General features: G+C 41.1%; 5 protein-coding genes across 14 annotated transcripts in view; 3 read left to right on the forward strand and 2 right to left on the reverse strand.

Annotated features, from left to right (window-relative positions):
* Positions 1-1,404: 1,404 nt before the first annotated feature.
* On the reverse strand, positions 1,405-65,075 carry ccdc142 (coiled-coil domain containing 142). Of its 9 annotated transcripts, none has more exons than XM_023266598.3 (18): positions 64,962-65,075; positions 61,699-61,778; positions 60,334-60,374; positions 56,435-56,480; positions 55,535-55,782; positions 43,379-43,603; positions 36,936-38,248; positions 21,225-21,526; positions 20,154-20,240; positions 17,602-17,790; positions 15,673-15,839; positions 8,238-8,390; positions 5,962-6,076; positions 5,124-5,301; positions 4,795-4,905; positions 4,182-4,282; positions 1,864-2,032; positions 1,405-1,718 (listed from the first exon to the last, which is right to left on the reverse strand). In XM_023266598.3, exons 2-18 carry the CDS (start codon positions 61,757-61,759, stop codon positions 1,610-1,612), a joined length of 3,615 nt encoding a protein of 1,204 aa, XP_023122366.2. In that variant the 5' UTR covers positions 61,760-61,778; positions 64,962-65,075; the 3' UTR covers positions 1,405-1,609. The 9 variants fall into 9 exon arrangements, 6 of the variants coding, with proteins under 6 accessions (XP_023122366.2, XP_023122367.2, XP_054872346.1 ...); XM_023266599.3 differs by having other exon boundaries at positions 64,718-65,023; XM_055016371.1 differs by having other exon boundaries at positions 36,936-37,180; positions 64,718-65,021.
* Positions 65,076-70,742: 5,667 nt separating this feature from the next.
* Positions 70,743-77,403, forward strand: slbp (stem-loop binding protein). 2 transcript variants are annotated; one of them, XM_023266629.3, is made up of 8 exons: positions 70,743-70,928; positions 72,145-72,288; positions 73,182-73,295; positions 73,423-73,488; positions 74,498-74,620; positions 74,791-74,946; positions 75,058-75,166; positions 75,993-77,403. In XM_023266629.3, the coding sequence occupies exons 1-8, from the start codon at positions 70,870-70,872 to the stop codon at positions 76,062-76,064; spliced, it is 843 nt and encodes a 280-aa protein (XP_023122397.1). In that variant the 5' UTR covers positions 70,743-70,869; the 3' UTR covers positions 76,065-77,403. The 2 variants fall into 2 exon arrangements, with proteins under 2 accessions (XP_023122397.1, XP_023122396.1); XM_023266628.3 differs by having other exon boundaries at positions 70,744-70,928; positions 73,417-73,488.
* Positions 77,404-78,189: 786 nt separating this feature from the next.
* immt (inner membrane protein, mitochondrial (mitofilin)) lies at positions 78,190-108,442 on the forward strand. The gene is made up of 14 exons (XM_023266603.3): positions 78,190-78,364; positions 84,730-84,797; positions 84,934-85,120; positions 85,500-85,644; positions 89,004-89,096; positions 94,501-94,665; positions 95,931-96,064; positions 96,957-97,060; positions 97,995-98,130; positions 100,182-100,311; positions 101,945-102,168; positions 102,409-102,540; positions 104,386-104,515; positions 107,362-108,442. Exons 1-14 carry the CDS (start codon positions 78,323-78,325, stop codon positions 107,967-107,969), a joined length of 2,298 nt encoding a protein of 765 aa, XP_023122371.1. The 5' UTR covers positions 78,190-78,322; the 3' UTR covers positions 107,970-108,442.
* Positions 108,443-130,994: 22,552 nt separating this feature from the next.
* Positions 130,995-137,392, forward strand: LOC118470055 (uncharacterized). Its single transcript, XM_055016415.1, has 4 exons — positions 130,995-136,030; positions 136,209-136,363; positions 136,550-136,639; positions 136,919-137,392. The coding sequence occupies exon 1, from the start codon at positions 130,995-130,997 to the stop codon at positions 132,525-132,527; it is 1,533 nt and encodes a 510-aa protein (XP_054872390.1). The 3' UTR covers positions 132,528-136,030; positions 136,209-136,363; positions 136,550-136,639; positions 136,919-137,392.
* Positions 137,393-143,489: 6,097 nt separating this feature from the next.
* The window catches only part of LOC111566178 (fibroblast growth factor 4-like), a 5,293-nt gene continuing 4,603 nt past the window's right edge, over positions 143,490-144,179 (reverse strand). The window contains exon 3 of the mRNA XM_055016892.1: positions 143,490-143,510. Coding sequence (XP_054872867.1) covers positions 143,490-143,510 — 21 coding nt within the window. The remainder of the gene's footprint in view (positions 143,511-144,179) is intronic.

Here is a 144,179-nt window from a genome sequence, read left to right on the forward strand (position 1 = left end):
TTGATAGGACTGCAGATTGACTGCATACATCACTGTTAGCCCTCTGAAAAACAAGGCCACCGATTTCTATCCTAAAACAGATGGCTGGAAAGGCAGTGGTGCTTCACAAATTCAGGAGTATTTCATCTAGCTTGGAAAAATATTTTTGTCACATATAAAAAGCTATTCGTAGACAAGAACTGCATATTATTCATCTTTGATTGAGGAAAACAAGAACAGCCCGTGATGTACTGGGCTCCTCTTCTCTCTCTTCCATACAGTTTCATATCACCATTACATATCACTAACTCTGTGTCTCCCCTGAGGTCCTGTCTTTGTTCTCTCTGCAGGTGTCTCTGGATCTGGAGCTACACATCTCTGATCTGCAGTTTTTGGCCCCACTGACCTCCAAAATGTTCATTGTTCTGTTCATATTGCTTGTTCTCTATCTGCTGTCCTGCTATCCTCACCCGTCTCATTCCTACTATCTCCCCAACTGGCCGCCTTCCCTGAGCCTGGTTCTGTCTGAGGTTTTTTCCCCTTGCCGTTACGAAGTTTTTGTTTTGGTTCCTTCCCACTATTGCTGATTGCTTGTTCGTAGGGAATGGATTGTTGGGGTCTCTGCTTAAAATTTGTAAGGTCTTCACCTTACTATCTTAAGTACTGTAAGATGATGTATGCTGTGAATTGGTCCTATGTAAATAAATAAATTGAAACTGAAAATTGAAATCACCTGAATTATTGCAGGTTTTCAATCTGTATTGTGACACAGGGCCTTGCGGTGCATATTCTCCAATGGAAATGTTTTTTGTGTTTTATATATATATTTTTCTAGCAGTAAGAAACTAATTTCAAATAGCTTATTAATAATCCTTTTATATGCTTGGCACCAGGGAGGAAATCTAATCAACAAGTACAAAGGATTTTTAAAAGTCTCATTCAGACCAGTGCTCAGTGTGGATATCAGCATGATTTAATATTACTGAAGCCTTTTTTCCAGCAGAAATATGTCCCTGCTTTATGAGGTTTTTGCACTTGACTACTGCCAGTGAGTTACACAACCTGGATATTCACCTAATTTTCTTACTTGGAGTCAGATGTTGGCAGTGTGGCCACATATTTTTTGTCATGTGATCTCGTAATAATAGGCACAGTTTTTGGTCTGGAGAGAACCTCGCTAGACAAACTACTACCTCATTGAACTTTTGGGAGTTTGTACTGTTTAGTGTGCAGACAACTTGGCAGGTTAGTCATGAAGTGTAGACTTTAATTCCTCTGAATCCTGTCAAATGAGCTAAGGAGGTCCAAGACTGGTATTGTGGTGCATTTTATGTTTGCCACTTACATACAAATTCCAGTCTAATCCCTTGTTATACAGATAAGTGTGGAATGCACCATGTTCACATAAGAAATGCAGTCACAAAGTGATGATTAAATATATTAATAAAAACGTGATTCAGGGATATGAAAATATGTTTGCATACAAATTGTAAAACAAATATTTTTTAAAATACAAATAATTTACATTAATTAAAAAATAACTGACATTATTCAAATGTAACCTCCACCTTAATCACACAAAAGTAACAACAATAAAATAGGTAAAAAGATTCATGTGAAGTGAGTGTATTTAGGGTTCAGACTTAGAAACACACTGCAGTCCCGGCAGTCTCCAGCGACGAGCACTGCTCTGGATCCTCAAGTCCAGCCATTCCTGCTGAGCAGCACCCAGCACTAGACTAGGAGCCCAAAATACAGACAGTGCACTTCTTATTATTGAATTCCATCACACCTTCTACTTTAAGGAGAGAAACAGATAGTAAGCCCATTCCAAAACAATACCAAGAAATTACTGCCTGGTTGTGAAAAATTGTAGAAATGTACCTTGGAGCAAGGTAGGGCTCTGTGGGGGAGGATGGGTCCACTGGAGGGAGGTGAGTGGTCACAACTGAGGGTTCAGAATGAGTTGCATCCTCACCCTCCATACACCTCAGGTTGGTTATACTGCTTGACACTGAAGCATCAATGCTTTCCCTGCTGCTGTTGGCCGGACCTGGATAGTTACACAACAAGGTTACTGCCAGTAGCCTCTCCTCATATTTTATTCAAAGTCATTATTACAGTAGACCCATCTTAAATTATACTGATCATGGGGGCAAGGGGTATCATCCACCCTTGAAAACAGCAGAACACACCTTTTGCCAGCAATACATTTCTTATTTGATATACACTACCAATCAAATGTTTGGACACACCTTCTCATTCAAGGATATTTGTTTATTTTAATTATTTTCTACACTGTTGATTAATACTGATGGCATCAAAACGATGATAGAGCACACATGGAATTATGTAGTACACAAAAAAGTGTTAAACAAACCAGAAAATGTTTTATACACTGCCAGTTTTTAAAAAAAAGTTGCACCACCTTTAGCTTTAAGTATGGCACACATTTCGCAGTGGCATCGTTTCGATAAGCTTCTGCAATGTCACAGCATTTATTTCTGTTCAGACTTGCATTAATTTTCTGCCAACATCTTGTATTGATGATGGGAGAGTTGGACCGCTGCGCAAAGTCTTCTCCAGCACATCCCAAAGATTCTCAATGGGGCTGTGGAGGCCAATCCAAGTGTGAAAATGATGTCTCATGCGCCCTGAACTCATTCACAATGTGAGACCCATGAATCCTGGCATTGTCATCTTGGAATATGTCCATACCATCAGGAAGAAAAACTCCAATGGTGGAAAGACCTGGTCATTCAGTATACTTAGGCAGTCAGCTGACCTCATTCTATGAGCACATAACGTTGTTGAACCTGACCCTGACCCTGACCAACCCCAGATCTTAACACTGCCCCCACAGGCTTGTATGGTAGGCACCAGGCATGACGAGCGCATCGCTTCATCTGCCTCTCGTCTTACTGAGATGGGCCTATCATTTTGGAACAGGGTAAACCTGGAGTCACCAGACCAGATGACTACCCACATTTCTTCTTTATATTCATATTTCTTCTCTTCCCCATCACTGTCCTTCCAGGTTTTAATAATGCGTTTGATTGTTCTTCACTCTGATTTTGGTAGTTTTAGCAATCTCCTGAGTTTTTTCTTTGCTTTAAGCAGGCCAACAATTTCACCCATCCTTTCTGTGACCACAGGATATGTCTTCCGGCATGGTTGTTTAAGAAATGAGAAGCTACTCACTGCATCAGCTAGGGTTAAATAAGTTGTTGCCAGCTGAAACGTATTCATCACTGCAGTAATTATTCATTGCAAAGCTCTTACCTATTTGTTTAGTTAAATCCAAGTGCCGACTTTTTTTTGGACAGGCAGTGCATTTTAGATTCTGTAAAGTATCTCCCCTTTTGCTTTGATGACAGCTTTGCACAGCCTTGGCATTCTCTCATTCTTTCATTTTGTATCTGAATGTCTTGCATAACAAATATATCCGACAGGAACTTCAGAGAGATGACAGAAACAAAAGTACTTTTACAGTAGCACATTACAGAAGTCAGTAACAAACTAAATGTATCATTAAATTTCAAGTCAGTTGCCATAGGATATAGGTATGACAAAGCTGCTTTGACAACCACAGTCAGAGCTTGCTGTAATGAGCCTGGTTGGCAGGAGGGTGCTGAAAGCCTTGTGAAGTTTATTAAATATTGCAGGAGAAACTGATGCAGCCTAACAGAGAACCATGCCATAAGAAAAGACTTATTTCTAGCTTTACAACAAACTTGAACAAAGTCAAAAATACACATGAATAGCTTCAGTACTGCAATGAGATTTCTTTGTCACAACTTGTAAACTACTGTTCACTGAGGGTTCTACCAAAGCTCCACTGAATGCCATGTAAAAGTTCTGGACTGTGCAGCTGGCATTAAAATAACTCTTGAAAAAAGCTATTTACCGTCCCAGAATCTCTGTCCTCATTCCTCACAATGTTATTCCACAGAAAACATGGCCAATGATTTTCATGGACCTACTTTGTGCAGAATATGCCACCAATGAGTCAAAGCAAGAACAAACAAAATGATTTCTGAGAGTCGAATCCTTTTAAAAGGTGGACCATATTTGGCTCACAGGCTACTATTTGCCATATTTTACTTTAAATGAAAAGTAAAATATGGAGATTGCTTTTTGGGTTTTAAAACTCAAGAATGTAAATATGTCCTGACTTCCTGACTGACCAATGTGACACTCACAGCAGCGTTTGAAAGGCTCCCAGGCTCTGGGCTGTAGGTATAGTTTAGCCTGTGGCTGCTGAAGCAGACACACCACTGCTGAGTCCACTTGCTGAAAAACCCTGAAGAAATAGAGAAAAATTACCCAACATTTTTACAAAAAGTGATATTGAAAAGAATCAGCATAGATGTTAAAATGGATCTTTACCTTCGAATTTCCACATTAGATGCACACATATTTTGTCAGTACATATTTAGCTATTTCAGCAGGTTAGTAGTGAGGTGAAACTAATTCATAAACACAAAATGAAGTGCTTTAAAGTGTTTTGTTTCACATTTTTGTATTTGTAATTGGGGCTCACCCCCTACTAAAGCAAATACACCGCAAATTTGCAGTATCTTATTCAGCTGTGAAATTTTCACAAAAGAACAGGCTTACTCTGAACCTTTCTTACAATTATGCATGTTGGTTTGTTCCAAATTTACTTGAACACTGACAGTTCAATTTCAGATATAGAGCAACAGCTATGTATTCAGTATACAGTCTGGTGTTAATTAACTGAAACCACATTACAAAGAGGCTTTGAAGAAGAAGTTTACTATGAATAATGACTAAAGAGGCAGATTCTAATACCGGAGACCGAGCAGTCGTTGGTGGAGTTCACTGGACAGTCCGTATCTGTCTGACTGGATCATGTCTCTAATAGAATCAAAGTCCTGCTTCAGCTGGAGAGCTCCATGTATGCTGAAGACAAAAAACAAAACAACACTGCTTAGGTCTGCCTAAATGTCTCAGTGAATATAATCAGCAGAAAACACGCACATGCACACTGATGATGGATACTTAGTCTTGAAACATGATTAAAAGTACTCTTGAGGTGCTAGTTAGAAAAACTGCATTCCATGCCAATGTTACCTGCCAACATAGTGGAGTGAAACCGGTGTTTATGACCATAAGCATACCTGAACTTGATCTTCTGTTTCAGGATGTGTTCCATCCAAGCCTCCATGAAAGCTGTCATTGTTATACTGAGTGCTTGGACTCGGGCATCATCAGACAGTGGTGCTACACCTTCTAAAACTTGACCAATCACAGTCTGAGCTGCCAGAGATGCATACTCACTGGGACTGCTGGGAAAATCTGTACACCAACAGGGACATGCAGAATTACAAAACACAAGTAAAATAAAAAAGGCAGTATTTAAAGGAGAATCCTGTATGTATTATTTGTTATGCATTGTTTGTCTATTCTCTAAATAAAGAAATTGAAAGTGAAAATTGAAATTACCTGAATTATTGCAGGTTTTCTCGATCTGCATTATGACACAGGGCCTTGTGGTTCATCATCTCCAATGGAAATGTTTTCAGTTTATATATATGTGTGTGTGTGTGTGTGTGTGTGTGTGTGTGTGTGTGTGTGTGTGTGTGTGTGTGTGTGTATATATATATTTGTGTGTGTATATCTACATACATACATATATATATATATATATGTGTGTGTGTGTGTGTGTGTGTGTGAAAACCCAAATTATGCTCAATTTAATATGGAATCCATAACAGACCAGTGATCTAATGCTACTTTCTCAATATCAAAGGAAAAGACTCTTTATTTGAAGTCAAGATTTCAGTGGCTTTGGATGATGTCAGTGCACTGATGAATGTCGCCTGAAGTTGAGGGAGAGCCAGTTCCATATAAACTTTAACTTGTGACGTAAGTGTCATTGTTCGCAAGTGATAAACACGTCTGTTGGCTGAGATTATATAATATGCTATAATACGCTCATCTGTCCGATATCATTACCTGCCCTGTTGCTGGGTCTCCAGTGTACAGCAGAAGGCATGGTCCGTTCAAAGATCTCCCCGGCCATCCGCTTGCAATCACTGGAGAAGGTCTTTAGTACCAGAGAGGAGAAGGTCTGATGGACGGTGACATAGAGCAGTGGCATTACAATCACACGACAACTACATTCCTTGGTTTGCATTATGCCATATTCATGCAATCATAATGAAAGAAAGGGAACACCCAACAAAACATCCACATGGCAGCCAAGTCATCTGAATTCCCAGCATGTTTGTAGCCAATTTAAGCGTATGTGTAAACAAACCCATTCTCTCTCTCTCCCGGCTCTCTTTTGAGCAGGCGAATCGATTATTTTGGTGCTAAAAGCTTTTTTGCATGTTTTCTTTTTGCATTTTTCGCCTTTCTTAGATTGTGACAGTCGAGATACAGACAGAATATGAAGGGGGCGGGTGGAGAAGTGACAATGAAACAAAGGTCTGGACAACCAGGAATCTTTTACATTGTGATTGTAAGCTATGCACCTTAACTATAAGGCCCAAAGTTATCATTTAACTTGATGAGCTATTAATGGCAACACTGAGCTATTTTATTGGGAATTTTAATGACAGATCTGTAATACTGTCTCCAAAGTACAGAACACTGGGGTTCCCAAAAGATTTGTATTTCTGCTGTTCAGAATTATAATTACAGGTGGTTGGTACCTATTTGACTGCTCCTTGTTCAGTCTGTCAAAAATGTCATGAATGGGCTCATCACTTCACTTCTTCCATCCTTACAAATAGATCAAGATAATTTTAAGAACTGCTGACTGCTGCTTTGCATTTGGAATGGGACCATCATCTGTGGCTCTGAATAGCCGTGTGTAAACACAGCTGCTATGTGCTAATCCTAAATATGGGTATACACTATATTGCCAAAAGTATTCGCTCACCCATCCAAATAATCAGAATCAGGTGTTCCAATCACTTCCATGGCCACAGGTGTATAAAATCAAGCACTTAGGTATGCAGACTGCTTTTACAAACACTTGTGAAAGAATGGGTCGCTCTCAGGACCTCAGTGAATTTCAGCATGGAACTGTGATAGGATGCCACCTGTGCAACAAATCCAGTCGTGACATTTCCTCGCTCCTAAATATTCCACAGTCAACTGTCAGCTGTATTATAAGAAAGTGGAAGTGTGTGGGAACAACAGCAACTCAGCCACCAAGTGGTAGGCCATGTAAACTGATGGAGTGGGGTCAGCGGATGCTGAGGCGCATAGTGCCAAGAGGTCGCCAACTTTCTGCAGAGTCAATCGCTACAGACCTTCAAACTTCATGTGGCCTTCAGATTAGCTCAAGAACAGTGCTTCAGCAGAGAGCTTCATGGAATGGGTTTCCATGGCCGAGCAGCTGCATCCAAGCCATGCATCACCAAGTGCAATGCAAAGCATCGGATGCAGTGGTGTGAAGCACGCTGCCACTGGACTCTAGCAGTGGAGATGCGTTCTCTGGAGTCACCAATTGCGCTTCTCTATCTGGCAATCTGATGGACGTGTCTGGGTTTGTTGGTTGCCAGAAGATTGATACTTGTCAGACTGCATTGCGCCAAGTGTAAAGTTTGGTGGAGGGGGGGATTGTGGTGTGGGGTTGTTTTTCAGGAACTGGGCTTGGCCCCTTAGTTTCAGTGAAAGGAACTCTGAATACTTCAGCATACCAAGACATTTTGGACAATTCCATGCTCCCAACTTTGTGGGAACAGTTTGGAGCTGGCCCCTTCCTCTTCCAACAGGACTGTGCACCATTGCACAAAGCAAGGTCCATAAAGACATGGATGACAGAGTCTGGTGTGGATGAACTTGACTGGCCTGCACAGAGTCCTGACCTCAACCCGATAGAACACCTTTGGGATGAATTAGAGTGGAGACTGAAAGCCAGGCCTTCTCATCCAACATCAGTGTGTGACCTCACAAATGCACTTCTGGAAGAATGGTCAAAAATTCCCATAAACACACTCCTAAATCTTGTGGACAGCCTTCCCAGAAGAGCTGAAGCTGTTATAGCTGCAAAGGGTGGACCGACGTCATATTGAACCCTATGGATTAGGAATGGGATGTCACCTACATTCATATCAAGTCAAGGCAGGCGAGCGAATACTTTTGGCAATATAGTGCATCATCCTCACAACAAAGCTCAGCACAGTCATAGCACTATCATACTCTGCAAGAAAGAAATGATAATGATTCAGCTTTCTAATGTGGTTGTCAGGCATGAAGAACAAACAAAGACAGGCTACCTGCAGCTCGGATACAGCCCTGTCAAGTACTTCAGTTTGTTGCCCCAGCAGAAGCTCGTTATGGTTACGGAATGTGGAATGGTGATTACTGTCTGAATTCATCACCAGGCATTTCGTCTGGTGCACCATCATCTCTAGTGACTCTCTCACCATCTACAGAGCCAAAGAAAAACACATCACAAATGCACTTAATCAAACTGATAAGAATTTGCAAAAACTGAGTTAAGACAAGTAGTAGTACACTTGCACTTAATCTTACCAGACTTGCAGCTCCAAGGATATCAATAAGCACTTAATAAAATGATATTGCATCTATTTTGGAGTCAGAATAGCCATTTTTAAAAAAAAATTGTTTTTTAAATGAATGACTTTAATGTTGCTTTTAGGGTCAGTTTATTGCAGGTTTTGGTCATGGTAATATTTCAAATATTTCAAATATATCCATATAATAAAGCTAACATTATTCTGTGAATAACACAAGTACCACAAAAATATGTCTACGAAGTGTTCTAAATACTCTCCAAGCTCATTGTTCTGCACACTTTGTATCACACCTGCATCAGGACAAATAGACTTTTTGTGTAATGTTGTTCTTCATCCTTCAACGACTTAAACAAGATTTATTCCATCTGAAATCACCAAGCCCTTTAAATTTACCATCTCTGATTTGCTTGAATCCTTTCTTTATTACAAATTATGGATATTTAAAATGGTATCTGGAACATTTTCGATTGCCGTATAAAGTACTTTCAGAAATTATTTTTTCCAAAAAAATTTTGCTGACCCACTTACAGCTTGTTTTTTTTTTTGCACATTGAAATTTGAGGCTGTTTGCCTCAAGATTCAAATTGTCCCTGTTATTTCTCTGAATACCATTGAGAAATAACCTGCATTATTGAAAAAAAAAACAAAAAACAGCCCATCTTTGAGCACATATTAACAAAGAATTGTTGAGGCAGAAGTCAACTAGTGATATTTTCTCAGCCATATGGTTTATCAAATAATTTAATGATATTAAAAACTATTTTTTATATTAAATAATTGGTCACAAAAATGGAAAAAGTTCTGTCCGTTTAACTTCATTTTAGTGCTGTAAAATGATTAAAATTTTTAATCAAATTAATGTCAGGGTTGCTGTGGATTAATTTCAATTAATCACAATTAAATATCATTCATGCTTAATCTATAGTAATTGCGTTTCATTTTGCATGAGCAAACAGACTCAAGAAAGAAGAGAATATATATGCACTTCAGGCGTTTATTAAACACCCTTAAAGGTTCATGTTAGAATCCCAGACTAACGCATGCTTCGCGTTAATGTGGTACTTTAAACTGGAAGTGCTTCGGTGAAAAGAAAACTTCTTCCTGCAGAGTGTGCATATTACTGGATGTCGATCAACTGTTCCATCTTGGGGTTTTTTTGTATTCAAATTTTTCACCGGGAAGGCCAACATGCTGTTTAGTAGGGCCCGACCGATATGGATTTTTTGAGGCCGATTCCAATATTTGGCAGAAAAAATTCCGATAAACAATTAATCAGCTGATTAATTAAAAAAAATATGTAATAAATAAAATAACTTCTTTTTTGGTCCCTTAACGCAACACAACAACAACAAAGATATGAATTACAGGCAGAGCATTTTACTGTTTTACAATACTTTGTCCTTTACACGTCTGGCGCAGCTGGCGGAGCGGCGGAGAGTGGCGGTGGTCAGAGGGGAGAGCCAGAGGGGGTGTTCTGGGGGTGATAATCAGAGGAGAGGCGACCGTGGCCCCAATCGCTGTGCAGAATGCATTCCAAACCTGGGAGGTAAACTGTGGCCCATGGTCTGAGACGATGTTTATTGGTAGCCCATGAGGGCGAAACACGTGGGCCACCAGGAGGTCCGCAGTCTCTCTAGCTGACGGGAGCTTGGGCAGGGGCAGGAAGTGAGCTGCTTTTGAGAAGAGATCCACGACTGTCAGGATCACTGTGTTACCATTGGAAGGTGGGAGGACGGTAACGAAATCCAGAGCGATGTGGGACCACGGCCATCTGGGAACCGGCAGGGGGTGGAGCAGACCAGCTCCAGGCTGATTAACAGGTTTACTTCAGGCACAGACAGAGCAGGTTGAGATGAACTCATGTGTATCCTGGGACATGGAGGGCCACCAGAACCTACGGCGCAGCATGGGCAACGTTCTAGAAATCCCTGGGTGGCAAGTTTGGCGGGTGGAGTGGGCCCATAGTAGTGCTGCCGAGCGGGCGGAATCCGGGACAAACAGAGTGCCAGGTGGGCCTCCTCCGGGATCTGGCTTCTGTTCCTGGGCCTGGTGGACCGTGGACTCAATCTCCCAGGTTACTCAAGCCAGAAACCAGGTTGTGGGCAGGATGGGCTCAGGCTCCTGGGTGGTCTCCTCCCTGGCATGTAGGCGGGACAGCACGTCCGGCTTCACGTTCCTGGAGCCTGGACCATAGGATAGTGCAAAGTTAAATCGGCCAAAAAAGAGAGCCCACCTGGCTTGTCTCGAATTGAGCCTCTTCGCTGTTTGGATGTAGGCCAGGTTCTTGTGGTCTGTCCAGACTAGGAACGGCTGCTCGGACCCCTCCAGCCAATGACACCACTCCTCCAATGCCAGGTTCACCGCCAGGAGTTCTCTGTTCCCAATGTCATAGTTTCTTTCTGCGGCTGATAGTTTCTTGGAAAAAAAATGCACAGGGGTGCAGCTTATTGTTGGTGGGCGAGACCTGAGACAGGACCGCCCCAGCGCCGGTGTCGGAGGCGTCCACCTCTACCACAAACTGCAGGCTAGGGTCTGGCTGGATGAGGATGGGCGCGGACACAAAGTGATCCTTAAGCTCCTGGAAGGCTGCTTCAGCTCCAGGATTCCGAAGGAACTTGAGCGCCATGGAAGTGAGTGCTGTCAGTGGCACCGCAACACGGCTGTAATTCTTTATAAAATGGTGGTAAACATTTGCAAACCTGAGAAACTGCTGGAGCTGTTTACGGCTCTCGGGTCGGGGCCACTCTTTTACTGCCGCTACCTTGCCGGCCAAGGTAGCGGCAGTCCATCCTGATCTCTCCCGCAGATATAATGTAGCCCAGGAATGATTCCGTCCGAGCATGGAATTCGCATTTCTCCGCTTTCACGAAGAGGCGGTTGTGTAGCAGGCACTTCAGGACCTGACGGACATGCTGTTGATGGTCCTCCAGGCTGCAGGAGAAGATCAGGATGTCATCCAGGTATACAAAGACGATCCGGTTCAGGAAGTCCTGCAGTACATCACTGACCAGATTCTGGAAAATGGCTGGGGCGTTGGTCAGGCCGAAGGGGTGTTAAAAGCCATCTTGCACTTGTCTCCCTCCCGTAGGCGTTCCAGATATCTAATTTAGTAAAGACTGTGGCACCGTGGAGGGGGGCAAAGGCCGAACTGATAAGTGGGAGTGGATATTTGTTCTTCACGATAATGTTATTGAGCGCCCGGAAGTCAATATAGGGCCGCAGGGTTTTGTCCTTCTTCCCAACGAAAAAAACCCTGCTCTGACAGGTGAGGAGGTGGGACGAATCAGGCCAGCTGCTAGGGAGTCCTTGATATACAACTCCATGGTGGCTTGTTCGGGTTTGGAAGGATTGTACAAGCAGCTGCTGGGCAGGGGGGCTCCGGGCAGCAGGTCAGTTGCACAATTGTAAGATTGGTGCGGGGGCAGTGACCGGGCCTGATCCTTACAAAAGACTGACGCAAGGTCGTGATAGGTGGCAGGCACCCTGGACAGATCCACCAGAACAGGCTGGGAAGGGGGAGAAGCAGTGTCGGGGCTGAGCGAAGGCAGACAGCGTGACAGGTGGTGAGGATTATGCTGGCGGAGCTAAGGGAAACCTAGAATGAGAGGGGTGTGTAGGGAGTCAATGATGCAGAATGTTAGGCGCTCTTGGTGGTTACCTGAGAGGAGGATGGTGACTGGAACTGTTCTCCGTCGGACCTGGGCAAGGCACTGTCCGTTGAGGGCACGAGCCACCAGAGGCGTGGTCAGCAGTTCCGTGGGGATGCCGAGCTTAGTTACCAAAGACTGGTCCATAAAATTCCCCTCAGCTCCCGAATCGATCAGGGTGGTGAGTGTGGCTGCCACTCCCTTCAGCAGAGGGTAGCAGAGACCCACAGTTGTCGTGGGGACTGAACAAAGGTATGACTCACCAGTATCTCCCCAATTACTGGCGAGTCTGGTCTTTTGCTCGTTTGGCGGGGCAAGCTGCTTAGTGACCTGCCTTGCCACAGTAGAGGCAGGAGTTTGTCCGCAGGTGGAGGTTCCTCTCCTTCGCGGAGATCCGAGCTCATCCAAGCTGCATTGGTTCCTCTTCGGGGAGGGCTGCGACGACTTGGGGCGCTCGAGGTGGGTTCATGGCTGGACCAGGTGGACTGGGGCGTGCACGGGAGGACTGCAGGGGCCAGGCTCACGGCTGCGCTCTCGGAAACGGTTGTCAATCCAGATGGCAAGGGCAATTACTTGGTCTAGAGACGAGGCCTCGTCCCGCGCCGCCAGCCCATCCTTAAGATCCTTGGTTAAACCCCTCTGAAAGGCTCCTTGCAGGGTGATGTCATTCCAGCCGCTCTCCGCCGCTAGGGTACGGAACTCCATCGTGTACTCAGCCATGCTCTGTGCTCCTTGGTGGAGAGAGGTGAGACGGCGGCCTGTGTCCTGACCTCTCACAGGGTGATCAAAGACCTTTTTCATTTCCAGAGTAAAAGCTGCATAGGAGTTGCAGATAGCCAGCTGCAACTCCCAGACTGCTGATCCCCAGTCGCGAGCTGCCCCTGTGAGAAGGCTAATAAGGTAGGCTATTCGTGATCTATCAGTATTATAGGTACGCGGTTGTTGTTCAAAAACTAGGGAGACCTGCGTGAGGAATGCCCAGCAGGTTCCCAGATCCCCTGCATAATGTTCCAGGACCGGAACATAGGGTTTGTGCATTATGGGGAGGCTCTGGTCAGCCCCCGCAGGACCAGGCTGAGGTATGTTACTCTGAGCCGGTGGCTGAGAAATGCATGCTGACAGCTCTGTGACGTTATTGGTTAACACATTCATCTGGGTGGGTAATCTTTGATTTGAATCATTTAAGCTTCGAAGTGACTGTTAGTATTGGCCCAAGAGAATCCCCTGGCAGGATACAGCCTGTTGCAGATGCAGGGGGGCTGGTGCGGGCTCAGCACCAGCCTGTGCGTCCTCGATCCATCATGGTCAGATCGTACTGTCAGGAACGGCCGGTAGAGAACCCAAAAAAGGATGCACAGAACAGGCAGAGTCAAATCAAATAGAAACCAATTTATTTTACAAAAGCCAAATGCAAAAGCTGGCGGGGAAAATTCTAATGATAACTAACTAATGCAACCTGAGGATTAGTAACTAAAAAGCCAGACTAGGAAGCTAAACTTAAACTAAGGCCGAACTCACAATAAGTGGTGTGAGGGGGGGAAGGCAGGCTCCGGGGGACCGGTGAGCCAAAGAGCGTACGTGTGGCACAGCTGGCGGAGCGGTGGACAGCAGCGGCGGTCAGAGGGGAGAGCCAGAGGCGGAGGGAGCAGCCGGTCCTCTTCGGGAGGTGAGGGGGAATTCCAGCGGTCCGGGTCGGCGAACGGCCAGACAGAACAGAGCTGATAGCGGGCGGATTATCCAGCAGACGGCTGGTCCAGGCGAGGCTGCAGCACGATCCTGACAGTGCGGTCAGCGGATTTGGAGGCAGAGTAGACAGTTGTATTAGGCAGGTCAGAAAATACGAGATACAAAAATATGCAGAGCCTAGACGAACTAACAGCGTGAGCTGCGATCACGATCTGGCAGGGAGTGGAGTGAGAAACCAGTCTTTATTGGAGAGGGTGAAGAGGCAGGTGGCTGATCTGCCGCTGTCTAGGACACCAGCTGATGAAATCAAAGTATTATCTGCATCCGTGGAGGAGCGTTGCTGAAAGGCGAGTGAGCAGCAGTGAGCAGGAGAGACAGAGGGAGGACAGACAGAAGGAGAACAGATGGAGGAAATGAGGATCAGTTGGGGGCCGATGCCGGGGCTGGAGAAGGAGCCCTGACAAATATTTTGTACATTTACGTTATTTCTGCAGTTACGTACTGGCTTTGAAGCTGTTAGCTAACGGTATGCTAGATTGGCAAAACTACAGCGATGTTATTGCCAACAGAAACAGACAGCCAGTAACTTAAGCTAGGTTAGCACAGCTTGAGCAATGCAACATAAATGAAAAGCATGACGACACGATGAAGCATGTGTCACTCGTCATGACACATGGCAAAGAGAGTTAAAGTGAAACGGGAGACATGCTGAGTTATTGTTAATTTCACAATGTTGTTTATAAACTTACCTGTCGGCTCAGCCCACTCCTGTAATGTTGCCTGGCTGTAGCTTACTCCTGTACTTTACTGAAGACTAAATGGAGTTAGAGCTCTCTGTATTGGACAAATGGCACAAGGACACCATTCTGTGTGACTCCGACACTTAACAGCATTTACTGTTTTATGAGAAATTAAGAATATATCAGCGTTTAATCGGCAAATCTCCGGCCGATGATAATTATTTTTGAAAAGGGCAATAAATTGGTCGGGCCCTACTTTAAACAGTCTTTCATCTCGAGCTGGTCGGTTCTGCCACTACCGTTTCAGAGATTTTGAGTCATTCTGCGCTGCAGATGCGTTAATTGCGCAAAAATTTTTAATCAGATTAATCATGAATGATGAATGAATACTGGGTTAATCTATGTTAACGCGTTAATTTTGACAGCCCTGTTTCATTTAAAATTCCTCTAACACATAATTAGTGATTATTTGATCTACTTGTCAGTGGCATAATGACCAATAACTCCGGACATTTTAGACTTTTATTTTTAATAGTTACGGAGATATTGTCATTCAAATATACCCTCCCCCCCGCCTCCACAAGCTTCCCTCGCTATGCGCAGGGGTCAGGAAGCCGTGAGCAGAAATTGCTGCACAGGAACTGACTAACTGTGCGTTGCTCCCCCCTCCACCACCCAACATCCTTATCCCAACTATCCTTGTCTTATGCCATGCTTTGCCTGTTGCGGGTTTTTTTTTTTTTTTTTAGGTTCCTTCTCAAATTGAATTTCCCAACATTGGAGGTTTCATTTGGTACAATGAGCCTTGTTGTATATGAAAGTGTGCAAAGACAATAAAGATTGATTGAAATATGAACAATTCAAATTTTAAAGTGTGAAAAAATGTGAAAATGGGTCAAATGGCAATATTTAAAAAAATATATAATGGACAGTACTTCATATCTGTCAAGCTAAACTTTCACAAACATCTTTAGAAAAATATCAATGTATCCATATTTTATGCTATAAAAATTTTAGGTGAATCGGAGATGGTTAGGTTGAAACTATTCTAAAAAATGTTATGATTTGCCATTTGGTTGAGATAAATGAATAACTTACATTTAAGTCCCCTTGTGTGATAAGCAGGAACTTATTGAGGCTCCATGAAGAGAGGAATTGGTAAGCCTTGGACATGACCCAGACTGTAGACAGCTGTACTGAGGCTAGCACCAAGCTAACAGTCTGTCTCCGAAGAGTGAATCTGGAGGGGAAGAGGCTAAGAGGACCTGGGGAGAGAGAGGAGAAAGAGAAAGAGAGGGTGTTGTAATCAGACTCTGTTGGTAGTGTTTGGTTGCTGGGCTTCATATTAAATCTGTGCTGGACGATGTTTCAATGACCCCGGGTGCCATTATGAGTTTTGTTTGTAATGAAGGAAGACAAATTCAACTCATCTGTTACATAAAAATGAGATAAGCTGCTTCCAGGCCGGAAGTTACAGTAATTTTAAAATTCTGTGAAATAGCTCAATGAACTAATTGAAAAAAAAAAAAAAAGATTCACTCAGAACACTGCTGTGAAGCACTTTGAACTGCACTATGTTTCATTGATTGCTCACTGATTTCTAACAAAACATTTTGGATACCTGTTCACACGCATCAAACTCTGTTTAGGAATGGCTGTTCCAATTTCATTGGAGGTAACACAGCCAGTTACCATACAAAAATAACCGCACTATTCAGTGACAATAACACCTACGATGCCCTGAGATGAGAGTCCACAAGCAGCTACAAAAAGAAGGTCACAAACTGCTCACAACAGCTACGGGAGGAAAAAATGATTGCTCATCCTATTTCTGCTTGATCCTGAAAAAGCCACACCATGATACAGCGGGGGAAATAAGTATTGAATGCATCAACATTTTTCTCAGTAAATATATTTCTGATGGGGCTATTGACACAAACTTTTCACCAGATTTTAGAAACAACCCAAGTAGACCACACAAAGAAATCAAAACACATACGTCCATAAATAAAGTTAAGTTGCAAATTGTAGCCTCAGTTTCCTGTTCTTAGGAGTGGCACTTTGTGTGGTCTTCTGCGGCTGTAGATCATCTTCTTCAAGGTTGGACGTGTTATTTGTTCAGAGACGGTATTCTGCATTCCTTGGTTGTAACAAGTGTTTGTTTGAGTTACTGTTACCTTTCTGTCATCTCCAACCAGTTTGCCCATTCTCCTCTGACCTCTCACATCAACAAGGCATTTTGGTCCACACAACTGCCATGTCACTGGACATTTTCACTTTTTCAGACCATTCTCTGTAAACCCTAGAGATGGCTGTGCATAAAAATTCCTGTACATCAGCAGTTTCTGAAATACTCAGAAGGGTCTGTCTGGCACCTACAACCATGCCAAGTTCAAAGTCACTTTAATCCCCTTTCTTCCCCATTCTGATGCTTGGATTGAACTTCAGAGACAAAGAGAGGAACATCCCTTCTCAGAGTGATAATGAAAGCGTCCATCATGCATTTGTTACTTGTAATTTGTAATTCCTTCAGAATGTCCCAATAAACTCCAGCTGATACAAAATGCTGCAATGACAGTACCGACAGGAACCAGTAGCATATTTGTCTCATATTAGCTTTTCTTCATTGGCTCCCCATAAAATCCTGAACAAAATTATTTAAAAAAAATCTTCTTGACCAAGCTCCTTCTTATCTTAAAGATCTTACTGTACTATATCATCCTAACAGAGCCCTTCGCTCTGGGACTGAAGGTTTACTTGTGCTTCCAAGAATTTCCTGGAGAAGAATGGGAGGCAGAAGTAACTTATGTTATGAAACAGTGAATTAAACTGAACTGAATTCAAGGTTCACTGTTTTGAATTGATTTTAAAGCGTTTTGTTCCTTTTCATTTTTATCACAGCACATGAAGTTGAGCTTTTGCTGTAATAGTGCAATTAAGTAACAGAAAAATCAAGAAACTGATAAATCTGGTAATGTTATGTATGAAGTCACTTATGTGACTGTGGAGGGCACACATTGTTTTTACCTAAGGCCCCGCTGTTTACGTGATGGCAGCACAGAGATGACAGGAGAGGTGGAGGTAGCAGTAGGAAGTGCTCCATGGTCAGGGAATTCATCACACTTCCATCTTGCTTAGAAGTTGGCATCACAAAGTTGGTCCCTTGGTTTGCAAGACACTGATCTTTCAGAGAAGAACCTAAACTTCTGCATACCACTACAGAAAGAAAGCAAAAGAGAGACAGCCTGGCAAATAGCATAACAGAAAGGCTCCATCGATATGTTGATTAAGTAAGAAGGGTTTATTATCCATAAACTCACAAGTTAAGATTTGTTTACATAATATGATTTAGAGCAGGGGCACTTAGACCCCATCATCCTTAATTTTCCATGATGCAATCATTTAAACATGTGTCTTTGTCACAAAAAACAATCATGCATTTAGTTTTTTTTAAATTAATTATAGGTCCTCTAGAAATATGACAAAATCTGTTGGGTCAAATATTTACACACAGCTAATATTTAGTTAACATCCTTGGTCATTTCCATCTCAACTATGCATTTTTGTCCACAAGCTTCTGGTTGTATTTTTGAAAACTCCTCTTGACAGAATTTGTAAAGCGACCACACAACTTTCCTCTAGAAGGCCTTTTCTTATTATTTAAACTGGCTCAAAGAAATCCGCAGCTGTAGTCATATGTAACCACTCAAGAGAAATTAAGTGGCCATGCCACAAAGAAAATTTGATAAACACAACTTTCTACATCACCAAAATTGATAATTCAATTACTGTAATGTATATGTTTGGCAGTGACTCTGCTCAAGTGATGCTCTGGAACAATCCGAGCAAGCATGACACAGACAGTCCCTGAGATCACAAATCCTCCAACAGAGCTAGAATGGTTTCCTGCTTACATTCAAGCCGTAGCACAACTCAGAACTTGTCAGCTCTCACATAATGCCTAAAGCAAAAGAATTATGTGAAGCTACAAAGGCAGCTATCTTAGCACTGCTGGAAATTGGCATGAGTGAGAGACAGGTAGCAAAAAAACTGAAGCTCTCCATGACAGCCATTCATTACACCAAGAAAAAAACAAGCCGAACATGGTACTACCAAATTGTTAGCTAGTCACGGCAGGAAACGTCTTTCTACCCCACAAGATGGCCATGCACTCATCCATTCCTGTGTCAGGAATCATCGTCAGACCTCCAGGGACCTAAAAAAATGAGTGGTAACTGTCAAGAAATGTTACTTGTTCGGCAAGGACAGTTGGAAACTGACTTCTTGAAGCTGGTCTGAAGTCACACAGGGCACCGAAGAAGCGCTTCATCAACAAAAGGCAGAGGAAAGCCCGGTTGCTCTTTACTGGGGATCACAAAGATTGGACTGTTGATGACTGCGCTAAGGTTCTTTTCAGTGATGAATCCAATTTTCAGTTAATGCCCACTCCAGCCAACTTACTGGTTAGGAGAAAGCCTGAACAAGCCTACAAGCCGACTGTCTTGCCCCTACAGTAAAACATGGGGGTGGATGAGTGACGATCTGGGGTTGTTTCACTATAGGTGGAACAGGGCAAATGCAATTGTGTGCAAGGCGAATCAACCAGGTCATGTACAGGGCTACTCTTAAACAGTCTTCTTCTATCAGTTGGAAAACTCTTTCCTGCCTCTAAATGACTGGATTTTCCAACAGGACAATGTCCATTGCCACATGGCAAGGTCAGTTAAAGCCTGGATGGAGAACCAGAACATTGGAAAAAAGCCTGCTCAATCACTAGATCTAAATCCAATTGAAAATCTGTGGAAAATCATCAACTGCAAAATGGAGAACCACAAGCCCAAAATCAAAGCAAATTTGTTTGAATTTGTGCAACAAGAATGGGCTGCTGTGACAGCAGAACAATGTCAGAAGCTGGTGGAGAGCATGCCAAGACGCATGGCTGCAGTCATCAAAAACAATGGTTATGCAATCAAGTACTAATTCCTGTGTGTATCATGTGACTAAAAGAGACAGAAAAGAAAAGATGGAATGCCTAACAGCACTGTTTTGGCAGTACAATGCCATAGCTATTGATGTAAGAACTTCAGTGATTTTTGTTACTATCAAAAAAACATGGAAAATGGCTAGATATCAGCTCTCTCTCTAACGAGCTATTTTTGTTGTTATCATTATATTTGTCCAAACAAATGTACCTTTAGTTGTAGCAGGCATTAAAATTTGCAAGAAATTGAAGAAAATAAGAGTGGTCTAATAATTTTTTTCCATGACTGTATGTATATATTTATGGACAAATGACAATTGAAGCATTTTCGTGCCTTAGCTGAAGCATCTGGTTCTCTTATTTTTTTTGTATTTTTCCTTTAAATCACTGTAGTGTCTTTTTTCAATTCTATTTTTGACAGTTGTGTTGTCTGTTCTTAACTCGACATCCAAGAAAGCCCTGCACAACAATTCCTATGTGCCTAAAAAGTTTGCTTATATGTACAAATGACAAATAAAATCTTGAATCTTTACAAGTATGTCAACTTTTGTTCACAACTGTATAAGAATATTCTACATGCAAATATTTGTGTACTAACCATAGTCCCAGTGAGAATGTGCTGTAATGATCAACAGATAAAGACTGACGTCCTCCAGCATGGTTTTGCACTCCTTTGGAACCAGACCTACAACAAACAGAACAACCCACAAGTATGATATTGATGACAATAAAAATTAGATAACGAACAGATGGGATGGAATCAGCTTTCAGTTTGGGTTTGGGAGGTTGACACCATCTCATCTTTTAAGATTAGGCATAAAATTTTCCCCTTTGATAAAGCTTATTGTTAGAGCTGCTCAGGATCACCTGAGCCATCCTTTAGGTATGCTGTTGCAGGTTTAGACTGCCAGGGGATTCCCATGATGCCCAGAGCACCTCTCCCCTACATGTCTCTGATCTGCAGTCACTGGCCTAACCAACCTAGTGTTTATTGTTCTGTTATGCATTGTTTGTCTGACCTCCATTTGCTATCTGCTATCCCCACTCCCACCACTCTGCCATCCCACCCCAACTGGTCGAGGCAGATGGCTACCCTCATTGAGCCTTCCTGTCCTTCCCAGTATAGAGGAGGTTTCTTAGTTCCTTACTCAAAAGGAATCCAAAGGAAACTTTGGATATGTTGGATTTCTCATTTTTTAAAATGAGATGATACATGTTGTGAATTGGCGCTATATGAATAAAATTGAATTGAATGAGCTAAATTTATGACATGGTGCATTATTGTGCTAGAAGTAGTAAACAGAAGATGATAAACTGTGGTCAAAAAAGGATGCACAGGGTCAGCAGATATACTCAGACAGCCTCTGGCATCCAGACAATGATTGACTGGTATTCAGGGGCTCAAAGTGTACCAATGAATTATTCCCCACACTATTACACAACTACCAGAAGCTTGGATTTGTGAGGTAGGGTGTATGGATTCATGTTGCTGACTCCAAATTCTCAGCCCACCAATAATCAACCAGTCAAAGTCAGAGTTCATCCATTTTATGTGAACATGACAAAAACACACAATAGCCACATAAGTGGCTGACTGACTGGACTGTTGCCTAAACACACGAGTGTACATGTGTTTTTAATGAACTTATCACTGAATGTATCTTCTTACCTGACGCTGAAGCTTGACCAATCCTGTGGAGAATGTGTACGCTCATGTGGTTGTCTTGAAGGTTGATGCTTTCTGCAGTGCTACTTTCATGTGACACATGCATTTGTAGCCACAGGGCTTTGCTGCAAAGAGTCCAAAGCAGCGTGTGATACTGTTCAAGAAGATCAGCGAACACCATTGACTGACCAAGGTCTGACCACTGTACCGAGTGAGGCCACTGAACACACTCTGAGTTCACTGTTGTTCCCTCTGCTCCTGTAAAATCCTCTTTCTCTGAGTCTCCATTCCTCTGGAAGCCTGAGCTGAAAGACACATATAGTCTCATAGTGTTCATTCTGTGATGACAAAAGTATATATAACAGAGATAATATTCAAACTGAAATGATCATAGATCAGGAGACATCGATCAGCTAGTTAACTACCTAAACTGCTAACCCGCTTTTGACTCATAATATATAATACTCGTAATACTGCATTTGTACATGATGCTACATCTGAAAGCTCTAGAAGAAATTTGTGCTTTTTGTTGGCAAGTTCTGTATCTACAGATCATGCATATCACGGTAGTTGTGAGTTGTCAGTGACTCCTATAATGCTGTTATTTCTATGATGGAATCTTTAATACACACAGACACTCACACACACACACACACATCTTTGTCACACACACAACAAAAAGAAAAAAACCTATTACGTATTTTGATTCTTTCAGAGATGTATTATTATATTAAAAAGTTTTCAGACACCAATGCATTTGTGAAATATTGCATTAAGAATCCCTCTTAGGTCTTCAAGTGCAATTTCTTTGAGTAAAGTCACAGCCAAATCTGAAACAAATCCCAAAAAAGCCATTAAAAACCTAAAATTGATTGGTTCCATAAAAATACATAAGAAACTTTGAGTACTGGGTCATTTTTGTACCAGTGATCCATTAATGAAGGTCGTGCTTTTTATTAAAAGACGCAATTACTGTTGCCATGCTTCATTTCTATATAAAGCCAGCACATTTTAAAGTTCTTCAGAGACAAAAATGGCAAAAACAAGGAACCTAACGCAGGAAACACGTCTAAAGATCCAGGTTTTTTGCCAGGAAGGGTACAGCTGCCGCCAGACAGCCAGGAAGTGCAGATGCAGTTCTTCAGCAGTTGGATAGACTCTGCAGAAATACAGATGAACCAACAGTTTGGAAGACAAACCAAGATTCGGGCATCCAAGGGTTTCTTCAGCAAGAAATGACCTCATCCTGACACGTATGTGCAGGGAAAACTGCCGAATGACATCACAGAAGCTTCAGCAGCAGTGGTTAAACCAAACTGGCGTCCAGTGTTCAACCCGCACTGTACGTGGCCAACTTTGAGATCATGGCTTAAGGTCCTACAAGGCTGTCAAGAAGCCTCTGATCAAAGAGAAACAGAGGTTTTCCTGGCGTCATTGGGCCGAAGCACACAAGAACTGGACAGCTAGGAATTCGAAGAAGATTCTGTGGTCAGATGAGTACAGTTTCCAGGTTTATCTTCCACCTGCTAATGTGAGGTATGCAGAAGGCCTGTCAAAGCATTATCTCCAGCATGTACAGTACCTACTGTCAAGCATGGTATAGGAAGTATCATGGTTTGGGAATGAATGAGTGCTGCTGGTGTTGGTCATCTCACTGTCTGTGATGGCACATTGAACTCTGCCAAATACTGTACCATTCTCCAAACCCACATGCTCCCTTCTGCATGTGCACTGTTCCATTGAGGTCAAGCTGGATGCCTCAACAAGATAATGCCCCTTGCCACACATCCAGGGCCAGTAGAACTTGGCTGCAGGAGCACAGTATCCAGGTCATAGAGTGGCCAGCTCAACCTCCAGACATGAGCCCCACTGAAAATCTGTAGTGGATTATCAAAAGATCTGTTCAAAGTGTAAACCAAAGAATTTAGAAGAATTAAAAGTAGTAATTCAAGAAAACAGGACAAGATTACCCCTCAACAGTGTGAAAAGCTCGTGGGGAACATGCCAGACAAAATTAGAGCTCTACTGCATGCCAATGGCAGGACTACTACATATTAATTTGATGATGTGATGGTTTATTTATTTTTTGCTCGGTTTTAAACATATTTTCTGTTATTTGTTGATTTTGAAATGGACAATGTTGAGAGCTGACATACTTAAACTGTCAAGAATATCAAGTTTTGTTAGTTTTTCTTGTAAACAATAAACAAAAAATATATATAATTTGCATTTGTTTGTGTCTGTCTAATGCAGCCACACCTTTTGAGACACTAAAAAGATTTTCCCACAAATATTTCATGATAATATTTGAGATTGTGTAAAATTTTAAGAGTGTCCGAAAAAATTTTTCCATGTCTGTATGACAAAACCTGCCTTTTTTTGGACAGGCAGGGTATCTTGTTCACTCAGGTGAAGAGAGGAGCAGAGCTGTCAAGAGATCACCACCTGGTGGTGAGTTGGATCCTATGGCCAGGAAAGCTGCGGGACAGACCTGGTCTACCCAAATGTGCAGTAAGGGTGAACCGGGACCATTTGGTGGCAGAGGTGCCTGTCAGTAGGGTCTTTAACTCCCACCTCTGAAAGAAATTGTCCTGCATCCCATGGGAGACTGGGGATATAGAATCTGAGTGGGCCATGTTCAAAGCCTCCATTGCAGAAGCGGCTGATAGAAACTGTGGCCAGAAGGTCACTTGTGCCTATTGTGGCAGTAACCTAAAAAGAAGGTCATCTGGTTGAAGAAAGAGGACTTTTGGGCCTGGGTAGCTTAGGGGTCTCCTAAACAGCAGACAAGTACCAACTGGCCAAAAGGGCTGCAGCTGCGGAAGTTGCAAAAGCCAAAACTTTGGTGTAGGAGAAATTCAGAGAAGCCATAGAGACAAAATTTTGGTGTGCTTGACGAGGTTCTGGCAAACTGTTCAATGCTTCAGAAAGGGGAGGCAGGGCCCCTTTATAAATGGAGTGTGCTCCAATTATTGAGGCATCACACTATGCAATCTCTTTGGGGAAGTTTACTTCAGAGTGCTGGCAGGGAGTGCTTGGAATCAGGAGGAACAGTGTGGATTCTGTCCTGGTCATACATCAGTGGACCAGCTCTTTACCCTTGCAAAATTGCTGAGGGAGGTCATGGGAGTTTGACCAGCCAGTTCACATGTGTTTTGTGGATTTGTAAAAGCCTTTTTACCGTGTCCCTGAAAGGGCCTTGTGGGGGGTGCGGAGTATGGGGTATCAGGGTCATTGTTACAAGCCATTTGATCCCTGTACAACCAAAGTGAGACCTGTGTTCACTTTTCCGACACCTAAGTCAAACATGTTTCTCTGGGTGTTGGACTCCCCCTGTGCTGCTCCTTGTCTCTCATCCTGTTTGTGGTATTCATGGACAGGATCTCAGGCAGAACCAGGGTAAGGAGGGCATCTGGTTTGGGGACCTCAGAATTGCATCTCTGCTTTTGCTGGCTGTTGCCTTTATCAGACCATGATGTTTAGTGTGCACTGGAGCTGTTTGCAGCCCTGTATGTAGCAACTGAGATGCAAGTAAGCACCTCCAAGTCCAAGGCTATGGTTCTCTTCCAGGAACTAGTAGACTGCTCCCTCTGGCTTGGGAGGAAGGTTCTTGCTCAAGTGAAGGAGTTTAAGTGTCTTGGGTTCTTTTTCAAAAGTGACTGAAAAATGGAGCGCAAGATGGACATTAACAACAATAATGTGGGCATGGTACTGGACTGTCATGTTGAAGAGGGGGTTGAGATTGAAGGCAATGCTCTCGATTGCAAGATTGTAGTCACAAACTACCAAAATTCGTTTCCTTCGCAGGGTGGCTGGGCTCAGCCTTAGAGAAAGGATGCGTAGCTTCAACATCTGGAGGGAGGTCAGAGAAAAGTCACTGCTCCTTCCACCTGAAAGGAGCCAGTTGCAGTGGTTCAGACATCTGATTCAGATGTCTCCTGGGTGACTGTTTTTAAGGTTTTCTAAGCTTCATCAACTCAGAGGAGACCATAGGGCAGACGGGGAATTTGCTGGAGGGATTATGTATTTTTCTGGCCTGCGAACACCTCAGGATCCCCCAGGGAGAACTGGAAAGTGTCCTTGGGAAAGGGATGTGTATAATAACCTGCATCATCAGCTGCCTCTATGACCTGACCCAGGATAAATGGATGAAAATCGATGGATGGACCGATGGATGGATAACTAAAGTAGTCACTGCTGGACTTTGGAGAAGCTTTGTTTGTACATGCTTTCATCCATGGAGCACAAGCACAGTATGGAATCATATTTTCCCCTGAAATCTCCTGCTATCTTCACAAACTGTGCATGGAACATCTCAGGAACAATTACTGATATGTTGCTACAGGGTTGGCTGCTGTTTCCTCATGTGTTTTTCTGTGTTTCATATGAGGGGAAATGCAACCAGCCCCATAGCAGACTGGCGTAGCTTAACTATGAACAGAGCCGGGTCGGTGTCCACAGTCTGCTTAATGGCCTGTACACATGGGCGCAGCAACCATGAATTACCCTTAAATCCACAGAGGAACTGTGGCAAGTTCTCCGAGAACAACCATCTTGACAAGTACCTTGAGAAACCATATTCAGATGTACAGGTGCTGTTTGAAACTCAAAGGGTGCTCAGACCAAGTATTACTTTGAGTCAGGGTTGTACCCTGCACTTAAAGAACTAATAATTGAGCTATTTGGGGTTATCTTCAGTTGACATTTAGTCCCTACAATTTAAGTGAAGGGCCACACTGAACTGTATGTGACAGACCTAGTTTGAATAGACAGAAACACCTAAAGCTGATATCAGTATAATCAGATATTGGGGTATCCTGATCCAGATCCTAAAAATCAGATCAGGATCAGAGCTAATCACAGGCATGTACATCTGATTGATGCAAACACTGATCTATGCCTATTTATCGCTTTACATCTTAACATTAACACATAAAACAGCCATAGGAACTATCAGTACTGTAATGTAGGTACAACACTTGAACTTATTTCAAGTTACAGCTTGTTCTCTGGCATGTGTTGAGTAGGCCTCAATAAAGTATTTTTCTATCTACAGTGTTTGCAGTATGTATTATCAAGAAAAATGGTACTTGGTATCATCAGATACTAAATAATAAATGACTCAAATCTGATTGGGCGCAAAGAAAAGAAAAAAAATAAAGCTGAAAAGGTTATTTCAATTGTTGTTAAGGTCAGGATATGCTTAAAACAAGCTATTGCTCATTAAGTGTCATCTGAAAATGTCTAAAGTCAAAAGCTTTTGTATTTGTTCTGTCATTCAGTCAAGATAGCGACACATACAGTTGCAGCGGCTCAGACCTCTCCTTTTCGGTGCACTTTGGTGTATTTTGTTGCTTGTTTTTGTACATTTGCATTGGCAAACACTTTCTACACTAGCCAGGATCTTCTGGACATTGGTTACTGGCACAATGTACCCGTCTCGAGTATAATACACACAATATACCAGATGAGGTAACAAGATTGTCAGGCTCCCTTTGGATTGTCATTGAGTCTGGAAGGTTATGCAGATGGCAGAAGGAGAGGAAGCAGAAGTGGGGCTGCAGGTGAGGACTCCTGGTAAGGATAAGAAAGCAACCACACAAGCCACTTCTACCGAGCCTGTACCTCTATAATGCAAGGTCCATTGTACACCAAACGGAGGACCTGGAATAACAACTTGTTGGAAATTGATATGTTGGAGACTGTTGTATCATAATCATTACGGAGACCTGGCATAATTCAAGGACCCCCGCGGTGCTAGCGTGCAGCTAGCAGGTTGCATTCTACTCTGCTGGGATTGGACTGAGGACTCTAGTAAGAGCAGAGCAGGAGGGCTCTGTAATCACGTGCAGAGTGACTGGTGCACCAACAGTGTGATCACTCACAAGCACTGTAACCCTGATCTGGAGTACGTGTCTGTCAGATGCCGGCATTTTTTCCTGCCGAGAGAGCTAACTGTAGTGATTGTCTCGACCATCTATATCCCGCCTGATGCCAGTGTCAACACAGTGCTTTCTCTTCTGTTGAACACTATAAACGAACAACAGCGAGCCCACCCTGATGGTGTTCACATTATTGTGAGGGCCTTTAATAAGGCTAATCTAAAAACTGTACTCTCAAAATTCCATCAGCACATCAGATGTCCTACTAAAGGGGAGAACGCTCTTGATCATGTGTACTCTAACATCAAGCACACTTACAGACCCATAGTGGGGGAGAGCCCCCACCTTGGCAAGTTGGACCACCTCTTTCTGCTGCTCACCCCAGCATACACCCCCCTCAGATGGAGAGCCAGGCCTGTCACAAAGATTGTTACAACTTGGCTTGGCAATGCACTTTCAGAGTTACAGGACTGCTTTGATCACACAGACTGGGAATTATTTGAACACCTGGATCTGGATATACCTACAGTAACTATACTAGACTGTGTCAAGTTCTGCATTGGTAATGTGACCGTAGATAAAAACATTCAGGTTTTCCCTAACCAGAAACCCTGGATGACCAGCCAGGACCGCAATCTCCTCAGGGTGCACGAAATCTGCCTTCAGGTCAGGCGACAGGGCCCAATACAGTGTTGCTGGGGCTGACCTGAAAAAAGGAATCAAGAAAGTCAAAGCGGACTATAAGACAAGGATCGAGACCCACCTCTCCAGCAATAACCCATGGCAGGTGTGGCAGGGTTTATAGAACATCACAAATTACAAGGGCTGTGATGTGCCAACAGGGGACGTAAGCGCTTCATTGGCAGAGGAACTCAACTGCTTCGATACTTGTTTTGAGACTCCATGGCACTCACTGGCCTCAGGCCTGCCCCCACCAGGTTCCAGCACCTCCACTATTGAGGACCATGACATCAGGAGGGTACTCCTGGCAGTGAGATGGAGTACCTGGCAAGGTGCTCAGAGCGTGTGCCCACCAGCTCATACCCATCTTCAACAGAATTTTCAATCTCTCCCTGGACCAAGCAGTCATCCCGCCTGCCTAAAATCTGCCACAATCATTTCAGTGTCAAAGAAGTCACTTCCTGTCAGCCACAATGATTACTGTCCTCTTGCTCTCACGCCTATAGTGGTGAAATGCTTTGAAAGGCTGGTTCTCCAACACATAAAGGGTTGTCTCCCTCCAACCTTTGACCACCACCAATTTGCATATCAGGCTAACAGATGCATAGAGGCTATTCCATTTCATTACCATAAGCCCAGAGTTTACCCGATACTATGATGGTTTGACCCTACCTGGTGCGTTTGCTATAAAAGCCGTTCACTATCGCTGAAGAGCTGCTCCTTCCAGCCACTGCAGGCTAGCTGAGACAATGCTGGACAAAAACGCAGCTGAGAAATTAAAGACCGTGCCTTTATCAAATGACTCTGTTTGCCGAGAGTAGATAAAATGGAAACAGACAACTTAGAAAACTTAGTAGTCCGGGAGCCCAGATGGCCTACCATGCACCCCTCCCACAACAAAATGTCCATATAGCGACTCTTTTTCCCTCCAGCTGGATGAATCCACAAATATTAGTGGAAATGCACGGCTTGTAGGTTTTGTGACATACATCGATACTGTGAGGATGTGGAAAGGGCTCTTCCACCTCTACACTCACACAGTTCTGAATGTTTGTGAAGCAGGAGCACCCTGACATGGAGCAGAAAGCTTTGGAGCAGCTACTGCCCTTTGTCTTCATATATTTATGTGAGACCTCCTTCTCTGCAATGACTGTGATCAAATCAAAGAAACAGACAGTGCCTGGAGAACAGCTTGATCACAGCAGTTGCCTTCCTGTCACCAAGACTGACAAAGATCCTCAGTGAAGCACAAGCTCAGGTTTCTCTCTAAAATGTCCATGAAAAAAAATTCACTTGAATGCAACACTGTAATATTCACGTGTTGATAGTTAGGTATTTTTTTGTGAACATTTTCCATAAATATTGATGGTAAAGATTTATTTTTTGTGAGGAAATGTTTTTAAGTTCATGAATCCAGATGGAGAGCAGATCTCATTATAATCCCATAAGAGGTCACTTTAAGTTGATGATTACTTCTGTGTAGAATCTTTATTTACAATTGAATCAATTATTAATTTATAATTTTTTATTTTTTCCAAATAGTTCAAGAAAGACTACAACACATGAGCAACATTTTTGCACTGTTACAAAATGTAATAAATCAGAAACTGATGACATTTTACGTCTTTGTCTCTTTTTTAACCGAAAAATATTTTGCCTTGGTTGGGGGGGGGGGGGGTTGATTGAAAAAATTGTTCACAGGGGGTACATCACTGAAAAAAGGAAAAAAGGTTGAGAACTACTGGTTTACTTGATATGAAATTCAGTTTATGAAGTTCCATTGACATTTTATTTAAGTATTATTGAATAGACATTTTATAAAAGATTTTTGAATTGCTGTTAGTTTTTAAATATTTTTTTTTTTAAATCTCATGTAGCCCCTGGCATACCTTTAAGTATCCCCAGGGGTACACATACCCCAATTTAAGAATCACTGCCATAGAGGGCGCCATTGCCATGGGGCTCCACTCTGCACTCACCCACCTGGAACATCAGCAGAGATACACTACATTGCCAAAAGTATTCGCTCACCTGCCTTGACTCGCATCTGAATGTAAGTGACATCCCATTCCTAATCCATAGGGTTCAATATGACGTCGGTCCACCATTTGCAGCTATAACAGCTTCAACTCTTCTGGGAAGGCTGTCCACAAGGTTTAGGAGTGTGTTTATGGGAATTTTTGACCATTCTTCCAGAAGCCCATTTGTGAGGTCACGCACTGATGTTGGACGAGAAGGCCTGGCTCTCAGTCTCCACTCTAATTCATCCCAAAGGTGTTTTATCGGGTTGAGGTCAGGACTCTGTGCAGGCCAGTCAAGTTCATCCTCACCACACTAGACTCTGTCATCCATGTCTTTATGGACCTTGCTTTGTGCACTGGTGCACAGTCATGTTGGAAGAGGAAGGGGCCAGCTCCAAACTGTTCCCACAAAGTTGGGAGCATGGAATTGTCCAAAATGTCTTGGTATGCTGAAGCATTCAGAGTTCCTTTCACTGGAACTAAGGGGTCAAGCCCAGTTCCTGAAAACCAACCCCACACCATAATCCCCCCCTCCACCAAACTTTACACTTGGCACAATGCAGTCCGACAAGTATGGTTCTCCTGGCAACCGCCAAACCCAGACTCGTCCATCAGATTGCCAGATGGAGAAGCGCGATTCGTCACTCCAGAGAACGCGTCTCTACTGCTCTAGAGTTCAGTGGCGGCGTGCTTTACACCACTGCATCCGACGCTTTGCATTGTACTTGGTGATGTATGGCTTGGATGCAGCTGCTCGGCCATGGAAACCCATTCCATGAAGCTCTCTGCTGAAGCACTGTTCTTGAGCTAATCTGAAGGCCACATGAAATTTGAAGGTCTGTAGCGATTGACTCTGCAGAAAGTTGGCGACCTCTTGGCACTATGTGCCTCAGCATCCGCTGACCCCGCTCCGTCAGTTTACGTGGCCTACAACTTGGTGGCTGAGTTGCTGTTGTTCCCATACACTTCCACTTTCTTATAATACAGCTGACAGTTGACTGTGGAATATTTAGGAGCAAGGAAATGTCACAACTGGATTTGTTGCACAGGTGGCATCCTATCACAGTTCCACGCTGGAATTCACTGAGCTCCTGAGAGCGACCCATTCTTTCACAAATGTTTGTAAAAGCAGTCTGCATGCCTAGGTGCTTTTTTATTTTATACACCTGTGGTACTGGAAGTGATTGGAACACCTGATCCTGATTAGTTGGATGGGTGAGCGAATACTTTTGGCAATATAGTGTATGTGAGGATGCTTTTTGTGGACTTTCAGTCAGCTTCAAATTCAATCATCCCGGACATACTAATCACCAAGCTGAACACCCTGGGCCTCCCTTCTCTCCCATGTGCCAGGATAAGGGACTTTCTAACCAACCAGCCCCAGACTGTGAGACTTGACTCCCAGCTCTCCTCTACCCGCACACTGAGCACTAGCTCCCCACAGAGCTGTGTGCTGAGTGCCTTCCTGTATTGTCTCTACACCTATGACTTTAGGCCAGCCAGTGAAAGCAACATCATCATCAAATTTGCTGATGACAACACAGTGGTTGGTCTGATCTCAAGGGGGACAAGTCAGCCTACAGAGAGGACATCCTGAAGTTGACAGCATGATTCTCTGTAAACAACCTGGCACTGAACACCACAAAAACTAAGGAGATCATCCTGGACATCAGGAGGCATAGAGTAGACCCAGCCCCCTCTACATCAATGGTGAGTATGTGGGAAGGGTCAGGAGCGACTACATTTCCTGAGGGTTCTGAGGAAGAACAACCTGGACACCAAACTGTTGCTGACCTTCTGCCGCTCGCCACTCGAGAACCTGCTGACATACTGCATAACAGTATGGTATAGCAGCTGCACTGAGGCAGACAGGAGGGGGCTTCAGAGGGTAATTAAAACAGCTCTCTGTTTTAATTACCCTCTGTTTGTTGCCCTCTCCCCTCCCTGATGGACATCTATAGATCCAGCTGCCTCAGCAGAGCACAAAACATCATCAAGGACAGTTCACACAATGGCTTCCCCACTGTTCAACTTGTTGCCCTCTGGTAGGCGCTACAGGTGCATCAAATCTAGAACCAACAGACTCAAGAACAGTTTCTTCCCTACACTGAACTCCCACAGGCACTGAGCTCAAAATTCAACACACTGTAGTGCAATATACTGGTGTAATATGCAATTTACTGGGGCAATGTGCAATATACTGGCACAGTATTGATATTGCAAGGATGTAGGTTGTTTGAATGAATGTGCACTCTTTATTGTGTAGTCTTTATATATTTGCATTTTCAAGGGGCAGCTGTCTATCTCATTATATGTTGTGTAATGACAATAAAGGCATTCTATTCTATTCTATTCTATTCTATCCTAAGGGGCAGGAAAAGTACAAAAAGGGACAGTGTTCTGTTTATACCGCACTTCACAGCTGTAAACACAGAAATGTTTATCCATGAGTATCTGTGTCAGAAATTTATTAATTTGTTTTATTCCATTGTCAAACCACTTTAAAGATTTCAACAAGCAAGTTGTTTAAAGCATTTTAAGGCCTAAACAGTAGATTAGGTAGGTACTTTATTGATCCCGAGGGAAATTCAAGAAATCAGCAGCATATTAACATACAGAACATACAGAGATAATTATATATATATATATATATTTTTTTTTTGGTCTGCATTTGTTCTCATTGTTTAACTCCACAAGAGGGAGTCAACATTGTATGAGATCGATGCATATTTTAGTCTTGCAGCCAAATATTTTAATATTTAGTGCATGTGTGTGACCATCACCGGCCCTCCCTGAAAGCTAAGCAGACCTTCTTTATTAGAATTCCCTATTATAAGCCAGGGAGGGCAGTGCTACACCTCAGTGATGTGTGGGGGAAACAAAGACTGGACAGGATGAACAGGACGAACAGGATGAACAGGGATAGAAATTAACAGGTGGTGCTATTGCAATTAAAGATAGTAAGGTGGTGTGTTATTCCCAACTACTAACTGTCAATCAATTTTTTAAAAAAAATTAAAAAATAAAAAAAAAATTGAAAAAAGAAAAGAAATCCAAACCAGCAGAAAAGAAAAAGAGATACAACAAATAAATAATTAAACAAACGGTACTGAGCACCATAATTGTGGATGTCTTGATAGTGTAGAATAGAATAGAACAGGCCAGAAGAGGATACTAGTGCAAGAGAGAATGAGTTTAGGGTAGAGACTCTGGAGAGATTCTCAGCACATTCTGGCGGGTCCCATCATTCACTGAAATGGGACTCGGCAGTAGCTGGCGAGACCTGATCAAACATGCAAGTGTGAAGGACCCGGAAGCCCAGAACAGCAATCACAGCAAGGCAGGGCCAAGCCAACAGGGCATCCCTCCCCCCGGGCCGTAGGAGCCACAGGGTGGCGCCCCCAGAGAGCCTCCGGGGCTACCGTGAACGACGCGGACCCAGAGAACAAGAGGGAGCAGCTACCGACACCCCCAGCGCGCCCAGACCGACCCAGGCGGCCCGGGGCACGAGGACCCACCCGCCACCCAAACCCCAACCCCGCCCACCCCAGCCCCCACCAAATCCCCCACCCCACCACCCGACCCGCCCAACCCCACCCCCTCTCCCTCCCCCGAGGGGGCCAACGGCCCCACACAGCCAGGAAGCCAGACACAGGGGCCGAGCGGCCCACCGAAGGGGCGGCAACCAGCCCATCACAAGGCAGGCCGCCACCGGGAGCCGGTCAGAGGAAATCGGAGCCGGGACCCGATGTGAGTCCAGAGGGTAAAAATGGATAGTGTGGTGGGGCCCGGCGACGCCAACAGGGAGGCACCCCGCATACCCCCCGCACCAGGCCCCAGGTGAGCGCAGTACACCCAGGGCCCCCACTCCCCGCAATGCGCCCTGACAACCCACCAGGACAGAGCCACCACATGCCGCCAGCCCGCAGTACAGCCACAGCGCCCACCAGGACGGCCAATCCAGCCCCCGCAGCCCACCAAGAGCCATCGCACCAGCCTGGACCCGTCGGGCACGCAGGAGAACCCCCCCCGACCACAGCCCCCAGGTCCCGGGGACCCCCCAGCCACAGCAACACAGATGATGGTCCACCCCCGCGACCCCATAGCCATAAGGGGGCCGGGTCCCACCAGCGAGGCCATATTGGTGAAATCCCCCCCATTACTCCCTATTAACATGTCTCCCGATCCCAGACTGGAGACATTATCCCTGCACCGTGATAGTGTAACCCTGAGTGTCATGTGGTGCATTAAAAGTGGGGAGGCTGGGCGAGGCGTCCAGGGGGCGGGCCAGAGGACCACAGAGGATGGCTACTCTGCAGCCTACCCTGACCCAAGTTCCCCGAGCTGTCCCAGACCTACCCCCAAGCTGTGAGTGTGTGTGGTGCATTAAAAAGAAATTAGAGAGCAGGGGAGGCAAGCAAGAGGGTGATGGGGAAGAGACAAGGCCGTAGAGCCCTGCCATCCACCCCACCACAGAGCCCATCGTTCCTGCCCCCACCTGCTCTCAGGGCCCTAACTGTTGTGTCCCTATATGTGCCTAAGAGTAACTATATACAGTGATGTGTGAAGTATGTGAAGTGCACAGTAAGAGGCAGTCTGGTGTGGATCCGGCCCATGTGGACAGAGCAGCGGGGGAGACAGGTAGTAAGACTACTGGTGCAGAGGGCCCCCAGAGCCCAGAGGTGGGCCCACCCGAACCCGACCGGCCCAGCCAGCACCAAAACCCCCAGAAGTCGGAGCGCTAGACCAGCGCCCCGGCAGACGCCGTAGCCCCACCGCGGGCCAGCCGCATGCAGCACCCTGCCCCGGAGGGAGGACCAGGCCGCACCACCAGGGAGCGAGGGCCACGAGCCCCCACGCCCACCCCGGAGCCGGCACGTCCAGGATGCAGGGCGCCCACCCCGCAGCACCACCGAGACCCCACCCACCCACCACACCCCAGGACAGCACCGGGCCCGGACAGAAGCCCCCAGCCAGCAGAAACTAATCTCCAGTGGCGGCACACAGGCAAGTACCAAGGCCTGTGCCCGGATGAGCCAGAGCCACCCCCCCAGAGAGACCACCCAGCCCCCATGCCAGTCCCCCAGGCAGCGGAGGGCCCCCAGCCCCCCCAGGGGAGGGAGAGGGACGAGGACGAGCGGCCAGGTAGGAGAGGAGGGAGGAGGAGGGAAGCAGAGCAGGAAGGGACAGGGGAGCGACCAGAGGGCCGACCCACCCCAAACCCCAGGGCCAGCCAGGGCGCCCCAGAAGAGACCAGCCGCTGCCACCCCCAAGGCCCCAGGAGAGCGCACAGAACCAGCAGACCCAGGGCTCGAAGGGAGAGACACCGGGGACACTCACCCCCAGGCAGAGGGGCCCGAGCCACGCCGGCCCCGCAGAGCCAGAGAGCGACCCCAAGAGCAATAGGAAAAGGACACCATTAGTGCATGCACACAGCCTTGAAGTCCATGGTGCCAGGGGTTAATAGGATTAATAAACTGAAATAAAGCAGAGAGAAATCAGACCATACACACAGACAGAATAATAATTACAATTTTATGAGGGAAATGGCATACGCCAACACAAGCGGAGGCTATAGATTAATATTTATTGATTTAATAAATGGAGACCATTTTTCTTTGAAGGAGTCCAATTGGTTTTTTCTGATAGCAGATATTCTCTCTAGTGAGATGTGTTCTGTGAGGAGGTTCAGCCAATGGATGATGTTGAGGGCTTTCTTATCTTTCCAGTTAACTAAGATAGTTTTTTTGGTGATGGCGATAGCTGCAAGTGTGGGTTGGATATGAATGTCTGGAAGGGCTGTTTGCGTTAGATCACCAATTAGGCAAACATTCGGGGAATGTGGAATCCCGCAGTCCAAAATATTGGAGAGTTTCTGTGTGATCGTTACCCAGAATTGATAGACGGGTGTACAAAGCCACAGAGCGTGAAAGTAAGTGTCAGTCATGTTTTGGGTGCATTGCGTACATGTGTCTGAGCGTGAGAAGCCCATTTTATACAGTTTATATTGCGTTATATGCGTTCTGTGAAGCACCTTAAATTGGATCAATTGTAAGTTGGTGTTTTTAGTCATTTTAAATGTGTTTTCACAGATCTGGGTCCAAAAATCAGAGTCAAAAGTTTTGGATACGTCTTTTTCCCATTTTTGAGTTGGTAGGTGTATAGAGTGTGTCTTTGAGAGTAAACTATAAATTTTTGAGAGATTCTTTTTATTTCTTGGAGACAGTTTCACAATGTATTCGACAAATTCGGGTGGCTGTAAATCCGTTGGCTGTAAATCCGTTGGCTGTAAAGTAGTCTGAAGCGATGGAATTCTACTTGTAATCGTCTTCTTTACCTGTAGGTACTGAAGAAAATTTCCATTTCTTATTTCAAATGTTTGGAATAAGTTTATATATGTCCTAAATGTGTTGTCATCCAGAAGGTGATGGAGGTGAGTGACTCCTCTCTCTGCCCATGTGCTGAAATAAAGAGCTATTTTGTTGTTTGCAAAATCAGGGTTGTGCCAGATTGGGGAGAGTATACTGGATTTTAATTGGGAGCCTGTGATTTCCAGTGCTTTCCACCAAGCAGACAAGGTGGAAGCGATCATAGGGTTCTTGAAACAGGAATGATGTTTAAGGGCAGAAGTGATACAGGGAAGGTCAGAGATTTTGATCTGGTTACAATCTAACTGTTCTAGTTCTAGCCAGGAGTTATATTCTTCATGTGGATGTATCCATTTGGTGAGATATTGTATTTGGTTGGATAAATAATAATATATGAAGTTGGGAGCCTCCAGTCCCCCTTCGGATTTATTCTTCTGGAGGGTAGTCAAACTGATTTTAGCCTTTTTATTCTTTGAGTAGAATTTACCAATAGCGGAGTCTAATGATTGGAACCACTTTGATGTGGGTTTAAATGGAATCATGGAGAAGAGATAGTTGATTTTAGGTAATATTTTCATTTTGACTGTAGCTATTCGTCCCAAAAGGGAGATGGGGAGGTTGTTCCAACGCCTCAGTTCATCACAGACTTTGTCCAAAAGTGGAGTGAAGTTCAGGTGAACTAATTCTGAGAGTTTGGAGAGAGAGATAATTATAGAAAATCATTGATTAACAATAATCAGTGGCTGGTAATCTTGATCTTACCTTTCAGTGGTATCTGGCCGAGTTGTCATTTTCCATTTTTGCTGAGGTCCTTCCACATTCTGGTCCTTGTTTTGATTTACTGGATCAGTTGTATTTATGACTGGATCACATGAAATCCTTGAGTCCACCTTCCCATTTAACATATCAGGTATTGTAGTTGGGAGTAGCTGGTCAGTTGGTCCTTCTGATGTAGGCGTTTCTGATACCACTTGAGCCAGCAGGTCACTGGAGGTGGAGGAGATCACCTGAAAAAGTAGCTGTACTGAGGAATGGTCCAGTTGGACCCTTGACAGAGGCAGCGCTGTGAGATGATGGAAGGTGGTTGAAGTGGGTGAGACAGTCTGTAGTAGTATACAGTTTTTAAACTGTGTTTTTCTTTCCCTATTCGGTTGCACTGAATCCAAATCTTCCACATTGCTCTGTGTGAGATCAGACTGGTATGTTTGATTCTGGTCAATTTGGTCTTTTTTTGGGCCCTCTTTTCTGTGTTGGACAGAAATGGGCTTAGCTAAAACAGGATGACAGTTTTCCAAGAAAGTACTGTCCAAATGAAGGTCAGGGACATACACAAGTGGAGTTCTATTGCAGGAATAGCAAAAAGATAACTGCAAAGTAGAATGATTAATGCAGAAGTGAGGAGAGGAAATTTGGTAAGCATGTTGCAGCTGCTCCCAGGTCCACTCAGATTTCAATGTGGACATCCCACAGCTGAGGCTAGGCACCTGACTAATGCAGTTATCAGAACAAGTGCACACCTTATGGTTGGTGTGGACCTGACAGATGCGTTCGTTCTGCTCAAATGCCCAGTACTGCAGCTGCTTAGCTGCCACTTCTGCATGATGCACTGCTAAAATGGACATTATCTCTTTAACTGAGAATGCAGAAGGATGATACCTTTTAATCTGTGGAAGACCAGAATCCAGTGTGAAATAATGGGCTTTCTGTAATAATGTAGTCCTCAGCTGGGTAGCACTGTGCTGCACTCTTTGCTCCTCCACTGCCTGGTTATACAGGTTTGCACCTGCTAAAATGTCTTCCAGGACTTCTTTTGGTACAGAGTCTAATTCAGTCTGTGCTATAGCGGACAGAATGGCATACACATAATGTTCCATCAAAATTAGCGCCTGCAGACCAAGTAAGTCCAAAGTCTGTTTGATTTCCAACAGCAAATTGGTCTGCTGAATAAGACTGTGTCTCAGATAGTGGTCAGATTGGACTTTGGAGAACAGACAGGACCAGTGGTTGAGATGGACCCGGAGTTCCTGACTCAGTAAACCAAGACCGATTCTAAATGGAGAACAGTTGGATGGGATCTGGAAAGGAGAGGAAAATGCTTGTGTTTGTAAAAAAAAAACAAAAAAAAACAAAACAAACAAAAAAAAAAAACCAAAAAGAACTAGCGGTATTCTATGAAATGAAGCAGTAACAGAATTTAAGCTATAATACCAAATTAGAAATTTTTCAGTATCTCACCCTCTTTTTTTGAGTAATACTCTTCTAATTGCTGACAATAAAGCAAATGTCTTAAATGTTTAATGCTACAGAAGCAGTCATGCCAAAGAAAAAAAAATACCCTTCAGAATCAAATCAAAAGTTCATAAAACTATAGTTGTCACTTGCTCAATCACCACTCACTGGATTGCAGTAGAATTTCCAAATGCACCTTAACACCAGTGGGTTAACATTTTTGGCTGTTAGTGAAACATCACAATAGCAATTTATTAGTGTTTTATATATAAGTTACATATGGCAAACACTTAGTTTATAACCAAGTACCTGCCAGATCTGAAGATGCTGAAGCACTTTAGATATATGAATACTGATATTTTATTTTCTCTAAACTTACAGTGTAGTTACTGAGAGGTTCTAAACTTGTGCTACTGTAAAAGTAAAAAAAATTACGTGACACCTCTCCTCTCCATTTTTGCAAGTAATATTTCTGTAGTTTGACTGAATATTTGGTGGTGTGGGCTGGATGCGTCTTTTGGTTGTTGGTTTTTCTCAAAATGTAAATGGAAAAACTGGGTTTTTAATCACACCCTTGATCTTGTTTTGACATATGGCATAGAAATTGAATACTGTTTTTCAACAAAACCTTCCTTTGTGTGAACATTTTTAATTACAATTGAATTTACAATATTGGACTATGGCGTATCTACCACAAAGTTCCATTACAGCTGATGTTTGTCTGCTAAAGCAATAACTAAATTTAAGGAAATGATTGTATTAATGCCAACACAATAGAGAGCAATTCCTCTAATGTTAGTCTCACACAAGTGGATAATCTTTTTGATAGGACTGCAGCTTTAGTGCGTACATCAATTGACACCGTTGCCCCTCTGAAAAAGAAGGCAATAAATTATAATAAAATAGCTCAATGATATAATGAACAACTGCACATTTAGAAACATAATTCAAGAAAGCTGGAAAGGCACTGGCGCTCTATAAATTTACAAGAATTTCATCTTGCCTTGAAAGAAAATTGTATCACATAAAATAATCAATTCATAGGACGAGAGCTGCCCATTATTCATCTTTTACAGAGGAAAACAAGAACATAGAACAAGGTTTATACTTGAACTGCTTCTCTGCTGTAAGCCTTTCAGAGCTCCCGTCGATAGCTAATTCCTCTAAAGCAACATGTCTGTTGGACCTCATCCAACCTGACTATTCAAAGACGTCTTTCCTTTTATTAACATGACTTATCAGACATCATCGACCTCTCTTCATTGACAGGCTATGTACCACAGGCTTTTAAAGTTGCTATAATTAAGCCGCTTCTCAAAAAGCCTACTCTAGATTCAGGTTTGTAAGCCAACAACAGACCCATATCCAGCCTCTTTTTGATTTCTAGAATTATTAAAAAAGTTGTTGCAAATCAATTATGTGCGACCATCTGTACAGAAATGGTTTGTCAGAAGAGTTTCAGTCAGGATTCAGAAAGCATCATAGTGCAGAAACAGCACTGATGAAAGTCACCAATGATCTTCTAACTGCTTCAGACAGTGGACTAGTTTCTATCTGTGTTCTACTGGAACGCTGCATTTGATGCAGTGGATCACAGCACCTTATTTCAGAGATCGGAACATGATATAGGGGTTAAAGGAACCACACTAAATTGGTTTAAATCATATTTATCAAACAGAATACAGTTTAGTCAGATTAATGACGATTCTTCCACCCACACCACAGTTAGTTATGGAGTCCCACAGAGTTCTGTGTTAGGACCAATATTATTTACTTTGTGTATGTTCTCTTTAGGCTTTATTATTAGGAAATACTGCATACATTTCCATTGTGCAGATGACACCAAGTTAATTTTTATCAATAAATCAAATGAAACCAATCAGATAATCAAACTACAGGCATGGAGTACATATAGACCTGGATGACCCGTAATTTCACAAAACTGAGGATACTGTATTTGGCCCTAAGCACTTCAGAAACACAATGTCGAACCAGATAGTTACTCTAGATAGCATTGCCTTAGCCTCCAGTTCTACTGTAAAGAATCTTGGAGTTCTTTATGACCAGGATATATCCTTCAACATATATATAAATCAAGTCTGTAGGACGGCCTTCTTTCATCTATATAATATTGTCAAAATCAGGAACATTTTGTCTCAGAGTGACACTGAAAAACTAGTCCATGCATTCGTAACTTCTATACTGGACTACTGTAATTTTTTATTGTAACTTTTAAGATTAGGCCTAAAACATTTCTGTTTGACAAAGCTTATAGTTGGGGCTGTTTAGGATAATCTGAGCCATCCCATAGTTATGCTGCTATATGTTTAGACTGCCAGGGGATTCCCGTGATAACACTAGGTTCCTCTACTATGCTCTCCTCTCTCTTTCTTTCATCCACTTATATATCACCAACTCTGTGCTTCTCCCGAGGTCCTGTGCTTGTTCTCTCTGGATCCCCTTCTAATTGCTCTTCAACTCATCGTCCCATTTCTGATCATTTGCTCATATCATTCAATTTGAATTTGACCATCTCCACAACCAAACCGTCACGTATGATGTCATTTCATAACATCAAGACATTAACCTGACAACTTTCACCACAGGCATTGAAACACTCCCCACCATCAGCATCCCCTCTACTACAGATGAACTGGTTTCCCAGTACAATAACAGTCTCCATACTCTATTGGACTCACTTGCTCCCTTAAAAACCCGGACTGTATCATTCACTCACTCTGCTCCCTGGTTTACACCCCAACTCAAGCTCCTCAAAGCTAAAGGTCGACAACTGGAGCGACTCTACAAAAGAATCGGTCTAACTGTTCATAAGGAAATGTATCGCCACCACAGTTTTTACTACAACCGACACCATCACCAACAGACTGAGACACAGCTTCTTCTCCATGGCTGTGAAGAGTGACTGCTGCAAGAACCGTGATCCCCACCCACCCCCAACCCAAAAGCACACACACCCACCTAGCTACTACAAGAGATGTTGCCGTACGGACTTTCATTGTACCTTTGCAATGACAGTAAAGCTTCTTATTTTACCTTATTATAATGACTCAATCACTACAGCCAAATCACAGTATTATTCAGGTCTCACCAGTGCAGGTGATGGGAACACACGGATTTTGTTTTCTTTAACAGCTCTCTGTGCCCATCGGACTCCTTTCCCTCACACTTCTACTCTGTCAGCCACTGTGATACGCTCATTAACTTTTTCATTGCAAAAAATTTGATAATATCCACCAGAAACTGACCTCACACCACCTGCAGTTCACTCCCTCCTGTTCCCCCAGCTCCCTCTTGTCAGCCACTCTCAAGTTTCCACCTTCTCTCTCCTGCTGACATATCTGATCTCATCAGGAAATCTAAATCATCCACCTGTCAACTTGACCCTCTCCCAACACCCCTTATCAAAGCACGTCTCCCCTCCCTGTCATCTCTGATCACCACCATCATTCACTCCTCCCTCACCTCTGGTTCTGTCCCATCACTTCTGAAATTTGCTGCACTAACTCCAACTCTCAAGAAACCTGGTTAAAACCCCAACAACTTCAATAACCTTCATCTTATTTCCAACTTGCCATTCCTCGCAAAAATCCTGCAGAAAACAGAAACAGCTCTACATAAGATAACCAACAACCTCCTGATGGCAGCAGACTCCGTACTCTTTTCCATCCTCATCCTTCTCGACCTGAGTGCAGCTTTTGACACCATCTCCCGTTCCATCCTCCTCCTTAGACTGCATCCATTGGTCTATCCTGTACACCCCTGGACTGGTTCACATCGTATCTCTCTGACTTTTAATTGAATGAACTGAGTCATTCAATTAAAATCTTTTACATCCCAGCCATCTCCCCTCTCATTCGGCATTCCCCAAGGCTCTGCACTCTGTTGGATCCTTTTCATCATTTATCTTCTCCCCCTCTGCCATATATTCCGCAAATATAACTTTCAGTTTCACTGCTATGTGGACGACACCCAGCTCTCTCTTTCCACCAAACCCACCTCCACCCTCCCTCCCACCTGTCTCTGTGACTGCCTACAGGTAAACAAATCCTGGTTCTCCTCCAACTTTCTCAAACTCAACAGTGATAAAACTGAGGTTCTCCTCATTGTTTCAAAATCCATTCTCACAAAATCTGACAGTTTCACCTTTACCATTGACAACTCCTCTTTCTCCCCCTCCCCGCAGGTCAAGAGTCTGGGTGTCATCCTCAACATCATTTCAAACCACATCAATAACATCGCTCGGTCTGCATACTTCCATCTCCATAACATCAACATCTCTCTGGTCTCCCCCTCGAGTCCCTCTTGTAAACTCCAACTCGTCCAGAATGCAGCAGCCTGGATCATTACCAGGAAACCTTCTCTCACCCCGGTTCACCCCGGTTCTCCACAACTTCACTGGTTCTCAATCACACACCACATCATCTATAAAAACATTCTCCTAACCTTCAAGACCCTCCAGACCTTGCCCCTCCATACCTCACTGAACTCTTCCACATAAACACTTCTAGCCGGATTCTCAGATCATCTTCCTCCCTCCTGCCTGCACTGACCACCATGGGCTCCAGAGTCTTCAGCCACGCTGACTCCTGCCTCTGGAACTCCCTCCCTACTGGCATCAGAAACATCGACGCGCTGGACATTTTCAAATCCCATCTCAAAACCCACCTGTTCAAACAAGCCTACTCACTTTGACTTAAATTCCTCTTTGTTCTCCTGTTGTTTTAAAACTGCAAAATTTCCTTCTTTTAATTTTTTTTTTACATCTTTAAGTTTTATATTGTCTATTTGAATATCTTTTAACTCTGTTTACTGTGTAGGCTGTCCTTGGGTGCTCTGAAAGGCGGCATTAAATAAAATGTATCCTTATTATACATTACACAGTGCTTTCAGTTAATGTTAATTTTGTATTTCTTGCTTGCAAAAATACTTGAACTGTTCCTCCAGTTCATCCTAACCTGGTTTGGTGTCAGGTATGAGTTCTTCAGCTGATGCTCCAACAGATGTCTCACTCTGGCTACGTATGCTGCTGCTAGGCGAGCCCTCCTGCTGTACTCGTGTATGAAGACCAGTGAGGATCGCTGATTCAGGAGCATCCACAGAGCTCTATAGTGTCCCTGCAGGCAGCAGAAAGAGGGGAGGAAGAGAACACCACCTTCACCTGGAAGGCCTTTAACGCAGGCCTGATCGGGTGGAGGCAGCATAGGTGCGGGGTGAGTTGGGGGGTGTTGAAGAGGGAGTATGGATTCAGTCACAATGATATATAACATACAGTCTAATTTTTTCTTTTCTTCTTTGCTAATAACTAGTGCTGTCAAATGATTAAAATTTTGAATCAGAATAATCGCAAGGCTGCTGTGGGCGGTAATCACTTTAGGTTCATTACCGCCCCAGTAGGGGGGCGGTAATGAACCTAAAGTCTGTTTGCAGACGTGATGAAGATACACGAGTGATGTCAGCAGAAGAAGGTTTGGTGAACAGTGGAGGAAGACAAGACGCATTGAGCTTGCTGGGCAGAAAGTTTTCTTTTAAAAATTCTCCCGATGTCAGCTCGGATAAAGGCGTGGTTGTGTGCAAATTGTACAACAAAGAGTTTACTTATCACCGCAGCACTTAAAGCCGACGGTATCACCTCAATATAAAACATGTTGCTGTTAGCACCAGAGGTAACATCAGTTACGACAGTCCTGCTAACGGCTAACGGTGTAGTCATCCCATAATAGACCACTTTAGAAGACATTTAAAGTGCTTGAATTTACAAAAAAATTTAAAATGTTGAATCACTATAATTGCACTTTGACTTTTCTATAATCTGTGAATGTAGTAGAAGAAAAATGCAGATAAATATAAGTGAAGCAAATAATACTTTAAATCATAATAATGTCTATCTTTTAATAACTTAATTATAAGCTTTTAGTTTCTGAAAAAAAAAATTTGTTCATTAAAAAAAATTTATATTCCTAAAAACAGAACCATCAAAATTACACCATTTATCAGACCAAGAATCTCTGAAAACAGAATGAATCTATGCATTTTCAACTTTTTGAAGGTCCCTTAACTACTTATTCTCATGTTATGTACCATACAATGGAAAACCTTAACTAAATCCAGGCTATAAATCATCAGTATGGCTTATTTCTATATGCCCCATTTTAAAATTGTATGCATTTTAATCATTTAAATTTAAAATGATAAACATGGATATGTCTATTCATTGACTCAACTGTCAACCAAAAGTTATTTGAATTGAAAAACCTTACTTATTGTGTCAAATATTCCTATTTGACAAAAATGCGATTAATTGTGACTAATTAAGTACAACGCCTGTAATTAATTAGATAAATTTTCATCATGTCCCACCACTAATATACACTATATTGCCAAAAGTATTCGCTCACCCATCCAAATAATCAGAATCAGGTGTTCCAATCACTTCCATGGCCACAGGTGTATAAAATCAAGCACCTCGGCATGCAGACTGCTTTTACAAACATTTGTGAAAGAATGGGTCGCTCTCAGGACCTCAGTGAATTCCAGCGTGGAACTGTGATAGGATGCCACCTGTGCAACAAATCCAGTCGTGACATTTCCTTGCTCCTAAATATTCCACAGTCAACTGTCAGCTGTATTATAAGAAAGTGGAAGTGTGTGGGAACGACAGCAACTCAGCCATCAAGTGGCAGGCCACGTAAACTGACGGAGCAGGGTCAGCGGATGCTGAGGCACATAGTGCGAAGAGGTCGCCAACTTTCTGCAGAGTCAATCACTACAGACCTTCAAACTTCATGTGGCATTCGGATTAGCTCAAGAACAGTGCTTCAGCAGAGAGCTTCATGGAATGGGTTTCCATGGCCGAGCAGCTGCATCCAAGCCATACATCACCAAGTACAATGCAAAGCGTCGGATGCAGTGGTGTAAAGCACGCCGTCACTGGACTATAGATCAGTAGAGACGCGTTCTCTGGAGTGACAAATTGCGCTTCTCCATCTGGCAATCTGATGGACGAGTCTGGGTTTGGCGGTTGCCAGGAGAACGATACTTGTCGGACTGCATTGTGCCAAGTGTAATATTTGGTGGAGGGGGGGGATTATGGTGTGGGGTTGTTTTTCTGGAGCTGGGCTTGGCCCCTTAGTTCCAGTGAAAGGAACTCTGAATGCTTCAGCATACCAAGACATTTTGGACAATTCCATGCTCCCAACTTTGTGGGAACAGTTTGGAGCTGGCCCCTTCCTCTTCCAACATGACTGTGCACCAGTGCACAAAGCAAGGTCCACAAAGACATGGATGACAGAGTCTGGTGTGAACTTGACTGGCCTGCACAGAGTCCTGACCTCAACCCGATAGAACACCTTTGGGATGAATTAGAGCGGAGACTGAGAGCCAAGCCTTCTCGTCCAACATCAGTGCGTGACCTCACAAATGGACTTCTGGAAGAATGGTCAAAAATTCCCATAAACAAACTCCTAAACCTTGTGGACAGCCTTCCCAGAAGAGTTGAAGCTGTTATAGCTGCAAAGGGTGGACCGACGTCATATTGAATCCTATGGATTAGGAATGGGATGTCACTTACATTCATATGCGAGTCAAGGCAGGTGAGCGAATACTTTTGGCAATATAGTGAATATGTGTATTGATTTTATTTTTTTTTTTAGGGCTGGGCACCTTAACGCATTATTGTCACGTTAACGTATCAATTCATTAATGCCGACAATCATTTTATCGCGCGTTAATGCAGTTTTTAAAAATTATTATTGTTACGGATTGGTATTGTTGTTGAGGTTTCAATGTTTATTGTTCAGTTCCAGATTTAACTAATATCAGTGAATGTGCCATGTTTAGTTAGCTCACCTCTGATTGGCTGAGAGTCAGCAGTAGTGTGTGTGTTACTCCGTGCCGGGCCTGGTGTGTGTGTTGACCAAGAGAGAGCTGGGAATGGCGGCTAATGCTGGAGCTAAGTTATGGTGTTTTTGTAGTTATTTTGGCGTTGGCTATGGCCCACAGTAGCCTGTGTGACAGTTCAACAAACCACCAGAGAACCAGATAACATCTCACTCATTCATCACAGAGGGGCGTCATCACGTCTCACCCAAACTAACAGTGGGGGAAGCTTCGGCAGACTGGCTGCATTCAGCGTATGGGAGAAATACAGATTAACTAAAACAAGACAAGTTAACAGCCGCAGAGAAGTAGTTAGCTATAGACTACATTCTGATTAGTATTGTCGAAGATGTCGGTCGGAGGATCAACGAATGGCAGAACGTATGCGCCTCAACCTGCATCACTGGAAGGTTTTTGTGTGACAACATAAACCAGGACAAAAGTCCCCGATGCAGAGTTCGAGTCCGACCCACGGCCATTTGAGCTTCTTCCCATGATTCCTGTCGCTCTCCACTGTCCTATATAATAAAGCCTAAAAAGACCAAAAAAAGAAGTCCAAACATGGACTTCACAGACTAAAAAGCCTTCTGCAGTCAGTCCCAGCTGTGGACTTTTTCACCTCACTAACAGGGACAGCTGCTACTGAACATAGACTGTTTCTGCTGCTCCCTGATGAAAGAAAAATGTTTCTGCTGGTACCAGAGAAAAAATAAGAATACAGACGTATAAATGTTAACTTGCTGTTGCTGGGAAGGTTCCTGTTATAATGTTATAATTGTGGCTCTGGACTCTGAGGGTAACTTGATTTTCTATTATATATAACAAACCAGATAAAACGTTAATGCTACTGCAGTGGCAAATAGCTCTGGCTTGATTTGATTACATTAATGTTTAAGTTGAGATTTACAAGAAATGTTTTAACTGCTGCTGTGTGAAGGGAATACTACTGTTAAAAAGCACTTTATTTGTTTAAAGTATTTGCAAACCAAATGTTACTGTATTTTTGGTTATATAGCAGTAATTTGAAAAATAAAAATGCAGAATATACTACTTTTAAACTCATTAATTGTACACATAACAGTGCGTTAATCGTGAAAATCATACGATTAATCGCGATTAAATATATATTATTAGTACACATACATATATATGTATGTGTACTTATATATATGTGTGTGTGTGTGTGGGTGTGGGTGTGTGTGTGTGTGTGTGTGTGTGTGTGTGTGTGTGTGTGTGTGTGTATGTATATGTACATTTATGTATATGTATGTATATATGTATATGTATGTATATGTAAATATATGTATGTATATGTATGTGTATAGATAGACATAGACAGACAGACAGACAGACAGACAGACAGACAGACAGACAGACAGACAGACAGACAGACAGACAGACAGACAGACAGACAGACAGACAGACAGACAGACAGACAGACAGACAGATAGACAGATAGACTGCCCATTTGCACATGTGCAGCGACAAACTGCTGAAATGCGTTGCCAGAGAGATTTGTTTCCCAAACTGAAGTCTCACGTGTATGGTTGCCATTCTAAAGCGGCTTTCACCCAGGACACGGAGTGCGCTGCGCTGGCTGCGAGATTCACAGCTCATGGGGAGTCACGTATTAGAAAGGAACAAAGGAAGAGTTTGAAGTTAAATCTAAAGGTGGGTAGGTAAAGCTTTTTTCACTTGCTACTCCTGGCAGGAAGCTAACTTGTGTCCTCCCTTCTTGTGTCAGCTCTCCCTGAGTACAGGAGGAATCTAGAATGAAGTGCAGTAAGATGTAGTCTGATTTCTCAGCCTTTGTGTCTAATGGCATGTGTCACCTTCCAAATTCCGGGAGAAGGTACTGATGATGTCTCACAATCAGTGTGGTCATCTGACGGACTTCTTTTGACCTTGTTTAAAGAAGGATATGTCTCAGAAAATTAGAGCTAAGGGGAGCCTAGCCTCCTCTCAAAGTAAAAGGAAGTGCTGGTATGACCATAAGGCTGAGGCGCATCAGTTCAGTCTAGGGGACCAGGTTCTGGGCCCATTGCCTCTGGCTGGTTTCCCATTTAAGGCTAAATTTCACGGTCCATTTACAGTTGTGTGTCAGGTGTCTAAGCAGAACTATTTGTTGGCAACACTGGAGTGTAAAAGAGAAATTCAACATTGCCATATCAGTCTGCGTAAACCTAAAGCCTTATTCCAAGGCATCAGTTCCATGAAGGGGGGAAAGGATGCAGACTGTGCAGACTGTCAAACCAGTGATGGCCGTTGATGCTGGAAAGCATCTCTCTGTTAACTCATCTGTGCTGCATGGAAGATGACACTGTGGTTGCTCATGATGAGAGGTTGTTTAGAGAACTCAGAATCGTTGTGGAACGTGAAGGTGGACATGAGTGATACAGGTCCTATGTTGCTCCAGACTGGAGCAAATGGAGTTGAGCATCCTGCAAGTATTTTTTCCAGAAAGTTTAACTATTACCAGAGGAATTACACTCTAATTAAGAAGGAGACTTTTTCCCTCATCTGGGCTTTGCAGCACGTTGAAGTTTATGGTAATTCTCTGACCTTTCTCAACTCATTTCATTGCCTGAACTGCAGACTGATGCATTGGTTTCTCTTTCTGCAGTCAAACTGTTTGGGTATTCGCCACACAAAAAGCTCAGACAATGTAGTGACTGATGTTTTGTCCAGTGCACCTGGTTGGTGCCATTGTGCTTACTATTCTATCCGGAGTCTTCCTAGTTCCTTGTCTGTTTCCCCTCCAAAACTCTTTCAGTGCTTCTCCAGGTGCCAGTGGCTGCTGGATGCAGGATACAGATTGGTGGGTTGACTGGGCGGATTACACTAGGATTGTAAGTATGATGACTTGGACACTGGTCATAACAGAAGTAGCTGACTGTATGAATGGTAGGTACATTTGAACAAATGTCAAAGTGTGGTTGTCTGTATTATTGGGGAATTTGATTATTTTGCATTGGTGTTTTGCATTTGATTTTGTGCTGTCTCTTGGGATTCCTAATGGCAACCTCATCTTTTGGGAGTGGGGGGTGGGAGGGTGGGGGTGACCCTTCCACTACTCCACCAGGTGTCCCTGTCTTTTGTCTTGCAGAAGCTAGGTGAGGGTCATCGTTAGATTGAGACATACCTGGGCCCAGTAGCTCTGCTATATAAAAGCCCCTCATTCCCATTGCGTCTGTCCCTCTGACAGAAGCTGCCCCTTCACAGCCAGACACTAGCAGCATGGTTTTGTGTTTTGTTCTGTGATACACGTTTGGTTGCTTTTTGTATATGTTTATATATGCTAAAATATGTTTTTTTCCCAACAGTGTCCATTAATTTTAACAAGAACAAATGAACATTTGTGCATGTGTACATCCAGACACAAACACTTAGAGGTACAATACACTTAAAACCCAGCTCTGAAAAGTTAACAAGTCCACCCCCAACCCCAAATATTAATAAATATGCAGTGCAAAAACAAACAAACGAAACAGCACAAAACCAAAAAGCAATGAGGATAATTAAACATATCAATTGGGGTGCAGGTATATCCAAGGTCACAAATGCTGGGTGGCTCTTGGACAAATTTGGACTCTGCAGAGAGCCACTTATATTGCTCCAGGTGATTCAGACACCTGTTCCAAGTCTATTGTCTTTAGATGGGCTTTAAAGGGGGTCCAGATATTTTGGAAGAGTGGTTGTTTCACCTTTATGGCACCTACACTTGGCCTACCAACTGTTTTCCAAGATAGACCTATGACTCTTTCGGCCAAAAACACATTAATCTCTAGAAAAATGTGTTGTCTTCTTCTAATGTTTACGTTAGCTGGGTACAGGCCCAGTAAAAAGACCTTTGGGTGTAGTGGTGTTTGTATAGAGAGAATATCCTTAACATGTGCCCTCACAGGTGACAGAACTTTTGAATTTCAGGAAACTGCCATACGCAGTGGTAACGTTTGCCCTTTTCCATCCCACATTTAATACACATATCAGGTATAGCTCTGTAGTATTTAATAAGCTTTTCTTAGAACATTAGTGGTCATAGCTGTGCTACTCAATACTACCAAAATAGATTCAGACATCTGAGACCCCCTCTATCACATGGTAAATACAACAGTGATAGTTGCAGCCTGGGGTGTCTGCTGTTCCACAGAAATCTACTGAAAACTGTCTTTCGATAAGCAAATATATGACTCTGTGGCGAAAGTGGCAAATTTTGAAACCCTCAAAATGAATGTGATTCCTAAGCGGCTATATTGCTTAGGAATCACCTTTCATTTTGAGAAACATTGGAATAGAACTCTGTCTATTTAGTTAATGATTTCATTCATCACTGGTTTGTAGCTAGCTTCTACAATATTGTCAACTCATGGTACAATTTGAACACCTTCACCTATGTGAAGCGGTCGACCACCTTAAATTGAGCGGCTTCTGTAGGTGGATTTTTCCTTTCTGCTTGGTTTAATAGCACAATTGAGGTTTTGAATTCCTTTATCTTACAGGCTGAGCTCTTCCCAAAAAATCTTAATTTGATCCAGCAGGGCAGGAAAGGATTTCTTTGCATGTAATCACAAATAATAACATCACCTGCCTACAGGGCCAGACGGTATTCCTCTGCCCTATGGTGATTCCTGAAATACTATTGTGGGGCCTTACTGCAACTGCTAAAGGTCCAGTTGCCATGCTAAATACTAGTAGAGACAACAGATCCCCCTGTTTACACCTTTATTGTTTTTGAGATGCTGCTATTAGTCAGCATTTCTGCATAAGGTTCTGTGTAGAGCAGTCTTACTCATTTACAGAAATAGGCTAAAGCAAGACAGAGCTTCAAACTGGTAGAGCTAATCTACTCTGTCAAAGGCCTTTTTGGAATTCAGTGACAGTAAGGAACTATCTAGAACCCCCTTTTGGTTTTGAAGAATATTCAAAAGTCTTCTGACTTCATGGAATTCCTGACTGCCCCGAATAAAGTTTCATGACAGTCTTTGGTACTATTGCTTCCATTGTTTGGGCAAGAATCTTGCACAGAACTTTTACATCTGCATTTAGGAGACTGATTGGCCTCAAGTTCTCACATGTATTATTTGGTTTGCCAGTTTTTGGGAGCATGGTAATCAATGCACCTCTTAAGGAGCTTGGTAGGATTCCATTAAAATGTGTCTCTAAACATTTCTAGAAGTGACGTCTTTAGTCTATTCTGAAACATTTTATAGATTTCAACGGGGAAGCCATCAGGCTCCGGTGTTTTCCCTGCTTTAATACTATCAATTGCTGTAGATATCTCCTCTATAGTTATATCTTTATCTAAATCATCCCTGAGTATTTCTGATACGATAGGAATGTGGACTCCATCTAGAAATCCATGCATTTGTAATTTGTCATGAACTTCCTCTGACACTTTCATAGAATTTCCTAAAAGATTAATTTATTTCGGTTGGGTCCATGATGGTCTCACCTCGGTCATTCTGTAGTGAGGTGACCTTTCACTTTGAAGCTGTTTGAGTCTCCATTCAAGTACCTCTAGAGAGTTTCACCCTGATCATAGAATGTTTGTTTGACAACTCATTATATTCAGCTCTCAGCAGGAGTAGCTTTCAATAAATCTCAGGAGAGCCTGAATGATAATACTCCTTTTCTAATACCTTTCATTTTGCCATCTGGTAAGTTTGCTTTGCTTTAGAGCTGGTGATGTTAATTATTTGTCCTGTAACAAAGGCCTTAAAGGCTTCCCATCTGATACTTGCTGATGTTTCTGTTGTATTAGTTTCAAAATAAAAATTGGATTTGTTCTTCTGGGAAGGTGACAAAGTCGAGATCAGCCAGTCATTTTTGTGTTTGACACGCCACTTGGTGGTGTCTCCAACCAAACTAGACTCTTGATTCATAAGGGAATTTGGGGCATGATCTCACATTTGAATGGCATCATAGTAACCATCTCTAACTGTGTGCTTTAATTGTGCTGAAATGCAAAAGAAGTCGATACGTGAGTAAGATTGGTGTGCACTAGAGTAGCATGAGAATTTTACATCATTAGGATTGACCTCCCTCCAAATGTCTATCGGGTTCATTTCTTTCATGGAATGGAGTATTGCTCCGCCACTTTGAGAATGTGACTGGTCGACTCCAGAACTCTTGTCCCTCACTGGATCCAAGGTGCAGGTAAAATTGCCTGTTATTACATAACTGCCAGGAAGTGTGGCTAAGTTGAGAAATAATCAGTGTCCGGGACAAATATGTTTGCCAGCACTAATTGCTCCTTAAGAAGATTTCCCTGGATGATAAGAAATCCTCCCATGTTACCTTTAATGACCATTTTCACCTGTAATGGGATAGATGAACTAGCGTGAAGACACCTCTTGCTTGAGAATTAAAGGGAGCTGTAAAGACCTTGCCTCTCCACCTCCTGCTAACCTTCAGCTCATCTTTATGCATCAAATGAGTTTCTTGGAGAAATATTATATTGGATTACACTGATTTGATACTATTCAAAACTTATTTGATCTTCTTGGGTTTTTGCAGCCCTGTGCAGTTCCACAACATCATTTTAATTTTTAGTTCATCTGTTATTTTAGAAAACCTGTAATGCATCTCCCCAACCTTTTAAAGCATTTACATTCCACAAGACAAAAACAAAATTGTAACTAACAAAAATATTAAAGCATACAGCCATTATGTAAAAAATCCTGACCCAATCAGGTTCTTGACCTGACTACCATCCCCTTTAAGTCCTAAAGGTCCCAGGTGGCTAATAACTGCCACATAGAAATGGGGAACATCAAAACAGTGCTTTTCAAGTAACTACACAACTCTAACCTTGACCTCCTGCACTACTATATCTGAACAGAAAACTCAACAGGATAGCTTGAATGCAACAGACTGGTGCCTTAATTCCAAATGATGCAATGTTATTAAAAAACTAGAGCAGTGTCTACATTATACAGTGAATCTGAGGCTATTCGCCCCCTGAAGGACTCCCAGGGCAAAGACTGAATAGCCAAAGCTGTCTAAATTAGTGAATCACACTGATTTATTAAAAAAAAACTACAAGGATAGGAATCTCTAGAACTAGAAGTGAAATAATGCTGCTAATAATACTCAATGGACAAATCCCAGCTTCTTACCAAGTCATTATGTCACGCTTAGTGCATCCTTAACAGTCTGTGAGATCAGTATATCAGTCCGACCAATGCACACAATGTTGTAACCTAAAAAATATTTTAAACATACGTGCATCTCAAGTTTTTAATCCTAAATAAAATCAAGTCAAGCGCTTAACTTAGTAGGGAAATTTACTCACCCCTTAAACAAAATAACATTTGCCGTTAAATTATGTTACTAACAATGTTGGTGTCTGCTACAGTGTAATTCAGTCTGGTCCATTTTCTAAGTTGATCTGCTTGATTAAATCCTCTGCTTCTTTTGGGCTGTTGTAGATATGTGGTCATCCCTAAAATGTGACCAGCAGTCGGGATCATGCCGTATTGCCCCAGTGATCGGAGCCGTCTCCTTGCTTCATCAAACTCCTTCTTGTGAATTCCTGCTACCATTTCCTGGTAAAGCCCCACCTGCTGGCTCTTGTAGAGGACTTCTTTTTTTCATCTTGGCTGTTCTTTTTTTTTTTTTTTTTAAGTTATTTTTTTGGCCTTTTTGTCGGCTTTATTGGATAGGCGCAGTGAGAGAGAGACAGGAAACAGGGGAGAAGAGTCGGGGGAAGACATGCAGCAAAGGGCCGCGAGCGGGAATCGAACCGGGGCCAGCTGCGTCGGGGACCAGCCCCTGTACATGGGTCGCCCGCTCAACGTGTTGAGCTATACGGGCACCCCATCTTGGCTGTTCTTACTATCGTTTTGTAAACTCTGTAGTTCAGGAATTTCATTATCAGTGTCCTGGGTTAAGCGTTGGTCTCTCTTCTTTAGCCGACCCTAGTTGTCCTCTCTATCGTCATTTTAGTGTGATGCAGAGATAGTTCCAGTGCCTCGGGTATGCAACTCTCCAGAAAAGTGCACAAATCATAGCTCTCAACTCCCTAAGGTAGACTGAGCAGTCTTAAGTTGGAGTGCCGTGACCTTGCCTCCAGGTCGAGGTTTTATTCCTCCAAATATTTATTTGTTGCTTCTAGAGATATGCCTTTAGCTTGGAGCGATGTGACATTGTCTGCAGTTGTAGTGATCCTAGTTTCTGCCTATGTGATTTGCTCTGCACAGTCAGTAATGTCTTTCTTCATCAGTATTCCGTCAAATCTGGTGGAAAAGTCAGCTTTCATGCTGTTGATAGCTGCTAGTACAGCTATGGATACATTGTTCGACTACTCTGTAGGCATAGGGTTGTTCATTTCCAAAGTTGTATCCTCAGCTGCTATGTTAGTGTTAGTTGTTTTTTTCGGCTTAGCAGTGATCTTGGAGTTGGTGCTCAGCGACGTAAAGGTTGACAGTTTAGACTGAAGAACTTTACTCTTGTGACCATGGGATGGTTTTCTTTGTGTTGAAGGCATTCCCTTTACATTTGGTAATGAAACTATATGTGCAACAGTCTCAGTAACGAGTTTTTAGAATTTAGTATTTAGCTGTAAGAGTAATGGAGTGGGTTAGCACTTGTCCACTCAGCACACAGCCATACCCGGAGGTCCTAAAATGAATATATTTTACGCTGTCGCGGCCTCCCTGTTTTGTTACAGTTTTGAGCCAGAATGTAACAATATATGGAAGCTTTTGAGGAGAAGAACCTCACACAGATGTGAAGCATGGAGGTAGAAACGTTGTACTTTGAGGTTGCTTTATTGCCTCAGGGACAGGGCAGCTTAGAGTTATTGGTTCAACTAAGAATTTTGCATCATATCAAAGAGGGCTTGAAGATACTGTGAGGCTACCTGTCTAAAAACTGAAGGTGAACTTGATGTGGACATTTCAACTGGATAATGACTGGCAAATTCACCAAAAGTTCAACAAGAAAAAAATGGAGGGTTATGTCAAGGAAAAAAGCCTAATTTAGAATCCTATTGAAATGTTGTGGGTTCATTTAAAAAAGGCAGTACATGCAAGAAAACCTTAACCTTCAACATCTTCTAACAGAAGAAATTTTTCAGTAAGAGTAGTCAGCACTGGCAAACATGTAAGGGACATTATCACTGCTGCAGAGGGCGACACTATCTTCTTAGGCCAGGGGTGTTCTTAAGTTTTCCACAGAGAATTATTACATCTTTCTAGTTTTATTTATTTTTCTCTGCAATTTCTGAAACTCACCTGGGGAGATGTCATCTGTGCCTCACCCACCAGCTGCCATTGAGGTGACATAATAAGAAGAGTTTGTTGAAGACGCAGGAGACGTGCAGACGAACGGGATACCAGGTTGTAAGCGACAACAAAATTTTCCTCTTCCTCATCTTCACTGTGACCATGAAACAGCCATTTCAGACTGGGATTAAAGGTGTTTTTAAACAAAACCTCAGCTCGCTGCAAGGAATAGGAGATGGAGCTCTGTGACATGTAACCTGGAAGGAGAAAGGAGATACATTCAACATTAGAAAGTGTGCCAAGAAAGTAAGTTTCCCTCATGATTACACAAGGACTACCAATCTGAATTGTTGACAGATGGCAGGTTTGGTCCATGGGTTCACTGTTTTGTTCTATTTTGACGATTATGGCTTATAGCTGGGCTTCACAATGCCGTGGTGGTTAGCACATTCGCCTTGCAGCTAGAAGATCCCCGGTTTGCATCCCGGCTTTCCTGGGATCTTTCTGCATGGAGTTTGTAACCCTGCGACAGATTGGCGACCTGTCTAGGGTGTCACCTGCATTCGCCCCAAGTCAGCTGGGATAGGCTCCAGGCTAAACTATGATTGATTGATGGATTGATTGATTGATTTTTATTGTGACATTTGTGATAGAATTGCTCAGAATTCACAATTGCAATAGAATGGTGATAGTTGAACTAATTGTGAGGAATAGCTTAACAATAGGCAGAGTACAGTGCTAATAAGATGCAGAAATTACTGTCAACATTTACCAAGAAAAGAAAACAGAGCATTCAAACATTCAATCCAGCAAAGAGTGCAAATATGTAATACCATTATAACACTAAGCCTTTTTAACAGCAGTTTTTAGATGACACAAAGATGAGAACAACAAAACCTGGTCACATACCATTTATGCTTAAATCCTCTGTCTCTGTCCAGGAACTACATCTCTTCTGCATGAAAGACAGGGGAAAAAATGTTTCAAAATTACTGACCAATATTTACCACTCAGATATCTTACGAGTAGGACTGTTTCCTAAAGGTGTGTCCATGTGTGTGAATGTGAGTGTGTGTCTGTATTACTCATACTGTGAGGACACAAACCTACAATGCAAAATTGTGGAGTAATATAAATTTAAGGTTAGTGTTGTTAGGGTAAAGATAAGAGTTATGATTAAGCAGGTAGTCGTTCCAGACTTTTGTAAATTGGTGTAATGTTTCCTAATTCTCAAAACAAAAATAGTTTAATATCATGACGGACCTATATTCCTAGTATTCATACCAAAGGGCTAGAAGTGTTTTATAAAAGCTCAGCTCACAATATCCTAGAGCACACAGTGATATTAGCAAATATCTTGGCTAGTCTAACAAGCAGTCCAAAAAGCAAAAATGTTTAATCGTCTTTAAGACCAAAAAAAAATAAATAAATAATGATGATCCAAAGTCTTAGATTTGAAAACCTGAAATCATGAAATATTTCTATGTCTGTCACATCACCAACACACAAAATTTAGCATTTCACATACTCTTACTGTTCCGCTGATCTGTATCATCCCAACAAAACAGTCTTGTTACTTGGGATTCAAGTTTTGTGTAATGTCCTTACTTGACAGTCTCATCAATCAACAATCAATTAATAATTAATACAAAGTATCTAGTGTCTAACTCCCGTCACATGATGTACACATTCCTAATGGTGTACGACACTTGACATGTATCACTCTTCTGACACAGGTATTTGATCAGTGGTATGTAATGACATTGCCAGGTCGTTATTGTAAATAAGAATCAGTTCTCAACTAACTTACCTGGGAAAATAAAGGCTAAATAAAATAAAAATAAACATTACAGTAGTGATCTTCTGCACTAATTGAAAACATGTCAGTTCTGGCCAGTATACATTTAGCGTTGCAGGACATTACCTCATGGTTGCACTTTACTAGCCAATTTCCCACAATGCTCTCAGCATGCCAATATGGAACTGATGGAAGTCTGAGTGACTACCTCCTTTAGTCACTGAAAGTAACAATAAGAGGCTACACCTAGTGGAAAAATTAGGTACTATAGTTAATCAGCAATACATCTTCGGAGATGCCTGTCTTTACTATGTTAAAATATAAAAATATTAAAGGCTATTAATCAAATAAACATTAACATTTGCTCTTGTTACATCAGCAAAGACAAAAACCAATTCAGTAACATTTTTTGCCCAAAACACATTATTATGTCAATAAATACCATCTGACTGCTGTTGCATCATTTCAAATTTTCCAGTCAATGTGCATAATCTTCTCCTCTTCATCATGAACCTAGCTGACATTTAAATTTTTCTGTTATCATTATTACAAAATTGCCACTGCAGTGTGACCCAACCTGTTCACAACCAACAACAGGCAATGAGAGTCTGCACTGCAAGGAAGTGCCTGCCCCTCCTCTTTTGTATAAAGGCCAAGCCAATTTCAACTGATTGTACCAATGAGTGTGTCTTATAGCCTATGAAGTTCTGAAAATGAGGATATGTTGCTTTAGTAAGGAGGTTCAAAGCTACAGCAAAGAAGTCCCTGCATCATTATACCAGCTACCGCCAGTGCTGTCTGCATTTCTGAGCAAAAGACAAAAGTCTGGTTCAGAGGCCAGTCGTGATGCTAATATATGTTACCAAACACCTGTCAAAAGTGTTAAATATGTAAATGTGAGCTGTTTGCTGTTTTACTTTATATACAACCTGCTTTTTCACCATAGATTTGTTTTGGTTCTTTTATATGCACAAAGTTAGGTTTCCAGAGGGGGAAAACAATATAATGTGTTCCTCTATGTCAACAATAGTGACAGTGAATCTAGATATGGGATAGGATACTTCTAGGTGTCAGCTTTAATTACATCCCACAATCCTGAATGCAATTAAAGTGTTCAAGACAAGAAGCCTTGTAATCCCATTGCAATGCCACAAAAGTATTCACTTCCCTTATTATTGTTTTTTGACACTGAATCATGGCCAATATAATTTGGCTTTTATGACAAGAATTTCCCAACCAAAAAAGGCTTTTTCATGTCAAAGTGAAAACAGAAGTATTGCAAATATAAAATGAAAAATTAGTGACTGCAAAAGTATTCACCCAATTAAAGTCACTGTAAAGTAGATGCACCTTTGGTTGCAATTGCAGCATTGTGTCATTGTGTATAGGTCTCAGTCAGCCCTGCACATCTGGACACTGCAATTCACCCTATTTTTGTGTGCAAAAACGCTCAATCTCTGTCAGGTTACATGGGGATCGTGAGTGAACAGCCCTTTTCAAGTCCAGTCATAAGTATTAAGCTCTGGGCTCTGACTTCAGAACATTCACCTTGTTTCTGTGTAGTTCTAGGTGTATGCTTTGGGTCAGTGGGTTACTGAGAAACAAATATTCTCCCAAGTTTCAGTTCTATTACGGGACTGCATCAGGTTGTCCACCAGGATTTCCCTATACTTTGCTGCATTAATTTTACTCTCTACATTTGTAACCCTTTCAGGTTACTGCCAACATCATGCCTACATCATGATGCTGCCACTCCCATGCTTCACGGTTGAGATGATGTGTTTGCAATGATGTGTTTGCAATTATGTGCTGTTGGGTAAACATAGCATCTAGTGTGATGGCCAAATGCCCAATTTTGGTCTCAACAGACCAAAGAAGTTTCTTCCACTTTGCAAGAGTCTTCCACATGCCTTCTGGTGAACTCTAGTCCAGATTTAATATGAGCTTTTTTCAACTTTGATCATCTCTTGCCACTTTCTCATAAAGCTTTGATTTGTGAAAAACAGTTGCTGTGTGCACAGTGTCTTCCACCTTAGCTGCAAAACCTTGTTACTCATTTGGATAAGTCATAAGTATCTTGGTGGCCACCATCACTACTCTCTTCCTTGCACATCATACTGTTTACAGGGACAGCCTGCTCTAGGCTGATTTATTCATTTATTCATGTGCCATAATTCTTACACTTCTTAAGGACAGATTTAACTGTACTCTAGCAGATAATCAGTGACTTGGAAGAATCATAGGTGTCTCTGTGACCTTTAAGTAATATTCAGTGACTTGGAATTTTTTTTGTATCTGTTTGATGATTTGTGCTTTTCAATAACTTTTTCACTGAGTTTTTTGGAGTGTTCTTTTGCCATCGCAGTGTAGCTATAGCTAAAAGTACTGATTCAACAGTAGTTTGACCTTTGAGATACCAACTTTTTTGCACTACCATCACACAAGACATATTTATTGAACTAAGACGACCTCTACTTCACTAACTGTGTGACTTCTAGGAGCATTTGGCTACATGTCTAAATTACACGAGTCATTTTAAATACTGACTTGAAGGGGGTGAATACTTGTGCAACCACCTGTTTTTCATTTTTTAAAAAAATGTCTTTCACTTTCATGTGAAAGAGTCTTTTTTTGGAAACATAAAAGTGGGGAAAATTTCAAGGGTGATGAATACTGTTTATAGGCAATGCTTCATGCTGTGGTCTCAGTGTGTTTTCCACCTAATAGTACCCAACTATAGTCATCTATTTGCAAAAATAAATATTTAGCCAGAATTAAAAACACTCTACTTCAGAGTATTTAAACATATATTAAGTGGCACCAGTAGCATAATTAGTCTGGCTGGTGGAGAAAAACTTCAGCGTTACCTTTTAAAGAGACCAAATGGTTCAATGGTTCAAACAGTTTTCAATTTACTGTGGATATGCCACAGATGATTGTGGACTATTCTTCACAGGAATTGTAAGAGATTAAAAGTGATCTAAAATCAGACAGGACAGATAAAACTAACCGGCTCCTTTTCAGGACAGAAGGACTCTGAATTTCCCCAGTCTGAAAGAGAGAGACAAACAAAACACCCAATCATTGTAAAAATAATATTATAAGAATAACTTTATTTGCATAGCACCGTTCAGAAGAACATTCACAAAGTGCTTTGACAGGTAGAACATATGATAAAAGAGAAATAAAAGAGAACTTTACTTAAAGGTGAGTCTATAAAAGTGGGTTTTAAGAAGTGATTTAAAAGAATTTACTGATTCAGTGAGCCTTATCTCCTCAGGCAGGTCGTTCCAAAGCCGAGGGGCCCTGATGGAGAGGGCCCAGTCACCCTTGGATTTAAGCCTCAACTTTGGAACGACTAGGAGGACCCCACCCGAGGATCTAAGGCTGTGCAAGGGGAAGTACAGGGTTAGCATGTCTAGAATATAGCCAGGGGCAAGGCCCTGGCAGGCTTTAAAAGTGGTCAGTAAAATCTTAAAATTAATTCTAAAATGGACAGGGAGCCAGTGGAGGGAAGCTAGAACAGGGGAGATGTGATGTCGTCCGTTAAAACCATTAAGAAGCCTAGCTGCTGCGTTCTGGACCGTTGGAGGTGGGAGAGGGATTTTTGTGGAATGCCCAATAAAAGGGAGTTGCAGCAATCAAGACAGGGAAAAAATGAGGGCATGGATGATTCTTTCAAGGTCTGACTGAGGGAGGATTGATTTGATTTTGGCAATGGTTCTCATCTGGAGGAAGCAGGATTCGATGACTTTGTTGATGTGGAGCGTGAAACTAATGTCAGAATTAGGGCTGGACCCGAATATATCCGAATATCCAGATTTTCGGTCGTGACAGTGGTATCCAAATATTTATTATGAGATCCGAATGTTCGTAATCCTCCTCCCCCCAGTCGGACGTTATGAAGCAAACCCGAATATTCGGATATTCGTCATTAATCGGGGCCGAATATCCGGAGCCCAGGAACTGCTATTTGGGCCAGCCCTAGTCAGAATCAAATAGGACGCCTACATTTCTGGCAACAGACTTTACATTTGTGGATGGTAGACCAAGGATTTTGGCGGTGAGGCTGTTGTGGAGATAAGGAGGGTTGAACAGTATGAAGTTTTGTGCCATCCAACATTTTATATTGTTATAAGTTTAAAACAGATGCTAGGCTTTCAGCAGTTCTCAGCAGGAGGTAAATCTGTGTGTCATCCACATAGCAATGAAAAGAAACATTGCCAAATGATAATTTGACCGAACGGGATCATATAAATAGAGAATTGGGCCTAAAATTTAACCCTGCTTTAAAATTTAGATTGGACATCTAAAATAAATTGTAATGTCAACATAATGTAATTGTCTGCTCAAAGCATGTGTGTGTTTGTGTCACCTGCGGTTAGACCTAGCTCTCCACCGGGATCTTTCAGTATCTCTGGGTTGTTGTGATCCATCCCATACAAAACAACTAACCTGCGAATGGGACAACATGAAAAAAATATTGGAGAGAAGACAAATAAACTAATATACTCCACCAGAATAGCTTCAGAATCCCCAGAGGCCTTTCTGAAGTTGAACAATTTTGTGTGTGTGTGTGTGTGTGTGTGTGTGTGTGTGTGTGTGTGTGTGTGTGTGTGTGTGTGTGTGTGTGTGTGTGTGATTATGTTATCTAATTTCTACCTCCATAATGCAAAATGTCAAAGCTGAACATTCCTCCAAAAATAATTTTACATTTCAAACTTGAGGAAATTGCTTTAGTGATGCCTGAACAATAACTCAGACAGCAGCCAGACTACCAAAAGATCTTCTCTTCTATTTCTTTTTCAACTCATTATTATCATATCATATCATCATATTAGTATCATTATTAACTGTATGTAGATGACATAATATATGACAGTCATGTTGTCTGAACAGCAGCAAATTTATGAAAGTGTTCTTTGAGAAGTACCACTTTGAGATACATGCTCTAAATCTTCCATTTTATCTCACTATATACACTACAGGCCAAAAGTTTGGAAGCAAGGCCAATAGATGCCAAACATCTGGAAGCAACTTGAAATATCTGTTCACAATGCCTCTCTTAAAAAACAGTATGAATTTTATGGATTTTGGGATGCATTTACTGCATGATCAGACCTTGCTTTCATTGATAAGCACCATTTTCCCAAAGGTATACATTGAAGTTAGCAAACAGTTGCTGAATACATCTTAACAAAAGAAAAGAAGGGCTTAGTTTTAGAGCTAAGAAGATTCGCAAGAGTCACAACTTCAGTACAAAAGTAATAAACAAATCACAGTTTGCATTATTCACTTTAGCTCTTTGGCTTTTGAGAGTTTGCATACAAAAGTCCCAATAAATCTCAACTGTGTCCATATCTCTGACAAACTACCACAGAAATGGCTAAAAAAAAAAACAGCTGAGTAAAGAAACAAGAGTACAGATTGGTATATTGAGGAAAGAAGTATACACTGAAAGAGAAACTGCAAAACAATGGTGTCCAACAAAGGAGTTCACTACATTCTGAAGAGACTAGAAGAAACTGGAAGCTATGATGATAGAAAAAGGTCTCGAAGAAAGAGGATTACTACAAAAGCAAAGGATAAACATATAATTGTCACCAGTAAGAAAGATTGCATGCATAACACCCACAATAAAGCATGGAGGTGGTACCACCATGGTATGGGGATGTTTTGCATGTGACAGAGTAGGGCATTTGTTTGAAGTAAAGGGTATCATGAAGAAGGAACAGTACCACTCCATCCTCAAGCATCAGACAGTTCCATCTGGACTAAGACTTGTGGGTTGAAAGTCTGTTGTGCAGCAAGATAATAACCCAAAGCATTCTTCCAAGCTCCGTTAGCGTTACAAATCTACAAATGTGCAATAACTGATACCTCGTCGTCTTGTATATAGTCTTCTACATAGTAATTTAAAAAAATCATCTGTATACAATGTTCTCTGCAATTTTTGCACAGTGTTTTTTCTTATTTATTCTTGTACTGCCTTTATACTTTTTCTTTTGGAGCTGCTGTAACGGTGAATTTTCCCCACTGTGGCATCAATAAAGTTTATCTTATCTTATCTTAAATAAGAAGAGGAAGGTGTTTTGTCCTCAGTGGCCCCCTCAGTCTCCAGACCTCTCTCCAATTGAGCTTGTGTGGGACAAACTGAATAGATCAGTCAAAAAAGTGTGTGCCACGAATCAGCACTCTTTCACTGATGAACTTAAGAAAGTTTGGAATGCGATTCCTGGCCCATACCTTAAAAAATTTGTGGACCGAATGCCTTGTGTATATGACATAGACGAGGCATTTGGTAAAAATGTATTCAGATGAGTGACTCTTTATGCAATATTCAAGTTTATTTTGTTGCAACGTGTCCCAATGAAATAATGATTTTTTTGTACATATCTGATCTTGCTTCCAAACCTTTAGCCTGTGGTGTATGTCAATACAGTATTTCAAAGAAAAAATGTGTATTTTTCAATGCAATTATATTGCAGATGTAGTTCAGGGATACAAAAATGGTGAGAACGTGTGAATAAAGAAAACCTGCCAAAACCACGATCCAACAGCATGTTCTCTGGGGAGAAAACTTGAAAGATATTGTCTTTACACATTCATATCAAGTTCTTACAGGTAGACATCATTAGCAACTGCCTGAAAACTATTTAGCTATTATTTAGCTGCTATTAAGGGCTAAAACAATGTGAGATAAAGTACATAAAAGTAACAGATGAGGACTGAAAACATTCACATAACAAAAACAAGAATCCAAAAAAAAAAAAAAAAAAAAAGATCCAAAAAAAATAAAAGATTGTAAAGCACTGGTGTGACTAAACTGATTTCCAACAAAGTATGTTGGAAACCAGTTTAGTCACAAAAGCGCTTTAGAGTCTTTTTTCCTCATCAGGTTGTCAGAGTCCTTAAAAAGCACAACCAATCGAACCAACTGGGTTGGCCACATGTCAGAAACATACCCGAGGCGTATTTTTCGAAACCTAGGAACACGTTTGTCTTGTAGGTCACAAAATCTACATATCGTGAGCTCACATAGTCAGATTTCTCTACTATCACCCTAGTAAAGTTGTAGGCACAGAGCTGGCAACCGCCCTCCCCTTATTTAACATTACTGATCCACTGAATAATCACTCTGGATTGCAAAAGTTTGTAAATTAAACGCCTCCTACACACACATCTCAGGAGTTGGAGACAGGACGGTATCTTTCCGTTTCTAAAAGTGGCACTGATTCCAAGTGTGACCGTGCCAATCAAGTCACAACGTTCATTTCACCAGAGTTCAGTTTTGTTAATGCAGATTCTCTTTAAACACGCACACGTTGCTACCTTTCATATGTTACAAAGGTCTATGGGCGAAATTCCACAAATTTGTAGCATATTTTACTCACAAATAGATGCTGCGTCCAGACGTGCATCTCGGTGGAACAGAAGAACGTTTTTGACCGCTTACTTGTCTTTGCTTATACAAAACAAACTATTAGCTTCTCAACCTGTTAGCGGTAAGAAAACCACCCAACTGTAGCAGCGGGCTTGCCATTTGGCACCAACTAACGGCTTTTAATCTGCAACTACTGATATATTTATCGGATACCTTCACTGAAGACACGGCAAAATATCTTAATACTGACTTACGCCTTTCGTAAGATGGGCTTGTTAATCCAATGCTCCCAAGGAAGTATGGTTTAAAATAGCATTTGCTGGAGGCCTGAAAACACAGGATGCTGCTGCAGCCAATCAGGGCGAAGCGTCCTGGTTGTTATGGAATCTTTTGTCTGGGAAATAGCGCCTCCTGCGTCACTTGTGTCTCACAGCAGACACATACTACTGACCTGGTGGTCCCAGTTAGTGCTGAGGCGGAGACTGCAGTCACAGGGCTGCACCGAGAAGGCCGCACACTACGGCCGCACATTTAGAGCATTTATCAAAGACAGCTACCACAATAGATGATCACTAAAGTGCACAATTTACGATTTAAATGCACAACTTACGATTTTAAAGGATCATTTCACTCAAAAAATACTTAGAGTTTAAGAGGTTTATTCAACGAGTACCTTTATTTTGGCCCCAGTAAGTTTGTCTACAGAGCCGGAGACTGCACATTTAGGACCACACTGAGTATTCCACACAAACTACTTCATATCCTACCTAAGATTTTAAAGATTTAATTTAACCCAAATAGTACTTATTACAACATCATAACTTGATTGATAATACTTGCATTTGGACAAATTGTGTAATTATCAGGTAAATAATAATGGAATCATATGTAATGGCCTTTGTGGTGTCTTGATCTCAAACAGCACAGTCTGAAAGGTTCGAAAGAGGCAATATACATGGGCACTGAAGTAGACCTGCTCAGCCTCCTGTAAGGAAATATTTTTCTGCACAGACCATATATGATGGCCTACCAAAAGAACATTAAGATTAACTATGAGGAAAATGTACTTTCACTCTTTAACCCTTTTCACAGCAGACATTTGGACTTGTCACAAGTGGAATATCTGATGAATGAGGTCCATAAAGATTCTCTGTCATAGTTTACTAAGAACCTTTATTGACCTCACAAACAACAGCAGCAGCTCTCCTAAGAGGAATCCAGCATTAATACACCTCTGATTTAAAATGGGACCAGTTCAGATACCTGCAACTTTATTAACATCATTAAACCTGTAAAAGTATGAGTATTAAACATTCACACTGAAGGTTGTTGCTGCTTAATGTAGTTGACAGACAGAGATAATGTCATGCTTCTGTCATCTTGTTAAAGAGGGATACTCACAATATGGGGAAACTGACAACCAAGGGGAAAACAGGCAGGGGAAAATCCATCAACAGACAAACAGGAACACAACAGAGTCCAAGAGGGGGGAAATCCAGGAAGGGGAAAGCAACAGAGTCCATGGGGCTGAAACAGTCCAGAGGTGGCAGGCTTGGTGGGGAACAGTAGCTATAACCCGACGGGGACTGAGAGAATGAGCAGGGTTTAAATAGTGAACAGGTGATATTGTGGGCAGGTGAGCTGATTACTGCAATGTGAGTCACCTGCAGTAATCAGCTGAGTGTAGACAGGTGAACAGGGAGAGCAAGACACAGGGACGAGAGACACAAGAGGGAAAGAGATGACAGACAGAGGGAGCCAAAGGGACAGGTCAAAATAGACACAGAAAAACCAGGAGGAAGAAAGAAAGAGGGAGAAAGAGGGAGAAGGAACAGGGGCAGGAGCAGAAGCATAACAGGTACACTGAGGTTGGTTTCCATTTTTCCTGAACTGTAACAAAAGATACCTATATATTATTTAAACTATTTAACTACTGCATTGAACACATTCAGCAGCTAACAAATTTCAAGTAATTCAAGTCTTGTAAAATAAAATCTATAAAAACAATGACGTTTAACAGGTTGTCAACAATCTGTTTAAAAATGCATATCACACTTCAGGTACCCTGCCTTCAGAATCAATCTTTCATAACTCATGATCATGTTCAATAAACACCAAGTCATGGCTCAAACCTGGAACTTCAAAACTGAGACACCAGGACTGAAGTATTTTCTACTGAACCCAACACAATACTGAGACTTATTACCTTAAAATGACAACATCTGGTTGCAGACTGGGCTTTTGCTTTGTGAAAGTGAGGTCCTGTGTGTGGAGGTTTTGTGGGTTTACATGAAGTCCCACTCAGAGTCCATGAGTCTTTTTATAAAGGTGGCTACATGGGGATTTAAAGAAGATGCCTTTTTCTGGAGCAGCTTCCCCGACCTCTTGGGCATCACCTTCTCCTGGCTGCCCTTTGTTCCCCTCTCAGGGTTGATACCAAGAAATAACCTACAACAAAATGACAAAGAAAGAATATATTAAGTGTGGTAGGCAAAGATCCCTTAAACTTAATATGGAACTCTGTCACATTCATCAAACAAACAAACAGGAAACTCAAATTATTAAGCAGAACAGAGGCCTCCACTTATAACAGCTATTTAGTTCAGTACACATTTAAATCAAATTTTTGCATCCGTTTGCATAACAAGCAAATTTACCTTTCCTAAGTGGAGAGAAAAGCAACATGACACATCCTAAAAACCTTTTTTAAAACTTGAAATTACCCAAATGGTCGAATGCAGACAAGTACATGTGGAGATCTGTTAACAGATCAGTGGAGCATCACATTGTATATTTGATGGAAAATTAGATGAAAGACAGAGATAGCTAACTTAACCTAGTTGGATTTGGTGGCTTAGAAATTCATTTTCCTGATCTGGTTTAAAAGAAAGAGCCAAAGTTTTGTCCACTCTGCAGCCAAAGGGGTGTATGCTAGCTAGCTAGCTGCTAGCTAACAGTCTGGAAAGCATTAGCATTCATGCTAGCGACTCGTGGCACCAAACAGTAACTAACCTGGCTATGTTTATGTTACTGTCAAAGAATAAAACATAAAATAGATGGACAGAATTAAAAGTAAGGCTGACTTTTTAATAATCTCAGTTACCTTGTTAAGTGAACCGGAGCAGGATGGATCAGCTACAGATGGTCCCTGCAGGTCTGAGGGCCGAAAATCGTCGTCCTCAATTCTTCCTTTTCTCCTAATTCTTCCCTCAGTAATGAGTAAAATCACTGATACATACTATTTTAAGCCTATTTCGTCACTTCTTTGTGTTGACTGTTTGCCAAATGCGGTGATGTGCAGGCAGATTTGCCAAGACAAGTAACGGTTGGACTGCACCAACAGTCACATTCAAATCAACCCAAACCAGAAAAATACTGTAATCTGCTGTAAAATTGTACAGTAGCTTGCAGTTAATATTTTGTTCTTTAAAAACACACAAATTTATAGTATTCAGCTGTATTTACAAAGAACGGTATATTACTGTACAAAATATGCTATATTTTTACAGCAATTTGTTACAGTGTAGCCATGCCGGTACTATATATATATATATGTATGCATATATATATGCATATATACATATATATATATATATATATATATATATATATATATATATATATATATATATATATATATATATATATATATATATATATATATGTCTGGATATGATGCAATGCACTGTTTTTATTTATTTGCAGGTTTCTGCACATGCAAGAGACATTTCCTCCAAATTCATACAAAAAACGGACAATGAATTTGAATATATTATGATTATTAACTAGAATTTGATAGACTGCTTTTGTATGGCTCAGGATTTTCTTTTTCGTTAGTTTTCATGGTCAAAATGAGAGATCAGGTGGCCGATCTTAAAATAAATCAATAATGAATTTTTTATAGAGCGCTAAAGTTTTGCGAGGTCAGGCGGTGTGGCTACTTGATTGACAGTCCGGTCTGGAATGATTGACAGGTCCTATGGAGGAGGCAGCCGAGACTGTGCTCTCCTCGCTTGGATTAATTCTGGTGTAATAACTTTTGGTTTATTTATCAGTGAAGCAGTGGAATCTTTTCCACAGATAGCTTTTCTGCCGGTTGGCTTGTTTGAACCAGTTTTCTACCTTTGGCTGATTCTGCCAGCAGACACTGAAAGGACTCTGTGTCAGGCTGGCAGCTGCCAGGCCTCGTTAGTGCTCTTCCCCCCTCCCCTCTCCATCCTTCCTGGTTAAGGACAGCCCAGCAGCGCTGAAGGAGCAACAGGTGTTCCCTGTCTGGTACAATCTGCCAGCGCAGGAACAGGTGGAGGGCGACCAATCAAGTGTCGGCTCGGCTGCAATATAACCAGACGCCACCCAGCTCTCAGCGCCAGATCGTCACACCGCTCGGAGAGGTTCACAGCCTGATTATCAGCCATTCTGTTTGCGGCTCTGCAGATCGACTAACCTTCAGTGTCCTCCTTCGTTTCAGTTTTGGACCCACCTGTTCAAGCAGTAGTAGTAATACTAAAAGTACAAGCAGCAGTAGTAGTATAAATAGATGTTAGAGTCGTAGAAATAGTATCAGCATTTGTAATAGTATTACAAGTTGTAGTAGCAGTGCCAGTATCAGCAGCAGTAGTTAGTGTACTACCACTAATACTAGTAGTAGTTGTCGCATTACTATTACTCCCACCAATACTACCAATAGTAGTTATAAAGCCTAACTCACTACTACTCCAAACCGATTTTATGATTGGGATTACAGACAATTCTTTAGGACTGCTCTCAAATAATTGAAATGCTACTAAACAAGGTTATACTAATCAAATTAAATAACTTTGGTCTCCAGTACACTGGCTAATTCGGTTCTTTGTACTTAATTTATTAGCATGATTTCTTTTTAAATATGTTGTGTACAGACTTATTTACTTGTCTGTCTGCTTCTCTTACTCCATGTAGGTTTCCCAAAGACTGTGGGCTGAGGAGGAAGTGGAAGCAGCTCTGAGGAGAGAGGGGTTTGCTGCAAATGATGAGTGGGTGCTCTGCAGTGATCATTTTAAACCTGATGAGTTTGACAGGGCTGGGCAGGTTTGTCGGCTTAAACCTGGTGTCATTCTATCAGTGTTGAACTTCCCGGCTCATCTCGGAAGAGTACGTGCATCATTGACAAGGATGCAGCAACTCAGTTTTGAGTTTCATTATTTTCATGAAAATTTACACTTTTACTGTTTCTTTATAGACGACCCACTGTGACCCAGTGCACACTTACTATTCACCCTACTTGTGTTTGTATCTAAATAAATAATACATATCTTCTTGTATTCCTGCTTTCATGCTATTAGCATTTATATTCTCATTATATATCAATTGTGTATATGTCTAAGTATTTTAAATTATTTTTGTCATGCTTAATGATTCAGTTCAATGTACCTGTTTCTTGTAAATGGCAATAAACTGTATTCGGTTCTGTTCTATCTCCATGTGATATGTATATAACAGCCTATAGCTGTAGAGAGAGAGAGAGAGATAAATAAATATAAATTATTATTTGATTACCTTTACAATTAAATCTTTTGATCTAAAAACATAGTTTCTATATATGTATATTTTTTACCTGTCTTTTTTGTTCATATAGCTATATCTAATTATTTACAATGTAAATAGCTATATATCTAATTATTTACAATGTAAATTTTACATTTATATATGTAATGACTGAATGTAGAAAGACTTTTTCCATTTTTTTTAAATCAAATGTTCTGTATTAATGGCACGTTTTGACATTGGCAATAAAGTAAACCACATGAAAATCGGTTGAGAAATGAGCAAATTCTGATTTATTTTCAATGTACATGGATTGCTTTTAATGGGAACATTCCCCCCTCCAAGATGGCCGCCACGTAGGCACGTAGTTTAGCCGGCTGCTACAGCGCGCTGGCGTATCTAATCTTCTATATATACCTATGGCAGAAACCAACGGGTGACGTCACGGGTGCTACGACCATCTTGTCTATGCTTTTGGCCCGCCGCTTGAGGAATTGAACGAGACCGCCTTTTCCGGTCACCTGACACTTCGGGTTGTTTGGGGCTTTGCGTCTTGCAGAGTTGGCGGGTATTTGTAGACAGCAACGCTTCTGAAGAGCCGTAGCTAACAACAGAGCATCTTGCCATTTTGTCGAGAAAATGTCTGACTGGACTAGAGGCAGGCAACGCGATGCTTACAACAGCGAACACGAAAAAAGGTCAGTGTTGAATTCCGTAGTCCACTTGTGATCACAACTACTGTTACGAGGTCACTCTGTGTCTGTTCACTTCACAGATAACGCTGCGTGAGGTTAGCTCAGAGTTAGCCCATGTTTAGGACGATGAATGTGAAGACGTGTTTAAGCCTACATAACATTTTCAAGCTGATGAGTGACCATTTCTGTGACTGTACCGGACGTAGTGCCTGTTCTCTGCCAGTTTGTGTCACTAGCTTTACCTTCTTCAATATTGTGGTGGTTAAGATGGTGGCCTCGTTGCAAAATGCTCCTCATGGAGCCGTTTTCGTTACATTGAGATCTGATGTTAGTTAACGTTATGGCATTATTTGTTCCGTTGTTATTGGCGTGAAGAAAGGGGAGTACGATGCAATACACAGAGGCCTCGGTTTAAGAGTACACTTGACCATCGCTTTGGATTCTAATAATGAGGTTATGCGTACCGATTCGTTGACGGTTATAACCAGATGAAACGGGGAGCTATTCATAAGATGAACAGTGAAGTCAGAGGGACGTGCTAGAAGTTTTGCTTACTGCAGGTATGCAGGATACAACTGCGTTAAAGTGCAGGTTGGAAATGCAAATCAGTCTAGAGTGTCCTCACCCCAAACCCGAGATCGGACGCAAACAAGGTCGGATAGATGATGAATTGATGCGCAGACTATCAGCACAGTAGAAAGAAGGAAGTGGATGGCGGGAGAACCATATGGGTTTCTATTCCCTTAAACAAGCCTGAAGAAGTAAGGCTGCCACACTGTACTGCACACACCTCTCAGTCTATTATCATACATACAGTTCAAGCTATCGTCTTTACTAGAAAATAATAATAAATAATTAACCGGCGAAATTTGAGGTGAAAAAAATCCAGAGGCAGTTGGACACAATCTCCTCTGCCTTCCCTTTTTGAAATCCACAAAGGCTCTTTTAATCGTCTGTCATAAAAATTACTCTGCCCTCTATAGTTAAAGAAATCCAGGGAGCTGGAGAGCTGTTACATTCCTTCAGAGAACGGTACCATTAGGTAATTTAACAAGTTATAATTTACATGAAGTATGTTGCATGTAGCCTTCAGAGCAGCAGTGGTTGGTCCACAGGGTGTATTGTTTGCATGCACATGGCGTGTGCAATAAAGAAATACTAAAACAAGGATTGATTGTATTTGTTTAATTCCAAATCTGTGTTGTGTCTTTCTGCACAGGAACATTGGCCCTTCTCGGTGGTCCCACTGCAGGAAGAGAGGGATTGATGGAAGCCTGCGGACCAACAATGAGGATGGTGGTGATCTGGAAAATGGCGGGCAGACTGGCGACAGCTACAGACACCCGGACAGCAGACATGCAAGGTAGGAGTATATACCCACATTGTAAGTAGTTTTATGTATGTAACAGATTGGCATAAGGCAGATAAAAAAAAGGTTTCGACCCTTCAGTGCATCAAACAAATCATATCCAGTTTACGTCTCATGTACAACAAAAGCTCTAGAGGCCAGCCTGTTGTTATTAAATCTATAATGCAAAAGTTGAAATAAACTGCATTAAACAGGGCCTCAAACTAACTTTTTCACTGGAGCACGGGTGCTACCAATTTTTCAGTTGATCAAACCAGCATATGATATAAATGTGTACCCCATACCCTAGTATTACATTGATGGAGAAATTGACTGTGACTTCATATATACAAAATATTTAAATCAGCAAATGTCTTCATTTTGCCTGATAGCACTGCTATAAACTGGTCACAGATGAAAGACTTCCCTTTCTGAACATTTGCTTATCGATAGAAACCGCAATTTATTGATGTTCCTAAATGCCTAACATGCAGGCCAATGTAGATGCTGCTTGGTGGCTGCAGTGCACTCAGAGAAGTTGGAGAAAAAAATTGTTGGAAACGAGTGAAATGGGGAGCAGTAATGCCAGATTCACTCAAGATGAAATTGAATAATTATGCTGTAAGTTTTTTTTTTTTACAAATAAAGTTTTCTATGAGTTGAAGCGTTTTTTCAATGTCAGTACTGTAGTTGATCTTGTTCATATAATTGTGGAAAGCCAAGATGGTAATTGTGATTGGTATTAATTTAATTTTGCAACCCTTCTACTGTGTTAGCTATTGTAATTGAATGTATTACTGTTTTATCCGTCTGTACTGGTTCAGTCAGTATCTCTTGGTTGCATCTGCACTCTAATCATCAGATGTGTCTGAGTTGGACCTCTTAAGTCCCTTGTGTTTCCTTCCTAGTTTCACCACTCCAGAGAGCACAGGTCCGGTGTCTCGCTGTGGTAGGCAGACTGACTGGGGCAGCCAAGTGGAGGATGATGAGATGAGGAGGGATGTACACAGGGACATGCAGCGGTAATTAAACTGTATTTCAATAGTTTTATTGCTGTCCATTGAAAGCACATAGCTTTTATAATTACATTTTTATTTTATTTTTTTAATATTAATTTTAACTGACTGCCTACACTCTGTTCAGTTACAGGAGAAGAATACTGGGTGCAAAGGTCACCCAGAGAGAGAGAAAGACCTCATCTGGCTCTTCTGGAAGGTATTGGTCTTTCTCATACGTTGTGTCTGGCCATTAAAATCATAAATTGATGAAATATTGGGTTCCAAATACATACAAACTGTTCACTTATTGTACAGTTTTTGTCTCTAGTTGCCTCAATCTATTGCTCTCCTTTTTGGATTCTGCGCAGGTCTCTCAATTTCCTTTAGTTCATAGCCACCTGGGCTCTGTCCATGCATGTAGGCCTCATGAGTTGTTGAATGGACAGTGATCCAAGTGCCTCTCCTCCACAGAGTGGGGTCCGTGAAACATATGTCCCAACTGGTCATATGTTTAAGAATGAGGCCCTCTGTAGTGAATACAGTCATCGTGCCAGCCAGGAACAGTGTAAAATATATAATGCTGTTTGTCAGTTTGCACAGGTAAATGAATCGCTAGTAGTAAAGATATTTACTTGAGGCATTCTGAATATTCGATTTATATGTATATGTTGAGATATTTACAATTCAAAGCATCATGCTTTGAGTTCTTTGAAGTCACTTGGGGAAGAATTTATATATTTCAGCACCAGTATTGGGCCAAAAAACATCACATCATGGAGCAAAAGATGCAATTTGCAAGCCCAAATCGCCTTTCTTGTTCACTTTGCTCTATAATGTCACATCTGTCACAAACTAAAATGATGATAAATAAATAATATAGTGTAGTTACTTGTACGCGAATTATCTCAAACGTGGAGAAGGGATCTATCAGCATCAGAAAATTATTTGTTAGTTTTTTGTTCATTGATTTATTGCTATGCATTATGCCACATGATGAGTGGTTCATTTTTGTGTGTATGACAAATGTTGCATGTGTACTGTGGCTCTCCATCACTGAGGAGGGAGCGGTGTATACCATGCTGAAAAGGACTGTCGTCTCAGTCTTGATTCATGAGGGATGGACGCATGCTACCCTCTGGATTTCCATTCAAACTGAATAGCCATCTGGTGCACCTTTTTTATTGTCAGCACATGTGGAAGGGAGTTAATCTTTGTGTCTGCTGCAGCTGTGACTCCAGAGAGGGAGAAAACATGGAGACTGATGAAGCTGTGTTGCTACGACGACAAAAACAGATCAACTATGGCAAGAACACACTGGCCTATGACCGATACATTAAGGAAGTTCCAAAGTAGGTCAACACAGAATAGGTATATATTCAGCCTCTGTCAAAATGGCTATGAAACTCTTCTGAGCACTTAAAACATTACTGCAAATGAAAAAGGTGAAGACCCAAGTGTTCAAATATTCAGTACATTAGTAAAACTAACAACTGTGTTTTCCTTTTTTCCCTATTTTAAGACACATGCGTCAGCCAGGTGTTCACCCGAAAACTCCCAACAAGTTCAGAAAGTACAGCCGTCGCTCCTGGGACCAGCAGATCAAATTGTGGAAGGTCAAACTGCATGCCTGGGATCCTCCAACAGAGGATGGCAAAGACAAAGCCCTCAATAACATGTGAGAAAATATTTGGCTGTTAGCAAAGGCTTGTGTGTATATACTTGTTCATAGTCTTCAGTGTCAGTCAGCTAAAAGCTGTGCTCATGGGATTTCCTTCTATTCCTCCAGTGAGGAGCTGGATCTCAGTGATGTAATGGACATTGAACTGGACTTACCAACTTTGACAGATTACCAAAATGCCCCAGCCTCTCTCAGCACACACAGCCTTTCGGTGGAGGTGAGCTGAATTTCTTTCCTTTTGTCAGTATTGAAATACATTTGGAGCTCAAACCAAAGCACACACACATGCGGTTGTGACTGCAGGAGAAACAGTAGACATAAAGTTGGTGTTTAATGGCCTTTTAATGAATCAGTAATTTTTACAACACTTGCAAATCTGTTTAGGTGATCCACATTTTAACAAGCGGATAATTAAGTTTGAGATTTCCTGATGATGGCAATGAATATCTTGGGACATTTTTGAAAAATGTGTTCACTTGATTAAATTCAAATTAATTAATTCTTGTAAAATCTTTTAAGATAACCCAGAGTGTTTGTTAGCGGGCTAGCTGAACATGCAAAAAGAATAACTTTGTCTCAAGGGAAATTTGGCATATAAGAATAATAAATATACAACTAATAAAATATTTTTTCCAGAGTTGATTGACTTATCCTCTGCACAGCTACCTAAACTGTACTATCTCAAAGCTGTCTTCATCATTAGATCACATAAATCTTTCTCATAAATACCTCCATGGTCATTATCAGACATCATCAGCACATTACAGACCTGCAAAAACACTCCCTTTTGGACAGAAGTCTTAGTTATTTACATGAAAGGAACATTTCATTTACATTAAGACATTTTTTTTAAACTGGCACAGCCAGTCACAGGCTATTTTGAGAATAATGACAACTTAATTAAGAAGACCTATGAGCAGAGTTCATCTATTAATTTTGTATTTTGTTTGGTGTGTGGCATCATATGCTTGTATCTGAAAGGAAAAACAGCCCCTTATGAACAGACTTCACTGAATGTCATTGTTTGTGCTCTTTTTCCTCAGGAAGAAGACTGTTTGGGTACCCCAGTTAAAGTACAGAAGACAGAAACCACACCAGAACCTGATGTGGTATAGCTTGTCATTGGCTTTCTCCGAGATAAAGCAAGATGTTGTTATACTTTTTGAGTGGTTCATCTGTTTCCTTGCTGACTGACATGCTGTCAGTCAGACTATTTTTCCCCAAAATGCCTCTGCTCCAGTTATTCATTAGTTACCCTTAGTTTCCTTTTCCAGTGTATAGTGTTTCTCAGTCCATAGGTTGGTACCTACTGATTACTTATCTGCTCAGGGAGTCATCTTTTTATGTCAAGATTTTACAATTGCATTTTTAATCAAGCTTCATTTAAATGGTTTACAATTTGATGTTTAGAAAAACACTTTGTGCACTGATATGTGGCATGCTGGAGGAGACATCCAGGTTTGTTGATGTCCATTAGATGCAAGTGTTATATTGCATCCTGTGCTCTTGAGCTAAATGAAATCCAAATACATATAAATTGGCTGAACTCAAATGGTCCTCTTAATATTTAAAAGTATTTCCTTTTAATGGCTCATTGGCAAAGTTTGTGTGTACGAGTGTACCATTTTGAAGTACAAGTAAGAGAAATAAGAGTTTCAATTTATTACTTGCAGTTCAGTTGTATTTGGCTGTGATTTGTTTTCAATACAGTTACAATAGTTTCTTATTGCTGTTTCTTTCATGGTGAAAACTTTCAAATAAAAAAAAAAACCTTGAATGTACCATTATCTGAGTGATGGCTGCCCTGAGGCCTGTACTACAAAGCAAGTTCAAAAAAGCCAGGCTTTCTTTGTTGCTATTCTCTCTCTTTCCCTCACCCCAACTGAGAGCTGTACTCAGACTGTATGAAAAAGATGGACGTAGCAACCGGCCCTGAAAAATCAAGACAACCCTGAAGTGTCAAAATCTTGCAGGACCACTACTTCTGACGGGCTGGCACCAAAATGCTCCTTAGACCCCAATTGTACACAGCAAAAACCTAATCTGGAAAGACGGCTTTTCTACAGCTCAGGATTTATTTATTTGTCGTTAATTTTCATGGTCAAACCCAGAGATACAGTGTCCAATCTGAAAAGAATTCAATATTGACTTGGTTTCTCTATATAATTTTGTAAGGGATTCAATGTCGAGGGCCCTGGGATAATTTGAATCTGCACTACATAAAAAGAATTGACTTGAATAAGTATACTCTACAGAACCTAAAACGACTTTGCCCTTAGTGTTTTTTTTAATGCCTATAGCTGGCAACCTACATTACATAACATTTGCTCATTCATGAATAGTTTAGACTTTGTTTTCTTGACTGTAAGAATCACTGCAGATACTCTTTTTTTATGAATTTCCCCTTGGGGATCAATAAAATTGTTCTATACTGAAAAGTATGAAGAATCAGAATCAGAATGTCTTTATTGTCTTTGCATGAGAACAACAAAATTGAAAGTGCTGTCCTTAAAGTATAAAAAAAACATAACAGAAAATCATCCATATAAAAGCATTCATAAAAACACCTTCATTGAAAACAACCAATGAAAACCCATTAAACACTAGAATTACTTAATGTGTCCTGAATTTAGGGCATAAATGGCATTTGTGTAGAAACTCTTTCTGAGTCTGTTTTTGTTTTCAGAGCTCTGTAACATCTGCTTGACGGCAGAAGTTGAAATGGGTGATGTCCAGGGTGGGAGGGCTCTCCGATTCTATTTTGTACCTTCCTGAGGCAGCAGCAAGAGCTGAACAGTTCATCAAGGAAAGGCAGATGACAACCTGTGATTTTCTGAAACCTTGAAGTTTCATTTATTAATGTGAGGTGAGAGCATAGTTTCCTGTTTGACCCATAAAACTGCCTGTTGAAAGCTCTGAGGCCTTCAGACATTTAGAAGAACCCTGTAGGCCTCTATATAAACGTTACTAGCCTAATGATGTCATCCATATACTGAACACACATCATAGCTGTATTGTCAAATAAAGTAATTTATTCACTGAGCTACGAAGAAATGGACACTGCCAATATCATGTTTCAGGAGAATAAGTAAACCTAGTGGACACCATTTTTTTTTTGTATATATTATTGTCAATTTTGTCACGTGGATCTCCGAGTGTGAGCTCTGTGGCCTACAGGTAAAAGACGTTGAACAGGAGTTGAATGAGACCGTGTCCTGAAGGGGGCAGTGTCGTGCGCACAAACATTGACGCTACGTAAATACAAGGAAGAGGGCAGGAAAACGGAGAAAGAGAGGACTAAAGAGAATATTAAATCTACTGCTACAGTGCAGCTTAATCTGATCAGGAATTGAGAAATCGGTCACTGGGAACCATGCTGAGGGCTTGTCTGAGAGGGGCTAATGCCACAGCCAGGGTAAGACTTCCAAGCATTCTTCTCCTAACGTGAGCTACCATGTTGGCATTCAATGACCCACAGCCTGGCTCAATGTGTTACAGTGGCTTTTAATGTGCACAAAGTTTGGCTGTTATCCCTAAGACAATACCGAACGTTATATACAAAATTTAAGTCGACTTTGTGGAAAGAGCCTTCGGAAACAGTGCATTGCCGGTGCTAGCTATTAGCTTCCCTTGACAGATGGCGAGTTTCGTTCCTCAGCAAGCTAACGAGGCTAAACCTACTGGTGGTGGAGAGGTCATGACAGACGTATCTACAGTCTCACATACATAATATATACACGAATAAAAAGTCGCAGTTGTCAACCGTCTCTTAGTTTTAGTATTTATTTCCCTACACCGTAGTTGTGTTTTTCATTGTTATTTTCGGCCTATATTTTAAAATGCTGCTAGTTTTAGTCAAGAAACACGTCTATTTGGTACGAATTGTTCGTGGCTTTTTGCATATCTGCTCTTTACATTCGTTAATAGTTTTTCACTATTTGTCACGTTTGAAAAGAATTCGAGTACATGTATTTTAAGTCACTACTACGGGTTGTCAGGCAGAACTGAATAATATCAGGGCTATCATAAAGGCCTTCGGCACACTTTAGTAAACACGGGCATCTTGTTCTACCTTGTGGTACAAAGCGGGTAATGCAAATTGCTGTCCCAATATGCCACATTAGTGTCTACAGCGGACCCGCACCGACTGAAACGCACTACCAGGGCTGCACGTTTAGAGCATTTTTTTTAATAGACAGCGCCACCTACCGTGATGGATGATCACCTAAATAAACAATTTGTGGTTTTAACCCTTTGATGCGCAGTGTCGGTCAGGAGATACCCATTTTTCCATTGGACTTGGGTCATTTTTGTACCATGTTGCGCATCAGAGGATCAAAGGAGGATTTCACTCAAAATATACTTATAATTTAAATGGTTTATTCAGGAGTATTCCACACAAAACACTACTTCATGTCCAAGTACCTATAATTTAAAGTTTTTTTTTCCACCCAAATAGTGTTTTTTCATGAACAAGTTAAGGTTTAAACGGTTTGTTCCAGCCAAAATAGTACTTATTTTCAATTGCAAAACACAAGGACAACTTTGGAGGCATATATATATGTGTGTGTGTGTGTGTGTGTGTGTGTGTGTGTGTGTGTGTGTGTGTGTGTGTGTGTATATGTATGAGAGAGAGAAACCCTTTACAAAAACATAGAATATCATGGAAAAGTTTATTTATTTCCATAATTCCATTCAAAAAGTTAAACTTACATATATACGTATATACACACACACACACACACACACACACACATACAGACAGACCCTTTCCAAAAAATTGGAATTAAATAAACTTTTCCATGATATATATATATATATATATATATACACACACACATATATAGAGACCCTTTCCAAAAAATTAGAATATCATGGAAAAGTTTATTTATTTCCCTAATTCCATTCAAAAAGTTAAACTTTCATAGATTATAGATTCAGGGCCCACAATTTAAATGATTTCAAGTATTTATTTGTTTATTTTTACATAATTTGGGCTTCCAGTTCATAAAACCTATGAAAACAGGAATTCAAAAAATTAGAGTACTGTAAAGAAATCACCATTTACTTCTCAGTTTTTGCAGAAAAAAGGAAAGAAATTAGGATCACATCAAATCAATCAAAATATGGTACCTTACAAAACGATATGTCAATCTTCAATACTTGGTTGGGAATCCCTTTGCCTTAATCACTGCCTCGATGTGCCTTGGCATTGAGCCAATCAGCCTGTGGTATTGCCTGGGAGTTATGGAAGCCCAGATTTCCTTGATGCTTGCCGTCAGCTCTTCTTTGTTTTTGGGTCTGGTGCCCCTCATTTTCCTCTTGATAATACCCCATAGGTTCTCAATGGGGTTTTGGTCTGGTGAGTTGGCTGGTCAGTCAAGCACTGTGATGGCATGGGTATCAAACCAGGTTTTGGTGCTTCTGGCGGTATGGGCAGGGGCCAGGTCCTGCTGGAAGATGAAATCTGCATCTTCATACAGACCCTCAGCAGAGGGAATCATGAAGTTCTCTAAAACATTCTGGTAGACTGTTGCGGTGACCTTGGATTTAAGAAAGCAAAGTTTACCAACACCTGCACCGGACATTGCATCCCAAATCATGACTGACTGTGGATATTTCACACTTGACCTCAAGCAGCCTGGGTTCTGTTTCTCACCCGTCTTCCTCCAAACCCTTGGACTTTGATTCCCGAATGAAAGGCACACTTTACTTTCATCGGAAAAGAGGACCTTTGACCACTGGCCAACAGTCCAGTCCTTCTTCTCCTTGGCCCAGTTGAGACGCTTCTTACGTTGGCTCAGGCTCAGAAGTGGCTTGACCCAAAGAACCCGACAGTTGTAGCCCATCTCCCGGATGTGTCTGAATGTGGTGGTTTTTGAAGCTGTGACTCCCGCCTCATTCCACTCTTTCTGGATCTCTGCCAGATTCTTGAATCTTCTCTGTTCGATAATCTGCTGAAACCCACAGTCATCTCTTTTGCTGGTGCATCTTCTCCTGCCACATTTTGCCCTTCCGCTAGACTTTCCGTTGATATGCTTGGACACGGCACTCTGTGAACAGCCAGCCTCCTTAGCTATGAACTTTTGTGGCTTACCCATCCTATGGAGGGTATCAGTGATGGTCTTCTGGCCAGTTGTCAAGTCTGCAGTCTTCCCCATATTGAACTGAACTCAGACAACTGAACCAAACTGAAGCAATTTAATGACACCTGGGCAAACCTGTGCAGGTGCTCTGAGTTTAGTAGATGATTAGTGTGTGACACTCAGTTTAAAACATTCATGCCCTGCAAAATTTGGGCTGATTTCTTCACAGTATTGTCATTTTTTGAATCCCTGTTTTTGTGGGTTTTATGAGCCAGAAGCCCAAATTATGTAAAAATAAGCAAATAAATACTTGAGATTGTTTGAATTGTGGGCCCTGAATCTATAATCTATGAAAGTTTGAGTTTTTGAATGAAATTATGGAAATAAATAAACTTTTCCATTGTATTCTAATTTTTTGGAAAGGGTCTCTCTCTCTCGCTCGCTCTCTCTCTCCCTCCCTCCCTCTATATATATATATATATATATATATATATATAGAGAGAGAGAGAGAGAGAGAGAGAGAGAGAGAGAGAGAGAGAGAGAGAGAGAGAGAGAGAGAGAGAGAGAGAGAGAGAGAGAGAGAGAGAGAGAGAGAGAGAGAGAGAGAGAGAGAGAGAGAGAGAGAGAGAGAGAGAGAGAGAGAGAGAGAGAGAGAGAGAGAGAGAGAGAGAGAGAGAGAGAGAGAGAGAGAGAGAGAATTGATCTGTCTGATAAACTGTGTAAAATGTATTTTATTCATAACTGCTTTAGCAACAGAATGGCCAGTGGTAGTGTTGACAGCATGTGCCTCTTCTGTTCAATATGGGTCAGAATTTCTTGTTAAATTGTTAAGTCCACCTTTAAAAAAACAGAGGACAGTGGGTTAAACTGAACATTTATTAGATCCTTGAGCAACCATAAGAACACATAAATTAGAATTAAACCTATTCCAAACTGTAAAACAGTGAGTATTTAACAAGCATTCACACTGAAGGTTGTTGCTGCTTAGCCTAGTGACAGATAGTGGTCATTTCAACATGCTTCTATCATCTGATGAAGTATTAATTAATATGCTGGCTGTAGTTAATTATCATCTCTGAGCTGGGCTGCCAAAATTGTTCTATGACTCAATGAAACTAATCAGCAAAAAGCTCAGAGTTGGTTTAACAGGCTGCCATTACATAAAACGTGACAGTGTGCAAGTTTAATGATGAGTTCAAACATAGTTTGTTTCTCAGCTTAGCAGGTTAACAACAGCTTTGCTGTGCAAATGAAGGCATCAGGAATGTTTATAACGTTAAACAATAAAACGATTCACAATCAATACTCACATTGTGATTGTTGTTTATCATGGTGAGAAATGCTGCTACTTTCCATGGCACACCGCAGTCCTAGAAATGCAGTTCTATCGGTTGGGTCTTGATCCTCATGTAAATGCCCCCGGTAGAATTAAGTGGCACATAGATGATGGATGGTACTTAGATGAGGTCACATTACATCGAAAGTCACATATGAAAAAGAACTTGTTAATTGCTTCTTACTGTTTTGTCTTATTTCAATGACTTTTATTAAATAAATCAGGCATGTTGTCAACATTGTGTGACAGACAGTGTCACTATAAAGCCAGTGGAGTTGGCCGTTTCCTTGGTTATTAATACCTGATTATCTTTCTTACAGATTACATGAACAGATAGATGTATGTATGGGTGAACAGAAACGCTTCCTCCTATGTTTTTCAAGCCATACACTTATTCTACTCATTAATGTTCTTCAGTAATGAGTATGGCAGAGAATCAGTTTTTGCTGGCACAGAGGGAGCAAAGAGAGGAGGCCAGTATTAATTTTATTACATTTGGGTTATATACAGTCATGGAAAAAATTATTAGACCACGCTTGTTTTCTTTAATTTCTTGTTCATTTTAATGCCTGGTACCACTAAAGGTATATTACCTGCAGAATACAATGAACACGACAAAAAATGCAGATTATTACATAATACTTAATGTCCTATTTGACATGCTTCATTGTATTCCCAGGGTATATAAGAGGACATTTCATGTCACAAGCAGCACTGCACATGTAAAGGCCTAGAGTGGTTTCCTGCTGACATTCAAGCCGTAGCACAACTCAGAACTTGTCAGCTCTCACATAATGCCTAAAACTAAAGAATTTTGTGAAGCCGTTAAGGCAGCCATCTTAGCACTGCTGAAAATTGGTATGACAGACAGGTGGCAAAAAAACTGAAGATCTCCAAGACAGCCATTCATTACACCAAGAAAAAACAAGCCAAATGTGGTACTACCAAATTGCTAGCTGACCACAGCAGGAAACGTCTTTCTACCTCACGAGATGACCGTGCACTCATCTGTTCCTGTGTCAGGAATCGTCATTAGACCTCCAGAGACCTTAAAAATGAGGGGGCACTGTGGAGAAAAGTGACTTGTTCAACAGGACAGTTGGAAACCAACTTCTTGAAGCTGGTCTGAAGTCACACAGGGCACAGAAGAAGCCCTTCATGAACAAAAGGCAGAGGAAAGCCTTGTTTGTCTTTGCTGGGGATCACAAGGATTGGACTGTTGATGACTGGGCTAAGGTTCTCTTCAGTCATGAATGCAATTTTCAATTGATGCCCACTCCAGCCAACTTACTGGTTAGGAGGAAGCCTGGAGAAGCTACAAACCAGACTGTCTGCTCCTACAGTAAAACATGGGGGTGGATCAGAGAACCAGAACATTCGAACTATGCCTTGGCCTGCTCAACCACCAGATCTAAATCCAATTGAAAACCCATGGAAAATCATCAAACGCAAAATGGAGAACCAGAAGCCCAAAAACAAAGCAATTTTGTTTGAATTTGTGCAACAGGAATAGGCTGCTGTGGAGAGCATGCCAAAGATGCATGGCTGCAGTCATCAAGAACAATGGTTGTGCAATCAAGTACTCCTGTGTGTATCATGTGACTAAAACAGACAGAAAACATGAATTGCCTGAAAGCACCGTCTTTTGCAGTACAATGCCATAGCTATTGATATAAGAACTTAAGTGATTTTGGTTATTAACAAGAAAACCATGGACATTGGCTAGATATCAGCTCTTAAATTAAACTCTTATGAACTAGTTTTGTTGTTATCATTATATTTATCCAAACAAATGTACCTTTAGTTGTACCAGGCATTAAAATGAATAAGAAATTTAAGAAAACAAGGGTGGTCTAATATTTTTTTCGATGACTATGTTTTTCATGCATTTTTGAGTGAAGTGGACGATACAGCATCATGGAAGTAGATGAAAAAAGTAATTACTTTTTTTAAAAAAAATGTATTAGTGTTTTTATTCCATAAGAGGAGGAATTAGAGGGAAACTCCAAGAATAAAAAATACTCTAAACCTAGAATGGAAATGCTACAATTTTAAAAGCCATTCTGTGTGTTTTTGTTTGTTTTTTAGATGTAGTCAAATGTAAAAATCCATTTTGAAAACTTGTGTGTTCTTATATAATTTCATGTTGTTTTTCATGACAATTTTGAACATACCATTGTTGTTGTTACACAGAGATGTTATCGGTTAAAAAATGATTAAATGAATCTAAAACAATGTTAATTTTAGTTCACTTTAAGTGTCGGTGTTGAAATGACTTAGTAACAATTCATAAGCTAGGAGTCTGTTTAATATCAATCATTTTCTCTTCCTCACTCTCTGTTGCTGTTGCCTCTCTAGAACAACTGCAGGAGAAACCCTCTAACCAGTGTACAACACTGCCGGCACTACACAGCAGGAGAGACCAGGTGATACACCAGCATATACATACAGTACAGTAATGGAGTGCAGACTATCACTCAGCCTTATTCATGATACCAAGACATTGTCACATGACATGCTACCATGACAGATTCATGCCTACCCTGTCCTCTTCTGTCACAGTGGTGCTACCAAAGTGGTTGCTGCTGGCTTGTTGACAGTAAGTAGTGGCATTGGAGGTACAATACTCTATGCTAAATGGGACCACAAGTTCAGAGCAGCTGTTGAGAAGAATGTGCCATACTCAGACTTGTTGTTCAGTCTGGCTTTGGGACCCTCATCTCAAGAAGGCCTGCCCATCAAAAAACAGGTGAGTATGTGAGGCTGTGACAGAAAAAACTAAAAACCTTTAACACAGCTAGAAATAAAAAACAATTATTTGACTGTCTCAAGCTGATCCTTGGTATCATCATTGATCATAATTGATTGTATTGGCCAAAATGTAATAATAATTGAAAACCCATAGTTCTTTGCTGAACTCTGTGTTTTACCTGGAAGCCACTGACTGTCAAACATTTTCAAGCGGGATTTAATGTCTGGCTTAACTACATTGGATTTTAAATATTAATAAATATTGTTTGTACAACAGATAACAGCAAAATCATATCTGTTGTTGATAGCTATGACTTTGTCCAGAACTGACTGTGATATGCATCGGGTTTTTTTTTTTTTAAATGGTTGCTGGTTAGACGGAATTAGCTCAGCCACCCTCTATGATGGACAAACAAGTGAAGGCATCCAAAGCCAAGTCAGAGAAGAAAGTGAAGGAGGCAGCAGAGAGTCCAGCCGAAGAGTCTAGTCCTGCCACAACACAGCCTGCACAGAGCATAGAGGGTAAGTCTCTGATTTGTAGGACTTATAGGACAAGACTTAGATCATACGCACAGGTACTTTTTTGTATTTTTGGGTAACTGCTGTCATGACAGGCACTCATTGCATGGTGCTACTAAGGACACTAGAGGCCAGCAGTGAGTCAGCTTAGTATCACTGGACTGATTTCCTGTATGATTGTGTCATCTCAGATAAGAAATTTAATCATTATTGTGTTCACATGAGTATATTCACAGGTGGATACATAACGGCACACTTTACAGCCCATAAAGCTGTCATGACATATCAGAGTATGCACGCTCACATGCATACAATTTTGCATAAATATACATACACTGCCATTCAAAAGTTTGGGGTCACTTAGAAATATCGTTGTTTTTGAAAGAAAAGCAGTTTTTCTCAATGAAGATTGCATAAAATTATTCAGAAATACAGTGTAGACATTGTTAATGTGGTAATGATTATTATAGCTGTAAACAGCTGAGTTTTAATGGAATATCTACATAGGTGTACAGAGGCCCATTTCCACCAACCATCACTCGTGTTCTGATGCTACATTGTTCTAACTAATCGTGTTGAAAGGCTAATTGATGATTATAAAATCCTTGTGCCATTATGTTTGCATATGAATAAAAGTGTGAATCTCTCTCTCTCTCTCTCTCTCTCTCTCTCTCTCTCTCTCTCTCTCTCTCTCTCTCTCTCTCTCTCTCTCTCTCTCTCTCTCTCTCTCTCTCTCTCTCTCTCTCTCTCTCTCTCTCTCTCTCTCTCTCTCTCTCTCTCTTTCTATACTAATTTCAGGTTGATTGTTCCTCATATTTCAGGGTTTTACAGAACAAGTACACACTGGCCTACAAGTCATAATATTGGAAAATACAATACATTGTTGTCGTGTAGGTGATGATTTAGTTTTGCTAAAATGGAAGTGTTCGTAATTGTGTACTTTGTTGTTCTTATGTGCTGACAGAAATATCTCAGGGTAAGCTATCTTCACGTTGTTCTGTAACTTTTCTGTAGAATGCTATGTTCCTGGTGCCTTTACTATCCTTTAGAGCTGAAACAATTAAAGGCACGCACATGCAGTCATGGACGAAAGTATTGGCACCCCTGAAATTTTTCCAGAAAAATACACCATTTCTCATAGAAATTGTTGCAATTACAAATGTTTTTGGTACACACGTTTATTTCCTTGATGTGCATTGGAAAAACACTAAAAAGCATAAGAAAAAAGCCAAAATTCACATAATTTTACACAAAACTCAAAAAATGGGTCAGACAAAATTGTTGGCACCCTCAACTCAATATTTGGTTACACACCCTTTGGAAGAAATAACTGAGACCATTCGCTTCCTATAACCATCTTCTTACACCTCTCAAATGGAATTTTGGACCACTCTTCTTTTGCAAACTGCTCCATGTCTGTCAGATTTGAAGAGTGCCTTATTGCAACAGCAATTTTGAGGACGCTTCATAGATGTTCAATGGGTTTTAGATCCAGACTCATTGCTGGCCACTTCAGAACTCTCCAGCGGGTTGTCTCCAACCATTTCTTGGTGCTATTTGAGGTATGTTTCGGGTCATTGTCCTGCTGGAACAGCCATGACCTCTGATGCTGACCCAGCTTTCTGACACTAGGCCCTACATTGTGGCCCAAAATATTTTGATAGTCTCCAGATTTCATGATTCCTTGCACACCGTCAAGGTGCCTCTGGCACCCAGTGCCAGAGGCACCCCATTCTGATTTCTGTAAACAGTAGAATGACATGCCTTTCCAAAAAGCTCTACCTTAGTCTCATCTGTCCACAAAACATTCTCCCATAAGGATTGAGGCTTACTCAGGTACATTTTTGCAAACTCCAGTCTGACTTTTTTATGTCTCTTGGTCAGCCATGGGGTTCTCCTCGGTCTCCTGCCATAGCGCTCCTTCTCATTCAGATGTGGTGTGAGCTGACACTTTTACACCCTGAGGATGTTTATCCACCATTCAAACTATCCTGCGTTGCATTCTTTCGTCAATTTTTCTCTTCCGTCCCCATCCAGGCAGGTTATAAACTTCTTGATTATATTGCACACAGTGGACAAAGGAACTTCAAGATCTCTAGAGATGGTTTTGTAACCTTGAGATTGTTCATATTTTTCCACAATTGTGCTCCTTAAGTCCTTAGACATTTCTCGGCTCTTCTTTCTCTTCTCCATGCTTGATGTGACACACATAGGCACACAACACAAAGATTTAGTCAACTTTTATACATTCTAACTGGCTTCAGGTGTGATTTCTATATTACCAGCACCTGTTAGTTGCCACAGGTGAGTTTAAACGAGCATTATATACTTGAAATAAAATGATTTACCCACAGTTTTCAAAGAGTGGCAACAATTTTGTATGGCCCATTTTTTGAGTTTTGTGTAAAATTATGTCAATTTTGGCCTTTTTCTTTTTTGTGTTTTTCCAATGCACATCAAGGAAATACACGTGGATACCAAAAACATTTGTAATTGCAACAATTTCTATGAGAAATGGTGTATTTTCTGGAAAAATTCCAGGGGTGCCAATACTTTCATCCATGACTAAGTGGCATCAAAGAGCAACTGCATTTTTAAAGTTTAGGCAGTCAGTAATCCATTTTTGGCTGCTTTATGTCTGATTTAACTTGATATTATGCATTCATGTTTTAATATACTTACCTGCAAATCTGTGTTATTAACCTCTGTATTCTCCATTGTTCACAAGAAAATAATTAACAGATTAATTGTGAATTAATATTAATTAGTGATGGTGCTATTAGAATTAGCATTAGAATGTAGATTCTAGCATTTGCTCTGTCTTGTTATCCTCTGGAGCGCTTTTAAGGTTTACACAGTAATGCAATCCATTACATATTGTTATGCCATCAACACATTCTGCTGATGAAGCTGTGTTGAAATTGAAACGTAGAAAGTGGATTTACTGAATATGTAAGCAAATGATAATGAGTAGATAATTAATGTGAATAAATCCCTGAGAGATTTTTACAGGAGTCTGTAATGTGTGAATTTGTTTTTTCCACAACAATATACAATCTTCATTAGTCTTTCTTTAGCCTTATTTTGTTTTACAGATAATTGGTGTTTTTTTAGTTTTTGGTTTAAAAGCAACTCAAGAATCCCCAAAAGTTTTGGTTACCATAAAGACTATTCTTAAGAGCTCAAAGCTTAGTCATTTTACTGTAGTTTCAGACATTCAGTGCTTACAGTGATCTTATTACTTGCAAAACATAAATTGGAGTAAGGGCTTATGAAAGGTCTGTGCATGTGACTGTTGTCACATATGCTCACACACATGCAAACACAAACTTTTGTGCCTTCTGTATTTGTTTACCATCCAGAGGCTTCAGTAGAGGCAACTCATATCATCTCAGCCATCGGTGAGGTCCCATCAGTTCCTGCTCCATGTGACACTGAGGCAGCAGCTGTCAAAGGTAACAACATCATACTGTACCTCTCCACCACCATACAATGTTTTCAAGCACTATAAGCAGTAATTCATCCTGTAAACATTTACATTGCTGTCTACAAGAAAAAGTGTATCTGTTAGCTGGTAATCATATTATCAGGTTTGTTACATATAAACCTGTTACAAGCAAAATTATTTAACCGTGCTGAATATACAAGGGTTTATACTTTAAATATTTTTCAGGTATAGTTTTTAGAAATTTGATATTATACATTCGAATGAATTGAACAACATAATCAAATTCATGATCCCGCCGTGCCTTAGCTCTACCCTTTTTATACTGTAGCAGGTCACGGAAGGCTGTAGTCTGTCTTAGTGAACAATGGGAAAGTTATGTAAACCCAGGTCACCAGTTCATCGTGAGGCTAACACAAAAGCCCTTTTTAGAAATGGGATAGGTAACATTGCTGCTGGTGATGGTATTCTGTCATTCCAACATAGACCACCTTTCCATTATTGTTCCATGCACCTTCATTCAGATGAACCTTCAGTGATGCATGTACCGGTATACAAAAGATACTTCTTATTTGTGCAAGCTTAGGCAACACATCGAGTGATGTATTTGTATTTTTTAACTTTTACACACGTTTCGCATATCCCAGAGAACTGGGGGTCAGCCACACTAAGGCACCCATGGAGCCAGTAGAGGTAATGGCCTTGGGGCCATGAAATGGCAGCTTGGCAAAGACTTAACCACAGTTGTGTTGTCAGCAAACTTGGTGATGTTGAAGACTACTATTAACACACACTATGTACACTGTTTTAAAGTTACCCTAACAATTCTTCTAAAGAGCATATGAACACTCACTCCCAACTCAACCAGAATATCCCACTTAATACTCAGGCAATAAACTCATTCCCAATTCTTCCTCTGTCCTCTCGATCTGCTCCAGTTAGGCTGATTGAGACCACCAGGTTCTTGGCCGGCATTCGTGGGTGTGGCTCCATGATAATGCTGATGCACTGAAATAACTTCAGAAAGAGGGAAATCAGAAACAGCAAAACATGGCCAACAAAACAACTATTAAAATAAATTAATATGTCAGCCAACTAAATAATATTCAGCTTTGCAGTTCAACACACTAGAAAAACAGACATTTAACAGACTGAACTTTGTTAACTGAAGTTTCTGAGAGGAGTGTTTGTGTCAGAAAATGTCCACCTGTTTAATGAGGGATGTCTGAAGCTCCTTCACACACAGAAAGTAACCAGATTTTTTTTTTTTTTTTTATCACGAAGCCATGGAATATTTATCTAATCCCTCTAATATTGCTATGTTTAAATCACTTGTATGTAAGGTTGCTAAACTATTGCAATACACAATTAAGCTTTTGGGAACTCCAGAACAACATTTTTGTTCCAGGCATAAATCCAGATACAGACATAAATCCTGCCTCCATATGTGTTCATGGTGCTAAGCAAACATGGCAAAAGCCAATGGAAGGAATTATTTCATTACACCTCAAATACAATGTTTCAAAACAATTTCTAAGACACACATCCAAAGAGACAAAGTTGACAGCTTCATATGCACATTTGAATCTCACAGTACAACAGAAAATCCTCATGGACGTGGAGAAAACAGCATAGTTTTTCCAGGGAAATCAGATATATGGAAACTGCAGTTGAGGAAAAAACTATATGACAGATTCCTGACAGACCGGAAATGATAAATTTGACTGTGTGACTGACATATGAATTCTTTAAAATACCAGACCATTTTCAAGAGTGTGATTCCTTTACGATGTAGATTAAAACTTAATAATAATTGCACTCTTCAAGACGACAATATATATCATAAAGGTCAAAAGATGCTTGGAAAAAGCATTGACTTTGAAGTTAAATGAGGTTGTCATGGGTCTTCGAGAGACAGCTTTACCAAAATGACAGGTCTTGTGAGGTGTTTCCAGTGTTCATTAGTTAGTGTCAACCCGAAGTGGTCTAATAAAGGACAACTAGTGAACCAGAAACCATTGGTCATGGGCTTTTAAGACTCAGTGATGGCTTGAATTCAGTTTTATTTATAGAGCACCAAATCACAACATGGGTCACCTTCACAGAGCACATTAACTTGATGGACAGCAACCTTAGGTTCACAAGGGAAGATATGAAGGATAACCAGCTGCCTTTTCTGGACTGTGCTGTGCACGAAGAGAATGGAGACCTCTACATTCAAGTCTACAGGAAACCTACACACAGACTAATATCTGCTCTTTGATTCCAACCACTCACTGGCCATCAGGTGAGAGTCCTCGGAACATTAATGCACCAGGCTGAGGATGTTCCTTCCAATGCAGAGGGAGAAGAGAAAGAACACACTCGCATTATGAAAACACAGAGGAACTGTGACTACCCCAACTGGGCCTTCATCAAATCAACCAAAAAATCAATAAAACACAACACCACAACAAACGACAAAGAAAGGAGGAACAACATTGTTATACCATGTCACTTGAGTATCTGTAAAACTAAGAACAATTTTCAATGAACTGACATACTGGTGCACTACAGACCCAGTTAATGCTCTGAGACAAAAACTGGTTCACTTCAAACTGAGTGACACTGTAAATGCAGTCCAATGCAGCGAGGCTACACAGACTTGTATATAGGAGAGACTAAAAACAGCTTCACAAGCGCATGGCTCAACACAAGAGAGCAGCTCCTCAGGACGATACTCAGCAGTTCACCTGCATCGAAAGGATGAGGGACACTCCTTTGAGGACAGCAATGTCCACATTTTCGACAGAGAGGACAAATGGTTTGAGAGAGGAGTACAGGAAGCCATCTATGCCAAATCGGAGCAACCATCTTTAAACATGGGAGCGGGTCTATGGCACCACCATCAAACACCTGTAACGCAGTGAGGAGGTCTCTTCCCAAAAAGTTTCACAATCATCAACATGTTGAGTCACTGCTGACCTGGCAGATTAATTCCTTTGTTGTCTAAACTGACAGATCCAACACCATTATTGCTGTTGTTGGTGGACCTTCTGGTTTCACAACAATTCACATGTGGAGGCATGTGAGTCCTGGATCGTTCATGGGCCATTAGCCATGTTACCTGGAGTGACTATATATTCTGGAGTTCCCCATTAGTCAGTTACAATTCAACAATTTCATTAAGAAAACGCTTTTATCCAAAGCAATGTACATCTGAGAGTAGATACAACACAAGCAATTATCTAGTCAGGAGAAAATAACCTGGATAAGTGCCATAAAACAAGTTCAAAACAAGAGTCATAATAGGACCGTAGTGTCTACAGGCAGTAGACTTAATAGGATGTTTTTTAAAAATATATTTGCGGTTTGTCAAGTGCAAAGGTGTTCAGTGAAGAGCTGAGTTTTTAGTATTTTCTTAAAGACTGAGAAAGACTGCAGATCAGATAGAGTTTGGCAACTTGTTCCATCGGGAAACCACTGAAGAGAAGAGTCCATCTATCCAGCTTTGTGGTTAATGCTGCTCTGAAAGATATTTGCTGCTCTAACACTGGAAATTTCCCGATGTAGGGAGTAATAAAGGATTATCTTATCTCTTATCTAATCAACCAACTCTGTTGTGGTGGTTGTATCAACCGCCTTTTGTTGGCCGAGTGTAGTGAGCGGGAGGGAATGAATGAGCGAGTTCAGGTAAGATGGAGCTGTTTTTATTGTAGTTTTGAATGCAAGTGTTAGAGTTTTGAATTTTATTTGGGCAGCAACTGGAAGCCAGTGAAGCGATCTGAACAGCGGGGTGACATGTTGTTTTTGGCTGGTTGAAAACCAGACGAGCTGCTGCGTTCTGGATCATCTGCAGAGGTTTAACTGTGCATGCGGGGAGGCCTGCCAGTAAGGAGTTACAGTTGTTGATCCGTGATATTATGAGAGCCTGGAAAAGGAGTTGTGCTGCATGTTCAGAAAGAAAGGGTCTGATCTTCCTGATGTTGCATGGGGCAAATTGACACGACTGAGCAACAGAGGCTACATGAGCCTTGAAGGTTGTTGGTCATCAATCATGACACCAAAGTTTCTGGCAGATTTTGTGGGTTTTAGTTGAGTTGATTCAAGCTGGGTGTTGATTTCTTGTTCAATAGAGGGACTGGCTGGGATGACAAGGAGCTCAGTCTTGGAGAGATTCAGTTGAAGGTTCCGTCTTTTCATCCATGCCGAGATATCTGCAAGGCATGATGAGATCCAGACAGAGATTGTGTGGTTGTCTGAGGGGAACAACAGGAAGAGCTGGGTATCATCAGCATAGCAATGGTATGAGAAATCATGGGAGTGGATTATCGCACCAAGTGAGGTTGCATATATTGAGAAAAGGAGGGGGCTGAGCACTGACCCTTGAGGAACCCCTGTGGATAGACTGTAGAGTGGACGGTGAGTTGGTCAAGCTCAGAGAACTGCTTACTTATTGCAGAGACTTGGTCCGTGAAGAATGAGGCAAGCATGTCGCAGTGAGCAGAGTGGAGGATGGGTGGAGTGAGTTAAAAGCAGAGAATATTTTTTGAAGGTTGTGGCAGAAGGAGACCGTTTGCGGAAGAACAGGAAAGTCTTCCGGTAAGAAGACAGTGAATTGAATAAAATAGTGGTCTGACAGATGAAGTGGAGTGACACTCAAACTTATGGAGATACTAGTAGTGGAAGTTTTTGTAGGGGAGTGGAGGTTTGCAGGGTTGCGTTTATTGTAGCAGATGTGTTTTTTTTCGAAAGCTTTGGATAACTGGTTTTTAGTGAAAATCCCGCCCCTTTCAGATTTTCAGCCAGGTAACAATAGAGGGAAGCACCCACCTATTGAAATTCAATGAGTGAAACCAGAAAGTGCTCTGCACAAACAAAGTCTGACTACTGTCTGACAACAAGTCCTAATCAAACTCAAAAACCAAAGTTCCGAAACACTTACCAGCTAACTGCTATATCCAATGTTCTAGATGTCAGCTTGCTCTGTTTGGAGCTTGCTTCAGTCTCTCTTTAAAGGCTTTTAGTGAAAATCAGTTAGAACTGAAGAAGCCTCTTGGATGAGAGGTGAAATGGCTTCGAGAACCTGAAAGAGAAGTCCAACTGCTTTCTACTGAAGCTCCTACGTTTGCCATGACCTATATGCCTGCAAACCTACACAGACAACATGGGTCATCTCAGGACATTTCTCATAGTGTGTTATATATAGTATAACATTATAATCATATATAGTTCTCCAATGTTGTAAGTTACCTTACTTATGTGAATCTTATATGACTGATATTATGATTAGGTTCTATAAAAATATAACTGAATTGTGAAGGTGCTGTTAGAATTAGCAATAGTTGTGCGGTGTGTCTTTGTGACATTTCTGTATTGCTATGGGGTATGTTTTGAAAATGAGGTTGCATTTTGTGTGTACATGTTTGCTCTAGAGGAGTGCAAAGAGTGTCACGACCATAAGGATACCCCCGTGACAGCAGTAGTTCATCCGAACACAGAGTCACCTGTGGCAATGGAACCATTGAAAGAGCGTCCAGTAGAAGAAGTGGCAGCGAGACTTGCTCAACAAGACCAGGAGGAACAGGACATTCTAGCATGTAAGCTGGTGATAACCCATATAATACAGCAGTTACATGTTTGTCACCCGAATCAGTGGTCATGCATGTGATACTGTAATTTTTTGTCATTTTATAACCAAGTATTGTGAATATTTTGTGCTACTGTATATACTGTAAACTGTAAACATATTTGTTGCAGCGTACCGATAAGTCATATTGTGGATATATTGTCCAATGTATTGTCATATGTTTGCCGTTTCTAATGGCTTTTGAGATTATGCTGTTAGAAAAATTACCTTCCTTTATTGACAAATCATGGAAAAGACTACTTGTGACATTGCTTACAATCTCTTAAGAAAAAAAAATGTGCATGAAGTTAAATCGATTGTAGTCTTTTTATCACTGTTTAGCTAGCACAAGTAACTCTCAGATGAGGAAGATATGATCATTAGTAGAGATCGACCGATATGGGTTTTTCAGGACTGATACCGATTATTAGTAGTTAAAGGAGGCCGATAACCGATATTTGGAGCCGATATTCATTTGCAGTAAAAGTGTAAAAATTGGCGTAAAAAATTTTGAGTAATGCAAACACTGAACTTTGTTTAAATGCCTAAAGCAACCAAGGGAGACTCGTCGATGCTTCACCTTCCTACTTCGTTCGATTACGCAGCGGCGCGGCGCGTCAATTGACTCCTGAGGGTTGAGTAATTCACAGACATGTCGGGAGGTACTATGAGTTAGCAGAGCTGCCGCTAATGTTTACTCCGCTCTTAGATTATTCTGCTGCTCACTGTAACGTTAGTAGTAGTTGTGAAATGTAGAGCACTGGGATGTTTATTACAATTTCGGAAGAGTTTTCTGCGTTTACCTTCGGCACGTTTTAGCTTTTCACATGAGAAAACTTTCCCTCTCCGCTGTGTGTGTGTGAGGACAGCTTCACCTTAAGAGGCTCTGACTCTGCCGCTTAACCAAGCGAGTGCGTGGGGTGGATAGTGCTGGAGACAGAAGGCACGAGAGAGAGAGGTGCAGCTGCATCTGACCCGTAATAACCCAGTTTTAAATTGATTTCTTCATATCGGCCCGTCGGATTAAAAAAAGGCCGATGCCGTTATACGTCAAATTTCCAAATATCGGCGCCGATAATCGGTCGATCTCTAATCATTAGTCTGTATCTGCTTAGAGTCCTGCCTTATCTCATTTTCTGCTTAGGGTCCTGTCTTAACTCATTTTCTGCTTTCTCTTCTACTCTGTGATCTGTCAACCTCTCATGCTTCCCACTTATTTATCTGTTTGCTTTGCAGCTGTATCTGCCAGTCTGGAAGAGTCACTGGCAAGCTCAGCAAAAACTACGCTGCAGGCCATTGGAGCTCAGGAGGCAGCCCTGCAGGCTATCACACAGCACACACACAAACTTAAGGAGGCTATGGAGGCAGAGGTACAGAACATGCTCACTGCAAGTATATGGTGTGATGGCAGTAATTCTCGTACACAAATAATTCTCTTGATTGGTTTTAGGGCATTTTAGTTTCAGTCAGCAGATGGCCAGTTTGCAGAGCTGAGACTCGAGATTCTGTATTGTGCACCTATCAGTCATGACTTGGGACAGTTTAGTTCATCGGTCATTATCACCATTCTGCCTTTATGACAAAGATGTAGACAAAAACAGCCTTATCATTAGAGGGATCTTAAGGTGCTCCTCAAACTGAAATTCAAACTTCACCAATGCATCTGTTTTTCTGACTTTATTTTGCTGATAATTCTGCAATTACTAAGAATTGTTTTTCTAAATTATATTACTGTCTGCAACTGATAAAAATGTTACTATGAGGAAGTACAGCTGATGGCAAAAAAGAAGACAAATATGTTTTTTTGATATTTGTTGGTAGAACAACAAATATGGTAGACCCCATAAAGCCAAGTAAAAAAAAATGCACATGTTGCAGCAGCAACTCAACAGCAGTAGCTTTGGAAAATTGTCAGGTGACATTTAACACCGTAACAGGTTGTTGTTTGTCAATTGTGATTGGTTGCCAAACATAGAGGTTGGGGGCTTATCTAATACAAGCCTGTCTGACGGCAGTTGGCCAAGGCAGAGTAGAGATATGAAGGCATGAACGGTTGAGGTCTTAATAGACAAACCAAATAGATATTTGAATAGAATTTCAGTTTAATTTCCACCTGATCTATTAGGCTAATGAACCTAAATTAATCTAAATCAGCTACAAGTAACACTCAACTGTACTCAGCAATACTCGTGTCTGACACCTTTAATGGGCAAGATTTTTTTTTCCTTCAGTATAGTGATTGCAGTTTGTTTTTAAACTAAGGTTCCTCCTCAAGAGAAGTCAGCCCAGTGGAAGGATCTAGAAGCTGCTCTTGCCAATAGAACATGCGCTATGAATGATGCCAGCACTGCTCTTTTGAAAGCCAAGTAATGCGCGCACACACACACACACACACACACACACACACACACACACACACACACACACACACACACACACACACACACACACACACACACACACACCCACCCATGCACAATGTAGAGAGAATTTTTTGTAACTAGTTGCTTGCTAAGCTGAATCAGGCAGCTCCTTATACATCTCATCCTCTTATCAATGTGCTTACTAGTTGATAGATGGTAATCTAATTAACTAATCAGATATGGCACATTTGGAATTGATGAAACAAGACTGCTCATTTTTGCTTGACAAGTCTTCCTTTCTTAAAAATATACCAAAAATCTTCTGCTGTGTGGGAACATGGTCCTTATCTGAGGTGAGGCAGCACAGTTCCTCCACATCACTTAAAGATCATAAAGTAGTGACACAAGATTCCTTTAAAAGATGCAATAATCCCATGAATGGTTTGAGGATTTTGTTGTATGTTTTTGGCATACAATAAACAATATCAGACAATAAAGGCTTTCTGATTATGATTTCACAAATATCATGGTATGGCATATTTTTTCTGCCATGTACATCATGCAGCTTCTCTCCATTAATATCTCTGGCATTACTAATTTGTTGTGACAATGTCACAAGTCAGTATGCAGCAGAGATTTCATGTTTTTTTTTTCTTTAATGTAATCAATTACCTTGTAGTATTTGATTTGCAGATTAATCAAACATAGGCTCACCTGTCCTGTTTTTATTAGTATCTCTTTTGTTTTTGGTAGAAAACATATTATATGACAACATATACATAGGCTGCTTAGTAATTTTATCCATGTAGCCCACTCTTAGGCCAGGCATACAAATGCAGCATGAGTTGTCTTTTCCGGATTCACTTTCAGATGTTTCTCATTGTTTTCAAAATATCTGCTTCTACTCCCCAACTCTTCCTTGTCTTTCTCCTTGCAGTGAAACCCTGGGCAGTCTCAAATCAGTGATTGATAAGTCTAAAGGACTGAATATTGCTGCTGTTCACCCACTGGTTTTAGCAGCAGAGGAGAATCTCCATAACATGATAGTAGACCTGGACAAAGTGGTCACTAAGGTAAGGACAGTATTTTGTACAGTATGTACAGCCAGATGAAATCATTTTAAAAGAGAGAATATACCTGAATCACCAGAATCAATGGCATGATGAAAAACTGGCTTTTATCTCTAACCCTAACCCTTCAAACATAGCTGCAGATTTCAATATGCGATAAAAGAAAGTGTCAACAGTCGAAAGTGGGCCACAAATGTTTAATGTATCAATCTAAAATTTAATAAATAAATAAAATTAAAAACCTCAGACAGAACCAGGCTTAGGGAAGGCAGCCATCTGACTTGACCAACAGTCATGATATACAATATATTTAGGATATGACTCCACTGAAAATAATACACATTTTATTAACTTTGCCATATTCTCAGATTTTAAATGTGACAAACTCTATGAATGCTTGTTTTGTCTGTGTTACCATTACAAGTCTGATCAGACATTATTAATGGCATTCAAACTGCTACAGGGATGCTACAATACTCTCTAAAAGCATAATGTGATAGGTTCTTTCATAAATAAATGCCCAAAAATGTTGGCACGGTGTACTCACAGGCAGAATGATGAGCAGGATACATTCTTAGGAGAAACTGACTCCCAAAAACATAAAACAAAGGAATATGTATACTGTATTTAACAAATTACTTATCAGTTTACTAGGAGTGTGTTCATGGGAATTTTTGACCATTCTTCCAGAAGCGCATTTGTGAGGTCACACACTCATGTTGGATGAGAAGGCCTGGCTCTCAGTCTCCACTCTAATTCATCCCAAAGGTGTTCTATCGGGTTGAGGTCAGGACTCTGTGCAGGCCAGTCAAGTTCATCCACACCAGACTCTGTCATCCATGTCTTTATGGACCTTGCTTTGTGCACTGGTGCACAGTCATGTTGGAAGAGGAAGGGGCCAGCTCCAAACTGTTCCCACAAAGTTGGGAGTATGGAATTGTCCAAAATGTCTTGGTATGCTGAAGCATTCAGAGTTCCTTTCACTGGAACTAAGGGGCCAAGCCCAGCTCCTGAAAAACAACCCCACACCATAATCCCCCCTTCACCAAACTTTACACTTTTCACAATGCAGTCCAGCAAGTATTGTTCTCCTGGCAACCGCCAAACCCAGACACGTCCATCAGATTGCCAGATGGAGAAGCACGATTGGTCACTCCAGAGAATGCGTCTCCACTGCTCTAGAGTCCAGTGGTGGCGTGCTTTACACTACTGCATCCGACGCTTTGCATTGCATTTGGTGATGTATGGCTTGGATGCAGCTGCTCGGCCATGGAAACCCATTCCATGAAGCTCTCTGCTGAAGCACTGTTCTTGAGCTAATCTGAAGGCCACATGAAGTTTGAAGGTCTGTAGCGATTGACTCTGCAGAAAGTTGGCGACCTCTTGGCACTATGCGCCTCAGCATCCGCTGACCCCGCTCCGTCAGTTTACGTGGCCTGCCACTTGGTGGCTGAGTTGCTGTCGTTCCCACACACTTCCACTTTCTTATAATACAGCTGACAGTTGACTGTGGAATATTTAGGAGTGAGGAAATGTCACGACTGGATTTGTTGCACAGGTGGCATCCTATCACAGTTCCACGCTGGAATTCACTGAGCTCCTGCGAGCGACCCATTCTTTCACAAATGTTTGTAAAAGTAGTCTGCATGCCGAGGTGCTTGATTTTATACACCTGTGGCATGGAAGTGATTGGAACACCTGATTCTGATTATTTGGATGGGTGAGCGAATACTTCTGGCAATATAGTGTACTGTACTGCATTTTCTGCAGACAGTGCTGAGTAGTTCCAACAGTGTAGCTGAAGCCACTGCAACTTGGAGGTGATGAAACAAACAATTAAAAAATAAGAGGTGGGCTAAGTGTGAAGAGCCTGGTTTCAGGTAGTCCAAAGAGTGACTTAAGCTACAGCAGTCAAAGTCCCTGGTAACTTTCTCACCATAGTTTCACGCTACTCCCTAGTGGACATTGTAGCTTGTCTTTGTATTCTGTTGGTGTTTTGTCTCTGTTCTGTGCCTTTTGTTTTGTGGTAACAGCTGTGCCATATCTCCTTGCAGGTGCAGTCTGCAGAGTCAGAAGCTAAAATTGTCTCCCAGTACAGTGAACTGGTTAATGAAGCCAAACAGCAGTTTCAGAGGGAAGTAAGCAGCCTTACTCCAGAGATCCAGGCCAACTGGAAGGGTCTCAGTAAGAACACACACACACACACACACACACACACACACACACACACGCACGCACACGCGCACACACACAAAATATCACACTCTTTGCTGTTGTAGTTGTCAATAAAGACTGAAAGAAAAATGTGAGGTTTGATTAAACTTAACCGTCCAATTGCAAGTATAGTAGAGTAAAGCTTGCTTTATGCTTACCGTGTCCGTGAGATCCATGCGGACAAATTACGTCATCTTAGCAGCCACGCTCCCTCAAGCGGCTCTTCTAACGCGGAAAATTTCCGCGTCGTGCTCCTCCACATTTTTCTAACTATGCAGACAGAGCCGCGCAGAGGACCAGGACCTACTCGGAGCTGAAGTCTAGAAATACGGGCACTTACACGATTCATCACACAGAGATCACCGTGACAACCGGGTTATGAATAACATGTGTTTGCGATATACTGCCCCCTGCAGTTTCGGAGCAGACGCCGCATGGAGTATAAAGTCACACACGGTCTCTCGCACGGTTTTCCACATGGCTCGTTCGTGCGGAAAGCATAACCCAGCCTTAAAGCTTGCTTCATGCTTGCTGTGTCCACGAGGTTTGTGTGGCTCCGTGCGGACCAATTGTGTCATTTTAGCAGCCACGCCCCCTCACGCGGCCCTCCTCAAGCGGCCCTCCTCAAGCGGAAAATTTCGTCGTGCCCCTCCAAATTTTCCTAACCACACGGACGGAGACATGCAGAAAAGTGGCGGAAGAACAGAAGCTCCTAGCAGCAGAAGTTCAGAAATCCAGGCATTTATACGATTCATCACACAGAGATCACCATGATAATCAGGTTATGAAGAATTCATGGTGGGGAATTAAAACTAAAGGCTGGGTTATGCTTTCTGCACGAACAAGCCACGCAAGAGAACATGTGACTTTATACTCCGTGCGGCGTCTGCTCCCAAACTGCAGGGGCAGTATATCGCAAACACACGTCTACCTAGTCTACTCCAGTACTAACCTAGAGTAGAAGAAGTTTGCCATTGTCTTCACCACTTACAATATGGCATTTTACTGAATAGTTGCATTTCAGCAATTAGTTTTAATTTCACACCATGAATTGCTCATAACCCGGTTGTCACGGTGATCTCTGTGTGATGAATCGTATAAGTGCCTGTATTTCTAGATTTCAGCTACGAGTAGGTCCTGGTCCTCTGCCATGTTTTTCCGCGCGGCTCCGTCCGTGTAGTTAGAAAAATATGGAGGTGCACGGCGCGGAAATTTTCCGCGTGAGAACGGACACTCGAGGGGGCATGGCTGCTAAAATGATGTTATTTATCCACACAGAGCCACATGGACCTCCCGGACGCGGTAAACATAAAACAGGCTTAACTGTTGAAATGCAACTATTTGGTAAAATGCCATGTTTTAAGTGGCAATCTTCCTCTACTGCAGTTTAGGACTGTGGTAGACGTAATTAAAACTTGTATATTTATTTTAAAGCCTCATGATCCTGCCTTCCAGACTGTTAATATTGTTTGTATTAACTAAAAATTGCATACAGTTAACATTACTATGTAAGAGTTCTCTATGCTAGAGTATGGGATTCAGTTAGGAATTAGTTGTGCTGGTCTTGTGGAACATAAATAACTTTTATGTGTCTGTGTGTGAGCTGGTAAACTGTCAGCAGATGACCTGAATGCTCTGATTGCCCATGCACATCGTCGCATTGACCAGCTGAATCGAGAGCTGGCTGAGCAGAGAGTCAGAGAGCAGATCCACATTGATGCAGCGCTAGAGCAGCAGAAATTGGAGGACCAGAAAGCTCTGGAGAAAGCTGTTAACACCACACTGCAGCATGTCAAAGAAGAAGCCCGGCTGGAGCAGGAGAGGAAGGTATGAGGGTAGAAGGTAGTTTAAGACTTCAGAGCGTTGAACAGATTTTGAATCAACAAGATTTAAAGCTGCTGTGCTATGTAAATACAGGTTCCATAGAGACAACTGTGAATTTGCTACTGAGAACAGGAGATTATTAGTCGTACTGGAACCAGTCATCAGTTTGTCAGTACCAGTGTATCTAAACAGTATTCATGACAAAACATTTGTGTCTGTGTGTGTCTTTGTATGTGTATATAGCTGGGTGAGTTAAGAGAAGTAATGGAGGCAGAGATGAGGACTCAGCTCCGGCGGCAGGCAGCTGCTCACACAGACCACGTCCAAGATGTCCTCAAAGTCCAGGAACATGAGCTGAGAGCCGAGGCTGAACAGGTTTTATACTGTCCCAGATTGTACACACTCAATAAAATGTTAGAGCGTGCAGATTTGTGAATCCTGAAGCATTAGAAACTTTAATGTACAGTGCAGAGAAAAAAAAAACTAAAACAAAGACAGTCCAAGTAACCACAAATTTGAAAATATTTGTATAAAGTGAAGCAATATTGTTATCCAACAACAGCTGGGTCTGTGGGAAAAAGTATTCACTCTATTAGTTATTAATTTAAAAAAAACTAAACAAAAAAACCCCACAAAGTTGCAGTACTAACCGCTTGCAGCTAGACTAGACACACTCACTGCAATGTTCAATGAAGTCATCACTTAAATACTGGTGCATCTCATATAATTAGAATATGGTGGGAAAAGTTTAATTTTTTTCATTAGACATTGCTTAGACTGAAAATTACATATATTCTAGACTCATTACACACTGAAAATGTCAAGCCTTTATTTGTTTTAACTTCGAGGACAACGGCTTACAGCTCATTACCCTCTGTGACAAAACTTTCTCAGCTTTGAACCCCTGGGCTGTGTTTATCAGCATGCTTGCATTATGATTCCACATAGAAAAGAGATTTCAGAGGAACTAAAAAAAAAATCACATTCTGAGACTTCACAAAATAGGCAAGGATACATAAAGATCAGAGATCAACCAAAACTTTGTTGACAGTTGCTGCAGTAATCAGTAGGTATATAGTGAGCCATGGTATCACCGATCAGCATTGTAATGGTGTACATAAGAGCAAATACCCTACCGTTCAACTTAAAATAATTCAATTACTATTACAAATTTTAATCATTTGACATTTAAGGGATATTGGTGTGCTGTATCCTGTCAGGTACTCGTGAGTACTAAGGTAAACTACAGATAACTGTCTTGCTCAGTATCTACTCTTTGATACGTAGAATTCATACAACGTTACTTACTCGCGAGAGCGCGGCCTTGAAAGTGACGTCACGTCAAGCACCCAGGCACCAGATCAGAGAGTCAGAGGAGTGTCGTCTTGGAAAATACGGCAGCAACTTACCGGAGAAAAGTTATAAGCTCAAGATTACTCATAATATATTTTACAAGTTAAATAGACATTCACAAAATATTGATGGCCAGCTAACGTTATGTAACATATCGGTAGCTTCGTTTAATTGGGCCCGGTCCTAACTCTGTGTCGCTAATGTGAGTAAACTAATTGATAGCATTAAACTAATATTTACACGCCATGATGCTGACTGCATTTTCAAATGAGCTTGTTCGAATATTTTTTTATTTTATTTTAACATTCAGCCTTTAAAAAGCTTTTTTCAACTGGCCATTCAATAAATAGGTTGTACAAGTAAAATCTGCAGTCGTTTGTTTAGGCTGCTACGGCTCCCAGAGAGCCTGCCACCGCTGCTGAAAAAAATCGTAGAGGAAACACTGCAATGTACAGGCCTATATTATGTTCAGGGGGTAATTACTTAATCACATCGGTGATTTAGTTTTTAGATAAGCTTTTGTTGAAGTAAATACGTGTATTGTGTAGAACTTGTTTTTGTGTTTATACAGGTTGCTTGTGTTTTGTGTTAGAATTTCTTTGAAGATCTGACAAAGAAAAAGAAAAAATCAAGAGTGGGTCAATTACATTTACACGGCATTATATACAGGAAGTTGATGAATGTTTAGTCACATCATTACTTTTCTACACACTGATACACTGCATGTGTAGATTCTGAAGGCTGCGTTGCCAGGACAGCTGAGTAGATTCTGTCAGGTTGGTGCCTGTAATACCTATTCACTGTACTTGTGTGGTGTATGTCAGGTTGAGGATTATTGCTTTAAGCTCTGCTGTTGGTTGTGCTCAGGTCCTGAGCAGTAAGATGCTGGAACAGGAGACTCGCTACCGTCAGCTAAACCAGGAACAGCTGGATAACTTTACACTGGATATGAACACTGCCTATGCCAGACTGAAGGGGATGGAGGAAGCTATAGACAGTAAGATACACAGTAATCTGTACACCACATTCCGACAAGACAAATGCTACTGGAATAATTTGTTTCCTTTTGGCTCAATGAATATGGGAGTTTGCCCCAACATTCTCTTAGCTTAGAAATCAACCCAACCATACCAAACCATACCATACCATACCATACCATACCATTTCCCCTCTGGGATCAATACAGTATTTCTGATACACCCACAACTTACATGCAATCTCCCAAGTGTGTAATTTGGTGTGATCCTAGGTAGGTATGGGGCCAATCCGATCCAGTATCGGTGTCGGGTTCCGATTCACAGATCGGACATTTCCGATCCAACCTGCGGAGATTTCCGATCCATGATCCACATCTATGCTTTAATGTTGTCTGCTGAAATGACTCCACAAGTGATTCCCTGCCAGCTGCTCTGCTAGCTGGCTGCAAAATATGGAATGAATTTGCATAAAGTAGACTTCGAGGAGAAGCACCGGATCGCAGCTTGAAATGCACCACATGTTGCATACTGCTTTCCTTGCAATGCATTTCTAACTGTGATCCGATGCAGCTGCAGAGATCTGACGCAAATGAGGACAGATTCAGCTACTGCACGGGTTATTTCTGGCCTCAAATGCTTTCAGAAATACTTTTCACTGAACTGCTTTCGAAACAAAAGACAAAGGCCATTTCTCAATTCTAAGTACGCAAGACCGTACTCACGTACTTGGCGAGAACGGACTTGCGATTCGGACTCCGAAGTACGGACTTGCGAGAACGCATCTCGGTTAACGTGCAATTGGAACACCAGCGTACTTGATGACGTCACCGTCTCGGTTCATCTGCTCCGGTTATTTTTACCGTGAAAAACAACGAAATGGAACAGATATAATAACACAGCCTTACATGATCATATTTTAATATTAAAACAGTTACTGTGTATATATATATTCGGGTTTGAAAGAACGTTATAAATCTTTTTTTAATGTTTTAAAGCCGCTGATTTATTGACAGCTGTAGTTTGTGATGCAGTTGAACTGAACTGTCTCATTCTCAGTTCTCTCAGTTCTGTCCACAATAACTTTTCAGAAACTGATTGCTGAAAAAATATTAAACTTTCACGAGGACACCTCATAAACAGGGATGGATAGTTTACAGCTTTATTATTACCATTACTAAAATACATTAGTCTACATTCTACATATGTACCTGATGTTTGTCCTCCAACATCCAGAGGTTTATAGTCTGACAGATACACAAACATCACTACACTTTAATGTGATCACCAGGACTTCTGTTTGCACTGAACATCATCAGTAATTAATGAGAGAATATTTCATGTCAACTACTTTACTCAGAACCTGAATACAGGTGAGCTCTTCCTCTGCCTTTCAGGTAATAAAACAGAAACCTGTTCAAACATCAGCAGCGTCTGATCGAATAGTTCTGAGGAGGAACATTTACTTCTGGCTTCAACAATTCAATTCATCTTTTGAACACAGTTGCGGGCGGGCGGGCTTCGGCAGACATTTTCCGAGTTTTTTTCCATTTGTCATTCTCATCCCTGATTAGATAAACGTAAAACGACTTATATCCCCGTTTAGCCGCTATAGAACTGTCAGAGCCAGCGGCAGATTTCAAAAAGTCTTGCTGACCTCTGCGGCTCTCGGCGGCTACAGTGAGCACTGACCAGCCGGTCATAGCCGTCTAACCTGGATGCTCACATCTCCGAAATTTTTGGAGCAAATTTTTAATCAGACTTCATCTTGATAAATTGACCACATATTTGACATTTACACAACTACTTTCTCGCCTGAAATAATCTGAAAATTACATTGTGTGTCACAATAACAGTAGTATTCCCCAAAAAAAACTTATGTTACCTCTGAAAGTTTCCTCCTCGGCCTTTGACCGCTGGTCGGCGCAAAATGCATTATGGGTTATTTGGCCTCCCCAAGTCCACACAAGTCTGGTCTGATGCAGTCTTGATAATGTGGGCGGCGCGAGAACACATCTGGGTATTACTTCCGTTCTCGGTCAGATGTGTACTTTGAATTGGAACAGTACTTGGTCTCCGACTGATGACGTTTCACAAGTACGCAAGAATGCAAGTACGGACAAGTACGCATATTGAGAAACGGCCACGGTTTGCGGCGAGCCGCCATGTTTTTCCAACGCATCTGCCGGACTGTCGAGCTGAAAGTGCTGTCATGTGATCACGTAGTGGCCCGCTGAAGCTCAAGCGTTGTCGCGTGACAATGTTGTGGCCCGCTAGGCACATTTACATGCGGGAAAAACTCATCTACTGAACATGTACCTTAAGGGTTTCAAATTGACTGTCAATATTTATTAAATCCAAGACAAATACACACAAAGGGTAAACTTCTCTAACACTACCCCTCTCCAAACAAAATACAAAGTGCTGCTTCATCTGATCAGCATAAATTAAATATAATGGTTCTTGTAGCATCAACAAATCAATATCATACTTGCCTGTAGAGAGGAGTTTATTACAGCTTCATATAAAATCAACAATAATGATAATAATATTAAAGAAAACAGAGCTCTGGTATCGAAATAGTATCGGTATCGGCAAATATCCAAAATCAGGTATCGGGATTGGATCGGAAGTGAAAAAATGTGGATCGGTGCATCCCTAATCCAAGGTTCTTTTCAAAGCAAAAACTACTTTTATTCCACTCTAATGAATAACTACTATATGTATGTACTATATATACATTATCTGTTTTCAATATTGACAGTCTGAACTCACGGTCAAATAGTAACTTTGAAAAGTACACATTTTCAAGAATGATGTGCTCTATTTAACCCAGTTAAGTACCCACCTCTCTGTCTTTTCCATACAGGCCATGTAGTAGCAGAGGAGGAGGCCCGTAAAGCTCACCAACTGTGGCTCTCTGTGGAAGCTCTCAATTACACTTTAAAGACAACTGATAGTGACTTACCCACCATACCTCTGAAGAGTGCTGCTGAGGCTGTGCGAGACAGCTGCCATGACAATGACTTTGCCTTGGCTCTAGCATCAGCTCTTCCAGAAGAATCCCTGCACCGCGGTGTGTACAGTGAAGCCTCTCTTCGTGCCCGCTTCAACTCTCTGCGCTCACTTGCCCGCCGGGTCGCTCTAATTGATGAATCTCATAATTCCTTGTACCAGTATTTCTTGTCTTATCTCCAAGCTGCACTGCTGTTTGAGGATGAACAGAAAGCTCCACCCACACAGCTGAGCCGTGAAGATTTAGACCCATTCAAGCTCCTGTCGTATGCTAGCTACTGCTTAGAGCATGGGGATCTGGAGTTAGCAGCTAAACTGGTCAACCAGTTGAGAGGAGAAACCAGGAGAGTGGTGGAGGACTGGCTGACTGAAGCCAGACTCACACTAGAAACCAGGCAGGTTGTGAGTTTGCTCTCTGCTTATGCAAATGCTGTGGGACTGGGAACCACCCAGGCTCCATAGGCTGCAAATGTAAAATGGCAGCCCTTAACGGAACAATTTATTAAAACTCTGTCCTTGAGTATCAAGAACATTGCCCATTGTAGTCTGGAAAGATAGCTCGGCTGGTAGCTTAGCTTGTATTTTTGAGAAGGAAGGCAACTGTAGTGAGCTTTACAACAGCAAAGGGGGAAGTGTGTGATACTCAGATTTCTGGGGTGTGTTCCTTTAAGTTAACTCAAGTAAACGAAGTATTGTATGTTAAGATACAACATGAATTAGTTCTAAAGCACTAAGTCACTGTGGACAATTTGTTGTTAAATATAACTGGTGTACCCTGTCAGTCTAGTCTTGTCCCTTCGAGCTCTTGGGTGTAGTCCAGCTATTTTCATCTGGCAAATTCCTTTTCTTTCTCTGATTGCATGGCATGATAACCCAGTTATATGTCCCAGTTCATGTTTGTGAATACTGCACATTGATTAAATCATGAACAAAAATGTTGGTTGTTAAAATGTCTTAATCCCTTCCTCTCAACATTTTAACTGTTACACAGACTGTGTTTTAAGATGGGAACATTTTTAATGGATAATTAGTCAAAATGGATGACAGCAAAATGACATCTCTAAGACTCATGTTTGTTTTCTTAACTTCAGAGCACAGTGTATCAACAAAACCACTCATTGACTCCCATCACATATGAGCCCCAAAATTGTGTGAAAATCCACACAAAATCCAAGCCATTCAACTTTCTCCAATTTTAACTTTTCCATGATACAGTTCAAATATTTATGTGGCAACTTATGGAAGCCTGTAACAGACTTTATTTAAATGGCAATTTAAAATTTGAAAATGAAAATGTAATTCAACAATAGCATAAAAGGTATCTACATATGTGTTATTGAAGTAAAAATACTCGATATAGCTACACAATGACTCATCGGATGTGGGTCTAAGCCTGCCATTGGCCACTCATTTCAGGCGACATGTTTTGTTCCCTTGTGCTATCTGTATGCTGCTGTTTTCTTTGCTATAGGAAACATTAACAACAACCTGCAGCAAACTATTACACAGAACATTTCAAGTTTTGCTAAGGACTTAGATTGTGTAGTTAGGCAGCACTGCTATTTTGCTATTTTACAGTGCTTGTTTCTCTGCAAGGAAATGTTACAACACAGCAATTCCAACTGTCACTTTTTGAAGTAAACCCCGAAACAACATCCTTCACTTAGCTTTGTCCACAAATACTGTGACCAGTTTGAAGAAATAAAAACAAGTTTGAATGTTTTTCTTCTGCAGCAGAAAAACAGAGGTACTGCCAGATCATTATGTTCTACGGTGTTGGCTGACAAAGCATTTCTACACACAGGTTAATGTTGACTTATAGTAACTTCAGCTAGAATAGTGAAAGATTACTTCTTTTATTTGTAGTATTTCACAAGTTGGCATCTATGCGCACATGTATGTATTTATGGACACGTATGTAATTACCTACTAAAATTATTTTAACAATTATCTATAACAGTTTGTCCCAATGCCGGGGCTGCATGCTTTGACGGAAGCAAAGGCTACATTCAAGCATTAACAGTCTAGCCTACAAACTACTTCCTGAGGCCTGTACCAGGAGGTTGTTGAGGTAACTTCAGATTTACCTTTATGTTTTCTGTACTGAGATAGTAATTCACTTCGTACCAGGGTACATCTCCATGGTAACTTATGCTAAACTCCTTAACTTCTCCAGAGCAGCACATATTCCATACATGAGATTGACACATGTAAAAGCACTTCTTGCTCACCAGTAAGTTCACTTGGAAAAAGTCATCAGCATTAGAAGATTTAGCGGAGCTCAGTGTAGATAGTGAGAGGGGAAGATAGGAGTTTTTACAGCTGCAGGCAATTTCAAAATCATCTAATTGTTCTATAAGCCCTGTAGAATGATATAATGCTAAAACAGAAACTGATCAAAACACTAAAGATTCATAGCCTGATTGTTGACCCTGTAAGATTAGCAGTAATCCTGCTTATCGATTTTAATTATGATTTTACATCGTTCTTTAGTTGCTCCCAGAACTGTTTAAGCAACTAAAAGAAGACAAAAAATGTCTCACAGGCAGAGGAATGAGACTAAATGTGAGATTTCTGAATTCACTGTCCATGTCCCAGTGAAAGCAGTTTGATTTATAGCGCTGGATTATTTGTTAAATAATTAATGTTTTTGTGAGTAGCATAAAAGAAACAGCAACTGTAACTTTGCTATGCAATCTTGTAATGCACCTGTGCAACCTTCCATATGACAGCCTACGTTTTGCTTTAAACTTTTTTAAAGTTTTACATTCGCTTTTTGCTGCTGCTGCGCTATGTTCAGTCTGTATGAGTTTAAAATGTTTATAGTTGGCTCTTGGTAAAATGTGACACTGGTATCAGTAGACCTGTGCATGTCTGGGACAGATCATCTGGGTGCCAACTCCACCTCTTTCATAAGAACACACTGAGAGGGCTGTCCTAGATTGAGATAGCTGGGCTTTTTTTGTGTAAGTCAGCTTGACAAAAACTAAAGTATGATACTGTGACTACATGGCTTTAAACAATGATATTAGTAACGTACAGCTCAACAGGTTTACTGATAAAAGTTATCCCTTCAGCTGAGAATCTGTATCACTCACAGAGAAATGTCAGGAAATGATTTGAAGAGAAGTTGCTTCTTGTTGCCAATTTGTGTTTTAAATTCAGTGCTTTCACTTATGCAATACTATATACTTCTACCATACTGCTTCGTACAGTCGATAAGCAAATGTTCAGCTCGTGAAGTGTTTCACCTGTGACCAGGTGGGACCAGGTGGGTGCGAAGAACTGATAATGTCTGTCATACTTTATTATCAAAGACAGTAACCAGGTGGAATTAAAAGATCATATTTAACATTACAAAAGTAACTATGCAAAAAAATTACCGTAAAGCTCTACTACTGAAAAAGTTAGTCTGGAGTATCGGTATTGATATCGGCGATACTGGCCCTGTATTTACCTGGTATTGGATCGATACCAAATTTTGCAGTATCGCACACCACTAGTAGAATCTGCCGAAGCGCCACGGTGACATCACTGCACTTTAGCCGTGCTAGGAGCTGGCGCCAGGCAGGAATCCTGTGATCAGGTATTGACTACTCACCCTGGACAGAAAGCCCCACTCAGAGCCATTTGATTGACAGCTCAGTCCATCAAGTAAAAACAAAGAAAAGGAAAAGGCAATAACAAAATGGAAAATAAAAGGAAAAAAAGAGAAAAGGGAAAAGCAAAGATAAAGATTTACTTATTTATTTATTTATACATTTATTTATTCTTTTATTTATTCCTCTTATATTTACACATTTATTTCCTTATTTTTTAACAGATTTATATTTTATTCTGTAGTCTACTCTGTAGTCTTGAGAGCAGAGCTGAAAAACAAAATGACTTTCTACCTAAAGTCCTGCCGTTATTAGGGGACTGACATATTTTGTTTTCATTTACATTTTGAACACTGAGCAGCATAGTGACATGAAAATAAAAATGTTATACACTGGGAGCTGTTCCACATTTTGCATTTGAATATTGTCCACTGGAGAGAAGATTAACATTTTTGGATAAAATTACAAATGCCCTTTTCATTTTCCTTAATATGGTCATGGAACACCCACACAAGTATGTGAAAACCAAAATACAAATTAGACTATTTTGCATTTTCATTTTTATTAAAATAGCACATGATAATACTTTTGTGGAGTTACATTTTTAATTTCAAATTACATTCTTTTTTTAGTCTTTGTAGTTATATCATCATAGTTAACCATCAGGTTATGTTTGTTTAAAAAAGAACCACCTGCAGCAGGCCTAATTAATTCTGGCTAATTACTCATTGCAGCTGATCATTAACCAGGCAGCTGTTCAAAAATGATATTTTATGATTGCCTGTTCTGGTAGCCAATCCTAGCAATTATTATTATGTAAAGTGTAAATCAGACCAGACACAAAAATTGGAAAATTAAATCACTATTTATTCACACTATATTCTCACAGTTTACTTTGTGGTGTAAAGACTTCGAAAGAGGAAATAAGAAACAGTGAAACAATGAGATCCAACATAATACGCTGCCAAGTCCTATGTGATTAATCTAACACTTTAGAAACTGCAGGGTTAATGAATTTGCAGGGGCAGGTGACATCAAACACAGCAACGGTTTTTCAAAATCCTTTTACAGTACAATCAGTATATAGTCATTCTATTGCGCAAAAAAACAGAATTCAAGTTGTATTGAATTGACAGTTACATTTCATTTCAAAAGTTTACTGTAACTGTCAAATCGGCAGTGTGTTTCATAGGTGTCACAGTTTTTGATCGTGTCTGATGTCACTTACGACTGAGGCCAACCAAGGAATTCCCATTTTGGAGAAATGTTTTTCGGTAGTTCCTCTATGTTTAATTCCTGCATTTCTCTCACACATCCCGGCTGGGAGGAACAAAGATGCAAGAGAAAAGAGCTAGTGAGGGAAGAAAGAAACTGACCATCAGCCAAAAAAAATAAATGCACCATAGGATGCTGGATGCATAGCAGTTTCTCTTCCTACCCGGGACTTCATTGAGTTTTGTGCACCTCAGTCTAGCTGGTAAGACCTTAGAAAAAGGAGCCTAACATCTGTGTTTGACATTGCTTCTTCTATTCTTTGTTTTCAACGTTCAAATTTATAAATAAGCAAATACGCAAAGTCAGTGGGACTGTAAGCTTTTACACTGTCTGCACCAAGGTAGGTGGTGGGAACATCCCCAGATCTGTCCAAGTTCATGTCGTGAGTGATATTTTGATAAAGGACGGTTTTAAGGTTAGTTCAGATGATAATTTTGTCACTGTCTTAAGGCCTCTACACATTGTCCGATTTTAAAAATGTTATAAGTTCACAGCTTGTTACACTGTACAACATGACTCTAAGGATCTTTGGCCATGATGTGAAGTTTGTTGTGTGCCAATTGCATGCTGAAAATGCAACTGAATTGCAGTCTACGATGTACGTGAGTCGACATGAATGCGCAATAAGCGTGTGCCGTTCATCCATAAAAAAATAAATAACCGAAGCATAAACGGAGTACATACAATCACAGGGAAACTAGCAAAACATGGTTTAATTTTTATTTATTTAATAACATAATCTCCCGCGACCCTAGTGAGGATTAAGCGGTGTATAGATAATGGATGGATGGATAACATAATCTAAGTGCTGTGGCCACTATTGACACTGATGTTTGTGTGTACTTGCTAGCCGCTAATGTTAGATTACTAACCTGGGAGCTGCAATTCCGTCACTATATCCTTTCATGCTTCGTCCGTTTTTGTCTGGTTGTGGTACAAGCTGGAAGACACGTCAAAAAGGCTTCTGCTGCCACAACTCTACTACAAAAGCCACATAGAATCAAAAAGGGTGCCCTTCAAAGACCTATAAAGCTTGCTGGCTTGGCCTTACCCAATTTCATGCACTATTACTGGTCATGCAATATAAAATCTATGTTGAACTGGACTGATGAAAACCCAACCAACAGTCCTGAGGTCTGGGTCCAAATGGAGTATGCCTGCAGCCCAGTTGATTTAAAGTCTGTTTTATGCACACCAGCAACTCCTCCTCTCAGCCAGTTTTGCCTTAACCCAGTGGTTTATCACTCAATTAGAATCTGGTCCCAGTTTAGAAGACATTTCAACTTCCAGACTACCTCAATATTTTCTCCTATTAGAAACAATTATAATTTCCCACCCTCACTTACAGACGGTACTTTTAAGGCATGGTACTCAAAAGGTATTAAATCTACGTCAAACCTATACATTAATGGCAAATTTGGATCATTTACCCAGCTCTCACAGTTATTTAATCTACCTAATGCTCACTTCTTCAGGTACTTGCAAATTAGACATTTTGTCCAGAAGAGTAATACATCCTTTCCTAATCTCCCGGCAAAAAAACAGTATAGCAGTATTGATAAATATGTTCCTCACTCACTTCAGGATATCAAGAGACTTTGGGAAAGTGACCTTGGCAGAGAAATGACAACTAATTAATGGGAGGCAGTGCTGAAACTAATAAATACCTCCTCCCCCGTGCTAGGCACCGTCTTATACAGCTTAAGGTTGTGTTGAGGGTGCAGTTGACCAGGGCAAGGCTGGCAAATATATTCCCCAATACAGACCGTTCATGTCCTCGTTGTCAAGGCCAACCTGCAGATCACATACATATGTTTTAGTCCTGCCCAAGACTTGGCAGGACTTGGTCTAGCATTTTTTGGTGCATATATGAACATGTTTCAAATAGACATTACTCCCAATCCCATGTGTGCCTTATTTGGTTATAGCCAGGAGATCTCTTTACTTAAAGAAAATGCTCAGGTAAGAATAGCATTCACCTCCTTAATAGCCAGGCATCTCATACTTCTTTCCTGGAAAGAGCAGGCACCTCCCAGCTTCACTAGATGGATCAAAGACACCATGCATTTTCTAAAACTTGGAAAAATAGAATACACCCTGAAGGGCTCTTTCCACAAATTCAGGAAGACTTGGACCCCCTTTTTAGAATATTACGACAGCTTACAAGTCCCACTGAATAGAGACGATGAATAAATAATAGACAAGTAGAAGAAGGATGGATGACACTCCACTCCCCCATTCTTGTAATTTATTTTTTGTACCCTCCCCCCCTTCCTTTTTTTCTTTCCTTTTTTCTTGCTTAATTAATTGATCAATTAATCAATTAATCAATCAGTCAATCAATCAATCAATCAATTAATTCATTAATTAAATTTAGTTTTGATTGTTTGTTTCTTTTTGTATATATTTTTTGTTATTATCCTTTGAGCATTTTTTTGTTTATTTGATTGCTTGCTGGTGCTTTGGTTTGCGTTTCCTTGTCTTTCGTATTAATTATATATTTAATGAGGAAGGAAAGGGAATGACTGTCTCATCACGATGTGTATATGCCTGGCACCTCGGCAGTCTTGGATTACTTATATTTAGTGCAGTCATAGGTGTGGGATCTGGGCCTTGGGGCTGAAGGGAGGGTGGGGTGGGGTGGGGTGAGGTGGGATTGGATGAGCGGGGCATGGGAGAGGAGGGACAGCTTCAAATGTTGTGACAGAAAAGCTGCGGCAGCAATTATATGTTCTATATTCTCTTACTTGCAATGTGTGCTGCAAGCAAAATGCATCACAATGAAGTTAAAGGAAAATTCATTAAAAACTGTCAAATGGAAAAACTCACTAACTTAGTTAAAGGAATTGCAAATGATGCTAATCATAGCCAAACTCTTTGTACTAGTAAGTGGTTGAAGACACTTACAGGTTTCTAGACTAACAAATGCCCAGCAGTGTTTTTGTTCTGTGTTTGGTTGCCCAAAATTCCTATCCCTTGATTCACAGGTCACTATGCATTTATTTTTATTCTGCACCTAATTTGAAAAGTGACTAAATAGGATCACCTTCCTTTAGTCTGCCCCAGTATATGTGTTCAAGAAGGTAGTCTACCCTCCCTTTCACCTATCTCTCAGAAAATTGACGTTAGTGCTTTACTTGATTTCTCGTCAAGTAAGGAGCCCAGTACTGCCGGTAGTAATGTTAGCACTGATACTGCTTTGTATTTTGTACATTTGTCCATTAATTCATTCAAAAGGTTTATGCAAAAACTGCTAATGTTATAGTTTGCAATGGAGAAAAGCAATTTAGATTGCAGCAGTTCTCAAATATGGTCCGCTGTGTTAGTTGTAGAAAGACACCACTTTGCTCTTGTAACTTTGCTTTGTGCTATTCAGAGGTTCGACCTAAAATTCATGTCCTGGGGAGGAAATGAGTCATCGTCATGGTGGGTGTGACCCGGTTGCCTCTTTTGGTTTTTCCGATCTTGCTGAGGCCAATGTACATGCCAGGGTAGGTGGCTGACTCATAGGCATTGTAGTTGTTGGCCAGGAGATTTTCCTTGAACTTGCATTCATCGTTGTAGTGACCCTAAGGAGAGGAGGATAATAAAGTGAGAGATACAGCAGAAAACATGTATTAAGTAATAATGATTAGTGTAGCTTCTCCAGAATGAGAATTTATTATTTTCCTATTTTTATGATATGAATAAATTGATCAGTAAAATAAAATCTATGTTTTTGTTCTACAAAGAAACCAAGAGCAAAAGATCAGTGAGTACGAAACTACTACTATTTGAAGGCAGAAGTGTTCTGCAATGCTCATTATGCTGAGTTTAACATGCCAAGTTTTCTTAAAAGAAAAATTCTTTGCAGATTACAGTACACTACCATACATGTCCCAATATAAATAAATACTTCATTGTACTCTATAATTGTCCACTTTTTAATTTCCTAGAATATGTGAATGTGTAAAATTTCAAAATTATTCTTTTTTTTTTTTTTTTTTTAACATAATGGCAATAGTTAAATTACAGGACAAGAAAAGCACTCAGAAAATACTATGCCGATAAGACCACATCGGTAGATTTGTAGTAGGATCGCAATCATGAGATCGTCAGCAGCCAGCTGGCGCAGTGTTCACTTGTTGTCATAGTTACAGTGATGCTGTGCCGCTATCTCGCTATGATACGGAAATCTTTAACAAATCCGTGGATCCAGACTATAAGCCATGTCACTGCCAAAATCTAATAAGGTGGTCCTTGTGTCATTTCTGACCTTCCGTGAAAATTTCATCCAAATCCATTATTCTGTTTTTGAGTAATGTTGTGCACAGACAGACACATTCACAGATTAACAGACAAATGTACGCCAGTGGTCACATAACTCAGCCGCGTTCCTTGGCGGAGAAATTAATGTTACAATACAATACAATAACTTTATAAATCCCTGAAGGGAAATTCAACAGACAGAACATTATTTGTAAATTTGATGAAGAAATGATAAATGATGAGCTATTAAAATGTTGAAATATTGAACATACAAGAGTGATTAAAAAGTTCACAGACAGTGCAGGATGTGCATCCCTGCAACATGTAAAAACAGCACAGAAGCACGACAGTGAAAACTATAATTTTAATGTCGGCCTATTTTTCGCGGTGCACAACAATACTCAGACTACGCTGTCCTGGTGACCGTCCCCAATTCATTCTGCTCTGTCAGTGGTGATTAGCTGTCAATAGTTGCAGAGAATGGAAAAATATTTGACCTGGGTGAAATGGAAAATAGATTAATAGACAAATGTCTCGTCAAGAAGCCACTTGACTTCTGTCAGAGAAAACTTGATGAATACCGTAAGCAGTAACATTGCATGGTAAAAGTTGCATCAGTGAACAGCAAAGTGCAAATAGTGTCATACAAGGTTGCATGCAGAATTGCCAAGTGCAAGAAACTACATACAATAGCTGAGGATCTCATACTCCCTGCTGCTCTTGGGATGGTGTCAACAATGACTGATGAGACAGCCACCGCAAAATTGTTCTTTGACCAAATATCTTCATCTCCCCCTAATAAAATCAAGAATAGTATTTAATATCCTTCTCCATATCCATCTATATCTATTACTGCTTAATCGTCAATAGGGTCATGTGCAGTGTTAATTTTGTCAATGAAAACTTTTCATTGACAACCTTTTTTCCATGACTAATTTGTGACGAGAATGTAAATTTAAGAAGTACTGACAACAAAAATTAAAACGCGTAAAGATGTGACAAAAAAGATGACGCTGGCTGCCCCGACAGTCTGGATTACAACCATCATCTATGCCTTGGTTGTTTTCCCTTGTAACCAATTAATTATCTTCACTCTCTTAGTGTATCTTTCTGATTGACACCCTCTCAACCCCATCCCCTGCCTTCCACGCGGTGACGTTGCATGTTCAGTTCTGCCACACAGACGCCTTGGCTCCAGCACCCCAGCACCAGTGTGGTGGTTAATGGTTGTAATCATATGTGAGATGACTCTCTTTCTTTTAGCCTGCAAATCTGATTGCTATAGTGTACTACATAGATATGATTATGAAATAATTCAAGCAGTACCAGTAACACCTTTTTTCCTATTGCCCCTTCAGATTAAGACTAAGACTGTACCTGTACTACAGAAAATGGACAGTGAAAAGGAAAAACAACAGCCAAAACAGACAACGATTCCAAACATGGCCACGTCCACATTAAAGTACCATCCAGACGGAAAAGAACAAAAAACAAGAGAGAGAGAGAGAGCTCTGGCTTTGTGGATAGGTCGTTCTGGTCTTCCAGAGGCAAAACCACTTCAAAACAACTGTATTTTGGGATTTCCATGTCGGCTACTTAACAACCTGACAAACTCATCCATATCCAAGGCCTTGGCTCTGTTGGACTCCACACTTAGCACCCCAAGGTCACTCAGTCTGTCATTGTTCATGGTGGTGAGCAAGTGATTTCAGTGCTGAAAAGCTGTGTTCGCAAGCAGCTGTGCTTACAGGTAGGGCGACTGCAATTTTTCACAGTCTGAAGAGTTCAAAAAAGACTTCACTGAATGGTTCCAAGAAAACTGTGAACTCAAGCAAACTGGTGAGATCCTTCATTCCAGTTGCCTTCTTTCTATCCAAGATCCGTTTGGCTTGATGTAGCTCATTCTTAAGATCATCCAGGTTCCCAAACAAAACAGAGGAGTCTCCTTGAAAAAGCTGTTGCTTTTGGGGTTGAGATTTTGAATTGTCTTCATGATGTCACAGTTTGTTTTGGAAAAACGCTTCTCCAGCTCAGCCTTCACAGATAGGATAAAAACAGTCTTACAGAAAGAGTCTTTATCACTGTTTCTCTGACCAACTGTGGATGTAACAACAGATTCATGAAGAGCAGAGCTGATCTTCGGCTGCCTTTTGGAAATGCTCTCTGCGTTAATGTTGCATTGCTGAGCAATGTTTAGTACTTCTGTCCACAGCTCTCCAAAAAACACTTCATCTCTGAAAATGTGTCCTGTAGTGCCTCAGTGAGGTCAACAGCTCTGGCTAAGTCCAGTGATGGTGATTGCAGCATATCAGAAAGAAACTTGGTGTCTCCCAGTATCCTATGAAAAATTACCAGAAGGTCAATGAAGTTTAGGTCTATCTGCCCACTTAGTCCACATGCTTCTACACATCTGTTTCCACTGCTTTCATCATCAGTGTCACAGAGGACACAGAGAACAGCTGGAAGTCGGTCCATGAGGTTTCGACAAGCATGGAACATGCAAGCTCACCTAACATCGCTTAGTCTGGGCAACTATCGAGGCTGATCCTGAAACATTACACACTCTATGTCCTACCACTTCTGGTGTACATATGATCCAGATAGAAATGTATACAGGCACTGCATCAAAGAAAAAAAGCATAATGCCTCCGGCACTGCTTTCACAGTGTCCACAATTACCAAATTGTGCATTACAGTGCACATAAAAAACTTAATGAGCCTGAGACTGTATCCTTGCAGATATACTGTTGTGTCTTCCGCTCATCACAGAGGCCCCATCATAGCCTTGCCCAACCAACTGTTCTTTGTATTCCAATCCATATTTTTGGAGGCTATTCACAATTTTTTCTGTTAGCCCAGCGGCATCAAGCTTATCAGCATGTTCAAAATGCAGGAAACTTTCATGTACTGTTCCTTTGTAGTAGTACCTGAGCACTAATGAAATGTGCTCCTGTTTTTTTAAGTCTTTTGTCTCAACAACAAGGATGCTGAATGCCCTACTTTGTTTTACCTCCTCAACAACGTCTTTCCTAACCATTTCAGCCAGCACCTCTAATATCTCATTTTGAATGTTGTGATTTGTATATGTAGCATTGCCATGCCCCATTTTTTTGTTTTACCAAAGGGTCATGTTTGGCAATCAGTTCTAAAATGGCCAAAAAGTTCCCTTTGTTGCCCGAGCCTTCTGACTCTCGGTGGCTACGCTGTGCAATGTTTTGGGTGGCTGTGCAGAGTAGGACATCAGCAACTGTCTTTATATACTTTCTATTTTCTTGCACCTTTTTTGGTATTGTTTATCCATTTCTTGAAGTAAAGATGTATTATTTTCATTATCCCTTTTATACTCTGTCCATGCCACCATGGCATTCAGATGGTGTTCTGCTTTGGCATGCATCTGGAACTCTCCATCCTTGTACATGGCTTTTTTCCAGTTAGAAAATCCAGGTTCAGAATGCTCATAACCTCACCAAAATTACCACACACATCACAGTTGGTCAAAGGAATGACACTGTATGCATCTCGGCACTGGATGTTCTATAGCGCCCCCTGCAGCATTTTTAACAAACAGCCCCTGCAGCACGTTTCATCTATATCCACAAAATTTGGCAGGTCTATAGAGCACAACAGGATGCACAAAAAATCCTCTTGGAGCCATACCCTAAACCCAACAGGAAGTCTGCCATTTTTAATTATTGGACAAATTTTGAGGATTTTTTTCATTTTCAAGAACGAACTCTTCCTAGGGGTTAACTCCTACAGACCTCAAATTTAACCAGTATATACAACAGGACTTATTGATGAAAAGTTATCAAAAGGTTCCCCCAGAATCAAAGGGTGTAGCCATGGCGGCCTCCAGAATTTTGATGCTTCACCATGAAACATCAACTCGTGTGTAACTATCCTCTGCAAGCTCCAATCTGCCTCGGACTTCACATGTTTAATCCCAGTCCTGCCCTGATCACATCCATATGACAAAATACATTCACAGCATGTTCCATAGCGTCCCCTACAGCATTTTAATAAACAGCCCCAACAACAAGTTTAACCTACGACTACGAAATTTGGTGTGCATATGTAACATGTCAGTGCAAACAAAAAAGTCTCTTGAAGCCATTCTCTAAACCCTACAGGAAGTCCACCATTTTGAATTAAATGTCAGATTTTTGGTGTCTGGTCATTTTCAACAATTGATTTGTCACAGGCGATAACTCCAAAACACCTGAAATTGGGACAATATACACAACATGCCTTCAGATGGAAAATTTGTAAAAACTGTTCACAAAAGTCAAAGGGCGTGGCCATGCCAGCCGACTGAACTTTGATGCTTCGCCAAGAACCAGCAAGTCTTGTGTAAATCCCCTGTACATGCTGCAATCTACCTCAAACTTTACATGTGTGATCAGAGTCCAGTCCGAATGAATTCCATAGACCAATATACAGTCCAGTGATAGCGCCACCTGTTGGATGGACAGGAAGTGCTGCATAAATAGCCTGTACTTGCTCCAATCTGCCTGAAACTTAACATCTGTGCTCAGAATCCAGCCCTGGTCGCATTCATGGGCCAAAATACACACTCAGTCGCAGCATCGCCAGATGGACATGCTTGGGGTCGTTGACCAGCAAGGATGCGAGGACCCGTTCAATGCTGCTTGCAGCTTTAATTATTATTAGGGTCCGAGCACCGACGGTGCGGAGGACCCTATTGTAATGCAAGGAATTATTAGGGTCCGAGCACTGATGGAGCGGAGGACCCTATTGTAATGCAAGGAATTAATATTATTATTATTAGGGTCCCAGCACCAAAGGTGCGAAGACTCTATTGGAATGCATGGATTTATTATTATTAGGGTCTGAGCACCGATGGTGTGAAGATCCTATTGAAATGCAAGGAATTATAAGGGTCCGTGCACCAAAGGTGCGAAGACCCAATTGGAATGCATGGGTTTATTATTATTAGGGTCCGAGCACCAAATGGTGCGAAGACCCTATTGAAATGGAAGGATTATTTATTAGGGTCCGAGCACCAATGGTGCGAAGACCCTATTGAAATGTAAAGAATTATTTATGGTCCGAGCACCAAAGGTGTGAAGACCCTATTGGAATGCAAGAAAATATTAGGGTCCGAGCACCGAATGGTGCGAAGACCCTATTGAAACCATTGGGTTTTTTATTAGGGTCCGAGCACCAATGCAAGACCCTATTGAAATGCAAGGAATTATTTATTATTATGGTCCGAGCACCAAAGGTGAGAAGACCCTGTTGAAACCCTATGGTTTATTATTATTAGGGTCCGAGCACCAAAGGTGTGAAGACCCTATTGAAACCCTATGGTTTATTATTAGGGTCTGAGAACGGAATGGTGCGAAGACCCTATTGAAATGCAAGGAATTATTAGGATCCGAGCAGTGAATGGTGCGAAGACCCTATTGAAATGCAAGGAATTATTATTAGGGTCCAAGCACCAAACGTGCAAAGACCCTATTGAAATGCAAGGAATTATTTATTATTATCATTTGGGTCCGCGCACCAAAAGTGCGAAGACCCTATTGAAACCATGTGGTTTATTAGGGTCCAAGCACCAACGGTGCGAAGACCCTATTGAAATGCAAGGAAGTATTGGGGTCCGAGCACTGAATGGTGTGAAGACCCTATTGAAACCCTAGGGTTTATTATTATTAGGGTCCGAGCACCAAAGGTGCGAAGACCCTATTGAAATGCAAGAAGTATAAAGACTAGTCCATTATCTGACACTATGAGAAGGTCATTTGTAACTTTCACCAGAGCTGTTTCAGTGCTATGATGCACTCTGAAGCCTGGCTGAAACTCTTCAAACAAGCTATTCCTTTGTAAATATTCACATAATTGATTTGCAACTGTTCTTTCCAGAATTTTAGAGAGAAATGGGAGGTTGGAAATTGGTCTATAGTTGGCTAAAACATCTGGATCTAGAGTGGGCTTTTTAAGTAAAGGTTTGATTACAGCCACCTTAAAAGCCTGTGGTACGTAGCCTGTTACTAGAGAGAGATTAATCAGATCTAACATTGAGGAATTAATTAAAGGTAAAGCCTCCTTGAACAGTCTAGTTTGGATAGGATCTAAAAGACATGTTGATGGTTTGGATGTAGAAACTACTGAAATTAGTTCAGACAAATATATGGGAGTGAAAAATTCTAAATATCCATCTGGTCTTACAGCCAATTCTAAAGCATCTGTACTCGATGATACATCGGTGACATTTGTAGGAAGGGCCAGATAAATTTTTTCTCTAATCATAATAATTTTATTTGTAAAGAAGCTCATGAAGTCGTTACTGCTCAAAGCTAAAGGAATACAAGGTTCAACAGAGCTCTGGCTCTTTGTCAGCCTGGCTACAGTGTTGAAGAGAAACCTGGGGTTGTTCTTGTTTTCCTCTATTAAAGATGAATACTATGTTGTCCTGGCATTACGAAGAGCTTTTTTTTTTATAAATTACTAGACTATTTTTCCAAGCTACGTAAAGTTCCTCTAAATTAGTGGAATACCACTTCCTTTCCAGCTTTCAGGATGCCTGCTTTAAAGTCTGCACCTGGGAATTATACCAAGGAGCAAGTCCTCTCTGAGATAGAACTTTCTTTTTTACAGGTGCAACAATATCAAGTGTTGTACGCAGTGAGGCTGCAGCATGATTAACAAAATAATCCACTTCCGTGGGGGTAAAATTATAATATTTCCCTTCCATTATATCAATAAGTGGTGCTGAATTACAACCATGGTGGTGCTCATCACAACCATGTGCTGAAATACAGTCACAATCATAGTGCCATCTGATGGATGGACAGGACGTGCTCTATAACTAGCCTGTACATGCTCCAATCTGCCTGAAACTTTACTTGTGTGATCAGAGTCCAGTCCTGGTGACATCCATAGACCAATACACAGTCACAGTCGTAGTGCCACCTAGTGGATTGACAGGAAGTGCTGCATAACTAGCCTGTGCATGCTCCAATCTGCCTGAAACTTTACATGTGTGATCAGAGTCCAACCCTCATCACATCCATAGGCCAAAATACACTCTCGGTCGCAGCGCCACCTGGTGGACATGCTAGGATTCGCTGAAGAGCAAGGATGCGTGGACCCGTTCAACGCTTCTTGCAGCTTTAATTTACTTAATTCTGCTCAACTTCAGTTTAAGTAGTTGAAAAGTAACTGAAATGTTGAATAAATTAACAGAGAACAATAACGTGGATAACCTAATTGTCCGTCTGGTTTAGCTAAAGATAACACAGTTCACTATTAGTTGTGATAGTTAGCATTAATTAGTACATTTTCAGTTCTCAGGTCTTAACGCTTCGGACATGAATTTAGGAGGCAAGTGGATTTTAACAGTAGTTTGCACAGGTGTTAGCCAAACTTCATGCAATTCAATCCTCGTTTTAACAGCTATAGAACCGTCAGAGCCAGTGGTAGATTTCAAAAAGTCTTGCTGGCTGCTCTTGGTGGCTACAGTGAGCACTGACCAGCCAGTCATAGCCATCTAACCTGGAAGCTCACATCTCCGAAACAGTTGGAGTAAATTTTTAATCAGGCTTTACCTTGATAAATTGACCACATATTTGATGTTTACACAACTTTCTTGCCTGAAATATTCTGAAAACCACATTTTGTATCATAATAACAGTAGTATTCCCCCCAAAAAGCTTCTGTTACCTCTAAAAGTTTCCTCCTCGGCCTTTCCCGCTGGTCGGCGCGAAATGCATTCAGGGTTATTTGGCTCCTCAAGTCCACACTAGTCTGGTCTAATGCATCCTTGATGATGACGTTTCACGAATACGTGAGAATGCAAGTACGGACAGTTACGCATACTGACAAACAGCCATAGTCTTCTTACCGCAAAGGTACATAGCTGCTCGTCTTCTCCTCCGGCATCAGAAAACTACTTCAAAGCTTCTTCAAATCCAAATGTGATACAATCAAAAGATCAAACTAACATCACTGGTGCATTCAGTTGCAGTCGGACAGTGAAGTTGCATTCAGGAGCGTCGGAAATTGGAGTTTCAGTAATGTAAATTTCCAACGAAAATTTGGGGGGGTGCAAAGGGTGGCCAATCAGATCACGAGGGAGCCTCTACTCCCCCGTTTCTTGGTTACTGCCCCCACCCACACTCACAAACATGCAGAGCAACGCTTGTGGATGTTTGTAGGACTGATGTAGTGAGGACCCGAAACGAGGTACAGCGGATAGACCTCAGACCTTCCATGTCTGTGTCTCTGTGTGCCCGGTCCTACCTGGTCCTGTCACGGGTTGCCTGGTTACAGATGCTGCTGCGCACTGCACAGCTCCACCGCATCCAAAGAAGCAAAAATATTTGCAAAAGTACAGATGTAAGTGGGAAGAGTCGAACCCCTGGCTTGAAAGCATTACTGGCAATGGGTACAAGGCAAACTGTGTTTTCTGTTGATCATGGTGGACTGGCTGACGTAAAGCAGCATCAGGAGACAAACATGTAAGAAACATGAGAATAGAGAGGACCCAACCGGCAGTGTCACAGTTTTTCATACCCCAATTATCTCCTGAAGTTGATATGGTATGGGACATCATGATGTGATCAGCTACACACGTGGACAAAATTGTTGGTACCCCTTGGTTAATGAAAGAAAAACCAACAATGGTCACAGAAATAATTTGAATCTGACAAAAGTAATAATAAATAACAATTCTATGAAAATCAACCAATGAAAATCAGATATTGCTTTTGAACCGTGGTTCAACAGAATTATTTTAAAAATAAACTCACGATATAGGCCTGGACAAAAATGATGGTGAACTTAACTTAATATGTTGTTGCACAACCTTTTGAGGCAATCACTGCAATCAAACGATTTCTGTAACTGTCAATGAGACTTCTGCACCTCTCAGCAGGTATTTTAGCCCACTCCTCATGAGCAGACTGCTCCAGTTGTCTCAGGTTGAAGGGTTCCTTCTCCAGATGGCATGTTTCAGCTCCTTCCACACATGTTCAATAGGATTTAGATCAGGGCTCATAGAAGGCCACTTCAGAATAGTCCAATGTTTTCCTCTTAGCCATTCTTGGGTGTTTTTAGCTGTGTGTTTTGGCTCATTATCCTGTTGCAAGACCCATGACTTGCGACTGAGACCAAGCTTTCAGACACTGGGCAGCACATTTTTCTCTAGAATACCTTGATAGTCATGAGATTTCATTGTACCCTGCACAGATTCAAGACACCCTGTGCCAGATGCAGCAAAGCAGCCCCAGAACATAACAGAGCCTCCTCCATGTTTCACAGTAGGGACACTGTTCTTTTCTTCATGTGCTTCACTTTTGCATCTGTGAACATAGAGCTGATGTGCCTTGCCAAAAAGTTCCAGTTTTGTCTCGTCTGTCCATAGGACATTCTCCCAGAAGCTTTGTGGCTTGTCAATATGCAGTTTGGCAAATTGCAGCCTGGCTTTTTTATGATTTGTTTTCAACAACGGTGTCCTCCTTGGTCGTCTCCCATGAAGTCCACTTTGGCTCAAACAATGACGGATGGTGCGATCTGACACTGATGTACCTTGATATTGGAGTTCGCCTTTAATGTCTTTAGAGGTTGTTCTGGGCCCTTTTGTTACCATTCGTATTATCCGTCTCTTCCATTTGTCATCAATTTTCCTCCTGCGGCGATGTCCAAGGAGGTTGGCTACAGTCCCATGGATCTAAAATTTCTGAATAATATGTGCAACTGTAGTCACAGGAACATCAAGCTGCTTGGAAATGGTCTTATAGCCTTTACCTTTAACATGCTTGTCTATAATTTTCTTTCTAATCTCCTGAGACAACTCTCTCCTTGGCTTCCTCTGGTCCATGTTTAGTGTGGTACACACCATGTCAAACAGCACAGTGACTACTTGTAACCCTATAAACAGGCCGACTGGCTGATTACAAGTTTGTAGGCACTTGTGATGCTAATTAGACACAGCTTGATTGAACATGTCCGAATGGTCATGGGGTACCATCATTTTTTCCAGGCCTGTTTCATGAGTTTATTTTTTAAAATAATTCTGTTAAATCACAGTTCAAAAGCAATGTCTAATTTTCACTGGATAATTTTCATAGAATTTTTATTTATTATTACTTTTGTCAGATTCAAATTATTTCTGTGACCATTGTGGATTTTTCTTTCATTAACCGAGGGGTACCAACAATTTTGTCCACATGTGTAGATTTCCTACAGTATATGGTTGTGAATTTACCAGAGGATGCTTATAATCATGCTGATGTGGCCATAGACTATACAGTATTTTAGTGACTCAATAAATGCCTATGTGGTTCATTGTTTTTTTAATACTTTTAAGTTTTTAATAGATATTTATTAAATAGCCTATATGTAATCAATAAATGGACTTTGCCTATCTAAAGAAAAACTCACTCAGAACTCTTAAAAAATACTAATTAAATTAATTCATGCATACACATATAAATGGGTTAATACGGTAATTGTGTTAAGATAAGATTTATATTTAGAAAAAAATGTTTGTAGAGAATTTATTCGTACAGTATTCTGCAATGAAATGCTTTTTTCAAAATACAATATACCACTCCTTGGGTGGTAGTGGCCCTGAGGAGCCGTGGTGGGCGTCCTTTATTATCATTTCTGAAAAGTGGCAATGCTAGATTTTGCAAATGTGAGATACAGGCTCACCATACAGTTTTAGCATTTAATACAACATGCTGTGATGGAAAAGCACAAAAAAACTCTGCACCTTTCTCGTCCACGAGGCTTACCGACATTGGTTTCACCACTACAAAACAAAATGAGACAAGACGAACAAATGAGCTAAAGATTGCCACTTACACAGCCTGTCTCACACATCCATCAGTGCTGTGGATCATCTTGGCAAATTAATTGGATCTATCTTGACTAACAAAGAAGTCATAATACACTGGACCAAATGTCTTTTATTTTAATCAGAGATTTACAATCTAAGTTTCTTTTCATCAGAGTTTAAAAATGTAAGTTATTAAAAGGTTATATTGTCAATTTAGTGCATACAAAAATAAATATATATTTATACTGTTATCAAGAGGCGTCTCATTTACACGATGTGGCAGTTCAGCTGTTGGGCTTGTTTTGGGCTTGTTTTGGGCTTGTTTCCATAGAGCTGGTCACTTGTTTCTATTGCGAGGTCTGGCAACACTGGTCAGCACAGAGGGAAGGAGCGGTGTCACCGCCTGGAGTAGAGGAGACGCTACGTGGGATAGTTGAGGGGTGTGTTCGCGATGTACCCCTCTTTGAGCTAAGTACCCTCTCCATTCATATTAACAACTTATTTTACCAGTAGATTTTATTGTTCGACTTCTCTTAAGGAATTTTTATTAGTTTTGTCCTCACCCATTGAGACACTTTTATGGTATTAAGGCCACAGTTGTTAGCCTGGCTCGTGTAGTGATATTCCTAGTATAGCTTTTATATCACGCCTGTGAGTGACACCGAGTCCTGTGGAGTGTGAGAAGGGAAACCTGCTTTTTGGCATAAGAGGCTTTCTTTTTGAGAGGCATATGGGCTTGGAGTGGCTTTTGGAACGTGTTGATAGGCTATTTTTAAGAGTACTACCATCAGGCTAATCCGCCAACTTATTAGGCAGTGTTGCAGCTCGATCTCAGTCTACCAGCAAAATAGACTATGTGTGAGATAGCTCCTGCGCGTTCGTTGAATGAAGCAATAGGAGAAGATAATTAGGTCTCATTACAAATGTTTATTTAACAGAAGATTGAATATAACAGAATAGAATTCTGGGTCCAGACTCCTTTCCTTAACAGCAACAGAGACACTGTCAGTTCGTGAAGTCTGACTACGCCTAGTTTCACCCTGACCCAGACTTATATACTACTACAAAATTATGCAAGCTTTTTTAGTGTCTTCTCCCTCTGATTGGCTTCTTCTCTCATATTGTGTCTGCTCATGCACAGGTTGTGTAGTCTTAAACATGACATATCGCCCTTGTTGATCTCTGAAAAAAAGATGTTCACAAGACCCCAGACACCCAGTACTTTTCCACTACAGCATACTACTCTAAGCCACAGCTACTGATATATGTATGTGAACTATTCTAAACTTCTACAATGAAGGCACACCGGTTAATAAACAAAGTTACACAAGGCACAACAATCCCACAGCAGGGTGTCTCCTATGAAGCCCTTGTGAACAGAGGAGTGACGGCCTCTTTGTTATGAACCTTTCTTTAGAGGATTTCTGTCTAGAGCCTTGGAAGCCCCGGGAAGATGGACAGAGACGGGAAGTGGACAGAACCACCGCGAGAGACTTGGGGCTTGGTTTCCAATTTTCTTTTTTTCTAGAATAAATTATTAAACTTCTATTGGTGTTTGTGATTTTTTTTAGCCCTGCTCACCCCTGATTGCAAAGAACCTGCATAGCTTTTTAACTGAATCCTAGGCTCTTTTGAACCTAGGTGGCATTGTCGGCTTTTATATATTTTTATCTTATTTTAAATTGAATTCAAATTGTTCAACCTCGACACGGCCTCGACACGGCCACAAGAGGGCGGATGAGTTGAGGAGGGATGATGGGGATCTACCAAGCAATGTTGAAGAGGTGCCCCCAAAATGACCACGATTTAGGTTTTTGGCCACCAAGTTGTCATCCTCCCATAATGTGTAATGTCAAAATGGCACCCTATGAGCGGCAGCCAGTTACAGCAGCTCCTGATAACTTTAAGTCTTTTTAGATAGTTCTTGTAGTTTTCTTCCCTTTTTTTTTCTTCAAGTAGGTGTGCCGCATTTGTACAGGACAACCATGGATGTGAAAATTGCATTCCCTCTACTTTATTTACTATTCATTTTGGAACGTTTTAGTTTCGCATCTGGTGACCCATTCAGCCACGGCATTGTTTACAGTCGGGAACAGCTGTTGGCGCTGAGCCAGGCCAGGCCGCCATCGTGGGAGAGACTGGACGTCCCAGCTGAGCTCCGCAAGGGGAGGAGAGGATGCCGGGCAGGAGTGAAGCGTCAGGAGAAGAGGAGAGGTTTGAGGTTTGAGGGTTGAGGTTTGTTCTGTCGCTGAGGGTGTTGTCCGCCATCTGTTAATGCATTAACTCTGTCACCTACAACATCGCCAAACATGTAGCCACCATCTTGGCCCCGCTGGTGAGGAAGAATCCCCACCATGTACAGAACTCCTTGGAATTTGTGGAAAAGGTGAGAGGACTGAGATTGGATACAGATGAGACCATGGTATCCTACGATGTCACCTCCTTATTCACGTGTTCCCACAATGGAGGCGGTGGAAACAGTGAGACAGCGGCTTTTACAAGACAACACCCTCAGCGACAGAACAAACCTCAACCCAGACCAGATTTGCCAACTTTTGGACCTCTGCCTGAACACCACCCATTTCCAGTACAGAGGGAGTTTCTATAGGCAGAAACATGGATGTGCCATGGGCTTGCCAGTGTCTCCTATTGTGGCCAATCTGTACATGGAGGAAGTGGAACACAGGGCCCTGACCTTGTTCAACGGAACAACACCGAGCCACTGGTTCCAATACGTGGACGACACATGGATCAAGATCAGAATCCAGGAGGTGCAAACTTTCACCGAACACATCAAGTCTGTGGACAGCAACATCAAGTTCACCAGAGAGGGTGTAAAAGACAGCAGATTGCCTTTTTTGGATTGGGAGGTCCACATAGAAGAGGACAGAAGTCTGAGTGTTGGGGTATACAGGAAACCAACACACATGGACCAGTACCTGCTTTTTGACTCTCACCACCCACTGGAGTGCAAGCTAGGGGTCATCAGGACCCTGCAACACAGGGCCGACAAGTTACCCACCAGTACCCAAGGCCAGGAAAAAGAACACAAACATCTGAAAGGGGCACTGAAAACTTGTGGATATCCTGATTGAACCTTTGTGAAGGCTCACACAAGATCCAGAAAGGAGAACAACCCAGTGAGGACTGAAGAGAAGAAGAACAGTAGAAATAACATAGTGATCCCGTATGTGTCTGGAGTGACCACCATTCGAGGGCTCAGTGAAACTCACATTTCAATGACCCCCTTTGTCACTCCCTGGCTCCCAACGACCATCGTTGAGGAGCCAGATGGGCCTTGGCAATGGTCGTCGGAATGTGAATAGCACTAACCACACCTCACAGAGGTTATATGCTGAGGCAACATCAACCACCACCAGAACGGAAGAAGCCCCTTGGATGAGAGGTGAACCGTCTTCAAGAAACTTTCTTAAAGTCCAGTTGGATTGATTTAAACAACTTTGGATAACCATGACCTGGATGAATGAGAAACTACACAGACATTAACCCAATATGTGACCTGCCATAAAAGAGACAGTAAAACCTTGGACCTGCTGTATGCAAACATCAAGGATGCATACAGCTCCTCACCCGCTGGGCCGATCAGATCACAACCTGGTGAGACTGCAGCCCATTTACATACCTATGGTAAAGAAACAACCCCCCACCATAAGGTATGTGAAGAAGCGGTCTAACGAGGCCACTGAGGCACTGAAAGACTGCTTCAAGACCACAGACTGGGATGTGCTGTGTGGCCCATATGGGAAGGACATTGACTCAATGACAGACTGTGTTACGGACTACACCAACTTCTGTGCAGAGAACACCGTACCGACCAGGAAAGTACGGTGTTTCTCTAACAGCAAACCCTGGGTGACCCCAGAACTGAAGGCCCTGCTGAAGGAGAAGAGGAGGGTTTTTGGATCTGGGGACAGAGAGGAGCTGAGGAGGGTGCAGAAGGAGATAAAGAAGATGAAGGAGGACAAGGCCAGCTACAGGACCAAGATGGAATCTCACCTGCAGGACAATAACACAAGGGAGGTCTGGACAGACCTGAGATCCATCTCTGGTTACAGCAGAGGCCATGAGAGGGGAGCTGCAACAGGAGGCCAGGAGTGGGCCAATGAGCTGAATCTGTTTTTCAACAGATCTGACTCTGCTCCCACTCCTCCCCCCTCTCATCAAAGCACCAACCAGCCAGCTCCTTCTTCACACCTCAGCTCTCTACCACCAACACCACCAACAACACTCCTCCTCCGATCCCCGTCTTCCACCACCTCCGGACTCCACATACAGCCCCATCACCCCTCCTTGTCTCACCCCCCACCACCACCATCACCCCTCCTACTGCCACCCTCCTCTACCACCCCCGGCCTCTCCATAACAGCTGATCAGGTGAGAAGTGAGCTGAAAAAGATCAAGACCAGAAAGGCCGCAGGTCCTGATGGAATCAGCTCCAGACTCCTTAGAGACTGTGCAGACCAGCTCTGTCAGGTGCTGCTGCACATCTTTAACCTGAGCCTGAGTCTGGAGAGGGTTCCTGTGTTATGGAAGACTTCCTGCCTGGTTTCTGTCTCAAAGACCAGGAACCCCAGGGAGCCCAACCACTTCAGACCTGTGGCCCTCACTTCTCACCTGATGAAGACCATGGAGAGGATCGTCCTCAGGAACCTCCGTCCCCAGGTGAGCCCACATCTGGATCCACTGCAGTTCGCCTACAAACCGAACACTGGAGTGGATGATGCAGTCGTCTACCTGCTGCACAGATCGCTGACTCATCTGGAGAACCCCGGCAGCACTGTGAGGGTCATGTTCTTTGACTTTTCCAGTGCTTTCAATACAATCCAGCCTTCTCTGCTCAGTGTGAAGCTTGAAGGAGCGGGAGTAGACTGTCACCTGGCTGCATGGACCATTGACTACCTCACCAACAGACCACAGTACGTGAGGCTTCAGGACTGTGTGTCTGATGTGGTAGTCAGCAGCATGGGGGCCCCACAGGGGACAGTGCTCTCCCCCTTTCTCTTCACCCTGTACACATTGAGCGGAAATACAGGACGGTCATCTCTGACTTTGTTGACTGGTGTGGGCTAAACCATCTGCAGCTCAACACCGGTAAGACGAAGGAGATGATCATCGACTTCCGCAGGAGGATGACACCTCAGACTGCACCGGTGAACATCCAGTGTCTGGACATCAAGATGGTGGACTCATACAAATACCTGGGTGTTCACCTCAACAATAAACTGGATTGGACACACAATACAGAGATTCTGTACAAGAAGGGCCAAAGTCGTCTCCACCTGCTGAGGAGACTGAGATCCTTTGGAGTGTGCAGGACTCTGCTCCGGACATTTTATGACTCTGTGGTAGCGTCTGCTATCTTCTATGCAGTGGTCTGCTGTGGAGCGGGGAGCACTGAAAGGGACAGAAAGAGACTGAACAGACTGGTCAGGAGGGCCGATTCTGTCCTGGACTGTTCCCTGGACTCCATAGAGGAGGTGGGTGAGAGGAGGATGTTGGCAAAGCTCACATCCATCATGGACAATCCCTCTCACCCACTGCGTGACACTGTGGGGTCTTTAAGCAGCTCCTTCAGCAGCAGACTGAGACACCCACCCTGCAAGAAGGAGCGCTATCACAGGTCCTTCATCCCATCTGCTATAAGACTTTACAACATCAGCATCACTGGCTGATGTTAACATAAACTGGACTCATATCACCCCAAACCATAAAATTTGCACAGCAATTCTTCCACTGCTACATCTTTGCACTTTTTAAACTTATTTTTTCAAGCCACTTTATATTGTGTTGTTTACAGTGTGTCAATACTGTACTATTTCATTCTCATTTCTCATCCCTGTACATATTGTAAATATTATTACTACTATTTTATTATTATCTTATTACTATTACTATGTTTATTGCTACATAAGCTGCTGTAACAATGTGAATTTCCCCTGGCATGGGGAGAAATAAAGGACTATCTCATCTTATCTTATCTTATCTTATCTTATCTTATCTTATCTTATCTTATCTTATCTTATCTTATCTTATCTTATCTTATCTTATCTTATCTTATCAGTCAAAACAACCCAAGGCCAACAGTGCTCAACAGGAAGTGAGGAAATACAAAGATGAGCTTTTGTCTCAGCAGATCCCAGATTTTCAACATGGCTTGGACTTTTGGTTGGCACAGAACTCAGTGGCATATGTGACTTTGAAATCTCTGGCTCTTGATTTACTTGCGATGCCTGCATCTTAGGCTTTTGTTGAACAAGTGTTCAGCATTACGGGTAACTTGACAAAGGCCTGTTGCAACGGGTGCAAGGGTCATCTTGGAGAGAAGCACCTTTCTAAAACAAAACCAGGATAAGATATGATAAAACAAAGACACAGATAGGCTTAATTGTTAGGCCTCTGTGCCACACTCATGTCCCTTTTTCCTGTCTCAGCACTTTTATATTTTCCTATGCTGTTTTATATGGTGAACTTTTGTATAAAGGTCTTGTAAATGGTGAAATGGGTTTTACACACAGTCAAGAAAATGATTCAAGCCTGTCTTGGATGCGACACATTTACATATAATTTACTTTATTTAAAAAATATGTATTTATAGACTGCACATTTGTATACAGGTAGCGTAACACAAAATAAATTCATAATTTAATTTTTGTGATTCATGAATGCAAAATGAATGGGTTTTGCTATTGGACAGCATTTTGCGCATGCGCGCGACTACGGCTGTCATTCAAATTTACGCGGCGGTCTGTTTAGTACTTCCAGTGCATCCATAGATTGCAGTGGAGATTTACCCACTGCCTGCAGGAGGAAGTCCATTGTTTGGTAAGTTGTCCATCTTTCTTTGTGGTTTACAGTGTAGTTCACTGTGAAAAGTGTTAGGCAAAATATGTGCATGAACTGTGTTGGACTTTCCAAAACGGAAGTAGTGGGCTAGTTGGTGCTAAGGCTAGCCAGGTAGCCTTTCTTTCACCTCCTGTTAATGGTATTTGTGATTCAGTATTATTACCAAAGAGGCTACGCAGGAGGCTAGTAGTGGGAGTTCAATGGGACTGTATATGTTGCATATCGTGTTTATTTCTGTTTATAACGGAACAACGGCCTTGAACAGAAATGTTCATTCGCACACTTAGCCATGGGCACCACACATGCACGCACGCAAACAATGTGTCCACAGGGAGGATTTTTGACGTTCAGCAAAAAGTGTTTCTTACAACGTTTGAGACTTTAGCCACCGCATTTTCACTCCGAAGAATTAACAATAGCGACTTCTTAGTCGTTTTTGGAGATTTTGCCCGTACCAGAGTCCCTTTGCACGCTCACTGATAAATAAGGAGTTAGTTAGGGAACCCAATGAAGCGTCAAAACCGGCTTGTGACCAGTGAGAACGTTTTAGTCACGCTCAGTATGAGCAGATATACTTGTTAGCTTCCTCTTTATGCTCTGTGTGTACATAGACTGTATTATACAGTCTATGTGTGTCTGAGTGGCCGCTGTGAGAATCTGCTCATATGAATTTGATTGTAGGTTTATTTACTGTTAACTTGCACAAACCTGCCAATTCCGTTTTATGCACACAAATTGTGTGCATAAAATTGTTTCAGCATGAGCTGTAAAACAAATTAACATTGAAGGCAGGCCTACATTCACTACTGTCTGTTTAATAATTATATTTTGGTACAAATTTGGTTTGGTTGTTTCACATAGACATTAAAATTATTTATTTTTTTATATTTTTGTTTTTTGTGGATGTAAAAACAAATAAATGGGCAAGTGTGTGTATATTGTAAAATTTCTGCATACAGATCTGTACCGTGTGAAACACATTTCTGTGATTCAAATCCAAAATAATGCAAATCACTTTATTTTATTTAAAAATATAATGGTAATCAGATTTTCTTCAGTGTTACTGTAAAATGATTTCTAATCCATTTCTAAATATTAATGTCTGTCTGCTTTTATTGGCAAGTCCTCAAAGGGAATTTTTGAATTTTTAGTGGTTAAGACTATTCTAACACTCATACTGGCAGGGCCCCTGTGATTTACTGTATTATTGTTATTTTCAATTTCTGTGTTTTTTCCTATTTTATTCTACCTACTTTGTGTTTTTTAGAATTAAGATTGACAACTGATGGAAATTAACAGATAATTTTCTGAGTTAAGAGGAGCAACATGTAAAGGACAAATATAATTTGAACTAATTATCACAGAAATCATATACTACTCTAATAAATTTGTCTCATTTTTGTTTGCAGTTTGATAAGTAGTACCAAGCTACTTATGGCAACCTCCTAGTGATAGTAAGCAGCATGTTGTTTCCTAACTGTTGATGCAAGCTGATCTGTATTATTGTCATTTGTTTTATGTAATTGTCTTTATTTTTCTTTTTTAGGACAATGAATGTGAAGTGCAAAGAATGCTGTTTGGAACTAGCTAGCAGGTATTTGTTGTTGCAGCATGAGTTTTGCTGTCGGACAGTATTTTGCACATGCACAAGACTAATTTGCGTGGAGTATTTAGTGCTTCCAGTGCATCCATCAACTACCGACTGCCTGCGGGAGGAAGTCCATTGTTTGGTAAGTTGTCAATTTTTTGTTGTGATTTACAATGTAGTTCACAATGAAAAGTAGCTAACACAGTATGTTTTAGTTCTTCTACTTGATGCTTAATGGGACAGTCGCATATCCCTTCCTGATACTAATAATAGAAACAGTAACAAATTGCTGTGTTCTTTTTTAAATCATTATTTTCCAGGTGAATGCAGAGTTCTTGCGGATCACCACTAAGCAACTGCAATCAAAATTCGTGTCACAGCTTGACCACTTCTCAGACAAGCTGATAAAGATCTTCAAGAGCAAAGGAAGACTGAAGCAGCAAAAATCAAAGATGTCCCGGAGATCAGTGATTTGGTTAGTAGAAATTCACAGAACACCCCTTTACTTTGTTATGTTTTTTGTCTACATACTTTTAAAAAGAAATGGCATACTTACTGTATGTAGTGTTACTGTTCCTAGGGTCTCCAGACAGCCCGTTGCCCCCGTGACACTGTTGCACCTACATGTGATTAAATTCTCTCTTTGTTATTTTTGCTTTAGTGTGACATCAACACTAAGAGGGAGTGCGTCCTGCGAAGCCTTGTCATCTACTTCAATGAAGATCCAGACTCATTCTTCAAGGAATATCTGGTAAGTTTATCATTGTATGTTTCCCATGTATGCATCATAAAACAGTGTCACCCACATACAATTTCCATGGTACACTATTATGTCCATGAGGAAATTTCACCAAAGTGTTATTTGGCAGCAATTGAAAACTGCTTTTGATACTGACACCTTATGAAGTCTGTCTGTCTTCAGTGCAGTTAATAATCTAAGAACACTTATGTATATTTTGATATATAATATTCTATTTGTGGTGTTCAGTATTTGCCTCAGCATCATTGTTCTGTTTGTGTTGACATTCAGACCTCAGCAGCTGAGGATGCAGAGAGGGACATCGCAGACACAACCATGGGGATTTATACAATCAGAAGAGAGGGGGTGGAGGAGCCAGTGGATCTGGGAATTGTGATCGAAGGCATTAAAGTTCCCAGCAACATTGGCAATGTCATCCTTGGCTTCATCTTGCTGTTTGGGCTCATTTATGCCCTTGATCTAAGCTTTCCAGACCATATGAAGTACACCACTGAATTTTTCCAGAAGTTCAGAATGAGTCTGGATGGGCACAAGCTGAACACAAAGATCCAGCAGCTGGAAATCAAGTTATTTCCATAAGAGTTGACCACCTCTTTACGCTCATCAGATCCTCTGGGAGCTGTTTTATTTTATTTTTTCCTCTCAGTTCATAACAAAGGACAATCAGTGACTTCATCAAAGATTCCCTTGTTCTAACATTTCAGGAGAATTACACACGTGGACAAAATTGTTGGTACCCCTCGGTTAATGAAAGAAAAACCCACAATGGTCCCAGAAATAATTTGAATCTGACAAAAGTAATAATAAATAAAAATTCTATGAAAATTAACCAATGAAAATCAGACACTGCTTTTGAATTGTGGTTCAAAAGAATTATTTTAAAAAATAAACTCATGAAACAGGCCTGGACAAAAATGTGGTACCCCTAGAAAAGACTGAAAATAATGTGACCATAGGGACATGTTCAATCAAGGTGTGTCCTTTAATTAGCATCACAGGTGTCTACAAACTTGTAATCAGTCAGTCGGCCTGTTTATAGGGTTACAAGTAGTCATTGTGCTGTTTGGTGACATGGTGTGTACCACACTAAACATGGACCAGAGGAAGCCAAGGAGAGAGTTGTCTCAGGAGATTAGAAAGAAAATTATACATGTTAAAGGTAAAGGCTATAAGACCATCTCCAAGCAGCTTGATGTTCCTGTGACTACAGTTGCACATATTACTTAGAAATTTAAGATGTGACTGTAGCCAACCTCCCTGGATGTGGCCGCAGGAGGAAAATTGATGACAAATGGAAGAGACGGATAATAGGAATGGTAACAAAAGAGCCCAGAACAACCTCTAAAGACATTAAAGGTAAACTCCAATATCAAGGTACATCAGTGTCAGATCGCACCATCCGTTGTTGTTTGAACCAAAGTGGACTTCATGGGAGACGACCAAGGAGGACACCATTGTTGAAAACAAATCATTAAAAAGCCAGACTGGAATTTGCCAAACTGCATGTTGACAAGCCACAAAGCTTCTGGGAGAACGTCCTATGGACAGACGAGACAAAACTGGAACTTTTTGGCAAGGCATATCAGCTCTATGTTCACAGACCCAAAAATGAAGCATATGAAGAAAAGAGCACTGTCCCTACTGTGAAACATGGAGGAGGCTCTGTTATGTTCTGGGGTTGTTTTGCTGCATCTGGCACAGGGTGTCTTGAATCTGTGCAGGGTAAAATGAAATCTCATGACTATCAAGGTATTCTAGAGAAAAATGTGCTGCCCAGTGTCTGAAAGCTTGGTCTCAGTTGCAGGTCATGGGTCTTGCAATAGGATAATGACACAAAACACACAGCTAAAAACACCCAAGAATGGCTAAGAGGAAAACATTGGACTATTCTGAAGTGGCCTTCTATGAGCCCTGATCTAAATCCTATTGAACATCTGTGGAAGGAGCTGAAACATACCGTCTGGAGAAAGCCCTTCAACCCTGAGACAACTGGAGCAGTCTGCTCATGAGGAGTGGACCAAAATACCTGCTGAGAGGTGCAGAAGTCTCACTGACAGTTACAGAAATGGTTTGATTGCAGTGATTGCCTCAAAAGGTTGTACAACAAATTATTACGTTCAGGGTACCATCATTTTTGTCCAGGCCTGTTTCAGGACTTTATTTTTTAAAATAATTCTGTTAAACAACAGTTCAAAAGCAATGTCTGATTTCCATTGGTTAATTTACATAGAATTTTTATTCATTATTATTTTTGTCAGATTCAAATTATTTCTATGACCATTGTGGGTTTTTCTTTCATTAACCGAGGGGTACCAACAATTTTGTCCATGTGTGTATAAGTTGCACAAAGGCAACTTACAGCAACTACAATTTAGTGAACTTTTCCTCTGTTACGATGATGCATGGATGATACGCAGCTGTGGAGAGACTCCTTTCCGACAAACTGAAGTATGATGGAGGTTTAACACTGGAACATTCTGTGGGTTTGGCCTCTGTGCCTCCCCATCCTAACCTCTTGAGAATGACTACTTTCAACCATTCTCAGGATGCCATTCAAGTGTCAGCTGACATGTCAATTTTAGTCATCCTTGTCATCTGACTGTATGATTCTTTGACATTTACACAAGTCAACACTTTCATTGTTAATTGCCATTGTTAGTTTATGGAAAAAGCTTATTAAAATGCTAAATATATTGAAGTAAAACATAGAGGTCTTTGTGTGAATTATTCAAGTTAAAAATTAGATTTCCTGGTGTGTGTATTCATAATTCATGATGATTTGCATTTTGGGGTTTGGTGTTGGGGTCTAAAAATTTCCCGTCTGTTCAGTTGAGACTTGTGGCTGTGAAAGCCAGGAAGTGAGGAACACCAAACCACTCACCAAAGCACTGAGTGAGCCCTTTGTTCTATATGAAAGTAGGGTTCTCCTAAAGTTTGTCACCCACTTGTGAAGAGTTCTTTTTTTAATGGTATATTTACTGTTTGTGTGGGGTTTGATAGTTTTTCAGCAATTGCAGATTTGTTACCTGAGTACTATTCCCAGGGCACTTTACAAGTAGGAATGCCACTCTTAAGTTTTGTATAAACGAAACAAAAGTTAATAGATTGCTAAAGTTGTTCAAGTAAGTGTTAACCTAATGTGTTTTTTCAAGATGTTGAACCAAAATTACTGTCTTAATCTTGGTAATTCTATCTTGATGATTTCGTGGAACCAAAGTTGTAAACTGAACTATATATATTCAGTTTTTTTTTGTTTTCATTTCCTTCTCAGTTCTGTCTTTATTTGTTAGCCTTAAAGTAAACATAAGACATGCAGCATGTCACAGTTAGTGTTCAGTTTTGACCACACTTGCAAGTTTGAAAGTAAAAAAACATTCTAAGCAGGTTTCGTCCCATGTGTTGTTGCATAAAGGGGGATCAAATGTAAAATACCTTTATTTTATGTCCACATAATTGCATTAATCTGAGTTGAAAAGACACAAAACAGTTGCATTTACTGAGTAGAAATATTTAAATTTAGCTGTATTTGGAAAAAAATGAGTTGGACAAACTCAATTCATCAAGTTTTCAATTGGATTTAGATCTGGTGATTTGATGGTTTGAATGTTCTGGTTCTCTATCCAAGCTTTAACTGACCTTGCCATGTGGCAAGGGGCATTGTCTTGTTGGAAAATCCAGTCATTGGAGGCAGAAAAGTGTTTTCCAGCTGATGGTATAAGACTGTTTTCAAGAGTAGCCCTGTACATGACCTGGTTCATTCACCCTGCACACAATTGCATTTGCCCTGTTCCACCCATAGTGAAAAAAACCCAGATGGTCACTGATCCACCCCCATGCTTTACTGTAGGGGCAAGACAGTCTGGGAATCATATCCATATTTATTTTTAGATAAATATGAACTGACTTCCAAATGATCCTGAAACTGGACATGCAGTTTTCAATTAAAGTGGTTTATTTTTTGGCATTGTTTTGTAACTACTTTAACCCAATCCTAGTGCTATGACAGTTACTACAAAAGAACCCTCAGGTTATGCCAAAAGAATTTCAACTTCTGACCCAGGACAACTATTTTAGATTGAAAGCAGAAACTATGAGGATTGCAGCGTTCAACAAAATGTCTCCTGGCAAGAGATCAAATAAAACAACCAAATGGATGGATTAATTTAAAATCTCAATAAACATTAATTTCTTATGGTAGGATTTAGCATAAAGATATGGAGTGGTGCAATGCTTTAAGCAAACTCGGGTGTTCAGCATTAGCGGCATTCATGTGCTAATAAAGTGGTGGAATATTTTATTAAGAATCACTCAGGTCTTCTAGTACAATTTATTTTAGTACAGTCACAGCCAAAATACTAAACAAATCCTTAAAAAGACATTAAAGACTTAAAATTGATTGGTTCCGTAAGAATACATAAGAAATTTTGAGTTTTGAGTCATTTTGGTACCACTGATGCACTAATGAAGGTCGTGCTTTTTACTAAAAGACACAATTTTTGTTGCCATGCTTTGTATCTATATAAAGCCAGCACAACTGAAAGTTCTTCAGAGACAAAAATGGCGAAAACAAGGAACTTAACGAAGGAAACACACTTGAAGATACAGATTCTCAGCCAGGAAGGGTACAGCTGCCCCACCAGATAGCCAGGAAGTGCAGATGCAGAAATACAGACAAACCAACAGCTTGGAAGACAAACCATGATCTGAGCATCTAAGGGTTTCTTCAGCAAGAATTGACTGCATCCTGATCCGTATATGCAAGGAAAACCACCGAATTACAGTGTTGGTCATCTTCCTGTCTGTGATGGCAAATTGAACTCAATTGAGCCAAGTATTGTGCCATTCTCCAAACCCACATGCTCCCTTCTGCACGTGCACTGCTCCATTGAGGTCAAAACTGGATGTTTCAACAAGATAATACCCCTTGCTACACATCCAGGGGCAGTAGAACTTGGCTGCAGGAGCACAGTATCTAGGTCTTAGAGTGACCAGACATGAGCCCATTGAAAATTTGTGGTGGATTATCAAATGGTCTGTTTCAAAGCATAAACCAAAGAATTTAGAAGAATTAAAAGCAGTAATTCAAGAAGAATGGGACATGATTATGCCTCAACAGTGTGAAAGGCTTATGCGGAACATGCCAGCCTGGATTATGAATAACTTAATGAATGAATAGTTTTTTTCGGTTACAATCTACAGTACAAAAATTGAATTGTGTGCATTCAGCGGACAAAGAATTATTATACATACTTGCAGCAAACATTTTTTTCTCACAAAAAAGAAAAATTTAACAAGCTCTGCAATCAAAAAAGGAATACGCTGAAGATGAGGCGTATTTTTGCCTATCCTGTACATCCTTGTGCAATCTCATTTAAATTTCAATTTGTTTTTCTATATTTTGTACTTGTCCTCCTTATCCTTTGTTCTGTGTGTGATAAATTCCCGATAGAGCCTATTTTTCTTTTTACAAGCTTTTTCCAACCCTTCTTTAAACTATGGTTTTCCCTTCTTTTTTGGATTTTGTCTATGTTCTTTCAATGGGCAATGGTGGTCATAAAAAAAAACCAAAAATCTATCTGAAAATACATCATGATTGATTGGTACCGTCTACATAAACTTCCTGCCAATTATTATAAGGTCTGCCTTGAGTGCCATGATTGCCTCTGGTGTTTTTATTCTAACTAAATTACTAGTCTGTGTATTTGTTCCTACTTTTAACCTTTTCTTCATTTATAACACCACAAAAACAGGCAATCAGTCAGTAATAATCCACTAACTATTTTCACATCAATTACATTTGTAAAAATATTATCAATCAGTGTTGCAGCATCTGCTTGGTTTTACAATTGTATGGAAACTCAAACTAAACAAAATATTAACAAACTCTGCAGTTTTCATATGATCACTAGATTTTAATAAATCAATGTTGAAGTCACCACAAACCAAAATAGTCCTATCATTATGATTTTCATATAAATCATAAATCTTCTTCTTAAAATTGATCAGTACATGACCCAGGTGTTCTATAAATGCAACTAAATAATATGTTTTTGGATCTTTCAACCTCAATTTCAATGGTTATACATTCCATCAAATTATTATTGACAATGGTCATATCCACAATAACTTTGCATTTAAAAGCAGACATCACAAACAGGGCAGCATCCCCTTCCCCGTTTATTGCCCCTGCTTTGCCAAAACATTTCATAACCCTCTAATCCATCCTGTAGATCTTTTTCATCACTCAACCAAGTCTCTTAAATTGCTATTATGGTAAACTTGTGGTTAAGCTGTTGAAGGTAATCTTTAATTTTGGAGAAATTACTGTAGAGACTCCTACTAATAAAATGAATCACTGAAAATCCCTCCATCTTCGTACTGGAATTAAACCTATCTTCAGAATAATATTCACAGTTAATGTCAACATTCTGGTAGAAGTGAATCTCTGGATTGTTGTAATTTTCTAATTCATAAAGCCTGTGATCTTTAAAGTCAAAAGACTTAAAATCTGTGTATTCACACATTTTTACTGTATTTGTCATTCACAAGCAATATTTCGCATATACCTACATTTCATAACAAAATAAATATTTGACCCCACCCCCCCACTGTTCCACTTCTCCAACATGTGATTCATCATTTTCATTTGTGTCGATCCTGCTCTATAATGTCTCTGAATGCTATCACTCTAGTATAGCACTAGTGGTATCATTATTTTGCTGTTCCTTGTCCAAGTGTCTTGAATCCGCTCCATTGTAATGCTAATTAGTTTAGTGGCTAAGCTAATTAGCATTACAACCGGACTGTGGCTTCAGTTAGCTAACGCAGCTAGCCATGTAGCCTATCCTGGATTGTTTCCGACCTGGAGACAGTGAGAGGGATACCAGATAGGGCTCTGAGTTCCTCTGGCAACGTGGGAAATAAGAAGAGAGCTTTGCTGGGGTTTGCTGTGTGTTGTCAATCCATCTGCTAAAGGACTGAGGCTAAAGGACTGGTAGGAGTCACTAGACATTGACAGCTCGCTGGACAAAGGTATCGCTCTTATTGTTTGTTTTGCTCGTTAGTGAGTGAAGAATTGTCAAGTTTTGCTTTGAATCCCGGGCAACGCATCAGGCCTGCACCTTGGGGTTTTTTGGGTTAAATTGCCAGCTTAGAAACTAATTAATATATGCACATCATAGGTAAAGCGACATTTCAGAGAAAGTAAAGACTGTTAACCTGATTCTTTCATTTTTTTTATTGTTATTTTATTATGAAGTTGTGTTGCTGTGAAACTGACTTGTGACTGTGTTTGCTGGTTTATGCACATTTTCCACCAATTTGGGGTTTAATTAAAGTGTGACTGTTTAGTTTGACTATTTCTGGTGCAGTTATTGATTTAAATGGTCAATAAACTAGTTTATTCTGCATATTGTACTGAATAATTTAGCTCTGGAATTAAAGTGTTGAAGTTGCTACATAGATCCAAGAACTAAAGAGAGTCAAGTAAGACTGTTCATACGAGAGTATAATTGTCAAAAGAACTCAGGGC

Source organism: Amphiprion ocellaris, chromosome 13 (assembly GCF_022539595.1).
Source record: "Amphiprion ocellaris isolate individual 3 ecotype Okinawa chromosome 13, ASM2253959v1, whole genome shotgun sequence".
Lineage (NCBI taxonomy): Eukaryota > Metazoa > Chordata > Actinopteri > Pomacentridae > Amphiprion > Amphiprion ocellaris.

Excerpts from the sequence above, each read along its gene's own strand:
- ccdc142 (XM_023266598.3), bottom strand. The coding sequence starts at position 61,759 with ATGGATCACAACAACCCAGAGATACTGAAAGATCCCGGTGGAGAGCTA. Across the intron at positions 38,249-43,378 it reads CATACCTGACACCAAACCAG|ATCCCATCCAACTGTTCTCC; the intron begins GTTAGGATGAAC and ends TCTCCTTTCCAG. Across the intron at positions 21,527-36,935 it reads CGGCCAGATACCACTGAAAG|CTCAGGCTTCCAGAGGAATG; the intron begins GTAAGATCAAGA and ends TGTGTCTTTCAG.
- slbp (XM_023266628.3), top strand. The coding sequence starts at position 70,870 with ATGTCTGACTGGACTAGAGGCAGGCAACGCGATGCTTACAACAGCGAA. Across the intron at positions 73,296-73,416 it reads GTACACAGGGACATGCAGCG|TTACAGGAGAAGAATACTGG; the intron begins GTAATTAAACTG and ends CACTCTGTTCAG. Across the intron at positions 75,167-75,992 it reads CACACAGCCTTTCGGTGGAG|GAAGAAGACTGTTTGGGTAC; the intron begins GTGAGCTGAATT and ends CTTTTTCCTCAG.
- immt (XM_023266603.3), top strand. The coding sequence starts at position 78,323 with ATGCTGAGGGCTTGTCTGAGAGGGGCTAATGCCACAGCCAGG. Across the intron at positions 85,121-85,499 it reads GCCTGCCCATCAAAAAACAG|ACGGAATTAGCTCAGCCACC; the intron begins GTGAGTATGTGA and ends GTTGCTGGTTAG. Across the intron at positions 96,065-96,956 it reads AGGAGGCTATGGAGGCAGAG|GTTCCTCCTCAAGAGAAGTC; the intron begins GTACAGAACATG and ends TTTTAAACTAAG.
- LOC118470055 (XM_055016415.1), top strand. The coding sequence starts at position 130,995 with ATGCAAACATCAAGGATGCATACAGCTCCTCACCCGCTGGGCCGATCA.